Source organism: Dreissena polymorpha, chromosome 14 (assembly GCF_020536995.1).
Source record: "Dreissena polymorpha isolate Duluth1 chromosome 14, UMN_Dpol_1.0, whole genome shotgun sequence".
NCBI classification, from domain to species: Eukaryota; Metazoa; Mollusca; class Bivalvia; order Myida; family Dreissenidae; genus Dreissena; species Dreissena polymorpha.
The window spans coordinates 47,296,576-47,428,075 of record NC_068368.1 but is presented as its reverse complement, the minus strand read 5'-3'; the positions used below and the strand labels follow the sequence as shown (position 1 = coordinate 47,428,075).

The window sequence follows — 131,500 nt, the reverse complement described above, 5'->3', positions numbered from 1 at the left end:
CCAATGTAGATATAGAAGGAAAACTGATTAGGCAGGTTTCGCGAGGGTGGTCATTATTTATATTAAATGATGAAATATAAAAGCATTATATGTTTCGAACTGATTAAAGAATTGGATTGTACCTTGTTGTGTGTTATCATCCATAAATTAATCCTCATCCTAGAAAAAAATTAAGCCAGCATATTTCTGACACGTAACTAAGTTTTATTTTGCCATGTTTACTTGTTAGAATTGAAGAACGATATGAGAAGCTTAAGAATAAACAAAAGACCGTTTGAAAGGAGTGTTATACATGTTAAGCCAGGGGTCTGTTACAGTGTCTGTCCGATTATCCTTTATTTTGGAAAAGCGCGTTCGAAAAAGGTGCAAAATCTGTCAACTTAATATACAAATGTATTGAATGTGACATCAGTTGACTAACTTCTCAATATTTGACATTTGTAGACGTTTGAAAAACGCCGGTCACAGGGGTTTCAACTTCACTAAATTTGTCTGAAGGCTTATGTAACTTATAATCGTAGATATGTCCGTGTAATAATAAACATGAAGGCCTCACAAATTTAATAAATTAGTAATTCATTTGCACGTAATGTAAACGTCTGTGTTACTCAACAAATATACAAAATGTAATCAAAATATAAGCAATTCAAATTTGTTTAAAATAAATTTCTTTTCCATAATTCTATCAGCAACAACAATAATAGTGGAACAATGAGAAGAGACGTCCTTTAAACAGAATATACAATACAAGCGGAAAGCGTCGTCCCAAATTAGCCTGTGTGGACTGCACAGCAACAATAATGATAGTGAAACAAAAAAGGGCAATCAACAAAAACACTCGCCAATATAATCACAATATAAACAATGCAATTTCTTAGTATTGTGCAGTCCGCACATGCTAATCAGAGTCGATACTCTCCGCCCAAACTGGATTTCCGCTAAAAAGAGACTTCGTTTAAACAGAATATACAATACAAGCAGAAAGTGTCGTCCCAAATAAGCCTGTGCGGACTGCACAGCAACAACAATAAAAGTGAAACAACAAAATAGCAATCAACAAAAACACTAGCCAATATAATCACAATATAAACAATGGATTGTCTCTTTACTTACAGTATTCAATAAGAAACATCAACAATAATAAAACAACAAGATAAAAAATCTAATTACACAATAGCTACAAACAAATGTAATCAAATCACGAACATATGCATGTTCTTTGACTTTATGTGCGCTCCGATCTGAGAAAAGGGGGTTTAATGGGAGTGCATAAGTGTCGTCCCCGATTAGCCTGTGCAGTCCGCTTTCTGCCAAACCGGAATTTCCGCTAAGAAGAGACTTCCTTCACACAGAAAACACGGACTGCACAGGCTCATCTGGGACGACACTTTATGCACATCCATTAAGCCCAATTTTCACAGAGAATGGCTCATTTTTATTTCCATCATTCCATCAACAACAAAACTAATAGTGAGAGAAGATGCACACTAGCTACTTAAATAATAACAATCACAGTAGTAAATCAACTCGGAATCTGTAGATATTAAACCATTCAATACAAACTCAATCCTGGTCATTTATTTACATTGTCATGAAAAAACACTCCAATGTTTTAATGTGAACACAAGGTACTCGGAACAGCAGTATTATAAGGTATAATGAACCATTATATTAAAATCATTATTACATTATTTGGTTGTTAAGCACTGTATTAAACCTGTTGTTTGCAAAAGCTGTGAGATTATTGTAACATTAAATGAAAGCAAACTGTTGTTTTTGAAACTGAGAACACGAGAATCTGACCGGATTTCGTACGACGATCATTTCAACTACCGGCATGTAAGAATGAAAAACCTATAGGTCATAATGCTTTTATCAAGTACATGTAGTTTTAATGCACACATTACACGAAAAATCATAATTATCTAGCGACATATCTTGTGGAACAGAAACGCAACTTTTATGAAACCATTCTTTGCAGTTATCACATTGAACCATATCATTGACGCAATCAGGCAAATTACAAATACAATAGTTTTTAATAATAATAGTTTTACAATGTTTTTGTCGTCGTACTCTGATTGTTTTATTTGTTAATGGGAATTCGGTCATTTGTTTGTTGTTTATACAATTAATCAGGTGTTGGTGCATTTGTGTCGTATCGAATATGAGGTCTAAACAAAGCTCTTTTCGAAAACAAAATGCAGTAATAAAAGCAATTGCAAATAACCCACAGTGGACATTATTATTTTGACGCATAACCTCAGGGAGTTCAATACAAATTTGTTTCTTATTGCGACCATACATATTTAATAACTGAATTTTTAACCGTCTGGTGTTGCATCGTCCCGAGCGTTCGATGCCCAAACTGTCCAGATATATTTTGCTGTTGAATAAGATAGTAGAAACCCAATGATCTCTATGGGTGTGATGAATTTGACAAGCAGGTTCAATTACTTAATTCATAGGGACTTTGCTTACCCATCTCTTCTTATTTTTCGCCGCGACAGCTGGCACCTGTTCCGTTAACTGTAAACCATAAATACTACTAAATTGTTTCTTAAGTAAAATATTTACTGCCTCCATATGATACGAAGTAAGCTTTTTATTCTGTAATATTTCGTTTTTGTCCTGTATTTTTAAAGCGAGGTGCTGTTTCCAGAAAATGGTTTCTTCGACTACTATGTCGTCTCTACTTGAGTCTAATTCAATTAACTCGTCAACGTTGCTTGTGTCAGACCCTATACTTGATTTTCGTTCAATATTGGCTTCTACATTATTATTAACTTCTAAATTTAAATCATTTAAATCATTAGCAGGATTGTTGTCCTGCGACTCAATATTAACCGGTTGAGACAGTGCTAATAAATTGTCGCCGATGTTACTGTCGATATCATTGTTTTGAATTTTTGCAAGTTGTGCCTTCAAATTGTCATGAAATGTTAATTTTCGTTTCTTTTCCGACCTAAGAAAATGACATTTCGCTTTGTCGCGTTTCTTAAGAATGGATTTTTGTGTCGATTCCCAAAATATTTGTGTTGTTGCTGTATTAGGAATTTACCGACATTGTCAAAAGTATTATTTTTAGATGTTGGCGTTTCAGCCGATGCCAATGAACATTCTTAACCGCTGAAACAGGTGCTGGAATTATTTCTTTTTTAATATCGCGATCTCCCTTGCGACCCTTTTTAGTACCACATTTTTTGCTATGTTTTAGATGTGCATTTTGCCCGAGTTGACTAAGATTGTATTTCTTTTTTTCATTAGGTATTGGCATTCCAATGGCAAGCATAGCAGCGATAATATGATAACAGCGCGTAGTTGATGGACAGTTACATTTTTCGTTTGGAAAGAGTTTCACAGAATACTTATCATTTTTGGAACCTTTTACCATGAAAGCGCCCATTTCTGGAACTTAAACAATACCGTTATTACTGAGTGTATTTAGGGCCAATGAATGTTGAGTATGACTTTGTGTTTGTAATTGATCCGGGATGTCATTTGCCGTAGAAACTCCATTATTGACAATGTCTTCCGACGTACAAGGAACTGAATTAGGCTGATTTAAAGAACTTATGTTAGCTCTTACTAAATCTATGATCTTATCTGGTAGACAACATCCTTTAGGAATTTCTACTGTGTCGGGATCTTGTTTAGTGTAATGGAATTGCGGTAGTAAGTATCATTCAGTTTTGCCACAAAAACCGCGTATAAATTTGGTTACTTTGTTCCACTGCAAGTAGTTAAAAAATAAAACAATGCTATCAATTTCCCTCTCTTTAAAATCAACAAGTGGCTTAAGTTCCGCGCTAACAGATTCTGCAGCGTTGTTTGTAATGCCGGAATACGGATTGTAATTGTCATATTGTTCGAGAATCCATCTACCTGCGTGCTCTCTTATTGTTTCGCTTAGGTTTTTATCAAAGTATTCTACCATCGGTTCACTCCATTTTTTTTAGCTCTTCATACTTTACATTGAAATGTTCAAGGGATTCGCAAGTTAACAGAGATCTAATATCTTTATCATAAATCATTTTGTCATCCGCTTTAGCGCCATGATTCGTGAGCCAAAACTTTAAATCTTTCAAGATATGATTCCAACAAATATAAACTTTACCGTTTGGAAGGCAATTCTTAAAAGCATTTACGATTCCTATTTCTCTGTCCATAATCACGCAAAATTTTGAATTAGCCATCTTCGGAATTTTAGAACTTTTCGTGGCACTTTTGAAATTTTCTTTTGTGAATGATGAATGCTAGTGGTATAACTGTTTTTTCTCGGAACATCAAATGCTGAAAAGATATAATGGATACGTAGAAATCGCCTAGACAGAAAGTAGTGTCATAAAACACGTTCACCGTTTCGTCCTTAAGACATAGTATGCGATTGAACTTTTCAAATATTTCGTTGTTCCTCTAATAACCTCTAAATCAGGCGTAGTTTTGATACTTAAAATGAAATTATCTAACTGATAGACCAACCAATGTAAGCCATACAACAAATCATGTGACATTTTAGATTTCTTACGAAAATACGCCTGTATGTTTTGCACTTGCCTATTATTTCTAGGTACTGAAGTACCTTGCAATAATTCATCGGGATTGTCTGATTTTAAAAAATTGTATATTTCCTGTGGGTTTTCATCTTTCCGCCTTTGAATGGATTGAATTAACGATCATTTAACACGTTTGTGCGGTCTTTTATTACACTTGCGATTTCCATGAGGCATATTTTCATATGCGTCAATATCCCCGTATTAAACAATTAACGTTTTACGATTATATTTTTCGCTTAACCTAAATGCATGTTTTTGAAATTTAGCACTAACTTCCTTGTTGTTAACAATCCTAAACGAATGCTTTTCTACAAAAAATCCTTCGCTTTCAAATAATCTTTTCCTGTAATTTCTCCATGTATATTCGTCCGCGTGCCAATCCTCTTTGTTCTGAGTATTTCCATTATCTGAATATAAATAAACTATTCCTGGTTTAGATTTAAAAGGCACCTCAGTTGTTATAGAATCACTACATTCTTGTTGTAAAATATCTACAGCTTCCGAGTTCGTTAAAAATCTATCAGTCTTTGAAAAAAGGGAACTTCATTACCTCCTCCAGTCAACAGGGTTCTAGTCGGTTGATCTGCTCTAGTAGTCATTGTCGGTGTTGTGGTTGCTGGTGTTATTCTAGATGCCGGCGTCGGTGCTGCGGTTCCTTTTCCCCCTCTTGTACTCTGCGTCATTATGGTTCGAGGTGCTCCTGTGGTGGCCAGTTTCGATGCTGTGGTTCCAATTGTCCTTGTGGGTGTTGTGGTTGCTGGTGTTATTTTGGGTGCCAGCGTCAGTGATGTGAATCCTTTTCCCCCTCTTGTAGTCCGCGTCGGTGTGGTTCCTTTTTGTCCTCTTGTTTTCCTCGGCGGTGTTGTGTTAGCTGGTGTTCCTTGGGGGTTGCCGTCAGTGTTCTTGTAGATGGTTCTTCTCTGACCACGTTGCTGTACAGTCGGGCTGTCCAGGAATAGGAGCAGTAGCTGCAGCAGGAACAGGCGCTGGAGCTCTGGCAGGCGCTGGAGCTGCCGCAGGAGCAGATGCTGGAGCTCTGGCAGGCGCTGGAGCTGCTGCAGGAATAGGCGCTGGAGCTGTGGCAGGCGCTGGAGCTGCCACAGAAGCAGGCGCTGGAGCTCTGGCAGGCGCTGGAGCTGCCGCAGGAGCAGGCCCTGGAGCTCTGGCAGGTGCTGGAGCTCTGGTAGGCGCTGGAGCTCTGGCAGGCGCTGGAGCTCTGGCAGGCGCTGGAGCTCTGGCAGGCACTAAATCTGCAGCAGAAGAAGGCGCTGGAGCTCTGGCAGTTGCTTGAGCTGTGGCACAATCAGGAGCTGCGGCAGGAGCAGGCGCTGGAGCTCTGGCTGCAGCAGGAGAAGTGCTGGAGCTCTGGCTTAAAGCTGCCTCACTGTTCGCTCCACGCACGCTACAACTGCTGCAGTTCCCTTTATGCTCAGATGCAGCCCGTCTCTACTCAGCATTTCCCGGACGATACCTGTTTTAAAGAATATGGACTTCATTTTAAATACAATCATACATATATAATAATAGTTAATGTAGGACATATCAAAACATACATGTACTATTCCTCAGACGGTTAAATGTTTGAACCATTTAGAAATGAATACAAGACAAAAACGAACGCAACCATTTGCCGTTCCTGTAAAAGTACTATACAGTAATAATTTAATCAGGTGTAACTTTATGGTTATGGAATGTGGTACGCAATCCATTATACAATGAGCGGTATAGAATATACAAAATATAGAGAATGTAAATGTTTTATACCATGTGCTCTACGGAAGCCTGGCACTTCCACAAAGAACAGCCATGGCATTCTGGTCGCCACTCTGGCCAGCATCCTGTTAACCGAGGTCGCATCCTGGTTGTTGCATCAAGTACGCTCGCCGGAATCGAGCCACCAGGAAACTTATTCCTGCCTCTCGGCAAAATGCCCACAAGTACGATGCTCGCATTTAAAACAATTACGATTTATATTAATTCAGTGCGTGTTCCTGTGTATTTATGTATATAATAGTATAGTGTAAAATCGCATTTGTTCGGAGTATTTGTGAGCACAAAAGGGAATAATTTAAGGACCAATTAAGGATGATAACTTATAAATATGAAGACAAATGCTTGACCATAACAAAATTTCTACTAATTATTTTTATACATTTATTATTAAAGTACATGTATGACCAATATTGGCATTACCATGGGTTCGCACATGGGTTCTCAGAGCAAACCTTTTTGCACAACTGCTGGAAATCGCAAATGATCTCAGCAGGAGACGACTGGCCCATGTTGTTCGCTCCCGCAACGATCACCACGACGTAACAATTAAAATCAAACTATATAATAACTTTCTTTTAGAATTATTCAATACGAAATATAAATCAACACACAAACGATATATGTAGAAAACGCGTATAGCATTTAAATGATCAATCTATACAACTTGCTTGAGCAATGCTTTTTTGTATTTTAACAGTAATTTCATTTTTAATTTTTTTATGTATGCAAGCGGTTAAATAACAATGAATCGTTTGTTTGCAACTTAAAAAAAATGTTTAATATACAATATGTAATAAATATATCCATCAAACTCCGCCAAGGACGGTCCCAAGCTCGCGCTGAAAAAGGAGGAGGGTTGGGCGTAGGGCTAGCTACCCTACTCTGTTGAAACCTAATTGCTACAGAAACGCCAAACAAAATAACAACAGACATCACGGACCTGGGAGAAGGTGGACGTCCAGCTGGAGGACGTATGACGCCGGACAGTGAAAGCCAGTGTCAACTGGAAGCCATCAGGCCGAAGACCATCATCTTCACCAGGACCACTACCACCATATAGTACATGGAATGGCCGAACCATGTATGAGACCGGGAAGACAGCACAGGTGGCCGCAGAGATGAGGAAGTTCAACCTCACCATCCTAGGGATCAGTGAATCAAGATGGACTGGCTCTGGGCAGAAGCGACTGACTTCCGGTGAGTTACTGTTGTTCTCGGGGCATGAGCAGGAGGATGCAGCACACATCCAGGGAGTAGCCCTAATGCTTTCCAAGTCGGCACAGAGAGCGCTCAACGGGTGGGAGGCACACGGACCTCGGATCATTACGGCCTCTTTCCTTACAAAGAAGAAGAGGATCAACATGGACATTATCCAGTGCTACGCCCCAACAAACGAAAGTACAGAGGATGAGAAGGACAACTTCTACAATAGACTGTCAACCATCATACAAGACAGACCAAAGAGAAACATCATTATTCTAATGGGTGACTTCAACGCCAAGATCGGCAGTGACAACCGAGGATATGAGGAGATCATGGGAAAGCAAAGGTTAGGCGAGATGAACGATAACGGGGAGAGATTCGCCGACCTGTGCGCCACAAGTAACCTGGTCATCGGAGGAAGTGTTTTCCACCACAGAAGGATACACAAGGCAACTTGGGTGTCACCAGACCTGTCAACTGAGAACCAGATTGACCACTTGTGCATCGCAAGGAGTTTTCGTCGCTCTCTTCAGGATGTACGTGTCAAGCGAGGAGCAGACGTGGCTTCGGACCATCATCTCCTTGTCGCCGGATTGAAACTAAAGCTGAAGAAGAGTTGGACAGGGGGGCCCAACCAACGCCAACGGTACAAAACTGCCACTCTGAAAGACACCTGGAAGCAAGAAGCATTCAAGGTCACTCTCTCCAACAAGTTCCAGGTCATAGAGGAGCTGCTTGAAGAAGGGACGATAGAGCAGAAGTGGCAGAAAATGAAAGAAGCAGTGACTTCAACATGCCAAGAAGTACTGGGCCCCAAGTCTTACACCCACAAGGAGTGGATGACAGCAGAGACTCTTCAGAAAGTTGAGGAAAGACGAGAAAAGACAAGAAAAGACGAGAAAAGAAGGCAAGTGTAAACAACAGCAGAACACGCGCCGCAAAAGTGAAAGCACAAGAAGAGTACACCAAAGCAAATAGGAGCGTCAAGCGAAGTATCAGAGAAGACAAGAGGAACTACCTAGAGACGCTTGCAACAGAGGCGGAAGAGGCAGCCTATCAGAACAGAACTAAAGATCTGTACTCCATCACCAAGAGATTTGCTGGAAAGTTTGCAAAGCCAGAGAGGCCAGTAAGGGACAAAAATGGAGGAGTAATACCAGATGATGAAGGGCAGAAAAAGAGGTGGATTGAGCACTTTCAGGAGCTACTCAACAGGCCTGCCCCTGTGAACCCACCGGAGATTCTGCCAGCTACAAGCGATCTGCCAATCAAATGCTGCACTCCCACAAAGGGAGAGATCAGCAGCGCCATCAAACAATTGAAGAACGGCAAATCTGCAGGACCTGACAGCATACCGGCAGAAGCGCTTATGGCTGACATGGAGACCAGTGTGGACCTACTACACCTGCTCTTCAGCAAGATATGGGAAGAAGAAGAAATCCCAACAGAGTGGAAAGAGGGTTACCTCATCAAGCTTCCCAAGAAAGGCGACCTCAGTTCCTGCTCCAACTACCGAGGAATCACCCTGTTATCCATCTCAGGAAAGGTGTTTAATCGCATTCTACTGAACCGAATGAAAGACGCAGTAGACCCGCATCTCCGTGACCAACAAGCAGGCTTTCGAAAAAAGAGATTGTTCACGGATCAGATCGCAACCTTGCCATCATTGTGGAACAATCCCTGGAGTGGAATTCGCCGTTGTATGTCAACTTTATTGACTATGAAAAGGCGTTCGACAGCGTTGACTGGGAGTCCCTCTGGAGACTTCTGAGGCACTACGGAGTGCCAGAAAAGATCACCAACATCATCAGGAAGTCTTATGAGGGAATGACCTGCAATATTGTTCACGGCAGACAGCTCACGGATGCCTTTGAAGTAAGAACTGGTGTGAGGCAAGGCTGTTTACTGTCACCTTTCCTGTTCCTGCTGGCCATAGACTGGGTAATGAAGACATCAACGGAGCAGAAGCGGAATGGAATTCAGTGGACACTCTGGGAACAGTTGGAAGACCTTGACTTTGCTGATGATTTGGCTCTTCTCTCCCACACCCAACAACAGATGCAGGAAAAGACAAACATGGTAGCGGACAACTCAGCTAGACTGGGCCTCACCATCAACAAAGCGAAGAGCAAGGTGTTCAGGACCAACGCATCAAAGTCCAAGGTGAGGCGCTGGAGGAGGTGGACAGCTTCACCTATCTCGGCAGCATTCTGGATAACCAGGGAGGAACGGATGCAGATGTCAGAACCCGCATCGGTAAAGCACGAACAGCCTTCCATCAGCTGAAGAACATCCGAGGATCCAGCGTAATTGGCATCACCACCAAGATTAGGCTTTTCAATACCATTGTGAAGCCGCTACTCCTCTATGGAGCAGAGACCTGGAGAACCACTGTCACCACCATAAAGAAAATACAGGTCTTCATCAACATCTGCCTCAGGAAGATCCTTAAGATCCGCTGGCCAAGATCTCAAACGAAGAATTATGGAGAAGAACAAACCAGCAGCCAGTTGAAGAAGACATCCTTTAGAGATGTTGGAGGTGGATAGGCCACACCCTTCACAAGCCTGCATCCAATACGACAAGGCAATCCCTCACATGGAACCCCCAAGGGAAAAGGAAGAGAGGGTGGTCTAGAAACACCTGGCGCGACCTGGATGCAGATGCTAAGCAGATGGGCCAAACATGGGGGCAGCTTGAGAGACTCACCCAGAACCGAGACGCCTGGAGGAAGCTGGTTGGCGGCCTATGTCCCAGATGGGACCACAGGCGAAGATGAGATATCCATCAAACGGCATTTCTTGGATGATATTTCTGATTAACATGAACTCAATTATATTTTACAGCTCTAAGTGAAATAGCTCGATTAGCCCTTCTTTATTTGCACCCCCGCCCCCCCCCCCCCCATAAAACAGCGGTTGCTTACACTAGGTATAAGCGACCTGCTGTGGTGATCCAGATCTTATCTACAAAATAAGGCGGCTGTAATGTTTTAGACCCGTTTAGGGATGGTCAAGATATAGACGGAGTTTGTTTATATATATTTATTAACACACTCAGAAATACATGTACATACAATCCAGCGTCATACTAGAGAATTTTTATGAGCGACCCCGGCCGATTATGTCGTCACTAATACATGTATTCAATGTTTTCTTCAAACCTTGAAGAGCCTGTTGGATTTCGTTCTGAAATATTTCTGGCGCAACGCTTACTCCAAAGTTGAGACGTTTGTAGTGCCGTAGGCATACATGGCTAGCAAACACTGTCATATTTCTTGATTCTTCGGAGAGTTCCAGCTGGTGGAACCCCTTGTACAGATCCACTTTAGAGAACACCGTTGAGCCGTTTAATTCTGATACTATGTCGTCGATAGTTGGCGTCACATAACGTTCTCATTTAAGTGCAAGATTGGCTTTGCGCATGTCGACACAAAGACAAATTTCCTTTGGTGCATTCGGCTTTGGAGATTCCACTAGGTTTGACACCCACGGCGTTGGTCCGTCGACTTTCTCGATGACGTCCAGCTCCTCTAAGATCGAGCTCTTGTTCAACTTGCTCACTACACAACATTTTCGTCGATATGGAATTTGATTTGTTTGTCTTTCAATTTTACGAGACCTGTGAATACGGATTTGTACTTGTCACAGAGTTCCGCGTAGTCACAATCTTTTACCAAATTTATGACCGGAACTATACCGAGTTCGACGACTGTTTCAGAGCTTATTAAAGTTTCTGACGTGTCTTTTATGGTATGGAACACCGCTGTCGCAAATTTCTAGTCTGACTTGATGGTGAGTGTGTATGTGTGCTGAATTGGCAGAGATATATTTTGACCGAACGAGTATGCTTTTATTTGAGCTTTTCGGGGTTTCGGACCCGGCGTCATTTTTGACAGAATTGACTCGGACACCACATTGATGCTACTTCCGGCATCTACCAGTACACTTGTTTTATGATTATCCTTGTGACAATAGTTACACTTAGATCCGATTGCCCAGCAGCGACCGTTCTGGTGTGGATACGGTCCACCACAATTTCTGCAAGAAGATGCCTTAGGTATCTGACTTGATTTTTCTTGGCAATGTGTGGTTGTATGTGTATTTCGCTCAGATGGATTCGGCTTTGACGTCGTCTTCGGTCGTCTGTGAATTTTATCTACATGCTCATGTAATCCATGCGGGTCGTGAGACATACTTTCTGCTTGGGCTTCGGCTAAATCCATTGTTCTTGCAATTTTCAACAGATCGGACAGAGGCTTATCGAAAGACTCAAGACATTTGATTCTCAGTTTCTGTGACAATACACCTTGGATAAATTGGCTTTTTAGTTCATCAATGTTGTTAGCCAAGGCACAGTTCGTTGCTTTTTTGATGAAGACGTGTCGTGAATTGATCTAACGACTCACCTTGCTGTTGCTTTAGGTTTCCAAATTCGAATTTCTCGAATTCCGTGTTTGTGTTTGAAGAAAAATGTCGTTTTAGCTCCGCTTTGGTCTCATCGTAATTTGAATTGTTGCTTTCTAAATCCAAAGTCTAGTAAATGTCATACACCTCGTCACCTGCATAATGTAGTAATAACGCCTTCCTTCGCTTTTTTTAATCGATGTTCAATCCAACGAACAAGTTTTCTAATTTTTTAACATATTTGTCCCATCGTATTCCAACAGAATGGCTGTCACTATACACTGAAAATCTTTCAAAACTCGGAAGAGCCATGTTAACACATTAATCCTCTTCGCCAATGTAATGTTTCAGACCCGTATAGGGATGGTTAAGATATAGACGGAGTTTGTTATCATATATTTATTAACACACACACACTCAGAAATACATGTACATACAATCCAGCGTCATACTAGAGAATCTTTAAGAGCAAACCCCTGCCACGCGCCACACATGCTGCGTCTGCAACGCTGGATGCTGATTGGTTAGGGCGGGGTTAACGGAAGGTTAGTATAATTATGACTGACGGCTGGACATTACAGCGGCCACTAGCTACGTTACTCCAAAAATTGTGAATGAAATTTACGTACATTTATTGTTTATTTTTTCCCATAATCAGCGATACATGCTTTTGGCAAAATGAATCATATCATAAATACATATACACAATGAGATGAAGTTCGGCTATAAAGAGAATGACTGTATGTTTTATTGATTATGTTATTCCAAAGGTAAAGGAAAGTAATTTATAACACATACATATAATCAATAAATCAATGACATCTTTTCGTTTAATCATTGCAAGATCGATAAATTTCTATACTTTACTGCTACGTTTTACAGACTTTGTTGACATTATTTGTTTAAATCATTCTATGTATTAAACGACAGTAGTATGTTGTATTTTGACCAAAGATCTTATAAATCAGACAAACACCTTAGAAATTAATTCAGATTCAATCGCACCAGTAATACACTCTTTACACTCAAGATCATTAACATTAATAATATGAAATCTTCCTCTTTCTATTTCTAAGTGATGCAAACACAATCTGAATATAGTGATAAGATACAGTAGTAGACAACAGGCATCAGGTTGATATTTAGGCGAGGAACTGAAGATCTTCTATTATTTCAGTCTTTAAGTCAACATTTACTACTACCAGGTACTATTATTTTTAAGAGTTATGGAGGTTTCGGTAACTAACAAGTTTGGTAAATTGAATTTATATAGTAAATGCAGTGGAGGTTTCGGTAAATTAATAGGGTATCGCATCTTTAGTCGACAAGTGTGTACACTAATTGAGTTGTTTAGCCATCGGATTAAAATGTATGGAGTTGATGTTATTAATTGGGAGATGTTTGAAAGTGTTAATATTTATTATCCAGGCTTGTTCTTTGTCATTAATGTATCTTATTTATATGCGACTACGCGCTTATTATTTTTTTGTAATTAAAGATTCAAATATGTCCTATTTATATTGTATTCATGTTTTAAATGTGTCTTATTTATACTATATGATAAGTAAAACGGATTACAAAGTTAATCAGTTATTCCATGGATTTGTTCAGGCAAAAAATGAAATCAGTTATTTTGGCCGTAAATCTCATTGCTCCAATACAGTAGCCAGGTGCCTGTGTATTGAGCTGATAAAAGAGGAATCACCACAGCAAGTTGCTAATACGCAGTGTATTCATTAGAGTCTGCTGGCGTTATGTTAGATGTCATTGTTATCAGAAAAGTATACTGTTTTGACAAACTGACGACTTGTGGAAGCATTTAACGCTGCAATGATGCGAGTTGAATCTTTCGCGTATATCTTTTTTAGAACCGACATATCCGTTTTATAGTAACCAAGCATTAATTATATCAAAATAAAAAATGGTTAGAGTTTTCATTTATTTGAAACAGTCAATTTACGTGTAGTGTAATCTATATACATCAAATTGTAACAAGGAAAGTGCCAAAACAATAGCTTCAACATTTTTCACCCACGTAACAGTTCATATATGTCATCAACACTATATGGGCCTTCGTCTCAATTATGATCCAATTAACGGGTAATGCCAAAGTGTTACACAAGAGAGTTGTCATGAGATGTCACAAGTACCCAAGCTACCACCCCTGCAAATGTGACAATTGCATCCAATTCAACTTTTAATTTTGCTTTAAGTTGAAATATTAATAAAATGCCTATTAAGATGCCAGTACAAACAATAAACAAGTGGTGCGACTTTAACAATAAAACATCAGTACATTCTGTGCTTTACACTGTCGTCATCGGAACAGATTTATATTTTTAATTAAAGGAATGTGTAAGCCTTAAGGTTGATATTAGTCAGCTATACAACGTAAGTTATTGTTTGTATTGTTTCCATCTAGACCTTATAAATACAACTATAAAGTGTAGAGGTACATCTAAAGACCAACTTCTAAAGTATATCTCCAATTAAATGTTAGAATGTTTCATAACAATAAGGTTTTATTCGTGCACAAAAGCAACAACAGGTAATGTTAACTCACCTTGCAGGAAGGCACGATTTCAAAAATCGACTCTTCTTCCCAAAGATCTACCGTTGTGAAACCGGAGAATGATAATGTTAGAATGTCCTCACTTTTTAGGTACTGGTGCATATACTTCACCTGGCTGTGTCAGAAAATCAAAGCCATTCTTTAACACTCACTAGACGGACTACACAAACTATTATATACACAAGCTGTTGAAGCACACAAAAACACTATAGGCACATTACACGCAATAAATAACACACACAAAAACACTGAAACACAAATTACACAAAACACGTATTCCAAATATCGCACTTAGCACACACAAAAAAACTGTTGAAAAACACGAAAAAGCACTATACACACAAAACACACAACACACACAAAACACGTATTCCAAATATCTCACTATTAATCACTGACAGCACTGATATTACAAGTAATAACACTGATATGAAATGGATAAAAAAATCCGATATAAATATACGACTAAGAGTTACTCGCTAAAATATAACAATTTGTTTAACAATATATGTGAAATTTCATTCCTAAAGTTGCAATTTAAATCGCTTTGAAGTCATCTGAGCAAATAAACACCCAGCATAATTAAGGATCTTTTGGGTTGAAATTCAAAGGAAAGTATTAATTTACAGCTAATTGTACATCCTTAAATTCACACTTAGAAAATATCGATAAAATAAAATTAGCCACAAACAACATCAATCAGTTTTTGCCTTCTTTCTCTATATTGGCTGCGTTTTTCTTCTGTTTCTATATTGACTGCGTTTTCCTTCTATTTCTATATTGCCTGCGTTTTCCCTTCTATTTCTATATTGCCTGCGTTTTCCGATATCTATATAGACTGCAACAATGTCTATATTGGCTGTGTTTTATGGCCCGATAATGCAGTCTGCAATTTGCAGCCATGTCCATATTGTCTGCGTTAAAAACAACAATTTTTTCAATCTATACATACATATACATACATACATTTTGTACATTTTATAATAACTATGTTAATACATTTTTTATTACTCATGTGTGCTCATAAAAACAAATTATTATGTCTTCATCTTGATACAGAAAATAATAAAACGTGTATAAATGTACTGCCATTTTAGCAATAAAAAAAGATAAGTTTTAACTTTGTATGGACCTTTACCACTTTCATACATATACTGTTAATTAAAACCTTATTGATACAATCATTCTCGAACTTCACACGTTTTTGCCTTCTATCTCTATATTGACCTTATCGCGATGACGTCACAAAAGGGGCAGTCCCTTAGCGACGGTGAAAACAATGCCCTAGGTACGATCGATTTACTACGCTGATTGAGCACCTCTGCTGATATTTCGTCAATTGCATTCCTATTCGGAAGTCGATAGGTAATTAAATGTCCTGTAATTGGTGTTTAAAATGTCTTTTGACTATTATGAAGGGTTAGATTGCACTTCGAAATCCGGATATGATCAGAAAATAAAACTAATTGGACTTAATGAATGTCCGTACAAATTGCAAGCTGGATGTTGGAAAAATGACCCGACCAAGTGGCCGATGATCGAGTACGGCGACATTCATGATTAACTTTCTCACTGAGACACCGGGTAAATTCGTTTATTCTGTAATAATGGCAGTATCCATGTAGATGTTGATGTAATGAGTATTGTCGTCCTTTTCAGGGTTCATTCATCTTCGAACATTATAATTATATTTCTACTATGTCAATTTATCATGCTAATGTGAAGCTGTAAAATACGTAGGGACATCTGGTACATGACTTACTGAAAGCCTTAGTTGTGTTCATTGTAATGAGTACGAGTGACAAATATTAAAATTAACACACATATATCTGTTTAAATATTTGTTTTTCAAACATTATTTACCCCCGTTGCTGTCAAACATAATTTCTTTTTTATGACGTCGATCGTTTATTGTCGTAACATTAAATCTTAATACGGAATGACGTCTTTTTTATTAACTGATACACGCTAAATACGTTACTTGTTTTTTTACGTAAATTTTATAATTATTAAATACTTTAATAAATTAATCGGGCTAGTATCTTTACGGTGTAAATTTCTGATAATCTAAATTGGACATGACTTTATATTTATCCCCACGCTTTTTGAAAAAAAGGTGGGGATATTGTGGTTATCTCCGCCGTCCGTCCGTCCGTCTGTCTGTCCGTCCGTCCTGGCCACTATCTCCTCCTACACTAAAAGCACTAGAACCTTGAAACTTACACACATGGTAGCTATGAGCATATGTGCGACCCTGCACTATTTGGAATTTTGATCTGACCCCTGGGTCAAGAGTTATAGCGGTTGGGGTGGGGCCGCGTCAGAAATTATCACTCATTTTTTTAGGTTATTTTACATTTACTTCTTTATTTCTACACCGATTCACTTCAAATTGATACTGGACCTCTCTTATAACAATACGGTCAATCTCAACCATGCATGGCCCCATTCCCAACCCTGGGGCGCCCCGCCCACATAGGCCACACCCACCAAAAATTTCCATTTACTATAATTTTTTCATTTCTACACGGATTCACTTCAAATTGATACTGAACTTTTGTTATGACATTAGGGTCAATCTCAACTATGCATGGCCCCAATCCCAACCCTGGGGTGCCCGCCCACATAGGCCACACCCACCAAAAAATTCCATTTACTATAATTTTTTCATTTCTACACGGATTCACTTCAAATTGATACTGAACTTCTCTTATGACATTAGGGTCAATCTCGACTATGCATGGCCCCATAACCAACCCTGGGGCCCCGCCCACATAGACCACACCCACCCACAATTGCCTTTACTATAATTTCTTCATTTCTACACCGATTCACTTCAAATTGATATTGAACTTCTCTTATGACTATACAGTCAATCTCAACTATGCATGGCCCCATTACCAACCCTGGGGCGCCCCGCCCACATAGACCACACCCACCCAAAATTGCCTTTTACTATAATTTCTTCATTTCAACACCGAAACACTTCAAATTGATACTGAACCTCTCTTATGACAATACAGTCAATCTCAACTATGCATGGCCCCATTACCAACCCTGGGGCCCCGCCCACATAGACCACACCCACCCAAAATTGCCTTTTACTATAATTTCTTCTTTTCTACACCGATTCACTTCAAATTGATACTGAACTTCTCTTATGACAATATGGTCAATCTCAACTATGCATGGCACAATTACCAACCCTGGGGCGCCCTGCCCACATATGTCACACCCACCCAAAATTGCCTTTTACTATAACTTCTTCATTTCTACACCAATTCACTTCTAATTGATGATGAACTTCTCTTATGACAATACGGTCAATCTCAGCTATGCATGGCCCCATTACCAACCCTGGGGCACACCTAGGTCAAACATTCGGCGTGGGGATACGCGTCGGCCTCTGCCGTGCCATTTCTAGTTGACCATATGTCACATATCTAATTTAAGCAACTGTTAAGTACATCGGCGTTAATTATTTATCCAAATGACTGCTTAATACTACCAGAAAGAGGAGACATGGTGGCATCTATCGTGTTAAATGCCAGTGTGGTTTATGGCACCTTTTTGTCAGTTAAGTTTGGACAATATTTGATCAAAACGAGATAATCGGATTATGCAAAACAAAGGGGCAATTAAACACCAGAATACAAAAGCTTACACGATTTTAAGACTGATGCAAACAATCAAATGAAAAGTATTGCATTTAATTTAATTAAATGTTTATTTAAGGTGTCAACGTGTTTTATAAAGCAACTGTACATGTATATTCAATTATTTCGGCATTAAAAATTTGGCTTAAATGACTGCTCAGTATGACAAGAGATGACATAGAGGTATCATAAATTGTATTTAATGACCACATGTGGTTTATGCAGAGCCCCAAGTATAGGTCCCCAGCTGGCTTTATGACACCGTGTTTTCTTTGTCTGGACAGTATCCGATCATAACGAGATAATCGGTTTGTGATGAAGAAAGGGGCATTCAAATACCTAACATGCGGAAACAAAAAGTGTCGAAATTGGTGTGAATTAAATAAAAACAAAAACATTTATCATGAGAATTTATTTAATATGTAACAAGGTAATAAGGTAACAAATATAGAGGTTCAAATCAGCTACTAGATCTATATATGTTGCATATATATTTAAAATTTATTGGTTGTTTGTTTTCATCCTTATTTGTGTTCGTTCATTTAATTAAATTTATTATGAAAGAATTTTTATTTCTGGGTATTTTTATTCTAAAAAATGGTCGCGAAGATGTGCCTTAACTTAAGAAAATTGCGAGCAGTGTTAAATATTTCAATGCAAATAAAATGGCGACAGCGCTTTTGTTTTCACCGTCGTCAAGGGGCATGTAACTCTAACTGATGCAAGTGCCCGGATGTTGCGATAAGGTCAATTGGCTGCGTATTCCTTCTATTTCAATATTGGCTGCGTTTGCCAACGATTTCTATATTTCTGCAACGATGTCTATATATTGGCAGCGTTGACTGCATTGAAAACAACAACACGTTTAATCTGTACATATACTATACATACATACATTTCATAAACAATAATGTTAAACAATCAAAACAAATTATTATGTCTTCTTCTTGATACAGACAATCTAAATGCGTGTATAATTATACTGCCATTTTAGCCATTAAAAAATGATAATTTACATCTTATAATGGTTTGGACCTTTACCACTTTCATACATATACTGTTAATTAAAACCTTCGATTTATTGATATGGTAATTCTCTGGAATTTCAACTGTTTTGCCTTAGAATTTTATATTGTCTGCGTATTCCTTCTATTTCTATATTGCCTGCGTTTTCCAACGATATCTATATCGACTGCAACTATGTCTATATTGGCTTCGTTTTAAGGCCTGATAACGCAGCCTGCAATTTGCAGTCTGCACTAAATGCCCCGTTTTATACAGAGCCCAAAACAATGCCCATAATAATACAGTCATGAAATTTATTCAATGATTGGGCATGAAACTGTTTGGGTACGAATATGGAAATGTCAAATTCACAGTTTTTACTTAACCTTACATTCATGCAGTTGATCCATTTAATGGCTGCTGTAAACAATAATAATAAACGCAGAACCAAACAATATTTTAATTTCAATTTAACACTTCGTACAAATTAAATTTGTTGTTGTTGTAATTGTTATTATTGTTGTTGTTGTCGTCGCCGTCGTTCCTAGTCGAAACGGTACAGAATGGCCAAAATCAGCGCGTAGTATGTTTTCTCGTTTTCTTAAAGGGCATGTTAATCATATTGCTGTCAATTAGTTTTTAGTTTGCCTAACAATGACTGAAGAGATCGACTCATTTATATGCATAGTGCAAACGTATCTCTCATAATAAAATATTATTTTCAAAATGGCATGCAACTGTTTTGTTTATATTGTAAATCTTCTACTTGTTCATTTCATTTAACATCATATTTCACAACTTTATTGCATTAAACAATGACCAATTTAACAACGCAAACAGTTTATAAAAAAGTCATGTTAGACCAGAAAATAATAACACACAGACACACATAAATAAATGCATATACAAGAGGAATAGGCGAACCTGACACCAATAATTAATCACAAACGAAACGCGTGTCGAAACGATTTTTATTTACCTATGAAGACAGAAAAATGAAAAAAAAAGAATGTCAAAACATGAATCGCGAATCGAATGTTACACACCTAAATTAAGTGTACTAGTGTTATAAATATCAAAAATCTTTTATAACGATAAGGGGATAGTTTTTAAGTTAATAATATACACAGAAATATTGCTCATCTATTAAAGATATTTAAGGCTATTTGGTTCTCGATGGATCTACACACAATTGTCCAACAAATAAGGTGTAAAAAGGATTGAACATTTAGTTCATTTACATTACAAAAAGCTTTACTGCAGACAGCCTCGGAAAACTGAAATATGACAACATTGAAGGTATTTACGAGTTACGTTGCTCCAGCATTTGAGGCTTCCAGATGACATGTCTTCCAGTTTTGTTCATGTAAGTGTATGTATTCTCAAGTGCATTTTTGTTGTGTCTCACTGCTTGCCATATTGCCAATTGGTTCATCGTCATAAATAACAAGAGTTATGCGGTCGAAAACAAATGTCCCCGCCCACCCCCCCCCCCCAAAAAAAAAAGAAGTATCAAGCCAATCGGTCGATTCGTTGACGAGTTATTGATCGGAAACTATTTTCACACTTAAAGTGACAGTGATCTTGACCTTTGACCGTGTGACCCAACTTTCAATAGGGTTCATGCATCTACTGTCCAAGGCCAATGCACATGGAATGTATCAAGCCAATCGGTGAATCAGTTGAGTTATTGATTGGAAACTATTTCACACTAAGTATGGCTCGATTGGTCATTGTCGGCTCGGGTACTATTTGCATGTACCCCGGGTACTCTTAAGTATACTTACATGTACGCCGGGTACCGTAAATATACTAAAAGGTACCCGGGAAATTTGACGCTAAATCGGTCATTGTCGGCTATTTTTTAAAATTAAATTATATTCACATTAATGTCAATTTTCTGTAAAATGGCCTCTATATTATCGAAACTCATACTCAAAAAGCATGTTGATGCAGTTTTTATTTAAAGAGGAGTTTGTTTAAGATAATCGGAAGCGCGTTTTACGACATCGGATTTTTTGCGGGAATACAACCCGGGTACAGTCTATATCGACAAGTTACGATTAAGTATATTTACCGTACCCGGGGTACATGTAAGTATACTTAAGAGTACCCGAGGTACATGTAAGTAGTACCCGAGCCGACAATGACCAATCGAGCCTTAGGCTCGTATGACAGTGGCATTGACCTTGACCTAGTGATCTTAATTTCAATGGGGACCATCTGTCCAACACCAATGCAAATGGGAAGGATCAAGCAAATCGGTCCCTCCGTTCATGAGTTATTCATCGGAAACAATTTTCACTCTAAGTATGACATTGACCTATTGACCCCAATTTCAACTGGGGTCATCTACTGGCAAATGCAAATACACATAGGAAGTATATCAAGCCTAATGGTCAATGCGTCCACAAGTTATTGATCGGATTTTTTTTCACTTTTAGTGTGACAGTGACCTTGACTTTTGACCTAGTGACCCAAATTTCAATAAGGATCATCTACTGGCAAAGACCAATGCACATGGGAAGTATCAAAGCAATTGGTCAATCCATTCACAAGTTATTGATCGGATACTGGTCTACCGACAGACAGTTAACCTGAAACAGTCGTAAATAATTGGACGATTTATCGTGCTACTGTTAGAAAATTATAAAACAATATAACACATTATATTTGTGTTGTTTTCAAATAATAAAACCAACAAGTAATGGCACATTGGTGTGAAAATTTGGATTCGTTTATCACTAACATTACAATTAACCGCATTGACCCACCCGGTTTGACCTGTGTGTCATATACATCCGATTTTTTTTTTATGTCTACATGCCGGGTAAACAAAAAAGATGTCTTCAAGATACGATCGTGCAATCACTGTTTTCTCTCCGGATGGACACCTTTTTCAAGTCGAATATGCACAAGAAGCAGTGAAAAAAGGATCTACAGCTGTAAAATTTTAATTTGGTTGTTTGTATTTAAAGAATTGTTGAGTGTTTGTAAATTTTGCAAGATCATGGTTTAGTGGGTGGGGAAATACATTTTCATGTGTTATTTTATGTCAGTAACTATCTTGTATGGGCGTTAGCACATTGTGTATGGCTCTTTTCAAGTTTTGCATACATGTTATGATCACATAATGTTCTCACGTGCTTCGCACTCTGGTGTATTGGGTCTGGGAAAATCGTGTGGTTTATTCTCAGCCAGTGTTGTTTATTTCACCCACAAAAAAGTGTTTTTCTCAGGCTTTTCTTTAATGATCTGTTCCATGCCACTGTGCTGAAGTGCCATTTTGTCATTTTAAAAGGCAAAAGTCACCAAACCTTTTTATCCATAAGATCACGTCGGCACATCCTTGAAAAAGTAAACCCAGCCAAATATTAGTTGCCATTTTTCAACTCTCAGCTTTATAACCCAAAGGGTTGCTGAGAGTTGCAATGCGCTGTCTAAGGTACAAAATTTGATCACCACTTCAAGGTCTAAGGAACACTGATGCTGCAAAAAACGTTTACCTGTCTAAAGCACAAACTCGTGCAAATGATACCATTTAAGCAAGAACAAATAGTTTTTAATTTACGCAGGGCTTGCGCTGTCATTCCCCATTTGAGCCATTTGCGAAAATATTGAGAATTTGGCGCAAGAAAATTCTGATTGCGAAAATGCTTAAATCTCGTTAAATTTCATTGAAAATATCCGCCATTTAAATTCTGACATGTTTTCTATATTTTTCTCTTTGTTCAGGGCTTTTTTTAAGCGGACGCCCGCTTGCCCGTGCCGCGTTAAAATCATGGCAGGCAAGTGATTTTCCAAAGTAGATAGTCTGCCTGGCAAGTCCGTTTCGTATTAGCATAATTGCGGTATTTTTTTTACTTTTCCCCTTGTATCTATTTATTTTCTTTTGGTTAATAATATTTTTTTATCAAGTACAAGTAAAACGAGATTTGATTGGTCGTCGCTTGCGATGTATAAGCCAATCTAAATGCTCAAAACAAGTTTTACTCGGCAGACGATTCAACATGGCGGACGGTAGCGTCCAGCCGATCTTTTTTATTTTTAATAAAAGTAACTCGAAACACTTAAAGGAACAAACCAAAATAACCGAAAAAGAAAGGAAGAGAAAATATGAAAATGAATCACGAAAGCGTAAACTGTGAATAACTTGTATGTTACATATTCACAGTTTAAAATAGTGAGAAACTTTTCATCAAAAACATCAACATGATTCTCAAACTCTGAACAATCATTTTCACAGTACTATTTTAAGCCCCCCCCCCTTTTAATCTATGCCATAACTGCTATAGATATAGTGACAAGTATACCGTTTTCAATTTTTAATAGTAATAAACTTTTCATATGTAGTGACTATTCAATGAAATAAAACTGTCCAGATTTTGTATTGTTGACAACTTTATATTATAAAAACGATTATTATTTAATTTTTGATACATTGAATATAGCTGAAATTTAATCTAGCAAAATAATGCATGTGAATCAATGCTTTAAAGATCAAATGAAAAAAAAATATTGACTTCAAAATAGGGCAACCAGATTATTGAAGCACACTTGGTAGCTGGCCAATCAACACAGAGTTCGCTCACACATATATTATGGGTCATTCATGCGCAGACACTGTATACTCGGAATACACAGTTGATAAATTGTCGTCTGCCAACAATATAGCAGCCGATGGCAAACATTGTATTTAAAGATAAACAAAGGAAAATTTAGCACAACAATAAATAATTTTAAGCAGAATTCTTTACACCTTTCTACCAACTAAAGATCTTAATTAAAGGATGATAATTAAATAATTAGTTGTATGTCGAATGTGTACACCTTTCTGCTGATTATGGTTTGAAATTAAAAGGTGAAATTTATCTAAGTTGTTTTTTACCCACAAATTATGCTATTGTAAAGCAATATGTCAACCAAATTGTATATTAATTAATATTTGCTAGGTTACTGGTTTTCATTTTCTGCAATCAAACGATATGCACTTGAATGTGCATAACGCATACAATTTTTCATCGGATACATTATTTTTCATCGATTATAATTTTCGAAGTTCTTTATAGAAGAAATAGAATGACGAATACACATGCGGTGATACGGACGATGTGGTTTATATCATTTGTATTCACCTGAAATTGCAATTAGAAAGACTATAACAAAGAACTATTAGTAAGGGCTCTGGGTGGGTTGGTGGGCTCTGCCTGTTGGGTTCCTGTGGCTTCGGTTCTAAGTCCCCCGGTCTAATTTTCAGGATTTAAAATTTGGAACAATCGACACCACTGTTAAATGTACATGTATAAAATAACTTGTGTTTGTACTTTGACAAGTACCATAATCATTATTTTTATATTGAAAACTGCGTGTTACATTATGATAATTGTGATATGCCCTTGTTGTCATTAATAGAAATATAAACAAGTTGATAGTATATATTATTATTTCAAAACCAAAAACGAAAACTGGTTCACTCAAAGAAATTTTGGGCCAGCGCTAGCCCTGTTTACTTTGTTATTCTTTTGTACGTTTTATCCACCATATTGAAAAAATGTTGTAATATTGCCAACTTAAAAAGTCGCTGTCTGTTAGGTGGCAGTACACCAATCTTTTGCACATCGTGATATGTGATCCAAAGTTGATAATGATGTCGAACAGATGTTGAATAGACTTTTAAATTTATCTTTGTCTTCTTAAAGTCATAACTGATAAAGCCCTGGTCTGAACAACAGATTCACACTAGCAAGGTTCTATTTGCTTAATCCACCACCTACAACAGGTCATGACTCATTCCTTTGTTGCTACCCTCTTGCCATCTAAACCACATTTTCTACATGCCATGTAAATTAACTTAATGGATTGGGAGTTTTAACTCAGTAAGTGAAGCAAATTAACCTAGCTGTGTGTATTTGCAATTAGTGGATGAGCATTCCCAATACCTGTACACATGGCATTCTCCTGGTTATCATTTACCGTAGGTTGGCAATTCCATGAATCCGCAAGTCCTTTGCTCAATGGCCCAGGTAATTCCAAGAATATCCAAATCCTTTGCTCAATGGTCCAATAGAATATCTTGTTCCATGGTTGATTTGTATATTGGTCCTTCTTTGAAATGAAACTTTTGCTCAGCAGTGAAATAATGTTTTTATTCTGAGGGAATGAAATAACCCAGGTTTGTCTCAAAATTTACTATGTTCTTTCTTCAAAGGTACATTAAACTTGCAATTTGAGTTTTCAAAAACAGACAAAGCAAAATTATTTAATTAGATTTTGTCATTTTTGCTTGTCTTTAAAATGTTTATATCAAGGTTCATATTGTTTTTCAGGTGGGTGTTCGTGGCAAGGACATTGTAGTTCTTGGTGTTGAGAAAAAGGCTGTTGCAAAACTACAGGAAGATCGTACTGTTCGCAAGATCGCTCTTTTAGATGATCATGTTGCACTGGCTTTTGCAGGTATAACATTGTCATCTGTATTGGGTGATCTTCTTTTGCAGTATATGATAATACCCATTTTAATTAGTTTACTCCTTAAAATAGAACAACAATTACAAGAAATGTTTAAATATTGCTTGAATTCAATGCTAGTACATATCTAGGAGAGACACAAACATTTGATTTATTATATTAAGGTTTGTTGTGGTGTTGGATGAGTCTTCTTTTAAGAAGAGGAAGTGAATGACATTAAATCTTAAATAAATATAATGTACGTCTTATACAGCAGAACTTAACTAATTCAGCTCTCCTCAGTGACATGTTTTACACATGTATGGTTTGCTTAATCTGTTTACTCGCTCAATTGTTCTGCTTAAGGCCTAAAAATGTTGATTGCAGTCACTGTTTAGAATTGTGAACCAGTCCGGTAGCAGTATTATGATTCTATCTGCAGGTCTGACTGCTGATGCTCGTATCTTAATAAACCGGGCCAGAATAGAATGTCAGAGCCATAAACTGACTGTGGAGGATCCTGTCACTATAGAGTACATCACAAGATACATCGCTCAGCTCAAACAGGTATTAACATAACTAACTGTGGTCACAATAAGCAGTTTTACTCAGCAACCCCAAATTGCTGTGTTATAACTGGAGATATTGAATATGTGTTAAACTTGTTATACCCCGACTAACGAAGTTTAGGGGGGTATATAGGAGTGAACTTGTCTGTCTGTAGGTCTGTCTGTCTGTCGTTCGGTTCGTATTAATGTCCACTCTCTAATTCAAGTTGTTTTCATCCAATATTCACCAAACTTGGTCAGATGTTGAATCTAGATGATGTCTAGGTCAAGTGCGAATATGGGTCATGCCGGGTTAAAAACTAGGTAACGGGGTCACTTAGTGCATTTTTAACATTGAGCATGGTGTCCGCTCTCTAATTCAAGTAGTTTTCTTCTCATCTTCACCAAACATGGTCACAAGTTGTATCTAGATGATGTCTAGGCCAAGTTCAAACATGGGTCATGGCATGTAAAAAAACTAGTTCACGGGGTCACATAGTGCGTTTTAAACATTGAGTATGGTGTCTGCTCTCTAATTCAAGTAGTTTTCATCCGATCTTCACCAAACTTGGTCAGAAGTTATATCTAGATGATGTCTAGGTCAAGTTTGAATATGAGTAATTTGGGGTCAAACTAGGTCACGGGGTCACTAAAGTGCGTTTTAAACATTCAGCATGTTGTCCGTTCTCTAATTCAAGTAGTTTTCATCAGATGATGTCTAGGTCAAGTTCGAATACGGGTCATGCCGGGTAAAAAACTAGGTCACGGGGTCACTTAGTGCGTTGCAAACATTGAGCATGGTGTCCGCTCTCTAATTCAAGTAGTTTTCTTCCAATCTTCACCAAACGTGGTCAGAAGTTGTATCTAGATGATGTCAAGGCCATGTTCGAAAATGTGTCATGGCATGTACAAAAACTAGGTCATGGGGTCACTTAGTGCGTTTAAAACATTGAGCATGGTGTCCACTCTCTAATTCAAGTAGTTTTCATCTGATCTTTACCAAACTTGGTCAGAAGTTGTATCTAGATGTCTAGGTCAAGTTTGAATATGGGTCATTCCGGGTCAAACTAGGTCACGGGGTCACTTAGTGCGTTTTACACATTCAGCATGTTGTCCGTTCTCTAATTCAAGTAGTTTTCATACAATATCTTCACCTAACTTGGTAAGAAGTTGTATCTAGACAATTTCTACGCCATGTTTAAACATGGGCAATGCCGGTTCAAAAACAAGGTCAAAGGTCACTTAGAGCGTTTTTAGCTCATCTATTTTTTGAAAAAGAAATATGAGCTATTGTCATCACCTTGGCGTCGGCGTCCGGTTAAGTTTTGGGTTTAGGTCCACTTTTCACATAAAGTATCAATGCTATTGCATTCAAACTTGGTACACTTACTAACTATTATGAGGGGACTGGGCAGGCAAAGTTGGATAACTCTGGCTTGCATTTTGACAGAATTATGTGCCCTTTTTATACTTAGAAAATTGAAAATTTTGGTTAAGTTTTGTGTCCATTTTATTTCTTAAGTATCAAAGCTATTGCTTTCATACTTGCAACACTTACTAACTATCATAAGGGGACTGTGCAGGCAAAAATATGTAACTCTGACTGACATTTTGACAGAATTATGTGCCCTTTTTATACTTAGAAAATTGAAAATTGGTTAAGTTTTGAGTTAAGGTCCACTTTTTTCCTAAAGTATCAAAGCTATTGCTTTCATACTTGCAACACATACTAACTATCTTAAGGGGACTGTGCAGGCAAAGTTATGTAACTCTGACTGGCATTTTGACGGAATTATGGGCCCTTTATACTTGAAAATTTGGTTAAGTTTTGTGTTTTGGTCCACTTTACCCCTAAAGTATCATAGATATTGCTTTCATACTTGCATCACTTGTAAACTATCATAAGGGGAAAGTAAAGGACAAGTTGCATAACTCTGGTTGTCATTTTTACGGAATTATGGCCCTTTTTTGACTTAATAACTTTGAATATATGGTTACATTTTGTGTTTAGATCCACTTTACTTCTAAAGTGTCAAGGCTATTGCTTTTAAACTTCAAATACTTTTATGCTATCATGAGGGTACTGTACCTGGCAAGTTGAAATTTACCTTGACCTTTGAATGACCTTGACTGTCAAGGTCAAATTATTAAATTTTGCTAAAATTGCCATAACTTCTTTATTTATGATTAGATTCATTTGATACTTTGACAAAACAACTCTTACCTGACATACCACAATAGACTCCACCCAAACCATCCCCCCCCCCGAATCCCCCCTCAATCCCCCCCCCCCCCATTATTATTTTTTTTTATTACAAACAGCCCTTGTTTAAATTAAAGATCATCTAATAAATGTACACCACACCCTCACACTATACCCCCCCCCCCCCTCACCCCAAAAAAATAATTTCATAGATACATTGATCATGACTCGCAAATGACCCCTATTGATTTTCAGGTCACTAGGTCAAAGGTCAAGGTCACGATGACCCGAAATAGTAAAATGGTTTCTGGATGATTACTCAAGAACGTTTATGCCTAGGATCATGAAACTTCATAGATACATTGATCATGACTCCCAGATAACCCCAATAGATTTTCAGGTCACTAGGTCAAAGGTCAAGGTCACGGTGACCCAAAGTAGTAAAATGGTTTCCGGATGATAACTCAAGAATGTTTATGCCTAGGATCATGAAACTTCAAAGATACATTGATCATGACTCGCAGATAACCCCTATTGATTTTCAGATCACTAGGCAAAAGGTCAAGGTCACGCTTAGGTCTAGGATCATGAAACTTCATAGGTAAATTGATCATAACTTGTAGATGACCCCTATTGATTTTCAGGTCGCTAGGTCAAAGGTCAAGGTCATGACTCGAAATAGTAAAATGGTTTCCGGATGATAACTCAAGAACACTTAGGCCTAGGATCATGATACTTCATAGGTACATTGATTATGACTCTAAGATGACCCCTTTTGATTTTCAGGTCACTAGGTCAAAGGTCAAAGTCATGGTGACCTGAAATAGTTAAATGGTTTCTGGATGATAACTCATGAACGCTAATGCCTAGGATCATGAAACTTCATAGGTACAATGATCATGACTCGCAGATGACCCCTACTGATTTTCAGGTCACTAGGTTAAAGGTCAAGGTCACGGTGACCTGAAATAGTAAAATGGTTTCTGGATGATCACTCAAGAACGCTTATGCCTAGGTTCATGAAACTTCATAGGTATATTAATCATGACTCGCAGATGACCCCTATTGATTATCAGGTCACTAGGTCAAAGGTCAAGGTCACAGTTCCAAAAAACGTATTCACACAATGGCTGTCAAGGTCACGGTGACTCAACTTAGAAAAATGGTTTCCGAATGATAACTCAAGAATGCTTACGCCTAGGATCATGAAATTTCATAGGTACATTGATCATGACTGGCAGATGAAATAATGATGAAACTTGACCAGGATGTTTGTCTGGACAATATCTAGGTCAAATTTGACATTTGGTAAAGATTGAATGAACCGCCTCCTCTCAGGTGAGCGAACTAGGGCCATCTTGGCCCTCTTGTTTTTCTTAGGATACTTCTCTTTTAGTTTTGTTTATTCCTGTCTCCTTTCCCTTTTCTTCTTTTAAGATAATCGTATAACTATCAAAAACAAGTAAGTGCGTATTTTACGCGCACAGAAAGTCAGTATGTTTTTCTGCTTAAGTCACAAACATAGCGTGTCTTTTGATTTTTTTTTCTAAATTATTTTTCCATTCCTTAATTAACTTATCTTCTCCCCTTTTTCAATCTCTACAAAAATTTATAGCATCATCTCAACAATTTATTTTCTGGTAACGATATGAAGCATAAAAACATGGATGTTAACATATTGTTGTTAGTAACCTGAATTACTTATGTGTGCATTTAAAGTGAATGTAAACAATACTCAAGTATATATGTAACTGATGAACTATGTTATATTTGTTAATATGTAGAATTATGATGTTATTGAGATGTATGTTAAAAAAAAAATAAAAAAAATAAAAAAGATTGGAGCCTTAAAGGGAAAGAGTAGCCATGTTACCATAAATCGTCCCTTGATGTGAAGAGTAATTGCCCATGAGTCAATTTGCTTGTGCCTAAGTATTCAAGATACTTAAATACAACTTTAAAGATTGATGGAGGACAGTAAGAGAAAGTTCAGATTAGCAGATACCTTATTTCTTATCAGTATTTTTTGGAGTTGTTGTTTAATTTTTGTATGGACTGCACTGGCTTATCTTGGACTTCACTTAACACAAATACATAAGCCCTGTTTTCCCAGAGCTGGGCTAATATCTTGGTAGGGATGACTGTGATCAATGGGAAACATAGGGCAACCTGATTTAGCCAGCTGGTAACCCAGCAGGGCAAGTGGCTTTTAGCAGATATTTATTCTCCTAATATTAAGTTTAAGTTTAAACGATGTTTGTGTTGGTTTTTATTCTTGTACATTATTGAAGCTGAAACATTTCCAGTAAATTATGTGTCTTGTAAATACTGACATGTGTCAGCCTATTTTACTTTCAGTTATTTTATTTTTTATGCTCCCCCAAAATTTATTTTGGGGGGAGCATATAGTCGCCCCTTCATCTGTCCGTCCGTGTGTCCATCCGTGCAAATTTTTTGCCTGGGCTATTTCTCAGCAACTAATGACCGGAATTCAATGAAACTTTATGGGAAGCTTCACTACCAAGAGGAGATGTGCATATTATCAGCGGGTTCTGGTGGGATGATTTTTCACAGAGTTATGGCCCTTTGAAATTTTCAATAAAAAAATTCTTGTCCCCTCCCAACTGCAGGGCTCAACATTAACCTAAAAACCAAACTTGCCCTACCGGGCAAGTACTTAAAAAATTTACTTGCCCTTAACGTAAAGTCACTTGCCCAAACATGAAATATCACATAAGCTGTAAACCTCATATTTTTTAATAAAAATCAAAATGATACACCACAAAACCTTTTTAATTTTTGCGCATTTGACAAAATGATTACAGCAATTAAAGTCCAATTAAAGTCTTAATTTAATGCTTTTTGTTCTTTTTTGCCCTTGCCTGAGCGGACAACTAGATTATAAAATAACTTGCCCGGACCCAACTTTTACTTGCCAGGGGCAATAGGACAACTGTTAATGTTGAGCCCTGCCAACTACTATGCCCTCAAGACGTTTCCTTCTATCTGAATATATAGTGCAATATTGTGACAAAAAAAAACTTTGGGGAGCATCACCGGTCTCCGATGGTTTCTTGTCATTTCTTTTACAGAAATACACGCAGAGTAACGGTAGACGTCCATTTGGTCTCTCAGCACTGATTATAGGCTATGATGATGGACCACATTTGTACCAGACTGACCCCTCAGGGACCTACCATGAATGGAAGGTAACTGTAGGCTAACATACACTAATTTAATACTCTGTCAAGAATGCAAAATATCCAGAATACTGGTACTGCTGATTAACTACTTGTTTTTTGCTTGCTGTTTACTTTGCAAATTTTAGTCTGCAAATTAAGTTTTTGTCACACATATTGGAAAGATATGCTGTATTTAAATTCAAACTTGAGAAATTGTAGTTTTTTGCTTAGATTAAAGTAAAAATGATCAGCTGCTGCATTAACATTCACAAACTACCCTGACTTATACAGTATTAATTATGGATTTTAATATCTTAATGGTGTTAACATGTAATATAATTGTAGAATGAGACATTCTTGTTATTCTGATAGTAAAAGAGTATTTTAATATGCTATGGCTATATAAGATAACAAGAAATGTTGAAATAATCATGCCTGTTAGATATAAGTCATTGCTATAGGTTATCAAACAGACTGATGGAAATATTGAATGTTTTAACAATCCAACCTTTTATCTTCAGGCCAATGCTATTGGTCGAAGTGCAAAGACTGTTAGGGAATTCCTGGAGAAGCACTACACAGATGAGCTAGCCGCTGATGACAAGGAGTGTATTAAACTGGCCTTGAAAGCCTTGCTGGAGGTCGTCCAAACTGGAGGCAAAAATGTGGAGCTCTCCATCATGAAACGTGGCCAGCCTTTGACGGTATTTGTGACAGTTTATTTCGTTTTATAGTTTTGGTAGATTTTTTTGCTAGTGGAGCAGAAACACATGTATCAATATTTCGTCAACTTAGTGTGTCATGAAAAGTAAGAGTTGCAAAGCAACTATTTCATAGAATGGCTCCTGAACATCTAAAATTATGTCAGTGGTTCAACTGATACTTGCATATTGTGATTAAGGCCTTTTTGAGGAAGTTAAAATTGTACTCATAGCACATCTGCTGGTGCTTTTTTCACTTTCACAGTTTTACTTGCTCTTTGAATAGCTTTAAAAAGTAAGCAACAGCAACCACACTTAATTGTAAAAAAATAACAATGATATGAAACAAAACAATATTTTGCATTAAATATAATATGAAATTAAAAAGCTGTTGAAGTATTTGATGATAGTTTTGCTGCTAGCAAATACATCTGTGTCATACATGTCAGAATTTTTTAGGTACAAATCAGGACATTTCATAAAAATTTTCGGGACATTTGACGAAAAAGCAGGACACCTAAAACGATCTATCATGCCACCTTTACTGTAGTCAGTAATCAGTATATTTCTTTCAAAACCTCAGAATGTCTGGCCAATATTGACGATAAATGTGTCTAAGAATTTCATGAACACGGACTTTCTCCATTTTCCGGAAGTAAACACACATATGCACTATGCGGATGTCACCATAACGTGAAATGTGGGGCATGCCTCTATTTAACATTGTTGGCGCATCAAGCACTGTTTTTATTCATGCAATCATCAATTAAGTCTAAACTTAGATTGATGCAATATGTACAAACTTTTTTCTGAAAATCAGTTGTAAAACGAAAGTAAATTTATGTGAAACATCAATGTGTATCGGTCAGCATGCTATTTATTTTATTTAAAAAAATTGGTGTTTTGACTGGTTTTTTAGCCTCATGTTGTAAAATATACAAAATACTGCATCATAGTATCTTTGGAGTTGTTTGGGCTATGAAATACAAAAGGAGTCTGCTTTATATTCACTACAATGCATCTATCACTAGCAATTATAGCGAGCCCTATCATAAAAACACCATGGTGTGAATGCCCGATAAAATCAATAATTTGCCGATAGATCGCTGATAAGGTGTCAAAAACAACACTTGTGCTCTCGACTTGTAGAAATGGTTTGTTAATAGGGGGCAATAAAGGGATAAGCGATGGTAATTATAAGCCAGAGAGAGCTTAAAAAGAGAATGTTATTGTGAACTTATAGAACGTATGTCGTTCTTTACGAATGTCTGGACAAATTGTGTCACATCGGGACGCTGGGATAAACACTTCAAAGGCAGGACTGTCCCGCCAAGATAGGGACGTCTGGCATGTATGAATTCTGTGTATATTGGTTAATATTTGTCAGTCTGTAAAATAATGGAATCATCTCAAATGTCAAGCTTAATTTGGGAAATGTCTTTCCCTTTTTCAGTGTTGTTGATAATTGTTTCCCATAATAGAAGGCCAGGCCCTTTCCCCAAATCAAGGGAAAAAGCCCTGTATGTCTTAAGTATATAGACACACAGTATCTTGGCAATGTTTGATAATGAGCAAAATCACCAAAAGTTTGAAATTGTTTTCTCTGCTGCTTCAGTTGATAGAAGCAGATGAAATTGACAAATACCTGGCAGAGATAGAGAAGGAGAAAGAGGAGGAGGCAGAAAAGAAGAAGTCCAAAAAGACCACATCTTAGACTGCACTTCTTTTGTTGTAGTGTGGTAAAATAGGACAGTTATGAGTTCCACAGGGGTAGTAAAGAAGGATGGACCTCTTTATGCTTATTTAATTCTCATTAGATTTTTGAATTGAATTATTGATCCAATTATTAAAAATTCGAGTTAAATTAGCTCATTTTGAAACACTCTTCATTACTTGGTAGACTGTTCTACTTTTAAAGACACCAGAGAAATAGAAACATCAACTTTGACGTCATGAAAACAAACAGAAATTGTTATTTTTGCTTCAATATTTTGTTTGTGAAAGTGCTATAAAGAATTAGAGTATTTGTTCAATTTATATATTACTGTATTAATTATTCATAATGGTATACATATAACTGAATTTGAAGACCCAGTTGTTCATTTCTGGAACTACAGTGTAGTGCTAAAAGAGTTCTATGTCCTTTTCAATTGATGATGTGCATCCCTACATCATGTCATTAAATATGACTTCAAAAGTATTTGTTGTATCGTTTATGCTTATTGAATATGTGAAAAATAATTAAATTACTTTAGATCATAAGTTGTTTTGTCAATAAATGTGGTGTTTGTTGTGTAGCTAATTAGTCTACCTAGATTTACACAACCATTAGTCTAGCTAAAATTTACACACCAATTATTCTAGCTAGATTTTACATTGGCCGTCTTGTTTATTTGGTGGGGAGGGGAGGGGGGGTAAACTACAGGTTATGTTCTGTTTCCAGTTAGATAGGCTACATGTATGCAACAAAATGATACATAGTTATAGTAAATTAACAAAATACACGCCTATGACTTATATAAGATGAAATAAATGTATGTGTGCATGTCTCGCTAAACACATATATTCCAGTTACAAAAAAATGTTGACACAGATATTGGACACATTTCATTTATTCTAAATTCAAAAGCTTTATTGAAAACAAATAATAATAATGTGTGATACTTGTGAACAGTATAATATAAATATAAGTGTGCAAAATAACTTCTAAACAGCATAGAGGTTAACACCTTCTGAACAGTTGTTTAATAAATAACATTTTATTATTTCAGATAGTACATAATTTTTTAACAAATTAAACATTGTTCGCAAGTTCATCACAGTGAGTACCTATTTATAGAACAATATATCACAGTGTTATCTAGTGTCCGTTAGTGATATTTCATACCGCAAGCTTTAAACTTGCCGCGAAGCAAAACTTCATCTAATACATTCTTGTGCGGCAAGTGGAAAGTCCTATCAAAGGAGTCTTCATAATCAGCCAGAGTGATATTGTCGACATATTTCTGCACATAGCTTGCGCATCCTCTTGGGTCGTGCATGTCGCCATGGTTATATTTCCAAAATGTTTTTTGGGCTTTTGGATATTGGCTGTTTAGGTTGAGATTGATCTCATTGAACAACCATTCTCGTAACTCGCAAGGAAAGAGATTATGGAACTTTTCTTGAAGCCGGGGTTTATCTCGATACAGATGAATTTTGCTTCTCGTGTTTTGGTCAATGAATCGTCGCATGGCATGCCAGACTGTGTGGAAAAACAAACCCGGGTTGACGACTAGAAGGGCTTCAAGCAGTTCTGGGTAATGCTTAGAAACCACCTTCTCTATGGCAACGGCAATCTTTTGACTGGAGAAGAATTTGAAACCTGAAAAACAAGAATGCATATTTTATATGAGATGAAGTACGAGTATAAAGTTTGCATTTTTAAATGAAATACTTTGGCTATGGATTCGAAACTGTGCATTAAGTTTTGAAGAAATGCCCATGTTTAGACGCAACTTCACTAATTATTACCAGTACATCCCTTTTGATAAGAACAGAAACTTTTGCAGTATTATTCATATATGTGAATTTACCTTAAAAAAGAAAATACAAAACAAAATCAGGCGTATTTTTTTCAATTAAAGAAGAAATGCAAATTGTACCAAAACTAGTGTTACCTTGAAGGTCCAGTACCCAGACGTAACCGCAAGATTCTTGGTCGGAGCTCTTGGCCGCGTTCTCTAGTAGCGCTATGACGTGTTGAACAGCGCCATCTACAGTTTGTTCCGTCGTGGAGCACTGAGCAAAGCACATGTACAGAACAGGGCGGCCATCTTTATCAAACCCAACCTGTCTCTGCAACATAAACGTCATACCAGGTGAATATGTCTGAAACTTTCAGTCCTCCGGTGTTTATTTCAGTGAAAGCAATCTTGTATAAGAACTCAATAAATTAAGCCATTGTGTAACCATTGGGCAGAAAATCGACGAAAATGTACTTGTTAGTGGATCTTCTGAACTACAAATTCCGACTTACAAGTATACTCTTTGAAGATATGCATGTAGTAAAACATCTGAGCTGCTGAATCAATCGAGAATTCATAGTTCTTTTTATGTGTGCAATGCTGCAGCGAATTTATATACAAAAAAGTCGCATAAAATTCGTGCTTTGCAACTTATTTAATGGAATAGATATGCGCGTACCATGGAATGACATCCCGGCGTCTCTCTGCACCGATGGCAGATAACGTGCTGGGGTTTGTACTCTCGTCTCCACTGCAGCGTGTCCCGAAGTCTCGCCGCGGCAGACGACAAATCCCAATCACAGGCCACAAGAAATCGACGAAGGCTGTTATTAGACAATTTAATAGTTTTATACCGGTATCCTCCAAGTTTTGCTAACGGTTATAAATGATCGATTTTTGGCGATGAGTTTTCCGATCATCTACAATTATTTCTTCATAAAACGGCATACACTATTTAAGATAAAAGGCATTCTGAATTTTTGCTATAAAAACGTTAAGTCAGGGAGAGCTCCGTTATGTGATCGTATTGGTTGAGCATTATGCCATTATTGCAAAATTCAGTGTGGAGCCGTAGGCGAAAAAAAAAACGTAACAAATAGCAGACTTTAGTTTAAATGTGTAATACTTGTTAACGCTGGCGTGTTTGAAATCAATTTCCGTTCTTTGCATAATTATGAAAAAACTACCAGACTATTTTAATATTTAAAATAATTAATAAAAAGTTGTCTTTTTTATTCTGAACAACGGCCAGAAAAAAATTAAATGCGTGAGTAATACGCATGTATTGATATTCCTGTGTATTATTTCTATATGGTGTACATGAGCATTTCACATTGAAACTGTTAAAATTAACATGAAATACTTTATACACTTTCTGGAAAAGCCAATAAAATAAAATAGTGTACAATATTTTTACGTAACTTTACCTGTTTTCGCAATATATTTTTAAATAATTCACAGTTTATATAATTAAGTTCACCAAATCAGCAACACTGTGTCTTATATGAAACGATTTAATACATCCGATTATATTTTTGACTTATCTATCATTTTAAGTATTCACCCTTACTTGCTATTTATGCAATTTATGACTGGTATTTAAATCTTGTTATTTGTTCCGAGTGAAATGCCCTATCTACTGTTTCCAAAATGTATTGTATTCAATAACTTACGTGTGGTTATTGAGAAATCCCATGTCCTCGGAGTCGAAGCCGCCCTTATCCAGACTGTGAAACAAGTCACGTATCCTTTCTTCCTCACTGAACGCTTCCCAATGCGTCTCATTCGGTGCCATAATATGCCTCACGTCTTAATAGTCGTTAATATATTTCATTAACTTTTTTAAGTATTTGTAGCAGAACTGATTTTTACTGTCAACTGTTCTTATAATACATTCCGATATTGTTCTCCTTCTAATTTGATATTAAAGATGTTCAAGTATGCTTAAAGGTATGCACTTATAGCCACAGCATATAATTATATATTGTTTATTTGGTTCTCGGAAAAGACTTCACATTAAATTCTGTCATTTAAGAACTCTTAAACTCCCTTAAATACCTCCGTTTTAATTGTGACAACTTTAAATACCCCGCGGTTAGCTGAATATGTATGCAATACCTGTTGTGTCATGCTTAATAAACTATAAGCCTGTTTATCACTAACACCATATAGTGTATTGGAAACCAATCAACACTTGATGGATGGAAAATAGTCCCGCCATTGTATTGATAATTCAGATTTGCAAAGACCCTATTGAATTCTGATTTCTTGCCATTATGACACCAGCAATACCTAATTGATTGTTGTGATGTATCTGTCATGGTAACAATTGTAAAATTAATGAACATTATGTCACCATAGATCTGCGTGTTTGTCACATGCCATTAATAAGTGATTATTTGAAGATGTTCCAGTTGTAAATAATAAATACCCGATAACTGCATCCATTACAATTTACAAATGTTATAAACATGATAAATGTTGCTGTTTATTTTAAAGTATTATTAAAAAATATAATGCAACTTCACTTAAGATATATCTTCTCTTGTATATTTAACAATTGATCTAATATTAGAACCGCACACTTGATAACATTATTGTCCGGGACACTCATTAATAAGCTCTCCAAGCGCTCGTTTACAAAAATCCTTAATTAGTTAAATAAATTATGTTATCAAATGACAAGTAGTGTAACATCCAATATGCAACAACAACACTACGTATTATTAGCGTGCACAGAAATTAACATTACGTTTTTCCAAATTAATTAACCATATGTGACGCAACATGTTAACAACAACAGGCCCGTAGCCAGAGTTTTGAAAAGGGGGGTGCGAATTTTCCCATCAAAAGTGGCGAAGGGGATAGGTGCGGGAGGATGTGTCCCCCTCCTGCAATCGTTTGGTTTGGAGATCCCCCCTAGAAAATTTTGAAAATGAAACGTAAAATCTTGCATTCTGGTGACTATTTAACTGTATTTAAGACTGAAGTTATAGAGCATTTTTTATATGAAATTTCACTTTCATTGACCTTACTCAGTGAGTGATCGACATGAGTATAATATAACATACATGTATTCCCCACGACCGTTTTTCAATAACCACCTCTTTCGATCAGTCACGGAAATAAATTATTTTGTACGGTGTTTAACACGACACTAGTATGCGCGCACACACTTTGTTTACATATGCAACAACCAATGTAAAACCAACAATAAGAACGGTATAAAATATAATCATTTATTGGAATCTTGATAAATTTGGTGTATTTTACCATTCTAAAATTCTACCATTAATAACTCGAGCAAATTAAAAGGAAATATTTGACTTTTTTCAGATCAATCGTTTGTCTGCTACTATGGATAGTACCAGCTAGAGGCCTATTATTGCTCTGAACGTGCTAATAGTATACTGTACAACAAACACTGATTAGCAAAACTTGGTCTTCTCTAATCTGCATCAATACTAAACAGAAATCAAAATGGTATGGCTGGTTACTTTTATGTTTTAAAACTATTTTTAACAAATAAGTTATCTTTTTCTAAACGAATTTCAGAAACATATAACAATTAATGCTAAAACAAGACCTTATTACCACAAACTTCTGGCCCTACGGTCTCAAAGTCATTAAAAATGTATACCAGTACGTTGAAGAAAAAAGATGGACGTATTTGGCCATTATGCTAAAGTTCCTTCAACGTTAACGTCCACCTGATCATATATGTTATAACGTTTTAAATTCATTATAACAACTGTTTCAGAGTAGGACATATTTCATAGAGTCAAGTTTGACATAATTAAAACATTGTGGAAAGTTCTGTTCTTGGAGCAGAACAGATCCCATTAAGTGATGGTAAACTACAAAAAAGCAAAAAAAGTTTTCTTGCATAAAACAAGAAAATTATACTGTCTTGAGCATAGCTGATATTTTTTGTTGGAAAAAAATTGTTGTCGTACTGTACGGTGATAAAACAAAAAGACAATGCAGTCGGTTGAAAATTCTGTGCACAATGTGTAATTGTTATAAATCGTGGTATAATGCCAAATTATTAACCAGTGACTCATTAGTCTTCGGCAATAGTCGACAGGATGTCCTTTGATTTCAGTCATTTTTGGTGGCATAACATTCCGTTAATACTCATCTAAAATGTACTTTCTTTTTTATAAGATTATTTATTCAAGTTAATCAAATTGGATTCCAGCCATTTAGATGATTGTGGAAAAAGGTTATTGGACTTGGATTTCAACCCGCAATAAGTAGGCTTCACATTACGTTATGATATTATTACCGTTACAGCTTTAACAGAAATTAGTGGGTGCGAACGCACCCCCCCCTCCCACCCCCCCCCCCTCCCACCCCCCCCCCCCCTGGCTACGGATATGAACAAATTGAATACATTAAGTCAATGATGCTATTTGAAATTTTGAAAAAAAAACCTATGAAATACTCATTGGTGTGCCATGTGCCCGTTTGGGCACGCATTCGGCATTATTTGGTATATTCTACATTTAAACTCATGCGGTCCATGAATGCCCATGATACTTCTGACCGCGTTAACGAATTTGGAGCTGACATTTTCATTAATAACTTTCTGGAAAATAAATGTTCTCTCCAATTTACCAAAATATTTTTCAAAGTCCACGAAGGCGCAATATAATTTATTTTTTATGTCCCCCACTATAGTAGTGGGGGACATATTGTTTTTGCCCTGTCTGTTGGTCTGTTGGTCTGTCTGTTGGTCTGTCTGTTGGTCTGTCTGTTGGTCTGTCTGTTTGCGCCAACTTTAACATTTTGCAATAACTTTTGCTATATTAAAGATAGCAACTTCATATTTGGCATGCATGTGTATCTCATGAAGCTGCACATTTTGAAAGGTGAAAGGTCAAGGTCATCCTTCAAGGTCAGAGGTCAAATATATATGGCCAAAATCGCTCATTTTATGAATACTTTTGCAATATTGAAGATAGCAACTTGATATTTGGCATGCATGTGTATCTCATGGAGCTGCACATTTTGAGTGGTGAAAGGTTAAGGTCAAGGTCATCCTTCAAGGTCAGAGGTCAAATATATGTGGCCCAAATCGCTTATTTTATAAATACTTTTGCAATATTGAAGATAGCAACTTGATAATTGGCATGCATGTGCATCTTATGGAGCTGCACATTTTGAGTGGTGAAAGGTCAAGGTCATCCTTCAAGGTCAGAGGTCAAATATATGTGGCCCAAATCGCTTATTTTATGAATACTTTTGCAATATTGAATATAGCAACTTGATATTTGACATGCATGTGTATCTCATGGAGCTGCACATTTTGAGTGGTGAAAGGTCAAGGTCATCCTTCACAAGGTCAAGGCCATCCTTCAAAGTCAAACGTCATATAGGGGGACATTGTGTTTCACAAACGCATCTTGTTGACTTAGTGTTTTTGTAATTATAGAATGCAGAACGAAGATACAATTTATTGTTGATTTACACTTTTGGAAACCAAATTGTTTTTTATGATAGTTTCATGTTTTTCGGACCATTCCGTCAAACGATTTAAAAGTACAGTTGAATATATTTTTGGAAGGATATTAATTAAAGTGATTCCTCTGTAATTCTTTTCATTTTTCTTTTCTTCTATGTTTCCGCCTTTGAAGATAGGTACAATAATGCCCTCTCCCCATGACTCCGGGTATTCCCGGATTGTCGAATGTCTACTAAATAACTTAAGCATAATAACGGCGCTAGTTCGCTGATTCGCGCATTTGTAAATATGTAAATATCTGCACATAGATTATCAATGCCACCATTTCTGTTGTTGTTTTGTGAACGTATTGCTTTAATGATTTCCTCTAGGCTAAATTCTCTAACTTATTCGATATATTGGGTGTTTAGGATGTGTTCGGGTAAAGCATTTTCGGGGGTTTCTTCAGTTGAGTAAAGGTTCTTAAATTGCTCGTACAGGCTAGACGTACTTAAATAATTCGCTTTGTTTTGTACTTTTTTGTACTGTTTATTTACTTTTTTTCCATAACTCTTTAGGGTTCGATTTACTCAATTTTGAAAGATGTTGCTTTTCGTAGGTCTTAAATTTACACTTTGCTGCGCTTTTAAGAATGCCTGTCTTTGACCTGCATTGGTTTTATCCTTCAGAAATATGTCGAGGTTTTTTAAATTCCGATCTTGCTAAACGGCATTCTTGGTTAAACCAGGTTTTTTTTGTTATCATTAGACGAATGTCTCTTATGAGAAGAGGTGTACTTTCCCCTAATACTTGGCCAGCACCTGTTTCCAAAATATCCATCAAATATGAGGATATTATAGTAATATCACTCCCACTATCGATTAGATCCGCTAACGAATTTATGTTTGCTTGGTTTTCAATCAAATAAGATTTGAATTTTTAGGCTTTTAAGACATCCCATTGGATTTTATAGTCATCGTCGTTTGATTGTGTATATGTAGGGTATTTGGTGTTTAGACTGAAAGCAAAATACTAGCCCCGAATGATCCGAAAATTCATTTTGATCTAGTATATCAAAATACGAAACGCAGTCAAAATCTCAAAGGTAATCCACAACGCTACTCCCACTGTATAAATGAAATGTAAATTCTCCGATGTCGCGGCCACTATGCAGTCGACCGTTACCGATTATTTAAGTGAACTTGATTGACAAAACTCGATGAGGCGTTTACCGTGCGCATCAAGCACATGTCCACATGAAAGAAACATCTGAATATGTATATTACACGATTATCGAACTGTGTTGTAATAGGATTACCCATTTCATATGCTATCGGAAAAAAATATGTTTAAAATTTTAAAGACATAGCTATCGTTACAGCACAGCAAGTTAAGGAATCAAACACGTAAAAAACTAGTATGTTATTGTCTATGTTGTAATGACTTTGATTTAAAAGATGAATACCATTTATTGTATATGCCGCTGTACACTGTAGTTAAGAAAAAAAGGCGTACATTTTATATCAACGCATCTGTATATAAATTCCACAAGTTACTAGTTTCATGTGACAAATCAATAATTTATAATGTGCGTAAATTTTTCAATGAAGTTTTTGTTATAAGAAATACAATGCTTAATAATACAGTAAAAAAAAACTTCAGTACCGCTTTGATAATACCTACGTGTTCTTACCATCGATTGTATTTACTTGTATTTGTATTCTTTAAAGACTATTATTTGTTATTTAATGTTATGCCTAGTTACGTGATCGTCAAAAACGTGTATTTAAGCATGAAGACGATATACAATTGTATACGAGTCAATAAACTGTCTGTCTTTGTCTGTCTGTCTGTCTGTCTGTCTGTCTGTCTGTCTGTCTGTCTGTCTGTCCGTCCGTCCGTCCGTCCGTCCGTCCGCCCGGCCGCCCGCCCGCCCGTCCGTCCGTCCGTCCGTCCGTCCGTCTGTCTGTCTGTCATATGCGTACTTTATGTTGTATTTAATGTGTGAATCGAGAAGAAAGCTGACAGTTTGGTATTTTCTAAAATTGAAAGACTATTGTGAAAAAGTAAACAACAACAGTTCATATATTTTATTTTAATCAACAATACGACATATAATATATATATATATATATATATATATATATATATTAATATATATATATATATATATATATCTACTATATATAAACTATAATAGAGTTATTATATCCATTATATTCCATGCCTTCACTGTAAAATATCAATTATATATTTTAACGTCCATTATAAAAGTTATCTTAAAGATATTCCCGTTTATGCACTTGGTAAACGAACTTAAAAAATGACTGTACTGAATATGTTTTTTAAATATAATAACAATTTACCAGTGCTAAGGTGTTTGAGTGGATTTTTTTTTAGAGTTTTCCAAATATTAGTTTGTTAAACAAAGTATTTCTAACTGTCGACGCGACTTGCTTAAAGGTATCTAAGAGTGTTTGCAAATAACATGATGAGCAATGACTATTTGTATTAGCACTAGGTATAACATACAAAGCGGTACACAGCAACACAATTTTATATATTCATTGATCAGTGCTATTTAAGACCGTGAAGTAAAAAAGTAAATCTATCATCATTATTCGTAATAAAAACTACATAAAGCATACAATACAACGATGTTTTAGGATATACTTAAACATTTAAATGTATACAAATAATACAAGTTGTATTTATAATAAATCAAGAACATTTAGATAAGATAAAACTTTCGTACTAACACTTAACATACTTAATATAAATACGTATTTAATTAATATGCAAGATAAGTATTGATGCAAAGCATCAAAGGGCGTCGGGAATTTCAGTGTAAAAGGCACTCAATGAAGTTACATGGAACGATTTTTTTTACTGTAAATATTAATATATTGGCCGATTACTTTAAACAAAATAGAAAAAGATACTGGTATAACCATTATCTATGATGTTGTGTTATAACTTCCCAAATAACCATTATCTATGATGTTGTGTTTATAATTCCCAAATAACCATTATCTATGATGTTGTGTTATAACTCCCAAATAACCATTATCTATGATGTTGTGTTATAACTCCCAAATAACCATTATCTATGATGTTGTGTTATAACCATTATCTATGATGTTGTGTTATAACCCCCAAATAACCATTATCTATGATTTTGTGTTGTAACCCCAAATATTTCATAGTTCATTTTATTAACATTGGTTTCCTTTTTTTACTGGCATCCGTGTGCAGTTTTCATTAATGGAACAGAACTGTGTAGGTTTAAAAAACATCTGCTTCATCTTGTAAGCGTAATTTCATATTTTTCTCAACTTCAAGGGGAGTTGATTCTGAACTTATTCTTACGTTGCTCATTTACGAAAGGGGTTGAGTACTCATTGATATGAAAACAATGTAAAAGTTTTAATGTGTTAACGACCCCCCCCCCCCTCCCCCCACCCTCTAACACATATATTTCATGGGCATAATAAAAACAAAAAAAATGGTTACAATAAAACAGCATATTTATTTAAACTAAAATGTCTACATCAAAACAAAAAGTTAACATAGAACACAAATAAAAGAATTGGATTCTACTGGGGCTCGAACCTTGGGCCTCTCACATGTGAAACGAGCGTGTTACCACTACATTACGGAACCGCTTGAAAAATCACCTTCTAACTAAGATATTAATAAGCTATTAATAGTCGGTTTAAATGTAAACCCGGAAGTTTAAACGATGGATAGTGAGCGGGGTTAAAGGTCCATACCAAAGGGTCCATACCACTGGCAAGATACGGGTCAGGCCTGCGGCCTTCTATATGTGGTTCTTAAAAAAACCTGTAGGAGGACTTGATAGTAAAGACACTGGGGTGCTGTGATGGTGCTCCTCATTGATAAGCGGCTGCTTCATTTATCAAGACTCATTATTACAATTAATAATACGTGTCGCGCTTCGCGTTCTATAGCGCCTTTATTAGTAACTAGGTGGTTGCTAGGATAGTGGAACAAAGAAGTTTTGTTTTTATACAAAACCAGAAAGTTTCACCGGTTCGCGTATTTGCCCAGTCCATGTGATCTTTTATTATTGCCCAGTCCCTTTGATCAGTTATTAATTAAAAGAATTAGCTTTGCATTATTGGCAATAAATGTTGTAGTAAATGTAATAGGCACAAATGCAGTACTTATCTACACTAATTTACACAAAAAAGCACCACTATGCAAGATATTCTGACAACAAAAATATATACATTGATCCGTAAAATAACTTCTCCTCCCATAAGCGAAAAAAAAGTATTACATACTAGTCGCCGCACTTCAGCGCGACGCCAATTATTTATCAATAATTTCAGAAAAGCGATAATCTCATAAAACACAAGTAAAAGCTAATTATTTGTTTTTAAAGTTTCATTCCCTAGCAGTGCCAAGTTTAAGTTTCAAACGACACATATATAAAAAATATCTTTGTTTTTCTCTTAAAAGACCACAACTGTTCATAACTCGGAAAATGTACACCACAATATGAAAGAAATCATAAAATATATGTAATTGAACATATAACTATGCTGATCAAGATGTTTTAAAGTACCACTCTAGAACTTAAATACCACGCAACGCACATGAAAAAATATCTACAAAGGGGACCATAACTCCGACTGTAAAATCTGCATGAAATACTTTTGAGGTCTTAATTTCTCGACACATCAACATATATACTTTCATAGACAGCCAGCCAATCGCGAACCTGTATGCCATTACGGCCGTAGTCCGATATTTACCTTATAATAACTATTATACCGTTTATAGTATAAACTTTATACGTTCTTTTCTTTAAAATAAACAATCTCAGTATATGAAATAACGCAACGAAAGAAACTGCTCTTTTTATGTAGATAATGAGGATAATAAAGATAATAATGTTATAGCAAGTGCATGCACGTCTGTGAATAAAATACGCTTATAAACAAAAATTATACATACACACATTACAAATGTACATAGAAAAGGCCAGTCAGTACAATATCGTATGTTCTTATAATACGTTTAACACTAACATGTACACTTCGCATACATAAAAGAACAAAATGTGGAAACAAACAATAATAACCGACACAAACTATGTTTGAATGCTAACACAAATATACTTAAAACCAATTAGAAACTTGCCACAGTAATGGCTTCTAATTCCCAATTACGCCTATCATATTGTTAAGCAAGTTTATGTAGTATAAGTACCACAGCTTGTCGAAAAAGTGGCGAAAATACTTAACCGATGCCCACACCGTTCAATCGCCTCCAACGACGACTGTGGATTATGCGACAACTTAAATAGTGTATACATGTCGTCGGAAAGCCGATTGTAAGTATTTCCATATTCTTGATATTTTACGTATTGGATTGAGCAGGTTTGAGCGTGTTCTTTGAGAGCCTAAGTAAGAAAGACTTTGTTAACGTAATCCTACCTTACTAGTTGCTTACTTTTCAAGAAATCCATTAGAATGAGGTAAAAAATCAAACAAATGCACCACTCTCACAGTCAAACTCCAATTTCACAGGATTTAGACCAAAGATAAATATGACAAACATTTTATTGAAATCATTTTTTCTTTCGGTTATTCCAAATTACAGCATCCCAAATGAAAATTTTTATCAACGATTAAATTCAAGTGGGTTTTGAAAAACGCCTCATGCATATTAACATATGACCCTCTATCCGCATAACTAGTGTCATGAACCCAGCTCAAGTACTTTTTGAGATATCGCAGGATCCAGAATCAGAAGAACAATCGAACGGACCGAGTTGCAATCCCAGAATAAATGTTTCATCTTTTTTCATAAAAATTGGCAAGATATCCAACATACATGTAAGTATTATAATATTAGAAACCGATATGCATGCGTAAAAGCTACACTATTTCGATCACAGACTAACAAACATAAATGAAGTGACATACGTTAAATTGTTTAGTAAAACAGACCATAATTACTGAAATGTTTTAAATGTAAGTATACCAAACTAAGTTGAAAGGAACACCATACAACTGTATACAAAAATTCTTTAATGTTCATACCATCGTACAAAAACCTTAACGTTAAATGCGCATATTTACAATATGTTCTTATACAAATTATGTGAAATAACACACAACTTAACGCACCATTTAACAATAAGATGCAACACACTTTTTTCGAAGTGGTCCAAAAAGTGAGATACCGAGTTTTATCAGGAAACTATATAAGTTAGTTTAGGATTGGTGACATAAAAAGGAACAAATCTGAAAGCCGTGGTTTTATCTTGACAAAATTAGTCATAAATGCAATAAAAGGCAGTAAAAAGTAATGGGTTTGAATAAATGCCTAAAATGTGCATTCAAACCTACATTTTAACTATTTTTAACAAAAAAGAAAACCCGTTAAATATAGGGCTTGGTAGTTCCGCAAAATAATTGATATACCTGAATTTGATTCGTTTCATATTGAATAATCTTAAATATCCATTAGAGTTCATTTTCGTTTAAATTTAATACATTTGAATAACAATATACGTGTATGTCCATTAGAAATACTACTGATATTAAATGATATTACTAGTTTTATGTAATTAAACATAAAATTAATATATAATATTTATACATGTTTAAACACATTTTTTTGAGAAACGCAGGTGAATTAAAAAGGTCAAATTAATACAAACAGCCTTATTTGTACTACACTTGTTCAAATTAACCACTAGACAAAATCACATCTACTTCTATTTATTACGGTGACTTCAAAATAAATTATGAGCAAATAATATATAAACCTATTTAAAAGGTCAACTATCGATTTAAAAACGATCAAAAAGAAAATAAATTAAAAAAAATACCAAACTCAGTCCTCTTTCGAGAATATGAATTGCCAATACAAAAGTATGTATATGTACTTGGATTTAAAAACAAGAGCTGTGTTTATGAAACACAATGCGCCCTACTGCGCTTTGAAGCCGCACGGCAGCTATTTTCGAAACAAGGTTATATTTTGAATGTAAAGGACACAGTGACCTTGACCTTTAACCAGTTGACATCAACCCATGTTTGATTGTAGATCTCAATGAGTTGCATGCACATGTGAAGTTTAAAGAACATATACCCAAGAGTTTATGAGCAAGGTTTGCACATGTGAAGTTTAAAGAACATATACCCCAGAGTTTTCATTTAATGAGCAAGGTTAAAGTTTAGTTTTCATTTTATGAGCAAGGTTAAAGTTTTGGGACAGACACACACACACATACACTGACAGACAGACAAACAGACATACAGATAGACAGACATGCCAAAACAATATACCCCCGATCTTTCGATCCGGGGGTATAAGAAAAGGAGTAATCAATAGGGAATACTTATATATCTTAAAACAACAACAACAACAACAACAACAGACATGGTGGATTTATCAAAATTTCCGTGTTCCCATTCACGCATATAGGTGCGTGAATCACGTACAAACCATGGATATTTAACGAATGAAGAATAAAAAAATACCACTTATTGTAAGTACACAGCTTTGAATGATTTTACTATTACTATCACCGTAACACATTCTCCATTTGATCCAGGTCATCAATGCTGTAGCAACCCGTCCTTGTATAAAGCTCATTCATTAATGCACTATTGACCTATTGACAGTGATTGCATTCTCCGGTTAGAGTAGTTTTGATTGATGCTTTTTCAATTAACGTGTCATAATCGTGCTACACACTTACAGACGCAACCTTCAATTGAATAAGCCCATACTTGGCTTTGACATCGAATGACTCTTAAAGTCAGATTCTCTCCATTACTAAAGACTCATTACACCTCCATTATAACAGGTGTCATCATCAAAGTCTTTTGCCTTAACGAGTTCTTTGTTAATTCAATATAATTGCAATTTATTAAAATATAAGAGAAACACTATTATTATTTTTAAATAAATACCAATATGAATAAAAGATACAACGATTTACTAGTTTGCGCAAAGGCTATTCAAAATATACTTAATGTGAACTCTGATTATTTCAAAACTTAGTATTTATATTAACAAGAGCTCCGCGGACAGAGACAGATGCCCCCCCCCCCCCCCCCCCCCCACCAAACAGGGCCTTGACGCAGCATTTTTTTTGCAACAAAACTGACCATAATACTTAATCTTATCACATTTAAATAAGTTTTTAGTTGACGCAGAATTATGAACTACTATAATTTTAATACTAGTGATGTCACGATGATCATTGACCTTAATTTCAATAGGGATTTTCTACTGTTCAAGGTCAATGCATCTGCAACGTATGGGGCCCATCATTCAATCTGTTGATGACATATCGAACGAAAACCAATTAAACACTAAATGTCACAGTGACGTTGACCTTTGAACTAGTGACCCCAAGTTTAATACGGGTCATCAAGTTCTAAGGCCAATGCACATATGCAATGTCAAGCCAATCGGTCAATTCGTTGACGAGAAATTGATCGGAAACCATTTTCAGACGTATTGTGACAATGACCTTGACCTTTGACCTAGTGACCCCAAGTTCAAAATGGGTCATCTAATGTCCAAGGCCAATACACATGGGAAGTATCAAGCCAATCAGTGAACCAGTTGACGAGTTATTGATCGGAAACGATTTCACACTTAGTGTGACAGTGAGCTTGACCTTTGACCTAGTGACCCCAATTTCAATATGGGTCATCTACTGTCCAAGGCCAATACACATGGGAAGTATCAAGCCATTGAATCAGTGAACCAGTTGACGAGTTATTGATCGGAAACGATTTCACACTTAGTGTGACAGTGAGCTTGACCTTTGACCTTGTTACCCCAATTTAAATAGGGTTCATCTACTGGCAAAGGCCAATGCACATATGGGAAGTATCAAGCAATTGGCTAATCCGTTCACAAGTTATTGATCGGAAACGAACTGGTCTACCGATAGACCGACCGACCGACCGACATACATCCTGCATAACAATATACCCCCTCTTCTTTGAAAGAATGGGGCATAATAACCTGAATCGAAAAAAAATGGTGGCGTTAACTGTTTTTACTTTTGAACCAAAATACGCTGACAAAAAAAGTGTATGTTATTTGTAGTTTATACTACTTTGATTAACCATAGACTCGGGTATACATGCCGTTTGATACATCTACAATGGTTCAAACGAAAATTAAGTTCTCTTAACTATCAATAATTACTACACGTATGTCTAATAGAAGACATAATCAGGAATGAACATTTTATATCCTACATGTTAGAGTATCAATGTCCCTTCTTCATCTATGACGTTTTCATCACCCATGTTACTGTATGCATTACTCGCAAGTTCATGTTCATTTTGAAACGGGTGTTCCACTGCCTTAGCTGCATGACCTTGGTCTGATACCGATCCCGCGTCTACGGATCCTTCAACGCATTGCTGTCTATTGTAGATTGTAACTGCTCTATTATCTTCAGGCGATGACACTTTTCTATTGAAGATTGCAACTGTTCTTTTTTCTTCAGTGGATGACCCTATTTGTTTCATTTTTAAAGATACTTGCAACTCACAAAGTTCCAATTTTGACTTGAGTTTAAAAGACGCCACGTTTATGTCCAGATCCGAAATGTTAAGAGCAGAAATGCTCGCATGCAGTGTACTTGAAACTGACATCAATTCAGTAAATAGGTCGCTGTCAAATCCAGGTGAACGTATAGCTCTAAAGCTAAGATCCAGGGCTTGGTCTACGGCGCTGTTCCCTTTACTATTTAAGTGTTTCTTAAGAAGACAAAACTTCAAACAGATTTGCAGTCTGTTTATTTCCCTTGATATTTCTGTCCAGAACTGTTTTGTCGTATTCAATTTTTCAGCCAATATCGCTTGCTTAATATAATCTTCATTTAACACACCGTCAACATGAATACTTTCAATTAAACCACTAGATTTAGCGGTCCCAATTAATTGAACAACTTTATATAAATATTGTAGCTTGTCTAGTCTTTTGCCCAAGATAGACAATGCACTTTTGTTGCCTTTTACTATTTGTCGATTTAATTGTGTATATTGCTGTTCGGTTATAAATCCAACATGTTTTATGTTATTAAGTTGACTAACAACATTCCTTGCTATTAATCTTACATCTGATGCTTGCAGTTGCGTGTTTGCTTTAATTATATCTTGCTTAACACGTTTAAGTCTTGTTGAATAACGTCTGACGTCCGTCTCTAAAAGCTTTCGACACAAAGTAAAAGGGCAATGTAGAGCAAAATCTTTCCTTTCAGAGTTTGCCTGTGTTTCTATACTCCTATCCAAATGCCCTACCTCAAATACGCACTTACAATCTGGTAGTTGAAGAAAAACAGTTTCCTCTGTAAATTCGTTTTCAGACTCATTTCTAATTAAGTGCTTGTTGCATATAATGCAGAGGCATTTTTCACCACAAAGTCCTCTGCATATATGTGTACATTCCAACTCTTTTCCACATTTCTCATTGCATGGCATAACGGAGCATTCATCGCGACAAATATTTTCACACTTCCCATGTTTACACTGGTAACAGCACTTGTTTTCGCATGAATTGCATGGCTCGGAACACTTCTTCTTGCACTTAATATTATGACTGCAAGTTCTTTTGCATTTTTGCGAACAAGGTGGACATTGTTCTTCACTGCATGGAAATGTACATTTATGACCACATGGGAGCGTCTTTCCACAAGTACCTTTGCACTTCTTGTGTATTTTGCCATCAAAACATGTCCCGCATTTTCCTGAACAAGGATGTCCACATTCATGAATTGCATTGCAATTAACTACGCATATAACACTCGCGACATCCATGTAACACTGCATTACAATTTCGTGACCACATAATAATTTGCGCGTCACTAATTGTTCACATTTCTGATTGTGCGTTTTTAAATGACACTGCATAACCATTTCGTGACCACATAATAATTCACGGGTCACTAATTTTCCACATTTCTGATTGTGCGCTTCGGATTGACACTTAAAACATTTTTGATCACAAGAATGCTCGCATGGCAAAATAAATTGACAGACTTCCTGGCATCTCCATTCAAATGGGTCCATGTGACATGGAAGATTCGCCACATGACGACACATGGGAATCACTTTCTCAATCTTAACAAAACAGCTTCCACACTCCTGAAAACATTTTTTGGTGCACTTATGTCCCATGGTGCAGTTCGAGTTAATTTTTTCACATGGCTTGTAACATGTAACAAACGTGTGAGTGATGTCACAAACATGGCAAGCTCTTGGACAGATATGCCCACAAGGCAATTGCATGCCGCAAGGTTTGTTGCAACCACCATCAGGAACACATGTAAAATCTTGTGCGCTAGAAGCTGCAGTGCACATTTTTGGATGATTTCCACACCGAAGAAGTAAATGAGTTTTAATAGAATCGCTTTCTTTCAATTCTGCAATAATTTCCTCCCATAACTGACTGCTTCTTTCAAGTAGCTTGAAATTTCCAATGACAAACATACCTTGTTTAGCCCTTGAAAGCGCCACACATATCCTGTTTTCAATTCCTACAAAGCCGATTGGATTTCGTTTTCGCGAATGGCCTTCCATACTGCTTCGTACTAAAGACAGCAGAATTATGTCATTTTCCTCTCCCTGGAAATTATCAATAGCTGTTATTCTTACACCTTCAAAAATTGATTTTGGCATTTCATTGCGTAGAAGCATCACTTGTCCCATATATGGAGTAAGAACAGTTATCTGATCCTTTGTGTATCCCTGATTCAGAAAATATTTACACAAGGCAGCCAAGTATTTGGCTTCATGAGGGTTGGAGTAACTTGTGGAATCACCAGAACAAGATTCTTCTTCTTCGTGACTTATAAACTGCATATTAAAATCAACTCCTCTGACCTGATCGTATCTAAAGACAGACTCGTGGTCTCGTAATTTTGGGTAAAGTCTTTCGCGACGCAGTAGTCTGGATATCTCTGGACGCATACGATGCTGTTCCTCAAGAGTTACACATGGAACATCATTTCTGACCATTCTCTCAAATAATGATATGTCCATTTCGTATTTTTTTGCAAGTTCATACACAGTTGTTGATGGCCGTAGTTGCTTGTGGTCTCCAATAAGTATTAAATGTTTGCAATTGGTGTTCAATGTAGTTATGATGTGCGATTCAAGAACCTCTGCGGCTTCTTCAACTATGATTATTTGGGGTTTGACTCTTTGCAAAACTTTCCTGTATTTTGCCGCGCCTGTTGTTGTCATTCCCATAACGACTGACTCTTTCAAAATGTGTACTGTTTCTAAATCACGAACTTCTTGCAAACTTTCCGTTGATATTCTAAACTGATCTTCGTGTACTTTTACAGCTTGTTTCAGAGCTGTTCTGCGTTTCTGCAACCAGTAAGCGTAAAGATCTAATCGTTTATCTTTATCCAAAGCTCGAATACTTTTTAGCCTGCATACAGTTTCCTCAGTCATAGGTCTCGCCTTGTTTAGCATAGTTTTTACTCTTTGTGCATTTTTTTTATGTCCAAATACGGTAATCCATTCTTCATCAGACAATTTTTTTTCCAATTTTTTCCAATTTTTGTCTGCTATAGATTGGTGATCTCTTTTATAATCAAACATAAAGTCGTCATCCATATCATCTAGCACTCTCTCTTCTTTCAACTCGTCGTCATCGGTTTCACTTTTTCCATCAATGTCTCCACTGCGTTTAGAATGTCCATGAAAATGATCTAGAGCCTCTTTTATTTTATTGACTTCATTGGTACACAACCACTTGTCCACTATACTATGCTTAGGAGCTTCAATCTTTGCAGTTAATGCATTAAGCTTTATTTTTGTAACTGGATCCAAAATGCCTCTTTTGAGCTCTTCAAACGAAAGTAATCGAGTATTCATTAATTTGGCAAGAGGTCCTTTCACATTTCCCGTGCATTCAACATGCAATGTTTTGTATATTTCTGCTTTTCTATAAAGATCTTTGTTGAATATGTTATCTATTTCATTCAGTTCTGCTATTGGAATGGGCTGTACTTCATGTAAAATGAACTGTGTCCATGTTTGCTTGATATGTGTTTGGGCATCCACGTTTATAGATTTATGGTTTGCGAATGGTTGGAAAGCTAGCCATGTCTGAAAACAGTTTTTTTCATCAGTTTGATTCATTTGAATCATTAAATCAAATTCCTTTGCGTGATTTTCATTCATATATGGTTCAAGTGTTTTTAATGATACAATATGCGAAGTGGTCCTTTTTATCTTAGCACTTATTTCTTCGATTTTTCTTTCACTATCTCTCAGTCGAGCTCTGCAGTCTTTTTCATTTTGCATAAGTTTGAACGACTGAGCTTGTAGCTCACGCCTTTTAGCCTTTACATTTCGAAGCATAAATGGTACAAGCTTCTCGTTTTTACATCTTCCACCGATTCGAATGATCCCTTCCCGATTACATACATTAGAAATTCCTTCAAGAAATTGATCAAGTGCATGATTTGTATAACATACAACCAATATTGGGCTTTTCTCTTCGCCAGTCTTCCAAAACGTACTGTTTTTCAACAGCAGCTCAGCTACTTTTATCCCAACAAATGTTTTCCCTGTTCCTGGAGGCCCTTGAATAATAGCGAATTCTTTTGTAATAGCTGTTTGAAGGGCGTGGTATTGTGAACAATCTAGACCCAAGTCAGAGCAGGTAGGCCATCGTTGTGTGTTTAACACAGGATATAGTATGCCTTTGATTTTATCTTTCAGAAGTGTTTGGAAATCATATTCAGGTCCACCATGGCCAAGTAAATAAGATGGGGGTTTAATGACAGTTTCACATTCAATAATGTATCTCATCATTGGCATTGTGTCCTTCAGTTCCGTTAAGCCTTCAAGAATGTACCTGTATGCTTCGAAGTAGGCGGTTGTTTCGGCCATCACAAATGACGCATTTCCTGAAAGGTCAAGCACACCATCTCCAACGTTTTCAAAATGCACTTCAATAGTACCGTCTTTCAATTCATTGGCATCCCTCTCAGTAATTGTTGCATAATGAATTGTGTCAAAGTTGTCAACAGACAAACAAACCAGTGAACCAAAAAGAAGTCGCCTTGATGATTCCCAGTTTACTATCTTAAGATGTGAAGTATCAAACTGGAGAACATGGTTGATTCCTTTTCCAGAACAAACAGGCTGCATTATCTGTACGTTCTGATATATCCGAACATTGCGCAAGCGATTTACACTCAGACCATCCTTAATACAACTTCTGTACTCGTGAATACCCTGTCGTAGGGGCTGAACATAATCTTCCCGCAACAAACGGAACTGAGTATCTAAATAAGTATCTAAAGAATCATACCTGCCTTTTGTCTTATTCGCTCTTAGAAATGGTAACTCATTGATATGTATATCATCAAGTGTAGGGAAAATGCTTATTTCTCGAAAATTATTTGGTGGGGTCATATCGTGTTCGCCAGTCTTGTATACAGGTTTTTTCTTTGCTAGGTCAGTGTCAGTACGTCTTTCATGTTCTGTTTTAACTAGACCAAACACGGCTTCCAGGCTTTCAGTGTCAAACTTCAAACCAGAAAATAAACTCGGAAATTGTTTTAAAACTATAATTATAGTATTGCAACCTGGTAGTGTGGAAGGGATGGTCGACATAAGTGCCTGAAGGAATTCTGAAATGTCACTAAGAAATAACCCCATCTGTGTTAGATTACTGCATATACAATGTGCACTTCTATCTTTCATTTGTAACTTGCTCAAAAGGTGCAATATCTTTGGAATTAAGACGGGATGAAGCCTGTCTAAAAATTCTCTTAAATTTGATTCAATATCTGACTTTGTTGCAAGAACGAGTGCTTTAAGTATGTACAGAGCATTATCCTTAAAATCGAAAGATTTTTCTATCAACTCGATAAAACCGCTTCTAGACTGACTTAACTCCAAGAACACTTCATTAGGATTCCCGTCCTTGATAAGGTCTTTCAGCTTACCAAACCGCATTTCTCTTTGTTCCCTTGGCGCTTTAGGCATTGATTGTTGTTGTTCTTGTTGGTCATCACAACTCTGATTTTTTTGATAGAATACTCCTGACTCATTCAAAATAGACTGATGGCGTTGCCCACGGAATGTACCTCTACCTCGCCGTTGTCCACGGTGACCATATCGCCCACCTTCTGTTATTAAGTCAGACCTATCTTTACTTTGAGCTCTGTTCTCTGCAATACCCGATATATCGCTGCTAAGCGCTCGACCTCTGGGTCGTCTGTTCGGTCTATAGCTACCTCTCCCGCGTCCGCGCTCTGTTGCTTTGTTGTCTATGTCGGCCTCATCGTCAAATATTCTATGCGCCAATGTCTGATTGCTATCACCTGTCGCCATGTCTTGATTTGTTTCTTAAAAACACACATATTGTTTTTTAATGCTAAATACTGAATAGTTGAACCTATAATTGATATGAAAATGTTTACATGTAAAACACGGACCAAGATTACTCTTTAAATACTCGTGCAATAAATCAAAATAGTGAATCAAAATTAGCAAGGATCCATAATTATATGAACCTTCCTAATGTGCATTAGTATTCGTTTATTAATTGTATTAAAATATGAGTTATTATATGACTCGTTATTAAAGGGACCTTTTCACGTTTCGACAAAATTGACCAAAACATATTTAAGATTAGCAAATTTTCGTTGAAGTTATGAAATTTGCGCGAAAACAGTAATCGTAAACATAAATCATGCTCTAAAGTATCCATTGTATGCATCTTTTGACGATTTAAAAGTTATTAGGCATTACAAACGCGTAACGATTGAATAATATTGAAGGTTTTGTTGTTATCGTCATGTATGTTGTGACACTACCAGGAGTGCTTATAATATAAAGTATAAAATACATCGCTTACTGAATGAGAACGGATGGCCGAGTGTTTTATTTTATGGACTTTTACTCTTAGGGTAATTGGTTCGAGCCAAGTTGAGGATTACTTTTTTCTTTCTTTATTTCTATTCTTTTTTTTTTAACAGGAGATACTTAGTTACAATGTTTACATTGATCAATTTAAAGCATTTAATAACAAACTTCAATACATGCCAAAATCTGTGAAATGGTCCCTTTAAAAGATGAGTAAATAAAAATAAAAATTATGTTTTAATTGAACACAAATTATATAAATGTATGCATATTGAGTTATTTCATGTCTTATTTGATTTAACGAGTTCAAGAACTGTAAAAAGGGGGTACAAATAAAAACACTAGATAGACTGCTGTCGCACAAAATTTCAATATTTAATAGCCGATTAAAACAGGAATAAATATTCTTAGAAACCCAAGATAAACTTGAGTGGCTGCTTGCAAAAGCAGTTTCCGCTCTGAAACTGACAAAAGCTTCATTTGTTACGTATTACTTCAAAATGTTATGTTGACTTTTCGGCAGTACAATATGTCGCAATCAACAACCGTGTAGATCAATGTGAAGATCAAAGCCAAACGATGAATAACTTATATTTTCCCGCTTCTAAATGTCTGGTTAAAATTTAATAGTACATGAACTTCGGATTGTTAAATCATACTATGGTTATAATTACTAAATGCTGCTCCTATGCCACGCGCTTTTTCATTTAACGGCCAAGATCACAAAAGACAAATATTCGTTAATAATTTCTTTCTGTGCACCAAGGTCATGCTATGTTGTTACATTGTGGTAAACATATTATTGTTCAATATCCAAGCATAACAACTCGTACAGCTCCTTTAATTTATCTGTGCCACTGGTTTACAAGTAAAATTATCAATTGCCCTAATTTAATAAGATATTAATAGAGAGGATTTTATGACAAATCAACAAACGTTACGTGGCCTGTCGGGGATTGAAACTTCATTCCACGGATTTGTAGTCTAGCGTTCTACCAACAGCGCTTTCTATAAATTAAAAATAATACCGGTATCTAGAATATTTTGAAACTTTGGACAAGTACCGCACAATTTATTTGCAAAGAGGTAATTAAAACTTTGCCAAATATACATGATATATTTCTATTTATTCTTGTTATGCACCCATCTATGCCATTGTTGCATTATTGACTTTAAATACAGCCATGCTATTTGACAAAGTGCGGTAGTTGCAGCGATGTACATCTATTTAAACATGTGTATTCCAAATCGTACGTAAACTGAAACACGATATCATAACAAACAGCAAAGCTACACGACAAGTCGATGTGAACTGTAGTTTACTGGTTTATTGAATACGATTATTTCACCATGCGGATTGTCTAGTGCATGTATCTTCGGTTCGTATTAAATTGCAGCCTATGGGCATGTTTTCTTAACAGACGCAGAGCTTTTAGGAATCTTCTTAAAAAATAACTGTATAATTGTGTATATGTTTAAGCTCCTCAAAATATTGAGGCCGCGACCTCTGCAGCTCCTGCCCCCATACACTTATAATTTGTAAAAAAACAAACAGTTAACTAGCTCTGAATAAATGCCTATACATAATAATCATATAGTTATTATATAAGCAGAATACTTACACGCCTGCTTTATGTTTTCAGCCGAAATTTTCCCTTGATCTGTGATAACATTGTATAACCTTCAAAGAATGGTAGATCGTTCGTAATTAACGTCCACAAAGTCATTATTTCTATGAGAATAAATCAAAACTGCACAATAGAAGTAAGTGTATTTGTAAGTTCAAAGTCTGACCATAATCAGATCATCGTAGTCCAAAATAACCCTCCGCAAACAAATTATTATAAAACAAATTCAGCGAACATCATGGCGCATTTGAATGGAAAACACTTCCTGAAAAGGTTATGTCATTTCTGAAAATAAACCAGAGCGACGCCGAGGGATGTAACTCGGTTAATGTAGACAAACAAGTATAAGAGTTGTCCAGCCTGTTAGCACATGCTTGTATTTGTAAATAAATAACTGAATATCGTGTATTAGAACTTGAGATGTGTCCACAATATCATGATACGTTTATGATTTATGGAATCATCAGACCTTACGTATTTCTAGCGAACACTGATACTACTCACTTAAATATAGAAATTGTGAAACTCTAGAAACATTATCAGGAGAGAAATGTGTATAAGCCACGCTTGTCTTTTATTTTATACAAGCGACCAATTGCCTATGCAATACAGGGCAATATATACAACACGCAATTAAACATAACAGTGATTAAGGCTGGGGTCAATGACTTCGAACGGCCCGGTTGAATATCGCATCGAACCTCTAATTTAGCCCATAATTAGTTAACCAACATAGAAGTGTACATAAAAATAAAGCTCATATAATGTTATTCAAATTGATCAACGCAATTGAAGATAATTTAAATTCGGTCAAATTGCAATTTAATTACTCGATTGTTTAATATCCCGAAGAGCAACAGAACTTGTACACTTGCATGAGGATCAATGACAGTTAAAATAGTTAGATGTTGCATGTGCCTATAGCATTTCCCCGTTTTTTTATCCACGAATATTATATCTTATGATTAAGCTTAATTTGATTTAAGTTTAACAAAACTTTGTAATTTTTAGTCGGTAAACGCATGCTTTAAAGGAGCTATCCACATAAGACCAAACACGGTAATGGTGATGGTATCGTTTACATCTACTTTCATAGCGCATAATTATTGGGATTATTGAGATTGGAGGACAACCGATTGCCGGACAACGACTACCCGGTGAAATCCTGGATGACCGAACAAGAAATCTTGCATGCTTAATACTGAGCTAAATTTTAATATTTTGTATAACCGGATTTCACCAAAGCAGTTTCGTTGTTCGACATCCAATAGACATAAAAAGCACATAAAACATTATACCATTGCAAACACATTTGTTACAGTATATTTTACATTTTATTTCGACTAGACTGTCTTGTTCCCCGGTTTGGACTTGTGGCAATGGTTCCCGTACTCATCGTGTTAATCACAACTTCGATTCAACAGGCCGCCGAGCAAATTGTGCCTTTTAAAACAACCTTCCAGCAAACAGTTAAAGCCACAAAGGCTAATTTCAAATGTTTGCCCAACTGAGGCTAACTTCAAATTTTTGCCCAACTGAGGCTAACTTCAAATTTTTGCCCAACTGAGGCTAACTTCAAATTTAAAACTGTCACAAAAAGCTAACTTCAAATTTACGGCAACTGAATTTAAGTTAATGCCACAAAGGCTAACTTGAGAATTATAAGCCCAACTGAGGCTAACTTCAGATAAAAAACTTTCACAAAAGGCTAACTTTAAATATACGACAAATGAAATTAATTGTTCTAATTAGACAAAAATTAGCGCTGACCCTGGGGAGCAGGCATCAATGCCAATTTAAACTATTAGAAAACCAACTTAAGTATAAAAAAGTTATGTTGTGAGGTCGCTGTCCGCCGCACTCAAAAATGTGGGAACCATGACGTTGGTGTTAGCGTGTATGTGGGAACCAGGACGTTCCTGGAAACTAAAACATAATACACACGAAAGCAACACTTGTAATTAAACATGATAACACACACATTTTGGGTTAGTAGTGGGTGGGCTTAAATTATTTTTGCCAAAATTGTTTAAGAACGTTTTTTTACGAACCTTTCAATTTTCGCCTGATCCGAAAAGAGGAAGTAGCAAGGCGGTGTAAACCCAACATCATCCCGTTCAAATTATCCCTACTATTTTACATAAGGCGGTGTTATACTAACTCCGATAAAAATATCCCTAATTTTTTACAGAGCAAAACAGAACAGGAAAGACCGCACTCCAATAACGATCGGTTATCGATTAACGATAACCACTATTATTGGGAGATTGGAGGACAACCGATTGCCGGACAACGAGTACCCGGTGAAATCCTGTAAGACCAAACAAGAAATCTTGCATGCTTAATTCTAAGCTAAATTTTACTATATTGTATAACCGGATTTCACCATATCAGTTTCGTTGTTCGACATCCAATAGACATAAAAAGCACATAAACCATTATACCCTTGCAAGCACATTTAATACTGAATATTTTACATTTAATTTCGACTAGACTGTCTTGTTCCCCGGTTTGGACTTGTGGCCATTGTTTCCCTACTCATCGTGTTGATCACAACTTTGATTCAACAGGCCGCCAAGCAAATTGTGCCTTTTAGGACAACATTACAGCAAACAGTTAAAGCCACAAAGGATAACCTCAAATTTTTGCCCAACTGAGGCTAACTTCAAATTTTGCCCAACTGAGGCTAACTTCAAATTTTTGCCCAACTGAGGCTAACTTCAAATTAAAAACTGTCACAAAAACCTAACTTCAAATATACGGCAACTGACATTAATTTTTCAAATTAGACCAAAATTAGCGCTGACCCTGGGGAGCAGTCATCAATGCCAATTTAAACTATTAGAATACCAACTTAAGTATAAAAAAGTTATGTTGGGCGGTCGCTGTCCACCATAGAGCGCAACGAGTTTGCACATGTATCTGCAAACTCGTTGCGGTCATCGCCAAAACAACTAGAAATGCTAATGATCGAGATTTTCTCAAGACATTTGAGGCCCCTTTTTTGAACGCATGTAATGCACCCGCTATCTGCTCAACAAAGACAGAATTCCCAAGGGTGGATAGGTGTACTCCGTCTGCAGCGAATAATGCTGGAGTTACTTCCCTTAATTTATCATACTTTATATAGAAACCACATTCATGTGCATAATTTTGTTTGCTGCGTAACTGTTTATTCTTCTCCTACAAGATTTCATAGCGACAAGATCATCTGAATAACACCACAAACTGCGTGGCAAAATTTGGGACCACACAGTTTTACACTTGAAACTGAAAGCATAATTTATTAAGTTAATAATTACATATATAAGAGAACGAATGTTTTTTTTTCAATCGAGACGACCCAAGTCATTACCACCGCAGTGTAATATGATCAAATCTGGTGTCTCGGCAACTTTCTTTAATGTCTTTTATTTGCTGACAACGTCCAACAGTGACAAACCATCATATCCCTGCCACATTATGTCTGCGTCTGTTAAACCCAGATTTACACCTTCCGGCCTCTGTCTCGCTTCTACAAAAGCTTGATTGACCTTGGATGAACAAAGGATCCACACTTTGATTGGACCTAGAAATACTTTGTTCTAGTTACAACAATGCCCTTACTATAACAAAACAGGTAATGACAAGCTGCAGCTTGAATTTTTTTAATGACAATTGCGGTAATATATAAATGGATTCAGGCTTAAGATAAACCCGATACGCTTCTAAACACCATCTTCCAGCTTTCTATATAGTTTCGACATCACAACCTGCCATTACCGCATAAGTTGCTGCCCCTATTCTAAAGGAATGCGATGTAAACTTGCCATAAGCCAGATGCAAGCAGCCCAAAGCTTTTTTAAGAATGGCTGAAAATTGGTAACTCGTTAAGGGATTACCATCATAATGACAGAAGAATGGCCCACTGATAGATGGGCGTCTTTTCAGGAACCCCGAAATGTTGTTTACCGCAATATTTCTGTTGAAGTGGATTTGTTTATCTTTAAAATTGTCCCTGAACCATATTCATCTGTTTAAGAAAACCTAATAGCAAGTTGGATTATGCCATATGTCTCATCTACCAAAACATCTGACTGTGAAATAACCCTTGAAGGAGAATTTTTTGATGTAACGGCAATTTCGCCCACCATAAGAAAGCCGAAAAAAGCAAGGCTATATGCCGCAGCCGACAAGTGACTCTCATACATACTATTACATACTATAGGCAAAACTGACAGTATCTGTTTCAATATATGCTTGGTTATTGGGAATCTAGACCCCCTTCCTACCGAAGATCTCTTTAAACATTACAAAGCCTTTTCAATGACGTAATGCATAGAAACATCTGAAACGCCCCTTATTTTACATTGAAAACTGACCGCTTTCACGTACAAACAAGATGTCTAGTGGGACAAACCCCTGAATGATAACCAAGAAATAAACATGACAATATGCTCTAAAGTTGGGAGCCAAATTAACTGAAAATAATATTGCTTTCTGAAGTTTTCAAATTGTTGAAAACCTTTGTTGTAAGCTTCCGTTGTATTATCTGCAAATGCCGCCTTTAACAATCGCTCAGACTCAGAAAGGATATCAGAGAGTGAAAACCTGTCCCATTGCTTGCGAGAAATGGAATCGGCTATAGAATTAACATGAGTAGAAATATGCAAAGTCTTCACTACGATACCAAATTCCATAACTTACATAACAAATGCCCTCACTAGCTGCATAAGCCTTTTTGACTTTGATGTTTGCTTATTGATAACCATAACCAAAACTTTCCTAAGCTGCAACTTTCCAGCCCATAGGCACAGGCTAAGAATCACATGGACCATTTCTAAAAATGGGATATCTTTCATAACCGAACCCCATTGTTTAGGCCAGGGAAAAAATGACCATTCTCCATTGAACCTGCACTGTCTGAGAATAATTGTATAACGCTGCTGTCTAACCATGAGTCCAGAGGGTTTTGCGTTACACCATTAATTTTTTCTAAAAAAAATAACCACATATCTAAATCGAGCTTAATCGCCTCTGTCATACGTAATCTATGATGTGGATGTTTTGCACTGACCGTTGCATCATAGCACCTACGCAGGAAAGTCCTCCCTAACAGAAAAATGACAATTCTCCAACCAACGACTGAAATTCCCGTAATGTAACCTTCTTTCTCTGAAGTACCTGCATTATAGCTACCCGCAACTCCTCGACCTTAAGAAACGGGATCCGAATGATCATGTTAACCGAATCCAGCTCTAATCCTAAAAATATTAACCTCTTACAGGGACCAACTGATTTCTCATGAGCAATAGGAGCCCCCAGGAAGCTACACACCTGTTTGAATGTACCAACCAGATCATTATTATGCCCCGTATTGTCAGCCCCCGCAAAAATAAAGTCATCTAAATAATGATCCAAGGAATCCCTTTTTATAAAATAAGTAACTAACCACTGCAAGAATGCAGCAAACTTCTCAAACAGTGCACAAGATAATCTGCAACCCATCGGCACAGATTTATCTATGTAAATGTAACCATCATTATCTTTCAAGCCTAACAAACAGAAGTCCTCTGGGCAAATAGATAACAGCCGAAATGCTGATTTTATGTCACGTTTGGCAATTTCGTTGTTAAAACCAAGCTTAAAAATCTTATCTACCACTGTATCAAATGAGGTATAATTCACACTACTAAGATTATCACTTATGCCATTATTAACACTACCTCCTTTTGGACAAGACAAATGCGTAATAAGCCGCCATAATCCATCCGATATTGGAACGAGGCCAACAGGCGAAATTTTAGAATTTTCTATTGGAGTATACTTGAACGGACCCGCAAATCTACCAGCCGCCACCTCACTGTTTATTTCTTGCTTTAAAGATTTGAACGAAAACGTGCCGACTTCAAATTACATGCATCTGTTGAAACTCTTGGCCCGTTAAACCCAAGACGAAAGCCTTTCAAAAATCCCTCTTGAAGTATTTCAGCATCTTGTGTATTTGTATAAATGTTCAAATATGAAATAAGCACATCAGTATTTATCGGGGATTATCCCAGACTTAAATCCAGACTTAAATTGGCTTTAGGGTGTCTTGGTCTGAAACCTGGTCTAAACCCAGCCAAACGCGGGCCCTGGGAAACAGGGGCCCTGCCTGGCAAGAATCCTCTTTTTCCCTGAACCTGCACTCCGCTGAAAGCATACCGACACATATTAGAAGGATGATTACCACTACAACTAAGACAACTTTGCCTATACGGACAAGGATCCCTAGAACACCTGCTGTAATTAAAGTCATAACATTTTCTTATCATGACTCTTTCTGCAATTGCCCCCTGCATACAAGGTCCCACATATAGCAACCATAGCTTATAATCAATTGTATCAAAGCGGGTACCAGTAGGATCAACTGCAAGGCGCAAGCGAAACTGCTGGTCATAGGCTTTCCAATCCAGGCCTACATGCCTCCTTGCGGCAGTCCTAATTGTACTCATGTACTTGAGTAACTCCTGCTTCCTGTTAGGATGTGCTGTTAAGAAGATACTAGGATATACTAGAAATGCGTCTGACCACGTTTCAATTGTATTTATTGATTTTAAGGCTCAAGTGGTTTGATAATCTACTGCCCAGATTGACTGAGGTTCAAACCATGCACCTGTTCCCCTGGTTGAGACTCTAATAGTGAAGCCATATCTATTTTCAGTACTGAAATAATCTCATGTTAAATGGCAGGTGATACATGTAAATCCAAATGGTTGTGCACACTCGCAATTGGTATGGGGTTAGTGTCAAAGTCAAAAGACAAAACCTGTTCATTACCTGGGTTAGCCTCCACGCCAACTGGCACCTTTAAAGCTGTTGCATCAGGGATCAACTCAATACATGACCTAGTGGCTGACTCTGTAGCATGCGTACTTGTACCAGGGACTGCCTCTGCGCTTAATGGCCCAGGGCCTGGCGCTGCACCAGATGACCCACTGTCAGTGACCGATTTCCCATGTCGCCTACGCTTTGATATGGTTTCTGCGAGTTCCATCATGGAATCCGTGGCCCGCTTACTATTTGCTTTTGCCTTCGGCATTGTGACGTAATCTTTCATAAACATGAAAAATAAAATAAATAAATAACTGAAAATCCCATTTAACACTGCAACTTGCTGGTGCATAATCATTTTTCATATAACAATGCTTATACCAATAACATAATACGAGATGATGACGATGACACCCGCAATAATTATCTTTCTATCTACACTGTCTAGCTCCCCTTGCGGGTATTGTTGACAGGTTATATAACAACCTTTTTAATCAATAAAATCGAGCTCATATAAATTTTATCCAATTAAATACATCACCTAGAGCACTCCTTAAGTCATTATGCTTCAACTCTGAACTTAGTAAACAATGATGTTGTACTAACTAGAGCTTTGTCACAGACGTGGCGTATACCCCCACGTGCCGCATTGACACAGACTATTTTGCATTATGTCTTCACAAAACAAGAGAATTTAATTTATGGCGATTTTTAAGAATTATTATGCAATTATCATTTATGGCCATTTCGACATTTGAACTCTTGAATTCTTTGGCATCACACGCCGTCCAATAACTGTGAACACAATTAATGTACAGAGTCATTTTAAAATCTCACAATAAATGACATAGTTATGGCCCGGACAAGCTCATTTATGGCTATTTTTGACTTTTGAACTCAAAGTGTGACCTTGCCCTTGGAGATATCGACGTAATTCTTTCGCATGACAGATCGTCCAATGATTGTGAACAAATGTACCGAGTAATTTTAAAATCTCACAATGAATGACATAGTTATGGCCCGGACAAGATCATTTATAGCCATTTTTTACCTTTGAACTCCAAGTGTGACATTGATGTTGCAGATATTGACGTAATTCTTTCGCGCGACACACTGTCTAATGATGGTGAACAAATGTGCCAAATGATTTTCAAATCTCACAATGAACGACATAGTAATGGCCCGGACAAGCTCATTAATGGCCATTTTTGACCTTTGAACTTAAAGTGTGACTCTGCCCTTGAAGATATCGACGTAATTCTATCGCGCGACACACCTTCCCATGATGGTGAACAAATGTGCCAAATTATTTTAAAACCTCACAATTAACGACACAGTTTTTGTCCGGACAAGCTCATTTATGGCCATTTTTGATCTTCGAACTCAAAGTGTGACATTGACCTTGGAGATATCGACGTAATTCTTTCGCGCGACACACCGTCCAATGATGGTGAACACATTTGCCAAATGATTTTAAAATCTCACAATAAATGATAAAGTTATGGCCCGGACAAGCATTTGACCTTTGAACTCTAAGTGTGACCTTAACCTTGGAGATATTTACGTACTTTTTCACACGACTCATCGTCCTATGATGGTGAACAAATGTACCAAGTCATTTTAAAATCTAACGATAAATGACATAGTTATGGTCCGGACAAACTTTAGGTTTAAAACACACTAAGTGACCCCAAGACCTAGTTTTTGACCCGGCATGACCCATATTCAAACTTTTAATTTTAAAATCTCACAATGAATGACATAGTTATGGCAGGGACAAGCTAATTTATGGCCATTTTTGACCTTTGAACTCAAAGTGTGACCTTGACCTTGGAGATATCGACGTAATTATTTCGCGCGACACACCGTCCAATGATGGTGAACAAATGTGCCAAATGATTTTAAAATCTGACAATGAACGACATAGTTATGGCCCGGACAAGCTTGTTCCGCCCGCCCGCCAGCCCGCCAGCCAGCCAGCCAGCCAGCCCGCCAGCCAGCCAGCCAGCCCGCCCGCATTCGCCAATCTAATAACTAGTTTTTTCCTTCGGAAAACCTGGTTAAAAAGGTCAGCTATAAGTGGCGCACAATTAGTACCCATAGGAACGCCAATAATTTGTTTATATATTTTACCATTAAATTCAACAAACAAGTTATCCAAACGAAAAGTAAGTGCTGCACAAAAGTCAAGACCAGTCCAAGTGATGTAATTATCTAATATCTGATTAGTAAAAAAAGCTGTTTTAGTGTTTAAAGCTAAATACAAACATTTCTCTCTAGCAAAAGTTTTTTCAATCAAAGAAACAAGTTTGGATTTTATTAAAGCGTGAGGAAGCGTTGTATATAGTGTCGAAAAATCATAAGTACTTACCTGTGACACCTTATATTTTTTATTTTCAATTTTATCAATAACTTCTAAGGTGTTTTTTATTGACCAAAATAGGTTAATATTACTATTTTCATAAACTTTATTACAAAATTTAGCTATATGATATCTAATAGCACTCAATGCAGATGTAAGATACACTGATAATTGTTTGGTGGTACAAGACACTGAATTAGCGATAAAACGACTTTTATATGGCGTCTTATGTAATTTAGGTATCCAGTAAAGTGATGGCAATTTCTTGTCAGTAATATTGACTATTACATTTAACTTTATGCATTGGGCAATATGGTCGGTAATAATTTCATTAGGTTGCTTATTGTACTCACAATATGATGTAGTTTGTGAAAGTTCTTGTGAAATAGTTTGAACATAAAACACTCGTCATATTATGATAACATTATTAGCAGCCTTATCAGCAGGAACTAAGACGAATTTAGATTTTAAGTCTTCAAGCAATTTACAGAGATTTTGTTTATTAAATTTAGGTGAATGTGGTAGGGCCAAAGGATGTGTATCATAAAAACATATTTTATTCATGGCCATACTAAATATTTTTGTTTTCCAATCATTGAGTGCAGTAATTTCAGCATTTTCCTTCCTGCACCATTTAGTGCAATAATCATGTAAGGATGTTACGATATTCTTAATGCAGTCATCAAAATCAACAGGAATAGGCAGTCTGTACTTAGGGCCTCTGCGTAGCAAATTTCTAAGGTTTTTATTTTGAATGAAATTAAGGTCCCCAGTAATAACATGTCCAACTGGACCATATATATATTTAGAACTAGTACAGTCACATAATGTAGGACAATTTCTTATTACATTTATATATGTGGAAATAGAATTATAATTAAAAACGATACTTCTTACAGGTTTACTATATTTGTAGCAAATAAGTGGTGATTCAGTATTGCGGAAATAAGGGGGAATCAACCGACGTACATTTTTATCATTGAATATTTTAGGAAGGTCAATTAAATCAAGACCTTTGTTACAAAACTCAATATTGATAAGATTTCTAGTTTTGTTAAGTACATTTTCAATAAAAGGTTTAAGATAGTAATCAGTGAAAGATTCAATAATACAAGCACATTCATATAGAGGGTCAGATTGAAGTGAAATAAGGTTACATTCCTTATCAATATGCGCCAACGAAGAAACAGAAAGAGAGCAAAGTGCACTTAGTAATTTATGTTTACCCCCATTTTGTAATACTGTGTAGCAATCATTTAAAGAAAGCAGACGTTTAAATTTACGCCTTAAGTTACCATTTTTCCTAATGCCATGTGAACGTTTATTTCTTAGACGTTTACTAAACAGAGAAAATGAATTAATCGATTTATTTTTAGAAATTGTTCCAACATTTAGAATATTATCATTTAATCAAAGTGGGTAAGCTGATTGCAAACGTTTAATCCATTCAAATTCTGACATGCACCTTGCTTTTAATTGGCACTGACTTGAAGTACTATCATTAAAAATAAGTTGCTCCACAGGTTGAATTGAAATATTTGTTACGCTATGACCTGTTTTATTAAAGTGCTGGTAAATGAAGTTATAAAATTTATTGTTATTTTTAATTTTAAAAAAATGTTCCCTAAAACGTGTTTTAAGTGATCTACCCGTCTGCCCAACGTATTGTGCACCACAACAGGGTACATTTCAAGTAATAACATAAACCACATGCATAGAATTTCATGAGACATCGGATTTAATATTAACTGAAAATTTGCGGTTATTAACCGATGAAAGAATAAAAGAGGACATATTTAAAAACTTGCAACATAAACACTTCCTGGAGTTGCACTTATTTATTGTAAGATACCGATTACACGGAGCTAAATTACGCTGCGAACTAGAACCCAGCCGCATTGTACCTCCAATGAAAGATATTCGAAGTAAACTTAATTTGACTGTAGGTTTAGAAAAAGGTAATTGTCTATAATTTAACGGCAAATGAATACTACGTGTAATCGGAATTCTCAATGGTGAGAGAACAACTTTCGGGTTTTTTGTAATCAATCTGTCCATAGATTATTTATTTGGCGAAACCACCAATCTTATAGTCACATTAATACACATTGCCAAGTCAACATACATAAAAGAGTAAGAGGCAGCTTGTCAGATAATGGTCTGTAAAAATTCAGTATAACCTGCAGAACTCTCAATTGATGAACATACACGTTTACTTTATAAGTACAGAGAATGTATAAGAATCTAAGTATAAGAAAGGTCTTAAACAAGGTTTCTTAAAAAATAATAAAAACACAATACCGCCACCAGCCTCTGAAGGCTGAACATATAACAACATCGAAGATATGTACGGGGATACACGCTACTGCATCCACGCAGCACACATCAAACTGTTGTGCAATGCAATATAAAGAAGTGAAACTCCAGCTGCTGGAGCAGTATTGAATTTTCATTAAAACAATTAGTAGGTCCTTTATTTAAGGCAAGTGACCGATTGCCCAAACAGTACAAAACAGCACAATTCAGCACAATACAAACCAACATAAACACAAAATATGAATAAAGCTGGGGTCACCGCCTTGGAACGGTCGATGCAAAGCATTGGGGGTTTAAACCTGGTTATAGAGCGCTCAACCTCACACTTGGCCCAGCAATATTCATAATACATTTAAGTGTAAATAAAATTTAACGTCATAGCATTGTAACTCAAATTAAACAATAATAAAAGGGAATTAAAACGCATTCAATTTAATTAATATTTAATTACTCAATTGCATTGAAGATACAAGAGTTACAGAATTACAACTTTTTGACGAACGATCAAATAAAACTATTAACAATTGTCAACTACATTCCTTCTTTATAGAAAAGATTTGAGAATATAGAATCATATAGTTAATATCTCAGATAATCATCGCGCAAATACAGGAAGAAGCAGCAATAATGGGTGTAAAAATTCCATATTACATAGCTTGGTTGTTTATGTGACTGCTAAACAAATTAAAAATAATTAAATCAAACAAGAAACGCCTATCAGAGAGAAAATATAAATAAAATGGAACGTTATAAACCCAATGACCTATGCATGTAGATTACAACTGGGAAAGTCGGTCGTATGACGTCACAAAAATCCATAATGACATAATGACGTGAACAAATTCCAAGGGCAGTACTGAATAAAAATATTAATGGGGCTGTGCTACTAATAAAACAAGTTTAGGTGATTTAATATTAAGAAGCAAATGAATAAAAATGGTAATTCCATTAAAGCGACATTATTGGAATCAAACAGTATATAGGTGTTTTGACAACTGAAGACAGAAATGATTTGATGTACGATAAGAGTCCAAATGTAGTTTACATGCAGATTTGTTCATACGACACAATGACACAATTTTATTCAACAGTGAAAAATGCCTATAATGTAGTATTCATGCAGATTTGTTCACACGACACAATGACACAATTTTATTCAACAGTGAAAAATGCCTATAATATCACTAATAATTCCAAATTTTAAGGGAAGAAAGATATAGTGAATCGAAAACCATCAAACACGTGTTTTTAAGTACATAAGCATCGTATCCTTTTGATAAAAACAAATTAATTAAATTGAAAAGTTTAATATGAACATTTGGTTTAACATATTTTATTTTGCGGACACGCTTCAAAACATCTCCGTAAAATGATGGATGGGAGATTCCATTATTTAAATGCCATTTTAAAGAAACATTATATTTTGAAATTAAATCACCATACTTAGAGTAAAATCTAGCAAATTTATTTCTTAGGTTATGATACAAAAAGCCTTGTTTTAGCAATTTTTTAGTTAATATTAGGTTACGATCATTAAAATCTTTAATACACGAACATGCTCTGGCATAACGTACCAACTGCGAAATGTAAATACCATAGGAAGGTCCTTTAGGGATGTTGCCATCTAGAAACGGAAAATTTACAATTTCAAAGTTAAAATCGTCCCGTTTGTCGTATAAACTAGTTTTGATCAAATTATTATTAATAGTTAAATGTAAGTCTAAATACGCAGCGTCTGTATTGGATATACACGATCTATTTAATACTAGTTCTTTTGGGTAGATTTTGTGAATATATTGTTCAAATAATGGATTATCTAAATTAAGTATGTCATCAATGTACCTACTAGTAAGGTTAAAACAATTAATCAAATCTACTTGCTTAGTTTTAGATAATTCTAACATAAATTCGCTTTCATAACAATATAAAACAAGGGACAAAATTGTCACAAAACCAGGTTTTCATTGTGAAAAAAAAATCTGATAAAGGGAGAAAACTCAAACTGAACTTTTGAAATGATCAAAAATAATTAACCCCCTTTGTAAGTTTTTTTTTTTAAATCTATTTTTAGTCGTGGCGACCTTGACATTGGAGATATTGACGTGATTCTTTCGTGCGACACACCGTCCCATGATGGTGAACAAATATGCCAAATGATTTTAAAATCTCACAATGAATGACATAGTTATGGCCAGGACAAGCTAATTTATTGCCATTTTTGACCTTTGAACTCAAAGTGTGACCTTGACCTTGGAGATATCGACGTAATTATTTCGCGCGACACACCGTCCAATGATGGTGAACAAATGTGCCAAATGATTTTAAAATCTGACAATGAACGACATAGTTATGGCCCGGACAAGCTTGTTCCGCCCGCCCGCCAGCCCGCCAGCCAGCCAGCCAGCCAGCCCGCCAGCCAGCCAGCCAGCCCGCCCGCATTCGCCAATCTAATAACTAGTTTTTTCCTTCGGAAAACCTGGTTAAAAAGGTCAGCTATAAGTGGCGCACAATTAGTACCCATAGGAACGCCAATAATTTGTTTAAATATTTTACCATTAAATTCAACAAACAAGTTATCCAAACGAAAAGTAAGTGCTGCACAAAAGTCAAGACCAGTCCAAATGATGTAATTATCTAATATCTGATTAGTAAAAAAAGCTGTTTTAGTGTTTAAAGCTAAATACAAACATTTCTCTCTAGCAAAAGTTTTTTCAATCAAAGAAACAAGTTTGGATTTTATTAAAGCGTGAGGAAGCGTTGTATATAGTGTCGAAAAATCATAAGTACTTACCTGTGACACCTTATATTTTTTATTTTCAATTTTATCAATAACTTCTAAGGTGTTTTTTATTGACCAAAATAGGTTAATATTACTATTTTCATAAACTTTATTACAAAATTTAGCTATATGATATCTAATAGCACTCAATGCAGATGTAAGATACACTGATAATTGTTTGGTGGTACAAGACACTGAATTAGCGATAAAACGACTTTTATATGGCGTCTTATGTAATTTAGGTATCCAGTAAAGTGATGGCAATTTCTTGTCAGTAATATTGACTATTACATTTAACTTTATGCATTGGGCAATATGGTCGGTAATAATTTCATTAGGTTGCTTATTGTACTCACAATATGATGTAGTTTGTGAAAGTTCTTGTGAAATAGTTTGAACATAAAACACTCGTCATATTATGATAACATTATTAGCAGCCTTATCAGCAGGAAATAAGACGAATTAAGATTTTAAGTCTTCAAGCAATTTACAGAGATTTTGTTTATTAAATTTAGGTGAATGTGGTAGGGCCAAAGGATGTGTATCATAAAAACATATTTTATTCATGGCCATACTAAATATTTTTGTTTTCCAATCATTGAGTGCAGTAATTTCAGCATTTTCCTTCCTGCACCATTTAGTGCAATAATCATGTAAGGATGTTACGATATTCTTAATGCAGTCATCAAAATCAACAGGAATAGGCAGTCTGTACTTAGGGCCTCTGCGTAGCAAATTTCTAAGGTTTTTATTTTGAATGAAATTAAGGTCCCCAGTAATAACATGTCCAACTGGACCATATATATATTTAGAACTAGTACAGTCACATAATGTAGGACAATTTCTTATTACATTTATATCTGTGGAAATAGAATTATAATTAAAAACGATACTTCTTACAGGTTTACTATATTTGTAGCAAATAAGTGGTGATTCAGTATTGCGGAAATAAGGGGGAATCAACCGACGTACATTTTTATCATTGAATATTTTAGGAAGGTCAATTAAATCAAGACCTTTGTTACAAAACTCAATATTGATAAGATTTCTAGTTTTGTTAAGTACATTTTCAATAAAAGGTTTAAGATAGTAGTCAGTGAAAGATTCAATAATACAAGCACATTCATATAGAGGGTCAGATTGAAGTAAAATAAGTTTACATTCCTTATCAATATGCGCCAACGAAGAAACACAAAGAGAGCAAAGTGCACTTAGTAATTTATGTTTACCCCCATTTTGTAATACTGTGTAGCAATCATTTAAAGAAAGCAGACGTTTAAATTTACGCCTTAAGTTACCATTTTTCCTAATGCCATGTGAACGTTTATTTCTTAGACGTTTACTAAACAGAGCAAATGAATTAATCGATTTATTTTTAGAAATTGTTCCAACATTTAGAATATTATCATTTAATCTAAGTGGGTAAGCTGATTGCAAACGTTTAATCCATTCAAATTCTGACATGCACCTTGCTTTTAATTGGCACTTACTTGAAGTACTATCATTAAAAATAAGTTGCTCCACAGGTTGAATTGAAATATTTGTTACGCTATGATCTGTTTTATTAAAGTGCTGGTAAATGAAGTTATAAAATTTATTGTTATTTTTAATTTAAAAAAAATGTTCCCTAAAACGTGTTATAAGTGATCTACCCGTCTGCCCAACGTATTGTGCACCACAGCAGGGTACATTTCAAGTAATAACATAAACCACATGCATAGAATTTCATGAGACATCGGATTTAATATTAACTGAAAATTTGCGGTTATTAACCGATGAAAGAATAAAAGAGGACATATTTAAAAACTTGCAACATAAACACTTCCTGGAGTTGCACTTATTTATTGTAGGATACCGATTACACGGAGCTAAATTACGCTGCGAACTAGAACCCAGCCACATTGTACCTCCAATAAAAGATGTTCGAAGTAAACTTAATTTGACTGTAGGTTTAGAAAAAAGTAATTGTCTATAATTTAACGGCAAATGAATACTACGTGTAATCGGAATTCTCAATGGTGAGAGAACAACTTTCGGGTTTTTTGTAATCAATCTGTCCATAGGTTATTTATTTGGCGAAACCACCAATCTTATAATCACATTAATACACATTGCCAAGTCAACATACATAAAAGAGTAAGAGGCAGCTTGTCAGATAATGGTCTGTAAAAATTCAGTATAACCTGCAGAACTCTCAATTGATGAACATACACGTTTACTTTATAAGTACAGAGAATGTATAAGAATCTAAGTATAAGAAAGGTCTTAAACAAGGTTTCTTAAAAAATAATAAAAACACAATACCGCCACCAACCTCTGAAGGCTGAAAATATAACAACATCGAAGATATTATTCCACCACATTGACTAATGTATTAAGCATGAGCGCGATGATTCTCGATACTGTTAATAATCGAATCAAATAGCAATGCCCGACAAACCACTTAAACAGGTTTGTTCGAAGAACGCGCGTATACATATTTAAAATATGTACGGATACTTGGCGTGTGGCCGGTTAACTCATATGTTTTCATTTCACTTCCATTATTCTTTTGGTTTTCTGTTTTGTATCTATAGGTTTATGACCAGCAATATGTAATCATGTAAAATAAGCAGCGAAAACTCCGCGTAACATCCCGCACTGCGTGTGATGCAGCTAAGAACTGCACAGAAAAAGACATTCGCTATCCTTGATCTCATTCATTGAACTTTTTACATTTCATAAACTCCAACCAAAATCAACGCCGTATATTTTTTTTTAAAGATATTTCTTGTTAGCTTTTTTCTTAAAGAGTCATAATGGACCCAAATAACGTTATAAATAACGTACGGAGGGGGATCATCTAAATTAAAATGTGTGCTAGTATGCTTCTTGTACTTATTTGCCCATTCGCTGTGCGTTGGAACAGGAGGGAACCCTAGTTTGGGTGAGGGTCACCAAAAGTTGAAAGTAGGGTTCAAAAAAGTAAGTGTCAAGGCCTGAATATTGCACACTTGTATTCTAAATTTTGAAGCATTTGTTAGCAACACAACAACAGCAACACTAATATCCCAGTTGAATTCATAATGCCGCAAATTTTCCCAATCCAAATGGACACGGCCAAAATTCTCATAATGGTGGAAAAAACACTGAAGTGTATAAGGAAAGTAAAAAACAAATCAATTCATACTAAAGTGTTATGCTCACCTGAGCAAAATGTGCTTAAAGTGAGCTTTTTGATCACCTTTTGTCCGTCATGTGTTGTACGTTGTGCGGTGTCAACATTTGCCTTGTTAACACTCTAGTGGCAACATTTATTGTCCGATTTTCATTGAATTTGGTCAGAAGATTTGTGCCAATAATATCTTGGCCGAGTTTGAAAATGGTTCCGGTTGGTTGAAGAACGTGGCCGCCAGGGGGCGGGGCATTTTTCCAAATATAGCTATATTAAAACCATGTTTACACTCTAGAGGCCACATTTATTGTCCCATCATCATGAAACTTGGTCAGAAGATTTATCCCAATGATATCTTGGGTGAGTGCGAAAATGGTTCAGTTTGCTTGAAAAACATGACCGTCTGGGGACGGGGCATTTTTCCTTAAATTGCTATACATTTAAATGGCTTTAGTAAAACCTTTGTAACACTCTGGAGGCCACATTTATAGTTCAATCTTCATGAAACTTGGCCAGAAAATTTGTCCCAATTATATGTTTTGACGAGTTTTAAATGTTTCCAGTTGCTTGAAAAACATGGCCGGCAGGGGCCGGGGATTTTGTCCTTTTATACATGTATGTGGCTATAGTAAAACCTTGTTTGCACTCTAGAGGCCACATTTATTGTCTGATCTTCATGAAACTTGGACAGAAGATTTGTCGCAATGATATATTGAACGGGTTCGAAAATGGTCCCGGTTGGATGAAAATCATGGCCACCAGGGAGCAGGGCAATTTTCCATGTATTGCTCTAGAAAAACTTGTTAACACTCTTAAAGTTGTATTCATTGTCCTATCTTCATTAAACTTGGTCAGAACATTTGCTGTCATGATATCTTGGATGAGTTGGAAAATGGTTCTAGTCTGTTGAAAAACATGGCCGCCAGGGGTGGGGCATTTTTCCTTATATGGCTATACATGTAGTTTAAACTTGTTGAATTTTTAAAAGTCATATTTATTTTCTTATGTTCATGAACCTTGGTCAGACCATTTGTTTTACCAATATCTTTGATGTGTTCGAAAAATGTTCTAGTCTGTTGAAAAACATGGCCACCAGGAGGCAGGGAATTTATTCTTATATGGCTGCAATAAAACTTTGTTAGAACTCTAAAAGTTACATTTATAGTTTTTCGTGAAATTTGATCAGAACATATGTTCTAATGATATCTTGGGCTGTACAAAACATGTCAGTTCGTTGGTATCTCATGTGAGCGACTTTGGGCCTTTCAGTCCCTCTTTTTCTTTAAAAGCCAAATAGGTTAATGAGTAGTGAGTTTTGGAATGATTGTTGCTTTTATCAGGACTTGAAAATTATGCTATATGTACAGTGTCACACCATATGTGGGAAAAGCATTGTGGTATTATGTTTGTAGCACTGAAATCATTGATATATACGGCAGGACGGAAGTTATAACTGAAAAAAAAATCATGTGCAAATGTGAAGATCTACACCTGCCCATGTGAAACCTTCACATTTGCACATGAAGAAAATCATATTTTAGACGTCTCTGCTCTGCCCCCTATAGAGGTCTTTACTATTGAATTCAATTGAACATTTAGACATAAGATAATAGAAATTTAGAATCAGTGCTCTTTGTAACGGATGTAATATCGTAAATGCTTAAATAAAATCATATAGATACACATAAAGTGTATTAAGGTACATTTCAATTCAGCTGAAACAAAATTCATTATAAAAACACTTCTGTCACAGTGTTTGTTTTCCACCGCTCTGGGAATGAGGCCGGGTCCTTTTTGATTGAGAAAACTAGTGGCGTTTTGACTAAAATTGGGAAATAAACTTTGTTATGTTAACAAATGGTTCAAAATTGAGAATACAAGTGTTTTCAATAATATATATTACTAAGGTAATACTTATAGAGCTGTATGGAATATAAACTAAAGGTTGAGATCTAAAAATATTTTTTATTTTTTAGCTCACCTAAGCACAATGTGCTCATGGTGAGCTTTTGTGATCGCCATTTGTCCGTTGTCCGTCGTGCTATCGCATTGTCGCCACCGTCTTATCGCATTGTCGCCATCGTACTATCGCATTGTCACCATCTTACTATCGCACTATTGCATTGTCGCCATCGTACTATCGCATTGTCGCCATCGTACTATTGCACTTTCGCATTGTCGCCCTCTGGATTTTAATGTGTAACCACGATGGTCCTAACGGTATTCCGTACCAGAACGACACAGTATTGGAATATTCCATTTACTATATACCTCTTTACGATAAAACAAATAAAAATAGTTTTCAAAACAACGATTTAATGAGATGAAAGTACTTGTGCATGGTGCGTGTCTAAAAACAGTTTTTTTCCCAAATACTTCTCGGAACGATACTTATATTAATGTACATAACACTTTGCGCAATACTAATATTAATGTACATAACACTTCGCGCAATACTAAAATTAATGTACATAACACTTTGCGCAATACTTATATTAATGTACATAACACTTTGCGCAATACTTTTATTAATGTACATAACACTTTGCGTAATACTAATATTAATGTACATAACACTTTGCGCAGTCTGTTTTTTTTTCAGACGCGTGATACGGAAAAGAATTTCGCGGTTTGTGATTCTGAATTTTGATCTCATCCTCTGTATTTGTTACCAAAAATACACCTGTATTTCATGCAGATTATTAAAATTTATAATAAAATACATTATAGAACTTAAACGTAGGACAATACATCCAATTCAACTGTTAGAGTAAAATTCATTATCATACCTAATTGTAATAGAACACTATGTATTTTATGGGACCAAACGGTAATGATATAATACCGCATCAAACCTGACAAAAATAGTACAATATGTTATAAGACCAACAAACAGACGTAGCGCCATGCATTATCGGATCCAACCGTACTAACACAATGCATTTTAAGACCCGACTGTAACAGTACAATACATTTCTAATATCAGATCCAACTGTCGTACAATACATATGCAGACTCAACTTTAGAAGTGCAAATCATATTACATAAAACTCTCTGATAGTGTCTGTTACATTTATAAACAGGTCTGTTACATTTATAAACAGACCAAGCTGTTAACATACGGATAATCAAAGCGCTGAAGGCACTGAAGATGTTCGCTATTGCATAATTTAACACGCAATTCATTTTTGAAAATCAATTGCAAGTTTGAAATGAACACACGCCATTCAACTTTATAAAGTGTGTGTCATAGCGCACGGGTCGAGTTTTGTGTGCATTTTTTATCATCCATATTATTTCATAGAAATAACTAAGACAAAATAAAAACAACATGCTTTTTGGAAGTTCTGAAAGCATAGAAAGTATGATGAAAATGGTAATGAGAACTTAATATAAAGAAAATTTGCAGTCACCATCATATTAAAGGAATATTTTTTCTAATATCAAATGACTATCTCACCAAGAATATAAAGTCATAATAAAAGTTCCGTGTACAAAACTTTTGATTTTTGACACCATATACAAATTCAAAATATACAATAATATTCGTATCTTGTATATGGAGGAATAAAAGTATATAAAACTTGCTGTTTATGCTTTACTTGTTACCCGAGCAGTTCACACGGTGTCAACAACGCTAACATAAACATAGGTATAGAGCACTAATGCGCTTTTAGGCGTAGCTGTTTCAGTTTTCATCTAGTGACTTTTACATAACGCCAACAGACACGCATGAATATTTTCGAATATTTAATAAGCTGATTCGAGATACAACCTCTGAATTTTTGCTACATCACTGCGTATGTGCTCAATTCAAAGGATGTAGCACTGTTCAGTGTAAGGAATTCCGGACTACTCTCTGTATGCTCAAACGACACAAATTGTGGCCCTGTTACAATTACGCGTTACAATCCATCTCGCAGAATTTCACTTTCGCCTCCAAGATGAGAAAACAATCATTAGCGAAATAGTATAGTGTCACGATAAGAGAAAATCGTTTAATTATCATACCACAATGTTTGCCGTACTTGGTCAGCACGTCTGGAAATCATTCCTTAATGTGTGGATAGGCTGCCATTATTAACAAGTTTGCTATTTTGAATTCAATTTTGTATCAAAAAGCATTGTTCTTAAATGTGGCATTTTCAATTCGCAATGAGATTTGTAATGACCCTCGTCATGCGAAAATGGGTCTTATTCCATATGCGCCCATCATATAAATAGCCCACTCAGCTATCCCTCCTTCTGGTAAGGAGAAACATAACATATTGAGTGATTTTAAAGCGAACAGCATCGCCTATGGCCTGACTGCGCAAAAGCACATTTTGGGTTAAACAAACGCTTGCCGAAACGCATAAGACCCATTTTCGCATGACGGCGCTATTGACGTGTGATTTAAATGTGTCGAAAGAAAACTGCGTTTAAATCAAATATAAACATACGATATATTTCGATAGTGAAGAAAGATACTCATTACAAGGCATATGAGGACACATATGAAGTGCTCTCCCGTAGTATATTTTTTATTTACTCACACTAATGTGTGGGTTGACAATGCTAAAACACATTTCATGTGGTGAATATGCAGCTTACAAGTGAAAAACACAACACAAAAGTTTAACTTTTGTTTAATTGTATTTAATTATTTAGAAAAGTAAATTGCTGACTTTATTTCAAAGTCAGCGTATACGCCGACTACATTTTTAAAAGACATTTATTGTTAAAAATATATTTAATATAATATATTAAGTTGTTTTCGGTTTTAGCGATGAACAAGCATTTTCGAGGTTCCCTATAGTATGCCTGTAGTAATTGATGAACTCATATCTAACTGTCTATGTATTGAGAACTGTGAATATAAACAAGCTTAACCTTCTACTAACCTTCTACTATTGCATTCGTATTATTATTATAAATTGTCTGTTATATTCGGGTTTAGCGATTATGAATTTTTTTTGTCTATCGTATCGCTGAAGTTATTGTTGAACTTATGTTCAACGTTTTATAAATTGAGAATATAAATAAGCGTCAACTTTTTCCCGAATCTCTCGATTTACGACCTGTACTACGTCATTGAGTTGTATGCGAGAGCGTAACCGTTGTTATAACCCGCAAACTTTCCTTTGTTTATCGACAGGCGCATCTATTAATAGCCTCATATCATGAATGCCAAAACACCCGCGAAAAAGAACCACGTGACCAAATAGGACGCAAAACGCAAATACCATGCGACTACGACTTTTATTATGTAAGAACGCTCCGCAATTCCTTTGAAGCCGGAGCCTTGTGATTGCTATTACGTAAAGAATTGACCTCTAACTGAAGTAAGCAAAGGAAACGCAGCACCTAATTGACCCATTCCTTCTGTGTGCGAAGGCAGATTGAATTTTACTAATGTATGGTTTGCCTATTATAACACACATTATAATGCGGTAAATATGCGACTAACAAGTAAAAAAGACTATAATTAAACTTTTGTTTTGAATTAAGTTATTTTGAAACCAAAATTCCAAACCTTATTTCAAAACAGCAAGACTACATTTTTTTAGAGAATATTCTTGTTATATTTAAATGTTTTTTAACAGTTTTAGCGATAATGAAACATTTTTTATGTTGTCTATCGTATCCCTGTAATAATTGTTGAACTCGTGGTCAACGTATTATTAATTGAGACCTGTGAATATAAACAAGCGTAACCTTATACTAGTGCGTTATTCTCACCCGGACTCCCCTTTGTTTATCGCCAGTCTCAGAGTTATGAATGAGATGAGCGAAAATACTACGTCACGCAGACGAAGCAGAAAGAGGACTATTTTAATCATTCATAAACAATCTCCTCCGCGACACGTACAATACGATCATTGTTTTTTATTCTTTTCTATAAAACACCATTCGAAACTATTGCATTTAACACGATATTAATATAATGTTTCCATTTGTGAATAAATATAATTGAAGAACTCAAACCTCTTGCATAAATTATACAACTCTTTCTTGCGCGTAGTAAGCGGGAATTGGGTTAATCATACCTAGGCCGTACCGACCTGAATTTTACACTAAGCACTTTAGACGGTCGCTAAAGCGACCATAAAAAAATCGGATATCAATACTTTTTTGATAGTATACAATGGGCTTAACAGAAATTCATTACCGGCAATAACTATAGGAGTTTAAATGGATTGTCAGATTCAGCTGTGATATTAAACTTCATTGTCAGACCCGACGAGAAAGTAAAATGTATGAATGCTACAGTAGATTGTGCGATCATTATACTGTTATTGAACAGAACATAATTTTATTACACATACAATTTACAGTTTCTAGTGTTAAACAAAATAATAATACAGAATACATGAATATAGTAAGCGGATTTAGCATACATATAAATCTCATAATATGCAATATATATGTGATAATTACTGTAAACATTCATCGTGGTTGTGCGCTTAACATGGATATGTACAAAGTATTGTATATTATCAAACCAAATAGCAGCAATGCAATTCCTCAAGACATACAATTTTATAGAATGCTCTCTATATAAATTCACTACAAAAATACGGTGAATTGTAATACCAACATTATCACAAGTAACTATTCAAGTAAAAACACAAATCATTTGTTATTGTCTATATTCATTCCCTCACGAAAGTGTAAATTTGCAAATTCAGATACAACTGAAGAAGCAACTAAGATGTTTTATCATACGAATTGATATGCTTAGAGCATTGACAAACCTAAACACTCAACAACAAGATTAAACATAAAATCAACCAAATTTATTAAGTCGCAAAAGAACAATAAATTAATGCTTAACATTTTAACAACGTAAAATGAAAAAAACATCATATACAAAATATGATGCATTTTCAGATCCAAATGTAACAATACATCTTAACATAATACACATTTGCAGACCAAATTTAGCAGCGCACGTATTGTCTAACAAAGCTGTAGAATAATTAGAAACAGCACGCTTTATCATAAGACAGTATTTTAAAAGCCAAATAAATGGTAACACAACAATGCGTAAACTAGCGTAACAAAGCATTTTTATATAGTTCTGCACATTAATGAACCCAACTTAACAATCCAGGGTACAAATTATAATGGTGTTATATATTATCAAACATATCATTATATTACACAAACACTGTCAATCGTATAAAAATCTTTGTAGAGCTAGAATGAACGGTAAATGTTAGTACCACTACATCGTTTTTAGTCACAATGTGATGTTATATCGCATCAGTATTTTGATATATAGAACCAAATGTAACATACACAAATTACCTTATTAAATTGTAACAGCACAAATAATGAGTCAAATTAGGGAAAAACACATTCACTATACAATATTTAACAAAGCACAAATTAAATTACATACAGAAATTATTTATCAGTACATCAAGTGATATTAATATTTTACACCAATGGTCAATTGCAAAACATTAAGGGACCTCGTGCATTCTGTAGTAAGATAACACCCCTGTTTGTCCCCCTAAAGTATACTTCCAGTTGTTCAATGATCAGATTTACTATAAATATAAAACTATACAATATACCAACAAACAGAATTATAACTTATGCTGAAATTCATGGTCATACAAACACTTACACGAGTTTATTTAAGCCTTCCTTTAAGTAGTTTTTTTAAGTAATACAAACAATGAAACTTGCATATTAATTATGTTTGCAATAAAACAATTTAACACCAGCATACACAAAGGACAACGTTGACATTCATAATTTCATATTTTCATAAAAATGTAGCTGTACATTACATACTCACCCTGACTTATGTATTTCTATGTGTAACGGGCACAAATGGTGTCCGATCAGTGTTTCTGTTTTCGTTAATCACTATTAATTTAGCGAATATATCCCTGCGAATGACACTATGTCAGGACCTATTTGACATGCCTGCGTATTGTTTTCAATAGAAAAAGTAGTTATACAACAAGTTAAACAATTCACATGTATATACGCAACAGCACATTCAAAGATATACACACACATGTAGCAAATAATGTAAGACTCACCTTCCTATTATTCTATAAGCACATGCATTCAGAGAAGACTTCATTATTTGCCGAGAAGACATTATCATTTACTAAACGAATATTTTACAAAAAAGCATGTATTGCCAATTAAGAAGTAGTCTGTGATTTTGCACATTGTTTCAGTCAGGTTCACAAAAATATTGAACACATTCACTAACAAATATACGTACACTTATATAGCGCAACTGCTATTTGTCAATATTCAATTGCGCTGTGCACAGTTATATAACTTAAAAAATATTGTCTTAGAAAACGCTAAACAAATGTTTAAGTTTTAAGTTTAGATTAAACTGAAAATCGCTCTGTGAGCATTTTAAGTCTTTTGGAAAAGCATTCCACCACTTGGGTCCAATAACTGCTATTGCTCTATCCGCTATCTTTGTTCGAGTTCTTGAGATGTTGAAGTTTTTATCATCACTTGATCTAAGTCGGTATCGACCCTCACCAGTTGGGAACAGCTCTCTGATGTAAATTGGAACGGTTTCACGTGTAGTTCTAAAAACGAGTATCTTGAACATAACACGTGCATTTATAGGGAGCCAGTGCCATGACCTGAGGATCTCATTGCTTGGGTTGATCTTGCGAACAATCAGCGACAATTCTGGCTGCTCGAATTTGAATTTGCTGCAGTCTGTCAACCTGATAATTTCGAAATTTAAGTGAAAAGACCGTTGTAAAAGTCTAGATGAAAATGAATAAGGCCGTGCACAAGGACCTCTGCAGTTTTTTGTGATAAGTGCCATCGAATGATTTTGAGAATTTAAAATTGCGCACGAGCGATTTGACATTTTCTTTCGATGTGCTGATCAAAACACAAAGTGTTGTTCATTTGCACACCAAGGTCTCGGAGATGATATACACATTTAAAATCACATCAATACCATTTATAGTTGACGCATCTGCATTAATCGATTTTCGAGCACTATTTGTGTTTGTGGTACTCACTGTTGCTTTTGCATTTCTATTATATTATTACCTTCAGATTTATGCTCAAATATAAAGTCCGTTTGTGTGGCTTCACAGGAAGCTTCTAATGCCAATCTTGCATTTCTTGCTCTTCGTAGAGACAATCGCTTTCTTTGCAGAAACTCCGTTGTTTCCTGAGTAGTCGCATCTGTCGTTATATATTTTGGTATTGAACTTTTAACTGCATTTTCTTCTTTGTTTACCGAAACTTCCAAATAATTACTGACGTTAGAAGATGTTGTAAAACTGACATGAACTTCCTTGGACATCGCGAATTCCATTGGTGAAACGGTACTTACTGCGTCGGAAACTGTTGCTATAGTTTTAGTTCGTGCATTTCGTGATCTGTCAAGATTTCAATCATTTTACATTTTCAAATTCGTACGGCAGTTTAGATACCATAAAATGAGCATTATGAATCCTATCTAACGCTACGTTTGATTTTGGTGTGTTTTCACAATATACTGATTCGCTTCTGTCGGGAACACATACAGGTATTTGTGTTGCTTCCATCTTCGCGACCGCAACGCTTTTTTGTAATGTACCATCATTATCCACAACTAGGTTTGGTCTTGATGGGACGAACCTTTCACGATATTTGTTCTGGTCTATGGCATTTAAAATTTGAAAGCTGGAGGCGCTAGAACTTTCTGGCTTTGTTTTATCTTTCTCTTCTAATGTGTGCTTTTTCCGAGTGCGATCTCTCGTTGTGTAATTCAACTCCTCTGTTTCACGTGATTCGCTTGATATATATTTACTGCTCCGTGATATTGAATCTATATCACGTTTTTGGTCATCCGGAAATCTTTTTGTCACCAATGGTTCAAATGTTTTAATAGCACACGCTGCTTCTGACAACAATGTTCGAGTTGATTTTTTATCTTGCCAATCCATCAATTTGGATTCAACTTCAGTGATTAGCGATCGCCATGTCGATTTGCCTTTATTCAACATAGCAGCACTAGATTCTGAATTATCAGAAAAGTTTTTCATAAATTTAGAACAATTTGAAGTTTCGTCAGTAGTTGGTGCTACTGTAACAGGTGGATGATACGCCACAAATTCAGATTTATTTCCAGTTTCTTTGTTAGTTTCAATATTATGTGCGACTTGCTGTCCCAAAGCTGAAAATATGTTCGTGGCTTCAGTATAAATATTCGGTGCATTGATTGATATTGAATTTTCTTTCCGCTTTGTGGCCTTAAACTCTTCATAGCTTCGTGTACTGTTGAATAATTGCGTGTCGGAATATGTTCTCTTGCTGTTCCTATATCACTTTGCGCTATCCAGGGCAGTTTGAGTTCACTAATTGTTTTTAAAGACATATTCACGACGTCCTGCGAGTTTCGTGTTATGTCAGTTGTTTTTGTAAGCGAACGTGTCACTGGTGTTAACGTTTTAGTTTCGGGTAAAAGTTCGTGTCACTGGTGTTAACGTTTTAGTTTCGGGTAAAAGTAAATGGTCACGTCCAATTTTAGTGGAGAGTTAGTCGCACGTGAATCTGTTTTCAAATGTTCTGGACTTTCATGATAGTTAGCATTACATATCAAATCAATATCGGATTGTCCAGCAATTTCAGTTTTAGATTGCGATGGGTGCGTTATTGGCGTGCAGAAAGATTTTTGATTACCTGCCTTAATATTTTTTGTCTCGTGGCATGTCCTGGTTGGGATACAATTCAATGATTCTGTAGTACTCTCATCTGTCTGACTCCGTATTAATGTCACAGATTTTCCGATAGAAACTGTACCTGGCTCATCTTTTTGATGTTCTACACGTTTGATATTTTTTTGCAATCCCAAGTTAGAAACATTTGAAGGTGTTTGAGGAGATCTAACGTCATGATGTGTTCTTTCCGGCATTGATGTTCGCGTATCAATACTTTTAATGGTGCCTAAAATTGAATTCCTTGTAGATGTATGTAACGATGTATTCGTACTTTCATTTTTTGTTGAAAAACTACTTTCCTTTTCTGTGACAGCATATTTTGCATGGAAGTTAGTTTCTATATCATATGTACTTTCCAAATATTTACTTTTCCTAACGACTTTTGTGTCTACAGGATTTCATTAGTTTCAAGCTTATAGGTAACCTTGTTAAACAATTGAGTTAAAATTTATCTCGGTTCCATTCCTAATTTTTTATTTACGGACGTATTTTGATATTGGCTGCTTGACGAGCTAGTTAGATTCAAAGATTGATTTTTAGTTTCCGGATTAAGCGACAAAACAGGACCAGGTCCTATCGTATTGTCAGTATCAGTTGTATCTGGCAATGTTCCTTTCATATCACGATGTTTATTAATCCGCGCAGTAAAACTATTTTCTTGCTCATGCGATTTAGGTGCAACTTTGCTGGTCAGAACTCGCCCTATCGTCGTGTCTTTATGAGCTTCACTGAAAGTATCTTTTGCATTATCTGAATTTTCAGAAAACACGTTTTTACCTTTCATAAGTTTAGAAAAGTATAACGATTCGCCAGAGGCTTCCGTTTGTTTAACGATCCGACCCTCCATTAATGGGACTGCATCAGTTGAACGTGACACCACTAATGTATCTTTGTTTTCAGGTTTGGTAGTTTCAATATAATGTGTCACCTGCTGTCTTAATGGAATGTTTTTGTTTATGGCTTCAGAATTAATGTTTGTTTCATTGATTGACATTACGGTATTTTGACTGCATGGTGGGAGGATAACCTTAACCGGTTATGTAGGCGTTCTTGTTGATGAAGTTGTGACCTTTCGCGCAATTTCAGTCGTCTGTGTGAGCGACCGAGCCATTGGTGTTGCCATTTTCGATTCAGGTGAAGGTAAAATGTCTCCAGTATTTACATTATATTTAGTTTGTCTCATGCTTGGAACATCCGTGGGTCGTGCTGTAGATTCCAGACTCTGGTGCAATGGCGGTTTCATTGGTGCGCTTTCTGATCCGTTTAACTGGTCACTCGAGATATCTAAACATTTCGTGTACTTAATGCGTGTTACTGGGGAAGATTCAATTTTCGCTGAAACTAAGGAATCGTTTTCGTTTACTGCACTGGGTCGTTCTGATCCTGCGGAATTCATGACAGTGCTTACAGTAAACAAAGAAGTAGGGGTTGCGTCAGTTTGAACACGTGTCAAAGTACCTCGGATTTGTTTTAATTTGTCGATGTAATTGTGAGTGGACCTCACAGTTTCAACTGCTGAGTCTTGAAAGTAAAAATCATTTTTCGCGTTAGTAACAGTCGCATGTTCGTCTGCATTTTCACTTGGCTTTATGGGTTGACGGTATGTTAAAGTATTATTTGCATCTACTACACATGAGTGTTCATCAGTTTTCGTCTTTCTAGAGGCTGTTGACTCTTTGGTGTGTAAACTACATATAGTCCCACGTGAATCTCCAGATTCTAATTTTGCCTTCAGTGCAGATAATTGGGAATCGACATTCTTTTTCAACAGAGAGCCACTGGTGATTGCAGAAGTTAATTCACTTGAAATTGTTTTTAAATAAGGAAGTAAACGATCATCAAATAAATGAGAAGAAATCGAATTGAAGCTTACATCTAAAATATTATCAATGTATGTACCATGTGTGCCATATAAGAGGTTCTTCAGACCAGAGAAAGTTACACTTATTTGAAGTCTGTCAATTTCTTTTGATACCTCCGCCCAGAACTGTCTTGTTGAGCTAAATTGGTCGGACAAAATCACATTGCGGATGGTATTTAATCCTAACACCCCATCAACAGCCGCACTGACAGAGGAATGACTTTTCATTTCGGATTTTTTTTATATATTTGTCAACCTCAGCTAAATCTTGAAGTTTATTTATTCTCTTTTCGGTTCTGTGCAATTCGCGCAATTGTCCAACTTGAATTTTCTTATAAAAACGTTCGCACTCTTCCTGTGATAATAAACCATCACGATTGACCTTTCTCAGCATTAGTAAAACTTTATTTTTCTCTTCTTTAAAACTGGTTGGACTTTGTATTGATGTTTCACATATATACCGCCTTATCATTTTCATTTTTGACGAATAACGTCCAATGTCAGTTTCAATCCGTTTTCCACAAAGATTGAAAGGACAATGTAAAGTCACATCTAGCTGGACAGGATACAATTTAAACGCATTACTTTTATCGAGATATCCAACCTCAAATTTACACTTACAGTCAGGAAGTTGCAGGAAAACTACGTCAGCATGAGAAAATTGTTCATTCAAATTTCTTACCAAATGCTTATTGCATATTATGCAAATACAATTTTCACCGCATAAGCCTTTGCAGGTATGTTCACATTTTAGCACTTTTTCGCATTTCTCATTGCAGGGATCAACAGAACATATCTCAGAGCAGTTATTCTCACACTTTCTGTGTTTACATTTATGTACACACTTCTGCTGACATGGGTTACATAGTTCAGAACATTTCTTATTACATTTCAAATCATGACTGCAAGTTGTTGTGAATTTTTGTGAACAAGGTGGACATAATTCTTCACTGCATGGAAAAGTACATTTATGACCACATGGGAGCGTCTTGCCATAAGTACTTTTGCACTTTTTATGAGTTTTGCCACCAAAACATGAGTCGCATGTCCCTGAACATGGATGTCCACATTCATGAACAGCCTTGCATTCTACCGGGCATTCTACAGCTCTAATATTCGTGTTACACTGTGTTTTCACTTTGTGGCCACAATGCAAAGTACGTATCACGTTCTTTTCACATTTCTGATTGTGTGCATTCAAATTACACGTATTGCATGTCTGATCACAAGAGTGACCTCAAGGCAAAATTACTTCACAGACTGCATTGCAAATCCCGTTGAACGGAATGACACGGAAGTTCTGCCAAATGACGACACATCGAAATAACTTTCACACCATAATTTCAATATCTCCACACTTCTGATGACATTGTTTTGTACATTGATGTCCTAATGTGCAATTAGGGTTGATTTTCTTACACGGCCTGTAACATGTTACACGCTCGTGTAGTATGTCAACAACATGACAAGACCTTGGGCAGATGTGTCCACAGGGCAGGTATTTTCCACACGGCTTATTGCATCCACCATAAGGAACGTTTTCAAAATCGTGTGCAGTTGAGGCATATGTACACATTTCTGGATGATTTTCACATCTTAGTGTTAAATATGGCTTGGCCAAATTTGCTTCTCTCAACTCTACGATTATTTCTTTCCATAGTTGACTGCTTCTTTCAAGCAGTTTGAAATTTCCAAGAACAAACAGACCATATTTAGCCCTCGATAGCGCAACGCATATCCGATTTTCAATACCCACAAATCCGATCGGGTTTCTCTTATTGACATTGATGTCCAAACTGCTTCGAACAAGCGACAGCACAATTATGTCATTTTCCTCACCCTGGAAATTATCCACAACTGTTATTCTTACCCCATCAAAAACAGATTTTGGCATTTCATTGCGCAGTAACAACACTTGTCCCATATATGGAGTAAGTATAGTTATCTTTTCCTTTGGATAACCTTGATTTAGAAAATATCTACACAGAGCGGAAATGTATCTACCTTCATGTGGATTTGAATAACTTTTCGAATCTTTTGAGAAATATTCTTCCTCTTCATGGGTAATAAATTGTATATTTACATCAACATCTTTGACTTTATCATACCTCAATACAGTTTCGTGGTCAAGTAGCGTCGGGTAAAGCTTTTCACGACGCATTAATTTTGATATCTCTGGACGCATGCAATGCTGCTCTTCAAGAGTTACACATGGAACACCATTTCTAACCATCCTCTCAAATAAAGATATGTCCATTTAATATTTTTTGGCAAGTTCATATACTGTCGTAGAAGGACGTAGTTGTTTGTGGTCGCCAATCAGTATCAAATGCTTACAACTGTCACCCAGAGTAGTTACTACGTGTGATTGAAGAATTTCCGCTGCCTCTTCGACAATTATTATCTGTGGTTTTACCCTCTGCAGTATTTTTCTGTACTTCGCTGCCCCTGTCGTTGTCATTCCCATAACAATAGACGCTTTCAAAATTTGAACAGTTTCAAAATCACGAACTTCTTACAAACTATCAGTAGCCATTCTGAACTGATTCTCATAAAGCACGACTTCATTTTTAACGCTTCTCTGTGTTTTTGCAACCAGTATGCATACATATCCAATCTTTTGTCTTTATCCAAAGACTGAATACTTTTGACACTATTCACGCCGTCTTCAGACATTGGTCTAGCTTTATTCAGCAAAGCTTTCACTCTTCTTGCATTTTTTTTCTGATCAAACACGTAGATCCATTCGTCATTACTAACATTCCTTCCTTCCTCTTTATCCTTATCTATTTCTAAGTTATTATTTTTGCAGTCAACATGAAAGTCATCGTCACTGTCATCTAACATTCTGTCTTCTTCCAAATCATCATCTTTTATTTCATCACTGCCATCAATGGTTTCACTTGCATAATGTCCTTGAAAATATTCGATTGCTTCTGTTATTCTATTTGAATTGTTGATGCAAAGCCAAACGTCCAAAATATTTTCTTCTGGTGATTTTATATTTCCAATTAAAGATTTAAGCTTTATCTGGGTCACTGGATCAGACAATCCGTTTTCTAGCTCCTTCAATGTTAGCAACCTAGACAACTCTTCCGGTTTTATCTTCAACGTTTTGATGCATTCCATGAGCATTGTCTTATAAATTTCAGCTCTTTTACATAGGTCTTTGTTTCCAAAGTCATCTATTTCATTAAGTTCCGACATTTTCATAGGACGAACCTCATCTAGTATGAATTGTATCCATTTTTGAGTTATATGAGCCCTCGCATCAGCATCTAAAGGCATTTGATTTCCAAATGGTTGATATAATAACCAAATTTGTAGCATTGTACTGTCATCATCACCTTGCTCTTTATTCATAATTTCAAATTCTTCTACATGTTTTCCATTCATAAACGGTTTAAGAGCAGTAAAATTTACTACTTGATAAGTTGTTCGTTTAGTCTTAGCGCTTATTTTTTCAATTTCTCGCCCACTCTCATTTAGTCGAGCTCTACAATCTCTTTCACTTTACATCACCGTGAATGAACGTTCTTTCTTCCGACGCATTCTTTCCTTTACGTTGCGAAGAATGAAAGGTTCCAGACAAGCATTTTTGCACCTCCCGCCGATTCTGATAATCCCATTTAGATCACAAACCTTGGCAATGCCTTCCAAAAACTGATCTAATGCATGACTTGTATAACATACCACCAATAGAGGGCTTGCCTCAGTCTTCGTTTTCCATAATACACTGTTTTGCAGGAGAAGCTCGGTTATTTTTAAGCCAACAAATGTTTTACCTGTTCCTGGTGGGCCCTGAATAATGGAGAACTCTTTTGTGATGGCAGTTTGAAGGGCATTGTATTGTGAGTTGTTTAGGCCAACGAAGTGTGTTTAACACGGGATATTCAACAATATTGTTAGTCTCTTTAATGAGCGGTGCAAAATTGTAATGTGGACCACGCAGGCGAAGTTGGTATGGTGGTGGCTCTATTTCAATTTCACAGTCTATAATGTATATTGTCATCGGCATTGTTTCTTTAGTTTCTTGACGGCCTTGCAGGACGTATCTGTATGCTTCAAAGTAGGCACAAATGACTGATTTCCATGGTTAGCTTGCACACCGACCTCAATGTTTTCCAAATGTTCTTCTACTGTACCTTCTCGTAGCCCATTAATATTTCTCTTGGTGATGGTAACATAATGAACAGTGTCAAAATTGTCAACAGACAAACAAACCAGTGAGCCATAAAGAAGTCTTCTCGACGAAGCCCAATTAATCGCGCCAAGTTGTGAATTATCAAATTGTATCACATGATTTATGCCTTGCGCAGAACAAACTGGTTGCATTATCTGCACATTTTGATATATGCGAATATTCCTTAATCTTTTAACGCTTACACAGTTTTGTATACATTCCCTATACTCATAGATACCTTGACGAAGAGGTTGCATATAATCTTCGCGCAACAAACGGAACTGAATATCTAAATATGTATCGAGACAATCATACTTTTCTTTCGTCTTGTTTGCTCTTAGAAAAGGTAGCTCATTTAGGTCGATATCTTCAAGTTTTGGGAAAATGCTTATTGTCCTAAAATTATTTGGTGGAGCCATCTCATGATCAACATGTTTGTATACAGGTCTTATCTTTGCTTGTTCTGTTTCCGTAAGACGTTCATGTTCTGTTTTCACTAAATTGAACACATCTGTTAAGTTTGTTGTGTCAAAGTTGAACTGTGGATATTTGCTGGCGATTGACTTTAAAACAAATATAACTGTGTTGCAGCTTGGCAAGATGACAGGAAGAATAGTCATAAGCGCTTGAAGGAATTCTGAAATATCATTGAGAAATGGAGCCAAAATTTGCGCTTTTGTCTTGCATCTCTATTTTCCCCAACAATTGACTGATTATAGGAAACAACACTGGATATAACCTTTCTAAAAACTCTCTCAAATTGGATGAAATAGATGACTTAATTCAACTCGGTTTAAATCTGTCGCTTCGTTTGTGACATTAATACCAAGTGAGTATCGTTGTCCACGAAAAGCTCCTCGTGTTTCACGATTTTTATGTCGGACGTATCGACCACGTTCTGGATATCTATGATGTCCATTCGCACTGTGTTAATCGTTGTTATTGCTGCCTAGAAAACCTCTGCTCGGAGCTCTCCCTCTTGGTCTTCTTCCAGAATGGTGTCTGCCTCTACTTCTTCCACGTCCTACGGGAGGATCAACGTCTTTTCCCCGCGTATCTGTGTCAAATTATTCATAAAATATTCGACCCGCTAGTGTTTGTCTGTCACAACCTGTTGTCATTTTGCATGCTTTCTGAAAAATATGTACATGCAAGGTAAAAAAGAGGTAATTATTAACAAACATTTAGCAAAAAAAAACAGTTTTGTTTACACATGCAGCGATACTATAAGAAAAATAATGTTGTTAAACATAAATACTGTTTATATTCAATTGCGAACTTACTGAATATACACATTTTGGAAATAATTTTAAGTAGTTCGATAATTGAATATATAAAAATCATAACACACATATATACAATGTCTGTAAATAGACGGTGTGCCAGGTATGTATTCGTATTAAAATATTTACTTAAATCCCAAATAAACCTAAGTCAACTTTTAAACTTCCTATTGTTCGGTTATTTTATCACTCGAATTTCACGAGCTCATAATCACATGGCTTTAGCATGTCTACTTGAATTACAGTCACGCGATATGCTCGTTTGTTCATTCCTTGTGCATGTTTGATAAACAGCCGGAAAAGTATCAAATACCTGTTAATACAGCTGCTATTGAGTATGTTTACACATACACAGTATTACACAATATTTAGATTCACAACATAGTTAAGTCTTTCTACAAACGTATTTTTTTTCTGAAAACATCCATGTCAATTATGCATAAAATATTTATACTTAGATACATAAATGATATATTTAAGAATCTATGTAGAGTATGCAGACATGCATAGTAAAGCATACTACCGTTATCGACAGTTTAATTTATACTTAAAATGTTCTATTTACATACAAAGAGACAACGGTCGAATAACATCAAACGGATCGCTACGTTTTTTTGAAAATATGATATTAAGTATACTTAATTCATTTTAACATGGGGTATAAAATAATATTGTTTACATCGTGCATATCACTCGAGATTAAAAAGTTAAAAGTACATGTCGTTGTTCGAGAATAAAAAATATTAAAGTTCATGGGCGCAACTTCGTCGATGTTATTTTGCAGTATATTTGTTTATTATTCCTATACTTGCACTGTCAATATAATATGTATCTAATAACAATGTGTGTTTTTTTCGTTCCAAATTATAGGTCAAACAACAGACGGAATAGTTTTGGTTGACATTTTACACTTGTTGATCGAAAATTTCAGCTCATTGAATAATTTACGTGTTAAATTGTGTGGATGTTCCTTTCAAATCAATGATATATTTTCGCAATGTGGCTCATTTAACATTTGTCCTTGCAAACCAACGCGGTTCGCTTTTCGAAAAATATACAATATTCCATGTTTTGATTGTTACCTGTACTATGGTGCTGGATCCAGTTTCTTTCTGATTCTATAAAGTCCGCTTCTCCCCATAATGCTTTTCTAATGTTGTTTAGATTCACTTCCGTCAGAAAATCTAAATTCACCTGTTTTGAAAACATGGTTTACATCTAAAGTGTTTGAGTTTTTTATCTCACAATTATCCGTGTAAGCGTCTATGAACACGGAATAGGTTTTCAAAAACAAAATCTTCCGGTCGGCAGGTATATATGTTTTTTTTAGAATTTGAAGGTCAACTCAGAGATAACCATGAATGCCAGATGATAACGACTCCTAAACCGAAAAGATTAATGTAGTTATAATATTATAAAGCAGATAACGATAAAAACATGTCCATCTTTTTTATACAAGTATGAGGTAATTAGTGTTTTTTTGTATAGATTTAACGCAACCTTTATGAGCACGACTAGTTTATAATTTCTAATATCGATAAGCATTTTCTGAAAATGCAGATTAGATTTGGTTAATACGTGCGAAATAAATCCGAACATGTCAGCAACGCAATTAAATAAAACAAACCCTAAACTTTACCATGATAACTGTTGATTGACACAACTTCGTCGATTTTATTTTGCAATATATTAATTAATTATGTTTATACTATTTTACAGTGTCAATATGGCATTAATGTACTTACAATGTTTGCTGTGTTACAAAATCTAGAGCATAAAATAGATGGTATACTCCACACGTTTTCTTTTAATTTTACACTCGTCAATCGTAAATCTAAGCTCGACCAATAGTTTGTGTTATAGTGTGTCAACCATATATTTCCGTAATATGTTGTTTTTTTTGCTTTTTATGTTACTTACAATCTGAAATCGTTGTTTTGAACTATAATATTTTAAAACACATTTAAAACTTACTTCAATTTTACAGAGAATGCCTTGAACATGTTCAACAAATCAAAGCGCTGAATGCACTGAAGTTGTTCGCTTTTGCATAACCTTAGACGGAACTCAGTTTTCAAAATTACGTTATAGCTTTTTATATCGCAAGTTTGAAATGAACACAACCCATTCAAATTTATAAAGAGTGTGTCTTAAAGCACAGGTCGAGATTTGTGTGCACTGTTTATCCTCATATTTATGTTATAGAGTTAACTTAGACAAAAGAACAACAATATGTCTCTTTTTTTACGCCATCTTTAGAATTTTGGTTGCCTTGCTAAAAATAACAAGCCTAGAATCATGTACATGTTGTGTTATGTGTATCTAATACTTTATTTATTTATTTTAAAGTATTGAGCAACAATTTTGCCGACATTACAGACTTATAATACATTATGTCTTGTTGTGAGCCGGAATTGAATCATTTCTTAGGCCTAATTGATCCACAGTCGCCAATTTGCATTTTAATTGGATTGAGTTGTTCAAGCTTTGAAAAAGCTAGTTGCCCTGCTTTTCAGCCCAACTGTTACCAACTTTTGAAATTGAATTTCCTGGGCTTAAATCTACTGGTCCCATGCTTACAGGCAACCACTAAACCTGTATGTTATTCGTGATTTAAGATCTGACAGTGCATTGAACTCATTAAATTTGAAAGTCTGAAGACATTAAAGGGACCTTTTCACGTTTTGTAAAATTGACAAAATTAAACGATTTAATGATTTGGAGAGTTTTGTTCTTGTCGTTATAATTTTGTTCATAATACGAGGATTGCTTATATAAAGTATAAAATGCATCTCTCATTGTATGAACACGGATGGCCGAGTGGTTTAAACGATAGACTTTTTTTGCAGAGGTCAGCGGTTCGAGCCCAGTTGAGGGTAACTTTTTTTGTTTCTTAAATTTTATTCTTGTTTTTAATGGAGCTTTTAAGATCCAATGTTAACATTTATCAATATTAAGCATTTAATTACAAACTGTGAAAAGGTCCCTTTTAGATGTTTACTAAAAATGCCACAAGGTAAAAATGTACAACTAATTTGTTGTTTATTTGATTTAAAAGTGATTTTGTTTATTTGCCTTGTCAGCGAGGTTACTTTGATGTTATTAACATTTATCTTTTTTGTTTCAAATCATTAATAGAAAAGATAATTTAAGCTTCATTTAGGAAAACAGGGCTTAATGCATATGCATTAATTGTCATCCAAGTACCAGAAACTCTCTTTAAACGAAAAACACCATAAAATCAGAAAGTGTCGTCCTTGATTAGCTTGTGCGCATTGCACAGGCTAATCAGTGTGCACAGGCTAATCTTGGACACCACTTATTTGACATGCATTAAGCCTCGTTTTCCCTGAAAGCAGCCAATATGTACAGATTTCAATGACAAACTGACCAATGTCGTCGCAAAAGCTGTTTAACACAATTGATTACCTACACACACTCACTGTCTGCAGTGTACCAGTGGTGAAGTATAAACAGGCAGATGCGGTGGTTATCGTTCTTAGCGTAGTTACGAGCAGACCGACTTGCAAAGCATACCACTAACCTAAGTTGTCCGCAAGCGAACAGCTAAAAACCAGGATATATTTTTAAGTTTAAAATTCATACTTTTTCAAGTTGTTAAAAAATTCGTGTGATATGTGTATGAATGTATCAATATGCAACAATTTTGTCAAACGAAATCTTTTTAACTTGTTGTATTAAATGCGTATGCAAATGTTGTTTTAATGTGTGAACAAGTTGATGTATCGAGTAGAAACTGCTAACAGATGGGTATTTTCTAAAATTGACAGACTTTTGCGAAAAAGCAAGCAACAACAGCAGAGTTTATATATTTTACTTTTTTGCAAACAACATCAAACAACAACACTACGAAATAGTTAATATATCCTTTATGTTCCACCAGCACGTATTCACTATTAAATAACAATCGATCTAGTTTAAAGTCATTTATGTAAGTTATTCCGACAAGATATTAAAGTTTAAGCGCTGAGTACATGTACTTGAAAAATAACTTTACTGTACTGTGTTTTCAATTAAATTAATGCTTTGGTGCCTGAGTGAAAGGTTTTAGCGTTTTGTAAATGTTTATTTCTAATACATTGTATAATAAAGTGTCGAAACGACTGGCTTGAATGAATATATAAAAATGTCACCCCATTATATTTTGAGCAATGACTTGTTGTATTCGCCAATGGTAAACATACAAAGCATGTGCCGATGTTAACAATACACATTCACACACTTTTATATATTAATCGATATGTGCTATTTAATAAGGTAATGTAAACGAGATTGCCAAACAGTCAAATGATAGGCCCGTTTGAAGATTTTGGACAACTTGACAACTTAACAATTTGAGTGGCAAATTGATATATTTTTGAAATTTAAGCAGCAAATATTTGAAATTGACCTAGATATCATCTAGACACAACCTCTGGCCAAATTTGGTGAAGATCGGATAAACTACTTCAGTTAGAGAGCGGACACCATGCTAAATGCTTTAAATGCACTAAGTCACCTCGCGACCTAGTTTTTGAGCCAGCATAACCCATATTTGAACTTGACCTAGATATCATTTAGACACAATTTCTGACCAAATTTGGTGGAATGGGATGAAAACTACTTCAATAAGAGAGCGGACACCATGTTAAATCCTTGAGAAGCACTAAGTGACACCGCGACCTAGTTTTTGACCAGCATGACCCATATTCGAACTTGACCTAGATATTGTGTAGATACAAGTTCTGACCAAGTTTGGTTAAGTTCGGATGAAAACAACTTCAATTAGAGAGCGGACACCATGATAAATCATTGAAATGCACTAAGTGACCCCGTGACCTAGCGTTTATCCGGCATTACCCATATTCGAACTTGACCTAGATATTGTCTAGATACAACTTCTGACCAAGTTTGGTGACGATCGGATGAAAACTACTTGAGTTAGAGAGCTGACACCATGCTAAATGCTTGCACTTAGTGACCTCGTGACCTAGTTTTTGACTCGGAATGACCCATATTTGATCTTGACCTAGATATTATTTAGAAACAACTTTTGACCAAATTTGGTGAAGATCGGATGAAAACTACCTTTTTTTGAGAGCGGACACCATCCTAAATCCTTGAAATGCACTATGTGACCCCGTGACCTAGTTTTTGAACAGGCATGACTCATATTTAAACTTGACCTAGATATTGTGTAGATACAACTGCTGACCAAGTTTTGTAAATATCGGATGAAAAATACTTCAGTTAGAGAGCGGACACCATGCTAAATCCTTGAAATGCTTTAAGTGACCCCGTGACCTAGCTTTTGACCAGGCAAGACCCATATACGAAGTTGACCTAGATATCGTCTGGATATAACTTCTGACCAAGTTTGGTGAATATCGGATGAAAACTATTTGGATTAGAAAACGGACATTACTGTGGACGCCGTCGCCAGCCGCTGCCCGCCGCCGCCCGGCGAGAGTGATCTTACAATACGTCCCGTTTTGAAAAACGGGCGTATTAAAAGTAAATAAATCAACATTATTCGTCTTAAAACTATGTACAGCATACAACAAAACGATCTTTTAGGAAAAAATACACATTAAAATGTATACAAATAATACAATTTGTAGGCATCATAAAACAAGAACAATTACACCAGACAAGCTTTACGTACTAAACGTCAACATATAAATATAAATACGCATACAAAAACAACAATTATATAATATGTATCAATAATCTGTTAAAATCGTTTATTTAATTTAACTCGTATTAAAGCGATCAAGAAACGTACTGAATTTACAGTAAAGATGTGAGTTCAAATGACATTGATGCATCTAATTCTCACAGTTGTAAAACCCCATATTTTATCGCTACATTAAAATGCAATTGTTTAAATGCTTATAAATTTGTTTTAAAAGTTTCATTACCTAACAGTGTCAAGTTAATGTAACAAAAGACTAAAGTCTAAAATTATCTATATTTTTCTTGTAAAGACCAAAACTATTCATAATTCGGAAAATGCACTCACAGTGACCACACTATAAAAAAACATAACATATTAAATTGTACATACTACCATGCTGATTATGGTGTTTAAAAGTACCATTCTGTAACTTAAATACAACGCAACACAAATTGGAAAAAAATGCATCAAATACATTTTGAAATGCTTATTTATGTCTTCAACTTTCCACACATCAGCAATGATACTTGTTATGGACAGCCAGACAATCGTAAACCTGCATGGCATTACGACGTCAGTCTGATATTGCCCTCACAATAACTATTCTACAGTTAATACGTATTTGTCTTTAACATAATCTCAGTATATGCAATAACATAACGAATAAAACTGCTCTTTCGTATGTAGTTGATAATTATGAAAGAGCAACAGTATGCAATTCTGTTTACAAAATAAGCTTAACACAAAGTGTATACATACACCCGTTGCAAACGTACAAACGCACAAACAGCCAGTATAATAGTGTTCGGTTCTTATTCACGTGAACCTTGACGTACACTTCGAAGTTCGCATCTATACAAATACAAAAAGGTAGAAACAAACAACAACATCAGAAACAATTTATGTTTGGAATGCAAACAACAAGGTACATAAAACCAATTTAAAAACACATAAGCCCAAGGATTATGTGTTGGAAGGTAAAACCTAACATAAGTAGAACTTGCCATATTAATTACTTCTAATTCCTAAGACGCTTGTAATATTGTTAAGCAAGTTGTATGTAAAAAAAGTACAAAAGATTGTCAAAACGTTTACGAAAAATACTCCACAGACGCCGCATGTCGTAATAGGGAGGACGTTGAAACAAGAAATGTGACAAATTTGGCATGGTTAGTTGTGAAAGCAGGAACATGTTTAAAAACTTTTAAAGGTACCATTATACAATTTTGTACAACAAATTGTATAGTATTGTTGCAGATAAAATGACTTTTATTATTTTGATAGGTAAGTCAACATAAATAACGTAACCCACGGGTGTGGCCTGTTTGGACCATAAATGCAGGATCTCCAAATGTTTCATCAACCTAGCTTAAGATAGTTGTTAGAAAAGGCAATTTCCATATTTAAATTTCTCTTACTTCTGTTACCATAGCAACCACAATTTTGGTCTGAATAAAAACTAAAAAACATAAATTTGTACAGATTTAAAAAAGCTCTGTCCACAAACCGAGTATGTAAAAACTAGTTTAATTATTTATTAAAGTTTTCTCATGATCTATGTGTTAGTTTTCACTTATTACTGCAACCATACTATTTGTCTGACGTAAACAATACCCTAAAATAACGTGTTTATTTAAATATGACCCTCTATCTGCATACCGAGTTTCATCAACCTATATCAAGTTCTTTTTAGATATCGCAGGATCCAAAATCGCAAGGACAATTGCCCGGACATAGTTGTAATCCCAAAATAAATATATAATAGCTTCATCCTTTTGATTACAAAAGTACTTTTTGCAACCTAGCTAATATACTTTTAACTATTAGATAATATATTTAATTCGGAACTCGCGCGCTGTGGGTTTTTCCGATTTCTGAGCGCGCGCGGGAAGTACAAACATTGTCATTAATACAGTAATGACCAGTAACGTCGATATCCGATTTGCTTCCCATTCAGTAGTGGATAATAAGTATTGAAACGAAGGTAGTGTTTCTTAAAGGAAATGTCAAAATTAAAGTCTTTTGTTGTTATTACTGTTATTACTGTTACTATTATTATTAATAATTACACATAACAAATCTAACACTGATATACATGTATGTCAGACGTTTAATACAGGATTAAAGTCTAAATACACCGTTCAGATGTACAGCCGCCTATACGAATAAAAATGGGTCCAGTAGCTAACATCCTTAAAATACATGAAAAACAGACATTGTCAGCTGTATCGTAATGAAGGAACCTATACAAACGGCTTGACATATGCAAAATTGCTTCATCTTCTTGTTTTTTTTTCGGCATGCTTTATGGATATCGCAAACTAGAGCTTTGTCACAGACGTGTCGAATACCCCAACATGTCGCATTGACACAGAATATTTTGCATATTGTCTTCACAAAAAACAGCAGACACCATGCTCAATATTGAAAACGCAGTAAGTGACCCCGTGACCTAGTTTTTGACCCGGCATGGCCCATGTTCGAACTTGACCTTCACATCATCTAGATACAACTTCTGACCAAGTGTGGTGAAGATCGAATGAAAACTACTTGAATTAGAGAACGGACACCATGCTCAGTGTTTAAAACTCACTAAGTGACCCCGTGACCTAGTTATTGACCTGCCATGACCCATGTTCGAATTTGGCCTAGACATCATCAAGATACAACATCTGACCAAGTTTGGTGAAGATCGGGTGAAAACAACTTGAATTAGAGAGCGGACACTAAATACGGACCGACAGACCGACAGACCGACCGACCGACAGACAAGCTCACTCCTATATATCCCCGTAACTTTGTTTGTGGGGGTATAATAAAAGTAATGTATGGTAAAGCTCGTTAGTGATGTGCCTTCTAATGTTAAGGTCTTGGTATTTAGCGAATATTTTTCTTTACTTTTCAGATTAGTTTAAAGACAAAAGAGCTATATCAATAGACATATAAATATCCAACTGATATGGAACGATATATTAGTTCTAGTATTACGAATGGTCTGAGGATAGTTAGGTTTTTGTTGTTTGGTACTTTTCCGTATAATTTTAAATTTATTTGAATAGTATAATATATAAACGATGGAGTCAATGTCTTGTTAGTTTCTCGTTGACCTACGCTCAGTATATGCAATGACATTGTTACGTGACCGAAGCTGTTTACATGTACATGCAGCATTATATCGTGTTTCATAGTATTCTTAAAAATTGAACACGATCGAGATTAATTCGTCTAAAGAAAAATGATTAAATCATGGTATTTTTATCAACTATAACGAACGTTTGAGAAGAAAAAGTGCTGTTTACTATTCAGCGATAAGAGAAACTATTGATTCACTATCTTTTAAAATATGCTAGTCAGCTTTTGTTTGTACCTACCGCGCGTGCTCAAATATCGGAAAACCCCAGACTGGAGAGTTCCGATTAACAACTATTGAAGAAAAATATATGCATGTGTAAAAGCACGTTATTTCGATCAGATATATACATACATATTTTAGTGACATACGATGAAATGCAAACGAACAATCATTACTTATGTTTTAAATGTAAAAATAACAAACTTAGTTTAAAGAAACACAATACACGGGTATGAAGAACATTGTGTAAGGTTAATATCGTTGTATGCAAACCTTAACGTTAAATGTGCATAAACACAATATGTGCATTGATAAATTATGTGAACTAACACACAACTTAACGTGCCATTAAACAAGAAAATATTTTAACACTCTTTTTCGAATAGGTTGGGAATGTGAGATATCTAGTTTTATCATGAAACTATAAGTTAGTTTACATTGGCGACATGATATGATCATTCGTAGAAATAAATATGACGACCGTGTTTCCACCTCGACATAATTATATTAATTTACGTATCCGATAAAAGTGAATAATAAATCAAATTAAAGTAATGAAAAGTAATTGGTTTGAATAAATGCCGTAATAACAATTGCCTAAAATTAAGTAAAAATTTAGATTGTGACTATAAAAAAACAAGTTAAATATTGAGCTTGATAGCTGCGCAAAATAATTGACAAACCTGCATTTTTTTAATTTAATATTAAAATAATCGTAATATCGATAACAATTCATTTTCGTATATTAAATACATTTGATTAAAGATATACATGTATGTCGATTAGAAATAGGACTAACGTTAAATAATTAAATACTAGTTTTTTTGTAATTTAACTAATGAAAAATGCACCATACTTGTACATATTTACCAATTTATCATGAGATATGCAGGGCAATGAAAAAGGTAAAATGAATAAAATGCGCCTCATTTGTAAAACAATTGTTGCTATCAACCATAGACAAACATTAGAACACGCAATCCATGTGACTCCAAAATACAAAAAAACAAGTAATTTCTACACCTAGGTAAAAGTTTAACTATTAATGTAAAAACGATCAATTAATAAATAAATATACAAATTTCCACCCTCAGTTGTGAAGAGGCATCCACTTTCGAGAAGAGATATTGTCAATAAAATTGCATGTTTATGTAATTGTTATAAGAAAATCGGATAAATCAATGCGGAAAACTTATAAATCTTCCAAATCAGTGTGGGTGTTATCAAATTATCCGTATATTGGTTCGTAGCGTGAATCATATTCAAAGCACAGATACAAACGCATGACGAATAAAAGATACCACTAAGTGTACGTACAAAACTTCCAGTGATCTAACTGTTATTATCACTGGAACCCATGCTCCATTTGATATTGCAGCAAATATATGTCTTCACTTCAATTTAAAATCCAGTTTATCAATGCTACACAAAACAACATGTTCCTCTATAAAGCTAATTCATTAATGCACTATTGACAGTGCTTGCATTCTTCAGATACAGCAGTACTGATTATCACCAACTTTGCTATTACATCTTAATACTTTTAAAGTCAGACTGACTCCATTACTAAAGGATTGCAGATAGTTGTTGGTTAATCAATTACGTAGCCTTTTTACTCTTCTCCGTTGTAACACGTGTCATTATAAATGACTTGTGTTTTCTCGTTCATTCAAATTAGATTTATAATTGCAATTTTTTTTTTCCTGAATTCCTGAAGCCTGAATCGAAAAAAGGTTAATTATTTGATAATTAACCCAACGCGACAATAATTCTTTTAGGAGCATGAACGCGTAATATTTGTACAATTGTTTCTACTTTCAAATCAAAATACGCTGAGAAGATAATAGGATGTTATTAGTAATATATACAAAATTGATTAACCAGGAATGAACCATGTATGTCCTAAATGTTAGAGTATCAATGTCCCTTCTACATCTATGTCTTCCTTTTCATCATCCATATATGCATCACTCGCAAGTTCATGTTCATTTTGAAATAGATCTTCTTCTGGCTTAGCTGTATTACCTTGGCCGTAAACCGATCCCGCGTCTACGGATCCTTCAACGTATACCTGTCTATTGTATATTGTAACTGCTCGATTTTCTTCAGGCGATGACACTTTTCTATTGAAGATTGCAACTGTACTTTTTTCTTCAGTGGATGACCCTATTTGTTTCATTTTTAAAGATACTTGCAACTCACAAATTTCCAATTTTGACTTGAGTTTAAAAGACGCCACGTTTATGTCCAGATCCGAAAGACTATTGTTAGAAATACTCGCATGCAATGTGCTGGAAACTGACAACAATTCAGCAAGAAGATCGCTGTCTAATCCAGGTGAACGTAAAGCTCTAAAGCTTAGATCGAGAGCTTGGTCTACGGCGCTATTCCGTTTACTGTACAAGTGTTTCTTTAGAAGACAAAACTTCACACAGATTTTGAGTCTGTCTATTTCCCTTGAAACTTCTGCCCAGAACTGTTTTGTTGAATTCAATTTTTCAGCCAATATTACTTTCTTAATTTCGTCTACCTTCAACACACCGTCAACATGAATACTTTCAATTAAACCATTAGATTTAGCTTTCTCGATTATTTTAACCACATTATACAACTCCTGTAACTTGTCTAGTCTTTTGCCCAAGATTGATAATGTACTTGTGTTTCTTGCTGCTAATTGTCGCTTTAATTGGGCATCTTGCTGTTCGTTTATCGCTCCAACAGATTTAAGGTTGTTCAGTTTAAAAGAAATATTGTTTTCCATTACTGATGCTTGCGATTGAGTGTTTGCTTTTATTACATTTTGCTTTACATCTTTGATTCTTGTTGAATAACGTCTGATATCCGACTCTAAAAGCTTACCACACAAGCTGAATGGGCAATGCAGAGCCAAATCTATCATTTCAGAGCAAGCTTGTGTTTTGATACTCATATCCAAATATCCTACCTCCAATATGCACTTACAATCTGGTAGTTGAAGAAAAACTGTATTTTCTGTAAACTCTTTTTCAGACTCATTTCTTATTAAGTGTTTGTTGCATATAACGCACAGGCATTTTTCCCCACAAAGTCCTCTGCATGTATGTGTACATTCCAACTCTTTTCCACATTTCTCATTGCAAGGCATTATGGAGCATTCCTCGGAACAAGTATTTTCACACTTTCCATGTTTGCACTGGTATAAACACTTGTTTTCGCATGAATCGCATGGCTCGGAACATTTCTTCTTGCACTTAAAATTATGACTGCATGTTCTTTTGCATTTTTGTGAACAAGGTGGACATTCTTCATCACTGCATGGAAATGTACATTTATGCCCACATGGCAGCGTCTTTCCACAATTTCCTTTGCACTTCTTGTGTATTTTTCCACCAAAACACGAGCCGCATTTTCCTGAACATTGATGTCCGCATTCGTGAACTACATTGCAATCAACTAAGCAATTGACATTTGCGATAGCTATATGACAATTCAATTCCATTTTGTGACCACATAGTAATTCACGGGTAACTAACTTATCACATTTCTGATTGTGCGCTTCGAAATGACACTGCATAACCATTTCGTGACCACATAATAATTCGCGGGTCACAAACTTGTCACATTTCTGATTGTGTCCTTGGGATTGACATTTTTGATCACATGAATGCCCACATGACAAAATAATTTTACATACTTCACGGCATTCCCATTTAAATGGGTCCATGTGACATGGAAGTTTCGCCACATGACGACACATGGGAATCACTTTCTCAATCATAACAGAACAGTTTCCACAATCCTGAAAACATGTTTTGGTGCACTTATGTCCTAGTGTGCAGTTAGGATTAATTTTTTCACATGGTTTGTAACATGGGACAAACAGGTGGGGTTTGTCTACAACGTGGCAAGCTCTTGGACAGATATGTCCACAAGGCATTTTCATCCCACAAGGTTTGTTGCATCCACCTTCCGGAACACAAGTAAAATCCTGTGCGCTCGATGCCGCAGTGCACATTTCTGGATGATTTCCACACCTAAGAAGTAAATGGGGTTTGATAGAATCGCTTTCTTTCATTTCTGCAATGATTTCCTCCCATAACTGACTGCTTCGCTCAAGGAGCTTGAAATTTCCAATTACAAACATACCTTGTTTAGCCCTTGAGAGCGCCACACATATCCGGTTTTCAATTCCTACAAAGCCGATTGGATTTCTTTTTCGCGAGTGGCCTTCCATACTGCTTCGTACTAAAGACAACAGAATTATGTCATTTTCCTCTCCCTGGAAATTATCAATTGCTGTTATTCTTACTCCTTCAAAACCAGTTTTTGGCATTTCATTGCGTAGAAGCATCACTTGTCCCATATATGGAGTAAGAACAGTTATCTGATCCTTTTTATAGCCCTGATTCAGAAAATATTGACACAAAGCTGCCATGTATTTGGCTTCGTGTGGGTTGGAGTAACTTGACGAATCTCCAGAACAAGATTCTTTTTCTTCGTGACTTATAAACTGCATATTAAAATCAACTCCTCTGACCTGATCGTATCTTAAGACAGACTCATGGTCTCGTAATTTTGGGTAAAGTCTTTCGCGACGCAGTAGTCTGGATATCTCTGGACGCATACGATGCTGTTCCTCAAGAGTTACACATGGGACATCATTTCTGACCATTCTCTCAAATAATGATATGTCCATTTCATACTTGTTTGCAAGTTCATAGACAGCTGTTGATGGGCGCAGTTGCTTGTGGTCTCCAATAAGTATTAAATGTTTACAATTGCTGTTCAATGTAGTTATGATGTGCGATTCAAGAACTTCTGCGGCTTCTTCCACTATGATTATTTGGGGTTTAACTCTTTGTAAAACTTTTCTGTATTTTGCCGCACCTGTTGTTGTCATTCCCATAACAACTGACTCCTTCAAAATGTGCGCAGTTTCTAAATCACGAACTTCTTGCAAACTCGCTGTTGCTATTCTAAACTGATCTTCGTGTACCTTTACAGCGTCTTTCAGAGCTGCTCTGCATTTTTGCAACCAGTAGGTGTAAAGGTCTAACCGTTTATCTTTATCCAAATCTCGAATACTTTTCAGCCTGTACACAGTTTCTTCAGTCAAAGGTCTCGCCTTGTTTAGCATGGCTTTTACTTTTTGTGTTCTCTTTCTCTCTCCAAATACCCTGAACCATTCTTCATCGGTTATTTTATAGTTCACCCTTTTGTCCGCTTTAAATGGATTATTTCTTTTATAATTAAACATAGAGTCTTCATCCATATCATCTAACAATCGATCTTCTTCAAGATCTTCTTTATCTGTTTCACTTTTTTCCTCAATGTCTCCACTGCGCTCAGAATGTCCATGAAAATTATCCAGTGCCTCTTTTATTTTATTGACATCATTAGTACACAGCCATATGTCCACTATAATATGTTTAGGAGCTTTAATACTTGCTTTTAATGACTTAAGCTTTAATTGTGTAACTGGGTCCAGAATTCCTCTTTGAAGCTCTTCGAACGAAAGTAATCGAGAAGGCATTACTTTGGCAATAGTTTCTTCCAAATGTTCCGTGCATTCAACATGCATGGTTTTGTATATTTTTGCTTTTCTATACAGATCTATGTTCAATATATCATCTATTTTGTTCAGTTCTGACATTGCAATTGGCTGCACTTCATGTAAAATGAACTGTATCCATGTTTGTCTGATATTTGTTTGGACATCCACGTTTTTATGTATTTGGTTTTCGAATGGTTGGAAAGCTAGCCATGTCTGAAAACAGGTGTTTTCATCAGTAATGTTCATGTTAATCATGAAATAAAATTCGTTTGCATGACTTGCATTCATGAATGGTTCAAGTGCTTTGAATGGTACAATATGAGAAGTCGTTTCTTTTATCTTAGCACTAATTTCTTCTATTTTCCACTCACTGTATCTAAGTCGAGCTCTACAGTCTTTTTCACTTTGCATCAGTTTGAAAGACCGTTTTTGTAGTTCACGCCTTTTAGCCTTTACATTACGAAGCATAAATGGTAAAAGATTCTCGTTTTTACATCTTCCCCCAATTCGAATGATTCCTTCCCGATTGCATACCTTAGAAATCCCTTCAAGAAATTGATCAAGAGCATGATTAGTGTAACATACAACCAATATTGGGCTTTTCTCTAAGTAAGTCTTCCAAAATATGCTGTTTTTCAACAGCAACTCAGCTATTTTTAAGCCAACAAATGTTTTGCCGGTTCCTGGTGGCCCTTGAATAATAGCGAATTCTTTTGTTATGGCTGTTTGAATGGCCTGATATTGTGAGAAATCTAGACCCAAGTCAGAAGAGGTAGGCCATCGTTGCGTGTTTAACACAGGATACATTATGCCTTTATTTCGATCTTGAAGAAGAGTCTGGAAATCATATTGAGGTCCACCGTGGCCAAGTAAGTAGGATGGAGGTTTAATTACAGTTTCACAATCAATAATGTATCTCATCATTGGCATTGTGTCTTTCAGTTCCTGTAAGCCTTCAAGAATGTACCTGTATGCTTCGAAGTAGGCGGTTGTTTCTGCCATCACAAATGATCCCGAAAGGTCAATTACACCATCCCCAGCGTTTTCAAAATGCACTTCTATATCACCGTATTTCAATGCATAAGCATCCCTGTTAGTAATTGTTGCATAATGAATTGTGTCAAAATTGTCATCAGACAAACAAACCAGTGAACCAAAAAGAAGTCGCCTAGATGAATCCCAGTTTAATTTCTTAAGATGTGTAGTATCAAAATGGATTAAATGGTTGATGCCTTGTCCAGAACAAACAGGCTGCATAATCAGCACGTTCTGATATATCCTAATATTTCTCAAACGATTTACACTGAGGCCATCTTTAATACAACTTCTGTACTCGTGAATACCTTGTCGTAGGGGTTGCACATAGTCTTCCCGCAACAAACGGAACTGAGTGTCTAGATACGTATCTAGAGAATCGTACTTTCCTTTCGTCTTGTTCGCTCTTAGAAATGGTAACTCATTGATATGTATATCATCAAGTGTCGGAAAAATGCTTATTTCTCGGAAATTATTTGGTGGGGTCATATCTTGTTCGCAAGTCTTGTATATAGGTTTTTTCTTTGCTTGGTCAGTTTCAGTTCGTCTTTCGCGTTCTGTTTTAACTAGACCAAACACGGCTTCTAGGCTTTCCATGTCAAACGTCAGACCAGGAAAAAAACTTGGAAATTGTTTTAAAACTATAATGATAGTGTTGCAAGCTGGTAGCGTGGAAGGAATGGTCGCCATTAGTACCTGCAGGAATTCTGAAATGTCACTAAGAAATAACCCCATCTGTGTTAAATTACTCCATATAAAATTTGCACTTCTATCTTTCATTTGTACCTTGCTCAAAAGTTGCAATATCTTTGGAATTAAGACGGGATGAAGCCTGTCTAAAAATTCTCTTAAATTTGATTCAATATCGGACTTTAATGCAGGAACAAGTGCTTTGAATATATAAAGAGCATTATCCTTAAAATCAAAAGATTTTTCTATCAACTCGATAAAACCGCTTCTAGACTGACTTAATTCCAAGAACACTTCATCAGGATTCCCGTCCTTGATAAGGTCTTTCAGCTTACAAAACCGCATTTCTCTTTGTTCCCTTGGCGCTTTAGGCATAGATTGTTCTTGTTGGTCATCACCACTCGGATTGTTTTTATAGAATACTCTTGACTCATTAAAAAAAACCTGATGATGTAGCCCACGGAATGTACCTCTTCCTTGCCGGTGTCCACGGTGATCATATCGCCCACCTTCTGTTTTTAAGTCATACCTATCTTTATTGTGAGCTCTGTTCTCTGCAATACCCGATCTATCTCTGCTAAGCGCTCGACCTCTGGGTCCTCTGTTCGGTCTATAGCTACCTCTCCCGCGTCCGCGCTCTGTTGCTTTGTTGTCTATGTCTGCCTCATCGTCAAATATTCTATGCGCCACTGTCTGATTGCTATCACCTGTCGCCATGTCTTGATTTGTTTCTTTAAAACACACATATTGTTTTTAATGCTAAATACTGAATAGTTGAACCTATAATTGAAATGAAAATGTTTACATGTAAAACACGGACCAAGATTACTCTTTAAATACTCGTGCAATAAATCAAAATAGTGAATCAAAATTAGCAAGGATCCATAATTATATGAACCTTCCTAATGTTCATTAGTATTCGTGTATTAATTGTATTTAAATCTGAGTTGTTATTTGGCTCGCTATTAAAGTGACCTTTTCACGTTTCGACAAAATAGAAAAAAAATATTTCAGATTAGCAAATTTTCGTTGTAGTTTTGAAATTTGCGAGATAACAGTAAAACCATGCTATAAAATATCCATTATATGCATCTTTTGACGATTGAAAAGCTATAAGGCATTACAAACGCGTAACGATTGAATAATATGGAGGGTTTTGTTGTTATCGTCATATTTTGTGACACTACCAGGAGTGCTTATAATATAAAGTATAAAATACATCGCTTACTGAATGAGCACGGATGGTCGAGTGTTTTATGTTATGGACTTTCACTCTTAGGGTAATTGGTTCGAGCCTTGTTGAGGACAACTTTTTTATATATTTCTATTCTTGTTTTTTTAACAGGAGATACTTAGTTACAATGTTTACATTGATCAATTTAAAGCATTAAATGACAAACTTCAATGCATGCCAATCTCTGTGAAATGGTCCCTTTAAAAGATGAGTAAATAAAATTTAAAATTATGTTTTAATTGTACATGTACACAAATTATATAAATGTATGCATATTGAGTATATTAGATTTAACGAGTTCAAGAACTGTAAAAAGGGGGTACAAATAAAAACATTTTATAGACTACTGTCGCACAAAATTTCGATATTTAATAGCCGATTAGAACAGCTAGGAAGTATGCTCGACAAATCGTGTAGTAATTATTATGAATATTCTTATAGAAGTCCAAGATAATCTTGAGTGGCTTCTTTCAAAATCCGTTTCCGCTCTAAAACTGATAAACGCCCCATGACTTTCGTATTACTTAAGAATGTTATGTTGACTTTTCGGCACGACAATATGTCGCAATCAATAACCGTGTAGATCAATGTAAAGATCAAAGCCAAACGGTGAATAACTTATATTTTCCTACTTCTAAATGTCTGGTAAAATTTTAATAATAGGTGTACTTCGGACTGTTATTTCATAATATGGTTATAATTACAAAATGCTTGCTTTTTCATTCAACGGCCAAGATCACACGTCAAAGACAAATATTCGTGAATAATTTCTTTATGTGCACCAAGGACATGCTAGGTTGTTGTAAACATATTATTGTTCAATACCCAAGCATTACAACTCGTACAGCTCATTTAATTTATCTTTGCCACTGGTTTACCAGTTAAAATTATCCATTACTCTAATTTAATAAGAGGTTAGTGTGAGGGGGGGGGATTAGCACAGAGAGGATTTTATGACCCATCAACAAACGTTACGAGGCCTTTCGGGTATTGAAACTTCTTCATTCCCCGGATTTGTAGTCTAGCTTTCTACCAACATTGCTATCTATAAATTAAAAATAATACCGTTATCTAGAATATTTTGAAACTTTGGACAAGTACTACACAATTTATTTCCATAGAGGTAATTTAAACTTTGCCAAATATACATGATATATTTCTATTTAATCCTGTTACGCACCCATCTATGCCATTGTTGCTTCATTTACTTTAAATACAACCATGCTATTTAACAAAGTGCGGTAGTTGCAGACATGTACATCTATTTAAACATTTGTATTCCAAATCGTACGTAAACTGAAACACGATATCATAACAACCAACAAAGCTACACGACAAGTCGACGTGAACTGCAGTTTACTGGTTTATTGAATACGATTTCTTCACCATGCGGTTTGTCTTCTGCATGTAGCTTCGGTCCGTATTAAATTGCAGCCTATGGGCAGTCGAAGAGCGTTTATGAATCTTCTGAAAAAATGAATGTTTACTTTTATATATGTTTAAGCTCCTTAAAATATTAAGGCCGCGACTTCTGCAGCTCCTGCCCCCATACACTTGTAATTTGAAAAAAAAAACAAACAAACAGTTAACTAGGTCTGAATAAATGCCTATACATAATAATCACATAGTTATTATATAAGCAGAATACTTACACGCCTGCTTTATGTTTTCAACCGACATTTTGCCTTGATCTGTGATAACATTGTATAACCTTCAAAGAATGGTAGATCGTTCGAAATTAACGTCCACAAAGTCGTTATTTCTATGAGAATAAATCAAAACTGCACAATTGAAAGTAAGTGTATTTGTAAGTTCAAAATCTGACCATTATCAGCTCATCGTATTCCAAAATAATCCTCCGCAAACAAAATTATTATAAAACAAATTCAGCAAAGATCATGGCACTTTTTAATGGACAACACTTCCTGAAAAGGTTAGGTCATTTTCTGAAAATAAACCAGAGCGGCGCCGAGGGATGTAACTCGGTTTATGTAATCAACAAGTTTAAGAGTTATCCAGCCTATTAACACATGCTTGTATTTGTAAATAAATAACTGAATATCGTATATAAGAGGATGAGATGTGTCCACAATATCATGATGCGTTTATGATTTATGGAATATTCAGAACTTAAGTATGTCTAGCGAATACTGATACTTCTCCATTAAACATAGATATTGTGAAACTTTAGAAACATTATCAGGAGAGAAATTCCACGTTTGTCTTTTATTTAATACAAGCGACCAACAACACATAATTGAACATAAAAGTGATTAAGGCTGGGGTAAACGCCTTCGAACGGCCCGTTTAAAGATCGCATCGAACCTCTATTTTAGCCCATAATACATCAACAACATAGAATTGTACATAAATAATAAAGCACATATAATGTTATTCAATTTGATAAACGCTATTGGAGATAATTTAAATTCGGTCAAATTGCAATTTAATTACTCGATGGTTTAATATCCAGAAGAGCAACAGAACTTGTAAACTTGCATGAGGATCAATGCCAGTTAAAATATTTAGATGTTGCATGTGCCTATAGCATTTCCCCGTTCTTTTATCCACGAATATAATATCATATGATTAAGTTTAATTTGATTTAAGTTTAACAAAACTTTGTAATTTTAAGTCGGTAAAAACGTATGCTTTAAAGGAGCGATCCTCAAAAGACCGAAAACGGTAATGGTGATGGTATCGTTTACATCAACGTTCATAGCGCATAATTATTGGGAGATTGGAGGACAACCGATTGCCGGACATCGACTTCCCGGTGAAATCCTGTAAGACCATACAAGAAATCTTGCATGCTTAATTCTAAGCTAAATTTTACTATTTTGTATAACCGGATTTCACCAAAGCAGTTTCGTTGTTCGACATCCAATAGACCTAAGAAGCACATAAAACATTATACCCTTGCAAAAACATTTATTACTGAATATTTTACATTTAATTTCGACTAGACTGTCTTGTGCCCGGTTTGGATTTGTGGCCATGGTTCCCGTACTCATCGTGTTGATCACAACTTCGATTCAACAGGCCGCGAGCAAATTGTGCCTTTTAGGACAACCTTCCAGCAAACAGTTAAAGCCACAAAGGCTAACTTCAAATTTTTGCTCAACTGAGGCTAACTTCAAATTTAAAACTGTCACAAAAAGCTAACTTCAAATTTCCGGAAACTGAATTTCAGTTAATGCCACAAAGGCTAACTTGAAAATTATAAGCCCAACTGAGGCTAACTTCAAATATAAAACTGTCACAAAAGGCTAACTTCAAATATACGGCAACTGAAATAAATTGTTCAAATTAGACCAAAATTAGCGCTGACCCTGGGGAGCAGGCATCAATGCCAATTTAAACTATTAGAAAACCAACTTAAGTATAAAAAAGTTATGTTGTGAGGTCGCTGTCCGCCGCACTCAAAACTGTACGTGGGAACCATTACGTTGGTGTTAGCGTGTATGTGGGAACCACGACGTTCCTGGAAACTGAAACATAAAACACACGAGAGCAACAAGCAACGCTTGTAATTAAACATGATAACACATAAATTTTGGGTTAGTGGTGGGTGGGCTTAAATTATTTTTGCCAAAATTGTTAAAGAACATTTTTTACGAATCTTTCAATTTTCGCCTGATCCGAATTAAGAAAGTAGCAAAGCGGTGTAAACCCAACATCATCCCGATCAAATTATGTGGGAACCGTGTATGTGGGAACCACGACGTTCCTGGAAACTGAAACATAAAACACACGAGAGCAACAAGCAACACTTGTAATTAAACATGATAACACATAAATTTTGGGTTAGTGGTGGGTGGGCTTAAATTATTTTTGCCAAAATTGTTAAAGAACATTTTTTACGAATCTTTCAATTTTCGCCTGATCAGAATTAAGAAAGTAGCAAAGCGGTGTAAACCCAACATCATCCCGATCAAATTATACCTACTATTTTACATAAGGCGGTGTTATACTAACTCAGATAAAAATATCCCTATTTTTTTACAGAGCAAAATAGAACAGGAAAGACCGCACTCCAATAACGATCGGTTATCGATTAACGATAACCACTATTATTGGGAGATTAGAGGACAACCGATTGCCGGACAACGAATACCCGGTGAAATCCTGTAAGACCAAACAAGAAATCTTGCATGCTTAATTCTAAGCTAAATTTTACTATTTTGTATAACCGGATTTCACCAAAGCATCTTTGTTGTTCGACATCCAATAGACATAAAAAGCACATAAAACATTATACCCTTGCAAACACATTTATTACTGAATATTTTACATTTAATTTCGACTAGACTGTCTTGTTCCCCGGTTTGGACTTGTGGCCATGGTTTCCCTACTCATCGTGTTGATCACAACTTCGATTCAACAGGCCGCCGAGCAAATTGTGCCTTTTAGGACAACCTTCCAGCAAACGGTTAAAGCCACAAAGGATAACCTCACATTTTTGCCCAACTGAGGCCAACTTCAAATTTTGCCCAACTGAGGCTAACTTCAAATTTTTGCCCAACTGAGGCTAACTTCAAATTTAAAACTGTCACAAAAAGCTAACTTCAAATTTCCGGAAACTGAATTTCAGTTAATACCACAAAGGCTAACTTGAAAATTATAAGCCCCACTGAGGCACTAATTAGACCAAAATTAGCGCTGACCCTGGAGAGCAGTCATCAATGCCAATTTAAACTATTAGAATACCAACTTAAGTATAAACAAGTTATGTTGTGAGATCGCTGTCCACCATAGAGCGCAACGAGTTTGCACATGTATCTGCAAACTCGGTGCGGTCACCGCCAAAAGAACGAGAAATGCTAATGATCGAGATTTACTCAAGACATTTTGAGGCCTTTTTTGAACGCATGTAATGCACCCGCTATCCGCTATCTCAACAAAGACGGAATTCCCAAGGGAGGATAGGTGTACTCCGTCTGCAGCGAATAATGCTGGAGTTACTTCCCTTAATTTATCATACTTAATATAGAAACCACATTCATGTGCATAATTTTGTTTGCTGCGTAACTGTTTATTCTTCTCCTACAAGATTTCATAGCGACAAGATCATCTGAATAACGCAACAAACTGCGTGGCAAAATTAGTACCACACAGTTTTACACTTGAAACTGAAAGCATAATTTATTAAGTTAATAATGACATCTATAAGAGAACGAATGTTTTTTTAAATCTAGACGACCCAAGTCATTACCACCGCAGTGTAATATGATCAAATCTGGTGTCTCGGCAACTTTCTTTAATGTATTTTATATGCTGACAACGTCCAACAGTGATAAACCATCATATCCCTGCCACATTATGTCTACGTCTGTTAAACCCAGATTTACACCTTCCGGCCTCTGTCTCGCTTCTACAAAAGCGTGATTGACCTTGTTGAACAAAGGATCCACACTTTGATTGGACCTAGAAATACTTTGTTTTAGGAACAACAATGCCCTTACTATAACAAAACAGGTAATGACAAGCTGCAGCTTGAATTTTTAATGACAATTGCGGTAATATATAAACGGATTCAGGCTTAAGATAAACCCGATACGCCTCTGAACACCATCTACAAGCTTTCTTTACATTTTCGACATCACAACCTGCCATTGCCGCATAAGTTGCTGTCCCTATTCTAAATGAATGCGATGTAAACTTGCCATGATCCAGCTGCAAGCAGCCCAAAGCTTTTTTAAGAATGGCTGAAAATTGGTAACTCGTTAAGGGATTTCCATCAAAATGACAGAAGAATGGCCCACTGATAGATGGGCGTCTTTTCAGGAACCCCGAAATGAAGTTTACCGCACATATTTCTGTTGAAGTGGATTTGTTTATCTTTTAAATTGTCCCTGAACCATATTCATCTGTTTTAGAAAACCTAATAGCAAGTTGGATTATGCCATATGTCTCATTAACCAAAACATCTGACTGTGAAATAACCCTTGAAGGAGAATTTTTTGATGTAACGGCAATTTCGCCCACCATAAGAAAGCCGAAAAAAAGCAAGGCTATATGCCGCAGCCGACAAGTGACTCATATATACTATTACATACTATAGGCAAAACTGACAGCATCTATTTCAATATATGCTTGGTTATTGGGAATCTAGACCCCCTTCCTACCGAAGATCTTTTTAAACATTACAAAGCCTTTTCAATGACGTAATGCATAGAAACATCTGAAACGCCCCTTATTTTACATTGAAAACTGACCGCTTTCACGTACAAACAAGCTGTGGATTGGGACAAACCCCTGAATGATAACCAAGAAATAAACATGACAATATGCTCTAAAGTTGGGGGCCAAATAAACTGAAAATAATATTGCTTTCTGAAGTTTTCAAATTGTTGAAAACCTTTGTTGTAAGCTTCCGTTGTATTATCTGCAAATGCCGCCATTAACAATCGCTCAGACTCAGAAAGGATATCAGAGAGTGAAAATGTGCTGGTATCTGGCATGGATCCTGATGTGCATCTGGACATAACTTCCGGAAACTGTCCCATTGCTTGCGAAACAATGAAAAATAAATAAATAAATATTGATAACCATAACCAAAACTTTCCTAAGCTGCAACTTTCCAGCCCATAGGCACAGGCTAAGAATCACATGGACCATTTCTAAAAATGGGATATCTTTCATAACCGAACCCCATTGTTTAGGCCAGGGAGAAAATTACCATTCTCCATTGAAAAAACAGCCACATCCAATATCAAGGGAACCTGCACTGTCTGAGAATAATTGTATAACGCTGCTGTCTAACCATGAGTTCAGAGGGTTTTGCGTTACACCATTATTTTTTTCTAAAAAAAATAACCACATATCTAAATCGAGCTTAATCGCCTCTGTCATACGGAATCTATGATGTGGATGTTTTGCACTGACCATCGCATTATAGCACCTACGCAGGAAAGTCCTCCCTAACAGAAAAATGACAATTCTCCAACCAACGACTGAAATTCCCGTAATGTAACCTTCTTTCTCTGAAGTACCTGCATTATAGCTACCCGCAACTCCTCGACCTTAAGCAACGGGATCCGAATGATCATGTTAACCGAATCCAGCTCTAATCCTAAAAATATTAACCTCTTACAAGGACCAACTGATTTCTCATGAGCAATAGGAACCCCCAGGAAGCTACACACCTGTTCGAATGTACCAACCAGATCATTATTATGCCCCGTATTGTCAGCCCCCGCAAAAATAAAGTCATCTAAATAATGATCCAAGGAATCCCTTTTTGCAAAATAAGTAACAAACCACTGCAAGAATGCAGCAAACTTCTCAAACAGTGCACACGATAATCTGCAACCCATAGGCAAATATTTATCTATGTAAATGTAACCATCATTATCCTTCAAGCCTAACAAACAGAAGTCCTCTGGGCAAATAGATAACAGCCGAAATGCTGATTTTATGTCACGTTAGGCAATTTCGTTGTTAAAACCAAGCTTAAAAATCTTATCTACCACTGTATCAAATGATGTATAATTCACACTACTAAGATTATCACTTATGTTATAATTAACACTACCTCCTTTTGGACAAGACAAATGCGTAATAAGCCGCCATGATCCTTCCGATTTTGGAACGAGGCCAACAGGCGAAATTTTAAAATTTTCTATTGGAGTATACTTGAACGGATCCGCAAATCTACCAGCCGCCACATCACTGTTTATTTTTTGCTTTAAAATATTTGAACGTAAACGTGCCGACTTCAAATTACATGCATCTGTTGAAACTCTTGGCCCGTTAAACCCAAGACGAAAGCCTTTAAAAAATCCCTCTTGAAGTATTTCAGCATCTTGTGTATTTGTATAAATGTTCAAATATGAAATAAGCACATCAGTATTTATCGGGGATTTTCCCAGACTTAAATCAATATTTTCGCATGTTGGCTTTAGGGTGTCTTGGTCTGAAACCTGGTCTAAACCCAGCCAAACGCGGGCCCTGTGGAACAGGGGTCCTGCCTGGCAAGAATCCTCTTTTTCCCTGAACCTGCACTCCGCTGAAAGCAGACCGACACATATAAGAAGGATGATTACCACTACAACTAAGACAACTTTGCCTATACGGACAAGGATCCCTAGCACACCTGCTGTAATTAAAGTCATAACATTTTCTTATTATGACTCTTTCTGCAATTGCCCCCTGCATACAAGGTCCCACATATAGCAACCATAGCTCATAATCAATTGTATCAAAGCGGGTACCAGTAGGATCAACTGCAAGGCGCAAGCGAAACAGCTGGTCATAGGCTTTCCAATCCAGGCCTACATGCCTCCTTGCGGCAGTCCTAATTGTACTCATGTACTTGAGTAACTCCTGCTTCCTGTTAGGATGTGCTGTTAAGAGAATACTAGGATATACTAGAAATGCGCCTGACCACGTTTCAATTGTATTTATTGATTTTAAGGCTCAAGTGGTTTGATAATGTACTGCCCAGATTGACTGAGGTTCAAACCATGCACCTGTTCCCCTGGTTGAGACTCTTATAGTGAAGCCATATCTATGTACAGTCCTGAAATAATCTTATGTTAAATGGCAGGTGATACATGTAAATCCATATGGTTGTGCACACTTGCAATTGGTATGGGGTAAGTGTCAAAGTCAAAAGACAAAACCTGTTCATGACCCTGGTAAGCCTCCACGCCAACTGGCACCTTTAAAGCTGTTGCATCAGGGATCAACTCAATACATGACCCAGTGGCTGATTCTGTCGCATGCGTACTTGTACCAGGGACTGCCTCTGCGCTTGATGGCCCAGGGCCTGGCGCTTCACCAGATGACCCACTGTCAGTGACCGATTTCCCATGTCGCCTACGCTTTGATATGGTTTCTGCAAGTTCCATCATGGAATCCGTGGCCCGCTTACTATTTGCTTTTGCCTTCGGCATTGTGACGTAATCGTTCATAAACATGAAAAATAAAATAAATAAATAACTGAAAATCCCATTTAACACTGCAACTTGCTGGTGCATAATCATTTTTCATATAACTCTGCTTATACCAATAACATAATACGAGATGATGACGATGACACCCGCAATAATTATCTGTCTATCTACACTGTCTAACTCCCCTTGCGGGTATTGTTGACAGGTTATATAACAACCTTTTCAATCAATAAAATCGAGCTCAAAAAAATTTCATCCAATTAAATACATCACCTACAGCACTCCTTAAGTCATTATGCTTCAACTCTGAACTTATTAAACAATAATGTTGTACTAACTAGAGCTTTGTCACAGACGTGACGTATACCCCCACGTGCCGCATTGACACATACTATTTTGCATGCTGTCTTCACAAAACAAGAGAATGTAATTTATGGCGATTTTTAAGAATAATTATGCAATTATCATTTATGGCCATTTCGACATTTGAACTCATGCATTCTTTCGCATGACACGCCGTCCAATGACTGTGAACAAAATTAATGTACAGAATCATTTTAAAATCTCACAATAAATGACAAAGTTATGGCCCGGACAAGCTCATTTATGGCTATTTTGACATTTGAACTCAAAGTGTGACCTTGCCCTTGGAGATATCGACGTTATTCTTTCGCATGACACATCGTCCAATGAGTGTGAACAAATGTACCGATTAATTTTAAAATCTTACAGTGAATGACATAGTTTTGACCCGGACAAGATCATTTATGGCCATTTTTTACCTTTGAACTCCAAGTGTGACATTGATGTTGCAGATATTGACGTAATTCTTTCGCGCGACACACTGTCTAATGATGGTGAACAAATGTGCCAAATGATTTTCAAATCTCACAATGAACGACATAGTTATGGCCCGGACAAGCTCATGTATGGCCATTTTTGACCTTTGAACTTTAAGTGTGACTTTGCCCTTGAAGAATGACGTAATTCTATCGCGCGACACACCTTCCCATGATGGTAAACAAATGTGCCAAATGATTTTAAAACCTCACAATTAACGACATAGTTATTGCCCGGACAAGCTCATTTATGGCCATTTTTGATCTTTGAACTCAAAGTGTGACCTTGACCTTGGAGATATCGACGTAATTCTTTCGCGCGACACACCGTCCAATGATGGTGACCACATTTGTCAAACGATTTTAAAATCTCACAATAAATGATAAAGTTATGGCCCGGACAAGCATTTAACCTTTGAACTCCAAGTGTGACCTTAACCTTGGAGATATTTACGTACTTTTTCACACGACACAACGTCCTATAATGGTGAACAAATGTACCAAGTCATTTTAAAATCTAACGATAAATGACATAGTTATGGTCCGGACAAACTTTCGGTTTAAAACACACTAAGTGACCCCGTGACCTAGTTTTTGACCCGGCATGACCCATATTCAAACTTGACCTAGACATCATCTAGATACAACTTGTGACTTAGTTTGGTGAAGATTGGATGAAATTTCGGGACAGACCGACAGACCGACCGACAGACAGACCGACAAAGTGACTCCTATATAGCCCCCATTACCAATGGTAATGGGGGTATAATAAAATTATTTTTGCCAAAATCGTTAAAGATCATTTTTTTTGCAAACCTTTCAATTTTCGCCTGATCCGAAAAGAGGAAGTAGCAAGGCGGTGTAAACCAAAATCATCCCGATCAAATTATCTCTACTATTTTACATAAGGCGATGTTATACTAACTCCGATAAAAATATCCCTAATTGTTAAAAGAGCAAAACAGAACAGGACAGACCGCACTCCAATAACGATCAGTTATCGATTAACGATAACCGCTATTATATTGACATATTGGGTATTATGGCCGGATAGCGTAATTTTCGGGTGTCTTCTTTCGATACAGCGCTCCTTTTAAAAAGAAGATTGTATTCTGGCGCCTTTTGCACTGATTAGCCTATGTAATGCGCACAAGCTAATCAAGCACTACAACAGCGAACGGAATGAAAACTGTACATATGTGCTCAGTTTGGTGTTGATTTAAAATTATTTACAGTGTTAGTGTTTACAGGTGGAAAAGGGGGACAATTACATGTAACATGTCGGTCGAACGTTGGACTAGTCTTTTTTATGGCTCAGACAATAAATTGAAAAACACAATAAAATGATAAACAATATTCCTTAAGCGATCTGGCTTTATGATTCGCTATTAGTAAAATAATTGGTTTAAAATCAGTAAATTAATAATAATCAAAATGTTACAAAAGATTTTGAGTATCCCTTATTCGTATTGTATTTTCCTTCCTCCTAGTATCGTGACTTAAAAAAAACACCAGAAGTGGCTGTGCTGGAAATTTAATGTTTGTTTTTAATTTTTAAAAGTTGTTATTTATTTGGTAGTTATCAATGACTATTACTTCAATCATTCGCATGATTTTTGGTGTTCATTGGAAAGTAGAAAGAGCTCCGAATAACATGCGTAAAGGCGTAAAAACAAATTAAATGTATCAAATAAAGATTTAGATTTTAAATATTTGCGTAAAGTTACGCAATGAAAAAAATAAAACACGAATTCGAAATTTTTGAACGTGCACAAAACTTCCAGTAGCACATTATATACGGTAAACATTTCATCCCGGTTCTGACTCGTATAGGCGCTCATAAAAAAACTCAACCTCCGCGCAGTCATTCTATACATAGATGGTGACGTCACTACGTTATTGTCACCTCTATGCTAGGACGCATCACAATCCCCTGATTTGGGGATTTGTGCTTCCGCCAAAAAAGTTCCGCGTAGGAATTAATATTTTTTTATAATGAGAAAACTGTGTTAAATATGTGTTTAAAATTGAATGTTGTTTAAAGAAATGTTATTATATGAAATATGTTGAAATGCGATTTTGAATCTCTATTAAGACTGATAGCGATTTTCAGAAGCACGATTACTTGACTTACTTTCGCTCTTACTTTTCACTTGTAAAAGAAGTGCTACCCACAATTCCTTGCGCTGTAGTACACAGGTCAGTAAGACCGGTGTGCACACAATGCCGCGCAGTGATTTGACGGGAACCAGCATAGCTGGATTAAATAACGTCCAACCGAATCTGGTAGGATTTTCTTGTGATGGCACACAGGGATCTTTAAAAAAAAAACTACATACTTTTTAACAGTATACAAAGGATACAACTGTCAAATTTCCTGCACAACACCATGGTCTGAACAAAAGCAAAAAAATCTCTTCCAAAAGCATTAATTACACAAAATAGACGGTATACCAACAGCAGAGACATTTATCTTTCAGAAAATAATAAACTTGGCAATAAACTACGATCATTCATTAAATTAAAACGATACCTTTCATGCAAAAAAGCTCAACAATCCTAACTGCGACACAAGTGTGCACAACTGAAAACCGATAATTCTAGTTGTAATTTCCATATTTCTTTAAAACTAACCCCTTTTGAACGTACATGTTCATTTGCTAGTTTCTGTTTATAGTTTAATATAACATAATTACAATTAAGTGTGATATTTTGCTCGAATTCGTATAAAAACACTTCAATGTCACAATAACAATAGTCTACTTTAATTTTAGATATTACACTTCATGTATTTTAAACATGCGATTTGATTGGTTAATTCTCCACTGCAGAAAACAGCTAACCAATCACGTTGCGTGTTACATTACTTAACAACTTGCACATGCTTGAAGATTGTAGAAAATGTAAACAATTTAAGATGTACGGTGTTTTTACACATATGCATTTACATGCCATCATAAAAGTTGTCTACTTTGATTCATAAAGTATATTTGGATTATAAAACAAGGTAAAATTTGCTGAACTGCTCAGTATTATTAAATTATGGAACAAAATATGTCAAAGTGGTTGTGCACACTTTTGTCCGAGTCTGAAAATTTTACAGTTTTTCATGAAACTTCCGTTTCAAAAAAACTGTTTAAGCATTGACTGCTTTAAAGATAGTTATATTCTGAAAGATAAATGTCTTGGCTATTGTTATATTGTTTATTTAGTGCAACTTTTGCTGTTGGAAGCAATTATTTTGCTTTTGTTCAGATCATGGTGTTGTGCTGGAAATTTTACAGTTGTATCCCTTGTATATATATTTGTAGTATGTAGAGAATTTTTATTAAATGTCCCTGTGTGATGGCAGAGGTTGTATGTGAGAGCAAGGAACGACAACTCTGCATGGACATTGAAAAAAAACTACAACTTTAAGTCAACGTCACACAAGCGTTTGCTGTGAGGATAGAGCCACACCTAAAAACGGTCTATAGACGAAACGGTCTCGATTTTTTTTTTTTTGGGGGGGGGGGGGGGCTTTGCAGTCAAGGATAACCCAGTAAGTGCAAGCACTTATTTCCAATGGGGTCCTTCGGTTTTTGCTGATGAGACAGCAAGCAGAAGAGACAGTATTGAGATATAAGGAATCCGTGTGCGATACCGTAGCTCTTTGCGAATAGATCCCTTGTTTCTTTTACGTGCTCAGTGTATAGCAGCGATACGCGCGAGAATTACCTGGGTTTCATACCAGTACATTTATAGTTGGGTGGGAAACACTTGAAGCATTTCTGAAATTTCCAGTGCACCTGCCAGGAATTGAACCGGGAACCTCTGGAATGGTAGACCAGTGAGTTACCACTAGACCACCGTACCACCTGTTCTCCTATTGTTGCAGGCGAATCATTACTGTTCATTGTACCTTTTGAATTACATTTCTCGTCATTTTTTGTTCACAATTTATATACTGTATACCTATTCAAAATGTCATTAAAATTAAATCTTAAATATAGTTTTTTATATGACTTTAAGACAACCTAATGGCCATTATGACCTAGATAGATAGATAGATTTATTTCGGAGATAGCATACATACTCACAATGCATTGAAACAACATGTACATAAAACAATATGAAGTAAAAACAATCATAATTGAAAAGTACGTGCATAGAATGCACTATGGCATGCACACTAACGCCAAGGATTACACAAAAAAGAGCATATCCCTTATTTACATTGTGGTCCTTGATTGTTGGTGGCACGACATAGAGAGGCACTAGTAATAAGCCGAAGTGTCAGTGACCGTTTTACATAAACAAATAAAAATGGCCGCCCGAAGTGGTGTATCGAAGCGTGGAAGGCAAAAAAAGCCATTTCAGTGTCAAAAATCCACGCTGCATGCATTCTTTCAATCAGATTCTCAAGAACCAAATAACCAAAGCATGGTTTCGCGTAAATCTAAATGACAATTAAAGGGATCTTTTCACGCTTTGGTAAATTGACAAAATTGAAAAAAGTTGTTTCAGATTCGTAAGTTTTCGTTTTAGTTATGATATTTGTGAGGAAACAGTAATACTGAACATTATTCATGCTCTAATATAGCCATTATATGCATCTTTTGACGATTTCAAAACCTAAAACATATAAAGCGTTGCAACGCGAAACGATTGAATAATTTGGAGAGTTCTGTTTTTGTCGTTAAATTTTGTGAAACTACGAAGATTGCTTATATAATGTATAAAATACGTGAAGAATGTGTACTCGGCGGAATAGCTCAGTAGGCTTAAGCGTTTTTACTTCAGGACTCTGGCAGGACTCCAGGGGTCACTGGTTCGAAACCTGCTCCGGGCAATGTTCTTTAACTTTTAAAAAAAAAATTCTTGATTTTTTACTGGAGCTTTTATGATCCAATGTTTACATTTATCAATATAAAGCATTTAATGAATAAGTTAAAAAAAATGCCAAAATCTGTGAAAAGGCCCCTTTAAAAGCGGTTAAAAACAATCTGGTTCAGTGTCCGGGAGAACAGCTGAGACATGGAAACAGCAATACTCCTGGCTTTAAATAATTACTTTAACAAATAAGGAGTAATATAAGAATTAATTTTATAAATAGGGGGTTTTATAATAATTTATTTTTAACACACAATTATGTTAGTTGGTGATGGATTAAAGGTAGTTTTATGAAATGTTTTTATGCTGCTTGGTTTTAAATAAAATAACAAAATATTCTAAGAACAACATGAATATGAGTTTTGTTTTTCTATTACAATACTATTTTAAAAAAACAAGCACATGCGCATAGTAACATTTCTTATCAACCAATCAAAAAGGCCAATATGAGAACCATTGTACATGATACAGTTTACTACAGGGATCTAAATCTAGCCAGTATTTTGTCAAAACAATGCAGATTTAAATGCAGTTTTTGTTGTTATGTCCAAGAATACACATTTAAGTATAGATTGACAAATAACACATGCGTGTTTTTAACTATAGATTGACATATAACACATGCGTGTTTTGTATTTGTTCACTTCCAAAATCTGTATGAATTCATTAAGAGGGCCGATACTACAGATAGACATGTTACTATATACAGTCGAAACCCGATGGCTCGAACTCGCTTGGCTCGAATTTCCGGTTGGCTCAAACTCTTATCAAAGCACCGATTTATTATTGCTATATATTGATAGAAAATTGTGTCGGATGGCTCGAAATGCGAAGCTTGAATTATTGGATGGCTCGAACTGTTTTCACAGTCCCGGTCACAATTTTCACACGTTCTTTTGTGCGGATGGCTCGAACTCGCTTCGGGTCGCATAAACTGTTAATCGTTTAGGACCGCTTGAATAAAGACACTCAATAATAGATACAACACTGGTTGCAAACATGTCATCGACCCAATCTTTAATTGAGTTGAGTAAAAGATGACATTAAATAAAATAAAATATTGGTTAATTAAGTGTTATAGTATTAAGTATATATTTAGTTCTTATTAATTCCAAAGCAGAAAGTAGTGCGGAGTTTAAGCAATATGTACTCTTCAACTGGAGGTGAAAATATTCGTTAACAAAAGTTTAATAGAAATCGGATGGCTCGAATTCCGGATGGCTCGAACTGTTGTTGCCGGCCCCGACGAGTTCTAGCAATCGGGTTTTGAATGTACTAACCTGGGGTTTGCTCCTAGTCCTATAATATATATAGACTTCAAACTATTATGTTGAAATAAACAACTCCGGGTCACTTTATTAAGACCTCAAAACAAGACCTCGGGTCACGTTGAAATGACTGCGGGTCTGTATCGGACTTTGTACCTAAGGTATGGAGTCTTTTAGTGCTGTATAATGTTTGTAAGAGGGCACCGGACATATATCATCAATTATTAGTGACTCGAGCTGTAGGAATCCAACTTCAAGGCTCTGAAAACGTTTGAAAAGGAAACGTTCTCAAAGTCCCTAATGTTATAATAATCATGTAATAACCTTTAAATGCTTATTCCTTTATTGTCTACTCGACGAAATCGGAAGCAAAACTAACTGTTTAGAGAGAAAATGCGCGCTTTAATATTGTAGTTATCTTTGTAATGGTGGTTTGAAGAAAATTATGTAACAAAACAATTTGGTTCCGATCTTAAACATAATGAACAATTATTCTACAAATGGAAATATAAAAACAACGCACAATGATACTTCTCACAGTATATTTTTCAATAATGAATAAAACTTCGACCACGCTACCGACACTCTAAGGACGCTATATAAATATATAAATTAAAAGAATCAATATACGCAAAGAAAAAATAAGCAGACGGCCAGTACTTGGTCCCATTCCCATATAAAATTTTCCCAAATAGGACCTGAAAATTCCCAAATGAAGGTTTTCAAAAAAAGAGTTCTCAGCATTTTTTCCCAACCAGCTCTCTTAGTTGAACCTTAGTAAATATAATATCAGGCCTCGACACTAACGGTGTCCCGGGAACCCTAGGAGACCCGATTTTGGCGAAGGTCACCAGTTCTTTCAAGCTAAGTGATCCTCCGGGAACTCTCAATTTATAGACCTACTTCGTACTGATTGACCATTTGAATCCGCGTTATAATCTTTTATTTCTTGCCGTGTTTATAAGAAGAACTTCCGAAATGGTAAGTAGTGTATTTTTAGTTGTTCGCGTTAGCGGACAGCTAATGTTGAACGCGTGTTTTGCAAGTCAGTCTGCTCTTAATTACGCTAGGCGTAGCGTCGTTGTATGGATTAATCGATATTGTCCAATGAGAGTGCACGCTTTGCATGAGCTACAGCACTTGTAGGCCTGCATTACCTGCAGTAAAATTATGCAGACGACGAATGACATACATGCCATAAGTGTGTGGTTTTGTGTCAGTTTGTTGTCGTTGTCACCTACCACAATTGGTCCCTAGGTTCACGATCACGGCAAGTGATTTAGAAGACTGGTGATGGCAACCGGGTATAACAATTGGAAATTGTGCATTTCATGCAAAATACAGTTAAATCATTTATTCGACTTCACATTTGCACATGAAGAAAATCATATTTTAGACGTCTCTGCTCTGCCCCCTATAGAGGTCTTTACTATTGAATTCAATTGAACATTTAGACATAAGATAATAGAAATTTAGAATCAGTGCTCTTTGTAACGGATATAATAACGTAAATGCTTAAAAAATAATCATATAGATACACATAAAGTGTATTAAGGTACATTTCAATTAAGCTGGAACAAAATTCATTATAAAAAACACTTCTGTCACAGTGTTTGTTTTCCACCGCTCTGGGAATGGGGCCGGGTCCTTTTTGATTGGGAAAACTAGTGGCGTTTTGACTAAAATTGGGAAATAAACATTGTTATGTAAACAAATGCTTCAAAATTGAGAATACAAGTGTTTTCAATAATATATTTACTAAGGTATTACTTATAGAGCTGTATGGAATATAAACTAAATGTTGAGATCTAAAAATAATTTTTATTTTTTAGCTCACCTAAGCACAATGTGCTCATGGTGAGCTTTTGTGATCGCCATTTGTCCGTTGTCCGTCGTGCTATCGCATTGTCGCCACCGTACTATCGCATTGTCGCCATCGTACAATCGCATTGTCACCATCTTACTATCGCACTATTGCATTGTCGCCATCGTACTATCGCATTGTCGCCATCGTACTATCGCACTTTCGCATTGTCGCCCTCTGGATATTAATGTGTAACCACGATGGTCCTCACGGTATTCCGTACCAGAACGACACAGTATTGGAATATTCCATTTACTATATACCTCTTTACGATAAAACAAATAAAAAATAGTTTTCAAAACAACGATTTAATGAGATGAAAGTACTTGTGCATGGTGCGTGTCTAAAAACAGTTTTTTTCCCAAATACTGCTCGGAACGATACTTATATTAATGTACATAACACTTTGCGCAATACTTATATTAATGTACATAACACTTTGCGCACTACTAATATTAATGTACATAACACTTTGCGCAATACTTATATTAATGTACATAATACTCTGCGCAATACTTATATTAATGTACATAACACTTTGCGCAGTCATTTCTTTTTTTCAGACGCGTGATACGGAAATGGATTTCGCGGTTTGTGATTCTGAATTCTGATCTCACCCTCTGTATTTGTTACCAAAAATACACCTGTATTTCATGCAGATTATTTAAATTTATAATAAAATACATAATCGAACCTTAACGTAGGACAAAACATCCGATTCAACTGTTTGAGTTAAATTCATTATCATACCTAATGGTAATAGAACCCTTTTTTATGGGACCAAACGGTAATGGTATAGTACCGCTTCAAACCCGACAAAAATAGTACAATATATATATATATATATATATCAGATCAACAAACAGACGTAGCGCCATGCATTATCGTATCCAACCGTACTTTCACAATGCTTATATACCACTAGATCGTTGTTAGTCACAGTATGATGTTATATCGCACCAGTATTATGTTATATCGAACCGAATGTAACATGAATAAATCACCTCATTAAATTGTATCACACACAGACATTATTTATCAGTACAACTTGATATTTATATTTTACAAACAATGGACAATTGCAATGATTGACCTAGTGCATGCTGTAGTAAGATAACTATTCCGCTTGTTGCCCCTAAAGTATACTTCCAGTTGTTCAATGATCAGTCTTACTATAAGTTTAAAACTATACAATGAACAAACACACAGAATTATAATTAATAGTGAAATTCATGGTCACACAAACACTTACACGAGTTTATTTAAGCCTACCTTAAAATAGTATTATTTAAACTTATAAAGCAATCAAATTTGCATATTTTTTTATTTTTTTAATTAAATATGTTTGCAATATAACAATTTAACACCAGATTACAAAAAGGACAAACTTTGACATTCATAATTCCATATTAAAAAAAAACGGCATCTGTACAATACATAAGCACCGTGACTGTTGTATTTCTGTGTGTAATGAGCACAAATGGTGTCCGATCAGCGTGTTTCGTTTGGTTAATCACTACTAATCAATGCGAATGTATCCCGGCGAATGGCTCTATGTCCTATTTGACATGCCTGCGTATTGTTATCAAGAGAAAACACTGTTAAGTTAAACAATTCACATGTATATACACAACAACACATTCAAAGATATACACAAAAATGTAGCAAAAAAGTAAGATTCCCCTTCCCAAGAAAACAATAAGCACATTCAGTCAGAGAAGACTTAATTATTTGCGGAGAAGGCATTATCGTTTTATAAAAAATCTTTTACACAAAATATAATGGGAATCCAAAAATTAGTCTGTGATTTAACATTGTTTCAGTCAGGTTCACAAAAATATTGAACAAATTCACAAACAAAAACACGAACACTTATATAGCGCAAGTTATATAACTAAAAATATTGTCATATAAAAGGCTAAACAAATGTGTTTTAAGTTTTGATTTAAACTGAAATTCGCTCCGTGTTTATTTTAAGTTTTTTTGAAAAATATTCCACCACTTGGCTCCAATAACTGCTTTTGATTTATCCGCTATCTTTTTTCGAGTTCTTGAGATGTTGAAGT

General features: G+C 35.9%; 4 protein-coding genes and 1 pseudogene across 5 annotated transcripts in view; 1 reads left to right on the top strand and 4 right to left on the bottom strand.

The window, feature by feature from the left end:
* LOC127858533 (PR domain zinc finger protein 10-like) overlaps positions 1-5,602 on the bottom strand; it is a 31,297-nt gene extending 25,695 nt beyond the window's left edge. The window contains exon 1 of the mRNA XM_052395738.1: positions 5,107-5,602. Within this exon, the coding sequence (XP_052251698.1) occupies positions 5,107-5,239 (133 nt within the window). The 5' untranslated portion in view covers positions 5,240-5,602. The remainder of the gene's footprint in view (positions 1-5,106) is intronic.
* A 16,348-nt stretch (positions 5,603-21,950) lies between these two features.
* Positions 21,951-34,511, top strand: LOC127858548 (proteasome subunit alpha type-7-like). Its single transcript, XM_052395763.1, has 6 exons — positions 21,951-22,116; positions 25,498-25,624; positions 26,058-26,182; positions 31,459-31,575; positions 32,070-32,252; positions 33,865-34,511. The coding sequence occupies exons 1-6, from the start codon at positions 22,015-22,017 to the stop codon at positions 33,961-33,963; spliced, it is 753 nt and encodes a 250-aa protein (XP_052251723.1). The 5' UTR covers positions 21,951-22,014; the 3' UTR covers positions 33,964-34,511.
* Positions 34,512-34,845: 334 nt separating this feature from the next.
* On the bottom strand, positions 34,846-37,540 carry LOC127857339 (protein real-time-like). Its single transcript, XM_052393741.1, has 4 exons — positions 37,429-37,540; positions 36,435-36,628; positions 35,909-36,086; positions 34,846-35,613 (listed from the first exon to the last, which is right to left on the bottom strand). Exons 1-4 carry the CDS (start codon positions 37,538-37,540, stop codon positions 35,120-35,122), a joined length of 978 nt encoding a protein of 325 aa, XP_052249701.1. The 3' UTR covers positions 34,846-35,119.
* An 11,766-nt stretch (positions 37,541-49,306) lies between these two features.
* Positions 49,307-113,619, bottom strand: LOC127858530 (NFX1-type zinc finger-containing protein 1-like). 2 transcript variants are annotated; one of them, XM_052395734.1, is made up of 2 exons: positions 113,344-113,619; positions 49,307-56,592 (listed from the first exon to the last, which is right to left on the bottom strand). In XM_052395734.1, exon 2 carries the CDS (start codon positions 56,576-56,578, stop codon positions 50,471-50,473), a length of 6,108 nt encoding a protein of 2,035 aa, XP_052251694.1. In that variant the 5' UTR covers positions 56,579-56,592; positions 113,344-113,619; the 3' UTR covers positions 49,307-50,470. The 2 variants fall into 2 exon arrangements, with proteins under 2 accessions (XP_052251694.1, XP_052251695.1); XM_052395735.1 differs by lacking the exon at positions 113,344-113,619 and adding an exon at positions 58,735-58,910.
* LOC127857337 (NFX1-type zinc finger-containing protein 1-like) lies at positions 90,204-111,174 on the bottom strand (annotated as a pseudogene).
* Positions 113,620-131,500: the final 17,881 nt, after the last annotated feature.

What these genes read in the sequence shown, in the direction of transcription:
- LOC127858530 (XM_052395734.1), bottom strand. Translation starts at nt 56,578, where the DNA reads ATGGCGACAGGTGATAGCAATCAGACATTGGCGCATAGAATATTTGAC.
- LOC127858548 (XM_052395763.1), top strand. Translation starts at nt 22,015, where the DNA reads ATGTCTTCAAGATACGATCGTGCAATCACTGTTTTCTCTCCGGATGGA. An exon ending in TGAAAAAAGGATCTACAGCT is followed by an intron (nt 22,117 to 25,497) that starts GTAAAATTTTAA and finishes ATTGTTTTTCAG; the next exon opens with GTGGGTGTTCGTGGCAAGGA. An exon ending in TGTTGCACTGGCTTTTGCAG is followed by an intron (nt 25,625 to 26,057) that starts GTATAACATTGT and finishes TTCTATCTGCAG; the next exon opens with GTCTGACTGCTGATGCTCGT.
- LOC127857339 (XM_052393741.1), bottom strand. Translation starts at nt 37,540, where the DNA reads ATGAGACGCATTGGGAAGCGTTCAGTGAGGAAGAAAGGATACGTGACT. An exon ending in GGATTTCTCAATAACCACAC is followed by an intron (nt 36,629 to 37,428) that starts GTAAGTTATTGA and finishes TATAACCGTTAG; the next exon opens with CAAAACTTGGAGGATACCGG. An exon ending in CGCCGGGATGTCATTCCATG is followed by an intron (nt 36,087 to 36,434) that starts GTACGCGCATAT and finishes TTTATGTTGCAG; the next exon opens with AGACAGGTTGGGTTTGATAA.